This window comes from Callospermophilus lateralis, chromosome 1 (genome assembly GCF_048772815.1).
Source record: "Callospermophilus lateralis isolate mCalLat2 chromosome 1, mCalLat2.hap1, whole genome shotgun sequence".
Classification (NCBI taxonomy): Eukaryota; Metazoa; Chordata; class Mammalia; order Rodentia; family Sciuridae; genus Callospermophilus; species Callospermophilus lateralis.
The window spans coordinates 14882425-15026603 of record NC_135305.1 but is presented as its reverse complement, the minus strand read 5'-3'; the positions used below and the strand labels follow the sequence as shown (position 1 = coordinate 15026603).

General features: G+C 44.1%; 2 protein-coding genes and 2 non-coding genes across 8 annotated transcripts; 3 read left to right on the top strand and 1 right to left on the bottom strand.

The window, feature by feature from the left end:
* Window positions 1–52402: 52402 nt before the first annotated feature.
* On the top strand, window positions 52403–52507 carry LOC143383931 (U6 spliceosomal RNA). The gene has a single exon (XR_013089221.1). It is a non-coding gene; the product is annotated as a U6 spliceosomal RNA (small nuclear RNA).
* Window positions 52508–77526: 25019 nt separating this feature from the next.
* On the bottom strand, window positions 77527–124681 carry Slc37a3 (solute carrier family 37 member 3). Of its 5 annotated transcripts, XM_076860184.1 has the most exons (17): window positions 124574–124681; window positions 122048–122173; window positions 120300–120630; window positions 113704–113861; window positions 111618–111726; window positions 106961–107053; window positions 105291–105374; window positions 102927–103072; window positions 98804–98900; window positions 95504–95588; window positions 94438–94616; window positions 91691–91832; window positions 90001–90102; window positions 89380–89427; window positions 88569–88720; window positions 80611–80676; window positions 77527–79420 (listed from the first exon to the last, which is right to left on the bottom strand). In XM_076860184.1, exons 4-17 carry the CDS (start codon window positions 113790–113792, stop codon window positions 79328–79330), a joined length of 1485 nt encoding a protein of 494 aa, XP_076716299.1. In that variant the 5' UTR covers window positions 113793–113861; window positions 120300–120630; window positions 122048–122173; window positions 124574–124681; the 3' UTR covers window positions 77527–79327. The 5 variants fall into 5 exon arrangements, with proteins under 5 accessions (XP_076716299.1, XP_076716293.1, XP_076716307.1 ...); XM_076860178.1 differs by lacking the exon at window positions 111618–111726; XM_076860192.1 differs by lacking the exon at window positions 120300–120630.
* Window positions 117354–117426, top strand: Trnaa-cgc (transfer RNA alanine (anticodon CGC)). The gene has a single exon. It is a non-coding gene; the product is annotated as a tRNA-Ala (tRNA).
* A 5299-nt stretch (window positions 124682–129980) lies between the features above and the next one.
* Rab19 (RAB19, member RAS oncogene family) lies at window positions 129981–143024 on the top strand. Its single transcript, XM_076860165.1, has 3 exons — window positions 129981–130181; window positions 133653–133836; window positions 142756–143024. The coding sequence occupies exons 1-3, from the start codon at window positions 129981–129983 to the stop codon at window positions 143022–143024; spliced, it is 654 nt and encodes a 217-aa protein (XP_076716280.1).
* The last annotated feature ends 1155 nt before the right edge of the window (window positions 143025–144179 follow it).

Sequence of the window (144179 nt, the reverse complement as noted above, 5' to 3'; positions counted from 1 at the left end):
GACCACCACTCCAAAGGCAGCACTTTTCTCTCTCTCTCTCTCTCTCTCTCTCTCACACACACACACACACACACACACACACAGAGAGAGAGATTTAGCAAATAACATTTGTTTACTTTGTGAAAATTTAAGACAAAGTCAGGTTACATTATCCATGTCATGAAAACAAAAGTAAAAACAACAACCCACATTCCATTCCATTCTAGATTCCTGGACTTCAAAGCACCCAGCTGAGAGCTGAACAGCTTGCTTTTGATAACATTCTACAGGGAAAAGGAAGGAACCAAAAAAGTGAGGGAGCAAATCTCTACAAGAGAGGACACTGTAAAGTGTGTCTTGGCGCATCTTGTTGGGGACCTCCATTCCCAACACCATTTGGAGATGGTTCTATAACCAGAGAAAAGCAAACCCTAACATATTTCTAAAAGAATTCATCAAGGTCTGCTGCCTAAGGTTCTTGTAGAATTTACCAAGGAAACAGAAGTTTTCAGTTTCTTATTTGTAATAAGAGTGATAAGAACAGCTGTTTGTTGTGCACTTATCTTGTGCCAAGTACTGATGTGTTTCGTTTGGTTTGATTCATTTAATTAACCCAATTAAATTTCAGTGAAGGAGGCACAAGGAGGAAGGCTTGGAGTCTGACAGCTATGTGAGCTAGCCTCTGATTTCTCATCTATAAAGCAGGGATAATACCTACCTGGTAGTTATTGTGAGGATTAAATAATTTAGGTAGAGCGCTACAGTCCAAAGTTTTCCATTGTAATTTCATAGGCACAGAGAATTGCGTAATCCACTTCAAAAATATGTACTGTATTAATGAAAGAAACAAAACAAGGAAATGGAAAATTTTGAGATTCTGGTGTATGTCAATCTGCCCTTTAATACGTCCTTCCTGGTGAAGGTGAACTTGGAGCAGTGTTTCGACTATTGGTCCCAGTACCTAGTCTGCTAAGCCTCCCTCACGGCCACATCAAAGGAGCCACGGAGACAACGTGAAGTCAGAAGAACCAAAATCCTGCCCACACTTCAAAGGGCTAGTCTCCCGGAAGTTGTTACAGCATCCCTTTCAAGGAGAGTAAACAATACAGCTCACAGAAGCCCCAGGGAGCTACAGCCACAACAAACTGGCTTCCATGCTGGGACGTGGAACTTTCTGGGGCCCAAGTGAAAACAGCACTCTGTGCTGAAAATGTCAGCCCCACTGCCTTTCCATTCTCACCCTCATACTAATGAGCAGCGGGAAGAGCCTGGCCGGAGTGGGCGAGCATGAATGGCCCAGAGCAGGTGGCATCCCTCTTTTCCTTTCTGCACACCCTCAGGACATCATGGACAGCTCTTTTGATTCCTGGGCTCCCACCCTTCAGTCTACACCTTTGATGGTTCTGTTTGAAAACCACAACCAAAAATAAACGGCTCCTCCTGGGAGGCAGGGCGATGGCGAGGGCGACCTGCTCTCTCCTGAGCAGGTGCTCTGCGCCCGGCGTTGAATTCCCTTCTCCCGGCCCTCGGCTGGGCTGGGGGCTGACACGCGGATCACCAGACCGTCTCCACCCGTCCTCGGCCCAGTTTTCAGTGAGAGGCACTGGGACGTCCCCCACCCACCCCCGCGCTGACCACGTCGCCCGGTGGTCTTCCTAGCCTCGCCCTAACATTAATGAGCAGCCGGAAGCGCCCAGCACCGAGCTGTCAATGGTGGTCCCGAGCAGGTGGCGTCCCTCTTTCCCTTTCTGCCCTCCGTCCTGCGTTTCCCCGCTCTCCCTGATGGCTAAGGGGGCAGCCTAGTGGCGGCCTCGGAAAAGCAGCTCCCCTCTCGCATCCCCCGGCCCCGAGCCTCCACACCTTCCCGGATCCCTGCGCTCCCCGCCGCACGCTCACACGCGCACGCCCCCCACCTCCGGGCGACCCGGCGCGTTCACACCTCCCGCCGCGGCGTGCCTCCGCACCGCCTCCCGGGCCGGGACGTGCCGCACGTGCGCCGCGCCGTGATTGGCAGCGCCGGCCCCGCCCGCCCCGCGCCCCCGCCCCGCCCTCCCGCGGGCTGGGGAAGGGGCGTCCGGAGCCGGCGAGCGGCTGGGGCTACCCGGGCTAGCCGACCCGGGCGCGGGGTCGCCTCTCAGAACCGCCCGGGAACAATGACAGCTCGGTGGGGAGGAAGAAGCGGGCGGGGGGGGCGCGGCTGCTTGGAAGAGCCGGTGCCCTCCAGGTGCCCTCCGACTCGGGGTGACAGAAGCCTGCCCGGGGGGCTAGGGTGCTGTCCCCTCACTTTTCTAATGCTGGGAACGGGTTCTCCACTGTGTTCGGTTGTTGGGTCGGGTCCAGTGCACCTCCACCGCCCCCCCCCCCCCCAGCGTTCTTGAGAAGTCCCCGCATCCTTCGACCTGTGTTAGGGGAAAGGACAGAAGGGATTAGGAGGGGACCTGAGAAAGTGACAAAGGCAAAGCTCCGGTACGTGGCCCCGGGAGCGATGCTCCGCCTTGGAGTAGGGACCAGAAAGATGTCCATGAAAGGAATGGCGATGGCTTAGCTGGAAGTCTTCCCAAAGGAGGCGATTTGAGCGGAATCGGGGCCAAGACTAAGCGCAGCCGGGCAGGGACAGCTAGCTCGCAGCGGTGGGGCAGCAAGGGGCGTGGGGGGTTCTCAGATAGGCACCTCGAATGGTGCTGCCTGTCGTCACCCCAACAGCAGTCAGCCAATGAAAAATAAGTCCAATGGAAACCTGCCCGGCTGTGAGGAACTGCCACCAGAAACCTTTAAGGAGACTCAGCTAAGGGCCTTCTCTTGGGGGCTGTCGTCCCAGAAGTCAAGGGCAGGTGTGTATCAAGAACCGAACTGACATAGTGGCTTATTTTGGATTCTGTCACTTGGATCAGAGCGCCTGACTTTCCCGTGGCCCAGCCGTGTAATGGAGAAGAGGAAAAAGGAAAGGGGGTTGGGCCCCCCCAGGGAATCTCAGGAGCTCACAAGGCTGTCTGCTGGGGTATACCCTGCCTCACTTTCCCTATTGTAAAGGTTGAAGTCTTGCAATTGGGTGGTGCTTTAGTTTCTAAATTGCTTCCACTTGCGTTGTTATTTTATCCAGCAATCACTGTAACCCACAAGATAGGTATGATTAGGCATATTTTACCCTTAGGGGAAGTGAGGCTCATATACCTAAAGTGACACAGCTGGTTGGTGCAGATTTGGAATTGGAGCTCAGGTGTCCTGACTACAAATATAGGACTCTTTAAATACATCAAAGGAAGAGATGGGGCCTGGTTTATGATCCTGGTGCCAAGGGCACACCCATCCATTAAAATGAAATCCAGAAGGACTGGGTTAATATCCACCCCCACTGCTCTTTGGAATTATCTCCTTGAAACACAGGTTAGCTTTGCAGTTATTCACCTAGTGTGGGAAGAAGAGATTCCATCAACTCACTGCCAGGAAAGCCAGGACCAGAAAGGAAAACAGGATGAGGAAGAGATGGATTACCCGCTGTGCATTTCCTTCTTACCCACACCTTCAGGCCAACTTGAGAGCCAGGGTCTCCTCTCATCTCAACAAGCAGAAATGCTATTTCCTATCCACAGGTTGGGTGGGCTCTGCTGCCTAAAATAGACTATACTCAAGGGGACTTTTGAAGCCTCCCTTTTATCTACTGCCTTCATCCTAGCCCTGAGGAAACAAAAACTCACACTTCCCATAACTACAATGGCATTGTTAATAGAGGGCTTTCTCCTAGAAGATTTGTCAGGAACTTTCTGTGCCTCTACCCTGCTGCCAAGTGAGGTCTCTTGAGCCTTTTCAGGAAAGCAGATGGTGCTCAGTGGTTCCCAAGGCTGAACGCCCAGTACAGTCACCCATCAGACTTTAAAAATATACACATGACCATGCATCTCTGGGTTGGCATTAGGGATGTCTTACATGTGATGTATTTTGTTTTCTTTCAAATACAATCCACATCACTTAATAATGAGTATACATTCTGGGCTGGGGTTGTGGCTCAGTGGTAGAGCACTTGCCTAGCATGTGTGAGGCACTGGGTTGGATCCTCAGCACTGACTATAAATAAATGAATAAAATAAAGGTCCATCAACATCTAAAAATATATTTTAAAAAAATAATGAGTATACATTCTGAGAAATGCATCATTAGGTGATTTTGTTGTACGAAGATCATAGAGTGTAGTCACACAAACTAAGATGGCCACATCACTAGGCAATATAATCTTAAGGGTCCATGGTCATATGTGTGTTCCATCATTGACCAAAACATCATTGTGTAGTACATGACTGTTCTGAAGTGATTGGGGTGACCAGCCAGGTTTGGAACCCACAGATGTAGTATGACTTCCATCTGAAAAGTCTGAGGTGACTCAAGGTTGAAACTGGAGGCTTGTTGGGCAAATATGGAACCTGTCATTCAGATGTCTGTTCTGCCTAAGAATGTGCAGGTGACAGCTCCATTTGTATTGAAATATTGAAATAATATTTTGTATCTGTTGCATTAAATCAAATATTATTACAATTAATTTCACCTGTTTCTCTTTTGTTTTAAGGAGGCCAGCAGAACATTTTTAACTTACGCATATGGCTTGTGACTGAGAACATTCTTGATGTGGGTGCCAGCTGCTTGGGCTGTCTAGTTTCTTTTAACCAAAAGCATCCTCACTCATAATAGGTGGTCCAGGAAGAAGGAGGTGATGTTTGATGACCTGAATGATGACAAAAGCTAACCACATAAAGATGATATGGAAGAAAAACCTCCCACATTTCAGGTGCTCTATAGCCACATGTGGCCAGGGGCTGCCGCACTGGACAGGCAGTTCCACAAAGGGGTGATAAGTGGCAACAAGGGCTGGGGATGTGGCTCAAGCGGTAGCGCGCTCGCCTGGCATGCGTGCGGCCCGGGTTCGATCCTCAGCACCACATACAAACAAAGATGTTGTGTCCGCCGAAAACTAAAAAATAAATATTAAAATTCTTTCTCTCTCTCTCTCTCCCTCTCTCACTCTCTCTTTAAAAAAAATAAATAAATAAATAAATAAGTGGCAACAAAACCAAGAGTATCCAGGCTGGGAGGAAAAGGCCAGTGCAAATAGAAACACCCCTGTCAGGCTGGGGTGCCTCTGTGGGGGTCCTCTTTGAGGGAACAGGCCTCAAAGGAACAGTCTTCTGTCATCCAACAGTGATTAGTTATGTATGTCTGCATGGGTGTTGAAGTTGTGCCCTTGAGCTTGCTTTGTGCACTTTACTGCTGTATCTAAATAAATCCATTTTAAATTAAAAAATGAAGTAAGGAAAGTTTCCTGATGCATTTAAAGAAACTCATAAGCTCCTTTCCTTAGCCACCAAGACCCTGGCCACCCTCTATGTCATCCTGTACCATCTTCCCATATCACCTTCCCCAGGATTATTGGTCTTTCTGCTTTTCAAATGTTCCATGTTTGGGTCTACCTCAGGGCATTTGCACTTGCCTTTTCCCCTGGCTGACAGGTTTTTCTTCCAGGTCTTCTTTCTGTGCCTAGTTATTTGTCATCTTTCAGGTCTCAAATATCACTTCCATCCTTGGTCAAAAGAAACAAGAGACCCCCCTCCCCAACCAGCCAACTTAAACACTGAAGGGAATTTGTGACTTTGAGAAATAAAAAGTCCAAATCACACCAGGCTTCACCTGGAAGCCTGCTGGTGAGGGCCCCTGACTCTTTGGGTCCTTCCTTCTCCATGGATCAGCTCCATCCTCATGTTGACCTCCCGCACACTGGCAAAAGGCTGCAGCAACCCTTGCCCTCATAACATATCCCACCTTTTGCATAAAATTTCTTGTATTCTGACACTCAAAGAAAACTACTAGATTTCGCCCAACCAGTCATTTAACCCTGGAGAGTCTAATAAGGTGAATGTCATGTACCTGAACCAGTCACTGCCAAAAGAACCCTGATCAGGCTTTAGGTAGTTAAGGCCCCAGTCCCCCAAATTTCCAGGCCACCATGTATTGGGTAGATGTAGATGAGTTCTAGAAAGGCAAACAGCACTGTCCACCAGGCAACCCTACCTTGGCAAATCACTACCTGGACTGTTATCCTTAAAGAAAGGGAGGACAGTGAGTCATCATGTCACCTGAGTGCCCCTTCCCAGCCAAGCCAAGGGAAAGAGGGCAGGCTCGGGACAGACGGCCTGGACAAACGAGGACACGACTTTCTCTGGTCAGGGCACGTGGGTGTTATCTGTAGAAGGCCACCCTCCTGCCCGTATGCCAAGACTGCGTCTCCTGGGAACGCCGCTCACACAGATGCTGGTGATGTCACCGTTTCTGCCGCCCGACCTATAAACCCCTCTCTGAGGTGACTGGGGCGAGCTGAGGGCGCTGTGGAAAGGACACAGGTCACTCCTCCAGCTGGCCGCCACTAGACAAAACGCAGCAAGGGACAGAGGTGCTGTCTGTTCAGCTGTCAGCACTGGACCCTCCCAATGAAGCCCTCCGCCATCGGCCACCTCTGGGCAGCTCTTTGGTCTTTGAGCAGCCCACCCCACTCCCTGGCACATGGGGCTGTGGACAGACAGCTCAGCAGACTTTTTAGTTAGTCTTTGCACAGGTTGATTTGATTCATTCTATTTTACTACTCTTTAAAAAATAAAAATCATTCTTAACTCATGGATCTCTTAACAAAAATAGGCCGAAGGTCATGGTTTGCCAACATCTGATTTATACATTATGCTGCTAATGGCATCTCAATTTTCCCTGTTAATGTTTTCCTGACTGTGAAGTTCTATGAAAGCAGGCTCCAGGTCCACCTTTTTTTTTTTTTTTTTTTTTTTTTTTTTTTAGCAACTGACTTCTCAACATTTCAAATAGTGCTGGGCACATAGTAGATGCTCAATAAATATTCCCTAGGGGAGGGCTGGGGCTATAGCTCAGTGGTAGAGTGCTTGCCTAGCATGCGTGAGGCCCTGGGTTTAATCCTCAGCACCGTATAAATGTAAACCAATAAAGGAATAAAAATACAATAATATTTTTCAAAAATATATTCCCTGGATGAATGAGTATAAAAATACTATTTCAGAGCATGTCAGGACTCAGTACCTAGCTCTGACCTGGATTTTCTGCCCTACCTAGGGGACAGAGCTGTCCCCATACTAACCAGTGCAGGAATGGACAGGACTGCAGTTGGTCCCACAAATCAGGAAAAGGAAACTCCCTCTGGCTGCCGGAGCCCAGCACCCAGGACCATTGTGAATGGGTAGGGCTGGTTTCAGCCTGCACCTGCCCCTCTGGAGGGCTTCCCAGGGTGGGACTCATCCTGGTCAGGTGCATAGCTCCAGGGCAGAGTTCCAGGTAACAGTTCTAGGGCCTCACCTATGTTTACTGTGGCCACACCCCGAAGGGAAAATCCTCTGCGGCCCTTGCCTAGATAGCTCTCACTGCTTCTTCCACCAATTCCTAATGCCCTCTCTTTCTAGTTCTCTTCAAGCAAGGACTACAATTTGCATACATTGAACCAAAATTCTCACTTTGTGCTTAAAGGTACATCTAAGCATAGGAGAATGTGCATGATTTATAGTTGCCGAGGGGCTTCTGCCCTGGGTGCTTACTATACCTCAGGAAAGACAGTGAGAAACTAGGAAAGGGGCAAGACTAGGTTGTCAAGGAAGCAGGGAGGCTGCCATAAAGACTCAGTGCCAGGTATAGCTGCTTCCTCCACCTGGACTGATAAAGAATACAGAGAGGCAACATCTGTTCAGTCACGAACGCCGTGGCTCAGGGGGTCGTGAGCTCGACCACCCAATCCTGAACCAGAACTAGCAGTGCGTAAAGCTAGAGGGGGTCATGGTGAGGATTATAAAGAAAGTCCTCTTTTTGTGGTGGGTGGCCAACCTCTGGAACTCATGACCCCCAGCAGGGGTCAGACTGAAAACACCGAGTCATGCAGGTGTGGCTGTAGACAGAATCCGAATGACTCAACAAGCAACTAAGGATGCCTGGGGGTTGGGGATGAGCCCTCTGAGACCACTGATGAGGAGCTGCCTGGGGTCCTTGATGCTTTCCTTCCTGCCCACGCCAGGGACGGGGTTCTGAGCAGGGGAGGATAGGAGCTGGGGCCGTTCCCTTGCCCTCTGGACAGTCTGAGAGATGGCCTTTACTGGGGGTGGGGGTCCTCGTGGATGAAGACTGACTTTCCCGAGTCAGCTATAATCTATTGCTGGGAATTTGAGGGTCACGAAAACAGTAAACTGATGTTTATGGGACTTTGACACAAACGCCTTCTCTACTCACTGGGACCTCACGGTTGTCATGATGGTAGCTAACATTTATTAATCTGATTGTGTACTACGCCCTTACTTATTTAATTGTCAAAACAACCCTGCCAGTTGGTACTATTATCTCACCACCCATTTGACTGAGGCACAGAGAAATCACTTTCTCAGCGTCCCACAGCTAATAAATGATCCAAGATTCAGGGTCGACCAACAGACTCTGGGGTACATAATTTCCCATAGGGTGGGGTTAAAACCGTCCCTGCCTTCTGCTGAGGGACACACCACTCCCTTCCAGCCCAGTGTGGATATAAAGGAATGCAGACCCATCACGGCCTCAACCATTTTTTCCCAAAGAAGCCAGGAGAATCAAGACAGGGTAGAGGGAATAAATCTAGCTAAATCCAGCCTGAGGTCACCACAGTCCTGACATCTGCTCTACCCACAGCACCCACCTGTGACACATCTTATAGACACAAAGCTGTTGTCCACACCTGTGGAAGACGTGAGTTACTAGGCATGGGCTCTGGGCAAGGCCAGAGATTGGCTGGACCTACACACAGGGCAGAGGCCCCTTTGGGGCAAAGGGTGGGTGCCTCTGTGTCTGGGCTTTGTCCTTGAGGGAAACAGGCTTCATCCCCATCCAAGTGATCTCTCCAGGCCATTCCAGGATTCTATGAACGGCATCTCACAAAGCTTCAAAAACCCTAAGGTAGAGAGAGATGTTGGGTAGGTGGGGAGATGAGCTCAGAGTGTACCAGGAGCTGGCACACAAACCAGAACGTAAGGCAACCCCTTAGAGTTGTGTGCAGGAAACCGGACGGTGTGTAGAGCCTGTGGCGTGAAGTGCAGCCTCCATCCGGGTCACTTTGCAGGGTGGGCAGGGTGGGCAGGGTGCGCATTGACCTCAAGCCCTTGGGGAGAACTAAGGCTTTTGCTAGTTTGCACAAAGGTGCTGTTCACTGAGGTGAGCACCAATGGGGTTATTTCTGTCCAGAGGAGAGACCTTTTCCTATTCTTAAGTCCCTCGGTGTCCCAGGGGGTGGAGGCAGGGGCTCAGGCCACACTCCCACCCCATCCAATTGCTCTTTCCATCTTATACTATTGATCAAGGGCATGTGGAGTTTAGGGGACTCGGGAATTCCTGAACTCTTCCATGGCTCCTCCACCCCACACTCCTATGGGGTTCTTTGAGCACACACAGAGGACAAAGACAGGTGTCACAGACCCTGACATGCCATTTTGGGAAGTCCATGCTGCATGACACAACTGAGGCTTAGAATTCCAGAGTCCAGAGGTTCCCCTACCCCTCATCCTCCCTGCCAGGGTTCTTAGGAGAAAGGAAGGAAGGGAGGAAGGCCAGGCTTCAGCAGGACCTGGCTTCAGCTTCCTGGTGCTGTCCTCAGAGCTGGAGAACACCAGCCAGGTAAGCCAGATGTACCCGGCCCGAGAGCAGGCTGTGTGAGAGGAGGCCACAGTTGGGCACAGGAATCTTTATCATGCTGACCCAGACCCTGGATGCTGCCCAAGCTGATTAGCAGCAGTTCCCTGGAGGGAAGCCAGCAGAGGCAGGGGTGTGCTTTTCGTCCCCTCCAGAAACACAGTCTCATTTAATCCTCAGTTTCCCTGTTTACAGATGAGAAAACTGAAATACATTTCAAACAAGGATTAGAATTTGTCAAGGTCACACAGCTCCTAAGTAGTGAGCTGGGCTTTGGCGCTTGTGGTCTGTGCCCAGGTTCCCCTTGGGGACTGATGGCAGCTCAGAGACAGTCCGTCCTCATCAGCCCAACCTGCAAGGAGCTGCCCAGGACGAGGCTGACCCCTTCCTGCTGGACAACCCACACCCAACTCAGCTGTCTGGGGACAGAGAGGGGGTGGCAGGGGCTGCTGGGGGTGGGTAAAATCCAGCCCCTCGCCTCAATTCAGGCCAACCTGGCTTCAGAACTCCGGGGGGACAGAGGACTGGGCTTTTGTCACAAATGCATCCATTCAGCCTCTCCCCGCCCAGTCCTGCTGCCCTCCCTCTCTTACAACTGCTGGACCTCATAGATCTCCCTCTTCAAGTTGGTTCTTGGGCAATCTTCCGAAGACATCTGCAGGCCCCGCCTCTCCAGCAGCCCAGGACTGAGCTCAGGAGCACCCCAAGGCCAGAGAGACAGAAAGGGGAAGCCATATCACCTGCCTCACCTGCTCCAGGATCAGCCTGGACAGCCAGCCCCACTGTGGGTCTGTCTGGGGGAAACTCAAACCGCAGAGGGAAGAGCGGCCTCCTCTTCCTGCTTGGCTTCTATGACTGTAGACTACTTATAACCATGAGGAAGAGCGCCTAAGTCTACTGTGAATACATTAAGGAAGTATTAGAAATGTCAAATGCCAAGTCAAATCAGGATCCATAATAACTCTGGGTTTCTAAAGGGGAACCCTGCTGTAGATGATGTGCCAGGGGGGAGTCCCACCCCTCCTCTGCCCAGCACGGCCACCCACATCCTCCAGATCAGTTTCCATGGCTCTGATCTCTTATGGGCTGGAGGTGGGTACATAAAATTGTCCCCAAGTCCAGGCTGTAGACCCATTCCAAGGCATCACCTTGAGGCTTTCAAACCTCATCCTAAAAGAGAGCTAGTTGGGGGTGGGAGTGGGCATGGGTATGTGGCATCTGCGTGTACTCTGTGTGTGTGTGTGTCTGTGTGCGCGCGTGGAACCTTCTCCGTGGTGGTTCACAGGAGAATAGTAGCCTGTGCACATCTTATATTCTTTCACTTATTTGTGTTTATGGTGCTGGGGGCACACCCAGGGCCTTGTGGGTGCTAGACAAGCCCTCTATCCCCCTGGACCTGGGCACATCTTTTAAAATTTAGAGGGATCTCAGCATAGATGGTAGAAAGACTGGGACCATCTTTTCTTTGTATTCATGTGAAGGGAAAGAAGGAGGCGAAGGTCCTCTGGCCAGTCCCCGGGGAAGGTCGCTGTGGAGAGATGGGGGCTGAGAAGCCTAGCCCACCTCCTGGCTCCAAGGAGTCCAGGCCCAGCCCTGGAGACAGCCCTTTATCAGCTGCCATCCCAGTTTCCTGTTTTCCAGGGGCCTGTGGACCTGGGCTGAAGGGACATCTGCTTCTGTTTATTCTTCCCTGCTGCTACCCCACCCCCTGGAAGGCTGGTGCTGCTGCTCCCTGGCAGGTGAAGACCCAGGAGGAGGGAGAGGACTGGCCAGAGATGTGGGACCCCGGGAGTGAGGCTAGTCCCCAACAGTCCCAGGCTCCAGGGACTCTGAATTCAAAGTGGTGAAGGGGAAAAGGAGTCAAGGGCAGAAGACTCTTCTAAGAATGAAAGCAGGAAACTGGTGGGTTCCTGGGGCAACCTTCGCTGGTAGGAGAAACATAATTACTTTTAAATTTCAGGTTACACCTGGGCTAATAAAAACAACTGGAAATTCCTGTTGGGACGAGGAAGTTTTCTCTCAGTCACCCTTGAACCTGCAACAGTTGCATACTGGAGGAACTTTGCTCAGATAGAGCCTCTATGGGGATGTGGGGCATCTTTGTGCAGATGAGAAAAGGGGGCCCTTCCCCCAGGCAGACACAGTCCCTGACTCAGTGAGTGTCCCTTCTGCTTCTCCAGAAGACAACGGGACGAAGACAACCTGGGCACAGGTACATGATGAGAGCAGTTCTCTCTCCCCCCTCTAATGCCGTCACTAACCCGGACAGCTTAAGCTCTGAACAACCGCCCCAGAGGTGACCACCCAGACACAGAGAACAGTGCTGGTGGCCCTGAGAAGCTTGACAGCTTTTAACACTTGCCTGAGCCAAAGTCCCTGTTTCCACTGGGTCCCTGATAAGCCTTCCGGGTTGGAACTGGAAGAGAGCTTTGTCATCACAACCCAGACCTGACGGAGGTTGTCCCAAACTGTGGTTACTGGCCATGTAGAATGGACAAGAAAATTACCAGGTTGTATCCAAGGATTTCTTCCTTTAAATTTTGCTTAATACCTATCATCTGAAGGCATGGATTTTGTTTTTAAAGTCTGTAGTAGATATTATGGAGTTCATTCTCTTTTAAGCAGCTTTGTTTACAGCCAAAATGGCAGTATAGCAGAGTGGTTCCAAGCTGGGTGTTAGGAGTCAGACTGATCCGAGTACCAATTTTAACCCCTCCACTTTCTAGCTGAGTAACCCTGTGCCATCCATCCAACTTCACATCCTGGTTTCTTTATCTGTAAGATAAAGAGAGGTGATACCGAGAGGTAAAACACTTGGCACATTGCCTGACACAGCACTAATGTGCACGAGCTAATGCGGACTGAACTCAGGGGCATTCGACCACTGAGCCACATCCCCAGCCCTATTTTGTATTTTATTTAGAGACTGAGTCTCACTGAGTTGCTTAGCACCTCGCTTTTGCTGAGGCTGTCTTTGAACTCGTGATCCTCTTGCCTCAGCCTCCTGAGCCACTGGGATTACAGGGTGCCTCACTGCGCCCAGCTTCTGAACCTTAGCTATTGGTCATTAAGAAGGATGAGCATGTTTTCTAATTCCTTGGAGAAGTGGCTGGTCCCCATTTGAAACAAGGAAAGTGAGTTCAGGACACCAGGTTGTGCCAGGAGACAAGGAAGTCTTCAGGGGCAGGAGCCAGCTAGAAGGAATTTTTTTTTAAATGGCCAAATCTGGGGGGAAATTTGAGCATCAGAATGAATAGTCACTATGGTCAATAACACAACAAATGGAAAACATCCTCACATCCATAGGGATATTTAAAACAAGGGGGGGGAAGAAAGGGAAATACCAGCTAGGGGAAAAAGCATAGAAAAAAAAATAGGAAGGAATGATAGATTGGAAATCTCAGTTTGCAGTGATTTAGTGACACATGTGATTTAGGTGGAGATTATCTGTTGATAAGAACTCTGGATGAAGGGTTACCGAAAGCAAGATAGTCACACTGGGCTAAAGTACAACTGGCAGACAAGTTACAAATTACCAAGAAGAGCCTGGCATGGTAGTGCAGGCCTATAATCCTAGGGACTAGGGAGGCTGAGGTGGGAGGATCGCAAGTTCAAGACCAGACTGGACAATTTTGTAGACCCCAGAGCAAAATAAAGCATGTAAAAAGGGTTTGGGGTGTAGCTCAGTAGGAGAGCCTCTCTGGGCTCAAGCCTTACCACACACACACACACACACACACACACACACACACACACACAGGTGGCCCAGCCAGAGAAAGAGAGGTGTGTGTGTGTGTGTGTGTGTGGGAGATCCAGAGCTTCAGGAGAAGTTTGGTCAGATGGTCAATCAGCAGCCATGGTCTGTAGAAGCATATCTTAGCCAGCTGTTCTACCAATACAGGCTGTAAAAGTCAGGAATGGTCCTGGGATTTGCATATTTACTTTTTAAAAATGTTTTTACTTGTTCTTTTTAGTTATACATGACAGTAGAAAACATCCTGATATATTTATACCACCTTGGAATATATTTTATTCTAATTACAATCTCAGTCTTGTGGATGTACATGATGGTGACATTCATTGTGGTGTATTAATATGTATTAGAGTGGAAACCCTGCTAGAAGAAAATGTAGGCCCAACACACCAACATTTCATGTTAGGGTCTGTAAACAAGTCAAGATGGTGCCTGGCATTTTGCCAGAGGGAGTGGTTTGTGAAGTAACGCCAGCGAGCCATTAAGTGTGGAGATTCCTTATTGGTTGACTGCTGTATCTAGTTTATGTTAATTAAGATAAGCTATGTGGAATGTATATATACCCCTCCTGTCCTACAATAAACGGCTCCCACTGCTGCTGTATCAATGTACACAAGTTGCTCGTCACCCCCCGGCTATTTTGCCCAGCCAGCCGGACAGATGCAATGTCAGCTTAGGATCTGACTTCCTTAACAAGATTCCTAAAGTTCAAGAATTAAAACAAAAAATCAATAAATGGGATGGTATCAAACTAAAAAGCTTCTTCACAGCAAAGGAAACAATCAAGAACATGAAGAGAGAGTCTACAGAATGGGAGAAAATATTTGCCACCCACACCTCAGATAAGGCATTAATTTCCAGGATATACAAAGAACTCAAAAAGCTTAACACCAAAAAACAGGTATAACCTAATCAAAAAATGGGCAAAGGAACTAAACAGACACTTCTTAAAAGAAGAAATACAAACTGTCAACAAATATTTGTTAAACATTTCTAGCAACTAGAGAAATGCAAATTAAACCTAAACTGAGATTTCACCTCACTCCAACCAAAATGGCAATTATCAAGAATACAAGTAACAATAAATGTTGGCGAGGATGTGAAGGGAAAGGCACACTCATACATTGTTGGTAGGACTGCAAGTTAATGCAACCACTCTGGAAAGAAGTGTGGAGATTCCTCAAAAAGAAGGGAAAAAAACACTATTTGACCCAGTTATCCCTTGGCATATACCCAAATGACTTAAAATCAGCATAAAGTCGGGCACAGAGGCACACACCTGTAATTCCAGCCTCCAAGCTTGGAAGGTTGAGGCAGGAGGATCATGAGTTCAAAGCCAGCCTCAGCAAAAGCGAGGCACTAAGCAACTCAGTGAGACCCTGTCTCTAAATAAAATACAAAATAGGGGTGGGGATATGGCTCAGTGGTCAAGAGCCCCTGAGTTCAATCCAAAGTGTACACACACACACACACACACACACACACACACAATCAGCATACTATAGTGATGCAATATTTCTAGCAGCACAATTCACAACAGCTAAGCTATGGAACCAACCTAAATGTCCAGCAAGAGGTGAATTGATAAAGAAATTGTGGTATACATACACAAGAAGATTGAATTCATGACATTCACTGATAAATGGATGGATCTGGAGACTATCATGTTAAGTGAAATAAGCCAATCCCCCCAAAATAAGGGTGGAATATTTTCTCTGATATGTTGATGCTAACCCACAACAAGAGGGGAGGGGAGGGGAAGAACAGAAGCTCACTGGATTAGACAGATGGGGGTGGGAATGGGAAAGACAGTGGAATGAATTGAATATAATTTTCTACTTTTTAAGAATTACATTTGAGAAGACTTTAGGTTCTTCCAAAAACAATGTCATGCTCACTCACTTACTCAGATATGCTTTATTGAGTAGGAAAAAAAGATAAAATTGTGGAGTGAGGAATCATGTCCTCTGTTTGTATAGAGACTAATTATGTATGACCCTAGACTCCAGGGACAGTGACTGTCATGCCTGGTCATTGTCCCTCAGGGGCAAGTGCGGAAAAGGGTGAGAATCACGGCCCTGCAGTGCCTGATGGGCCATCTTTTCTTCTTCTTCTTCTTCTTGGTTTGTATAGAGACTGAATTAAATCCTACAAGTAGAATTCCCTCATAGTTTCTGGCAGAAAGCAAACCCTCCACAAATACTGGCCACGGTTAGTAGAACTTCTTCCACAATACTAAAAGGGTCTTTTGCAATTACTGTTTTTGTCAAACTGCATATATGAATTATTTTTAAAGTAAACTAATTTCTAAAGTCTTAACATGCGCCGTCCCTCCCCACTGACCCCACTCCTGATTCCTCGAGGCCACCACTTTTCCACTTTGACCAGCTTCTTCTGGTATCTCAGTTTGACATATCATCTGTTGTCTTCCTTCTTTGAAAAATAAGGATGTAGCTCTTGTTTACCTTCCTTCCCATATCCCCCTAATTTGCTTTTATTGCAGTTTTTGGTTTAATCAGTAGCCAGCACTTACAATGACACTGTGACCATTATTCACAGCTGAGCCATGGAGCACGGTGATGGTGGTTCCTCTCTGGCACAAGCTTCCTTGGGATGAATATTGCCCCGTGTTCTCTTTTTCAGTTGTCAATGTCCCTGTTGCTAATTCTTCCCCCAAACTAGAGATGCAGGGCATCCCTTGTCATGTGCAGACACAGCAGGCCACCTGCTGGTTGCATTTCTTTTTCATGGGGGTATCTAGGGTGCTCCATCCTCCCACTCCAAGCCCTGTCCTCTTCCCCTGATTCCTGGGGTTTCATTTATTGGTTCCTTTTCAAGGACACATCATCCAGTGGCTTCCAGAGAAAGGGCTGGTTGGGAGATAAAATCTTAAAACCTCACATTTCTGAAGACGTCTTCATTTCCCCTTCACACTTGGAGTGTGAGTTGGCTGAATATAGATTGCAAAGCGCACTATTTAAGAATTCTGAAGTCATCAGTTGTTCATCTCATCCCAGCCTCTAGTGTCACAGTTGAGAATCCGAAGGCATTGCACTTTCTGATTTTCAGTCTGTGACCTGCTTTTCTTTTTTTTTTTTTTTTTTTCCCTTCTGGAAGCTTTCAGAATCTTCTTACTCATTGTTGTTCTGAAATTTCACAATTTTATGCCTTGTTTTGGGATTTCTTCCTGTCATTGAGCAAGTCACTTAAATAGGCCTTTTCAATCTAAAAATACATCGCCTTCCATTTCAAAATATTTTCTCAGGTTATTGCTACTCTTTAGAACATTAGTTCCTGCCTTCCGTCCTCCCTGTTCTCCGTTGCCCTGGATCCTCTGATTTTCTCACTGTCTTTCTTCTCTGTTCTGATCTATTTCCCCCACGAGTTTCTGGGTTGTTGTTGGCTTTTTTTTTTAATCTCCCAACCCTTCTCTTAACCTTCTCTAATTTAGTTTCTACTATTACAGCTCAACCTTCCTGGAATTCTTTTTTATTCTTTGAATGCTCATTTAAAGAACATCAGCCAGAGACATGAAGACACACCAAACAGACCCACATTCAGAAGGGACATGCTGACCCCAGCCTCAGCTCACCTTGGCTGCTGATGGTGCTGCTCAAAGGCACACCTGACCCAGGATGACCCGACATCTGACTAAGGCCAGGCTATGGAGACCTGGCCACTTTGGCTCAACTGGGGACAGCTCTGATGTCCACCTAGACTCCTCTTCTCCCTCGGAATGATTCCGTTGCAACCCATGCATCCTTCACCCTCCAAATTCTGTTCCAGTATCTGCTTTGAGAACCCAAATGGAGACCATCCTATCCTTATTTTTCACAGACTCAAAAATCTACTTTTAACTTTCTGAGCATATTTATTGTGGGTTTTGTCTGTTTTTTGTTTTGTTTTTAAGTTTTCTTCTGCTTCCTTCTTTGGCCAACTCTCCTGGGTTCTCCTTTTCTTCTGTTCACTGGTTTTGATCTCTCTCACGTCAGAGAGTTTTCACAAAGTGTCTGATTCTGCTGTCACCCATATTTAGAATGCCATAGGAGAAACCTGATATGAGATTTGAGTTCAGTGTTGGGCTTCAGAGTTGGGCGGTCAGTTGGGGGCCAAGTGTCCTCAGGGCGACTTCCAGATGATACTATATCTGAGTCTCTGCTCTTGGTGGGTTTTCTCAGAAGAGTTCTCCAAAAACCCTGCCAGAGGGGTTACACATGTGCCTACTGCGTCCAGGAATCCAGCGTGAGAACAGGGAAGGGCCACTGCTCTATTGATGTTCACTTAATCCTCTTCTTTTGAACTAACCTTCCACTCTCTGTTGTACCCAGAGTTCCTCTGGCTCAAACTTCACACAGGACCAGTGGCAGGTCTTGGTAGCTGTTGCAGAGCTGGGAGAGGGTTCCAGAGACTGAACGTTCCCATGAAAACTTCATCAGGACTCTGATTTTTAGCCACAGCCCTAGCTAGTCTCCAGAAGTAACTAGGACCTCAGTTCCTAAGCCTTTGGGGGCATTTCAGAGACAGAGGTCAGTTTGTTTTCTTGTCTTCCCCCTTTTGAAAAGGGCTTCCTCTTTTTCTCTGGTGTCTAAAGTTAGTTCTCTCTAATTTTCTCCTTAAAAGTTTTTTTGACCCTGCTAGGTGCTTTGGAATATGCCTGTAATCCCAAGGACTCAGGATGCTGAGGCAGGAGGATCCCAAGTTCAAAGCCAGAATCAGCAATTTAGTGAGGCCCTAAGCAACTGAGACTCTGTCTCAGAATAAAAATAAAAGGGCTGGGGATGTGACTCAGTAATAAAGTGTCTCTGAGTTCAGTCCCCAGTACCAAAAATAATTTTCTTTTTATCTCTCTCTGTTCTTACCTCCCTTATGGATTTATGCTTTTTTTTTTTTTTTCCTATTTCTCTTAAGTGTCTTTACTCACATTTTAGTGGGGTTTGGGAGGAAGAGAAAGCTTACTCACCTGTTCAGTCTGCTCTGTTTAATGGAAGCCCTCCGGGCCCAGAGGGTTTTCAACCTTCATCTTATGGATATAGTCTTCCTCATGTAAACCTATTCTGGATTTCAAAATGGAAGTCAAGAAGAAATATGACTTGACTCACACGGTTTTCAGACCAATTTCCAAAAACACTTTGGACCTATGTGGTTTGTTCTGAATTCTCACCCTAATTATAATTGTCTGGTCAGCATGTGGGCACCAGGTACCCATGGCTCAACCTAAGCCAAGCCCCGGGGCCTTCCGTGGAGACACCAGTGCCACAGAGGGCTCCCTCCTCTTCCCCCTCACTCAGGGGACAAACAGGAAGGTGCCCTCAGGGCTGTGGTCTTGGGGCCGTAGCCCTGCCCCTGATTTCTTCAGAACTTTACTGAGAACTGAGTCATTGCAACATCACACTCAGCCAGCTGTCTCAGCACAAGAAAAAGCTTTTCTGTGGTGTGAGGTTTTGTGGGCTGCAGACGACATCTAGGTCAGCAAATTAAACTTCACAGTGGTTCCCAAGGCCAGCTCCACCGAGCTTAAGGGCTGTCTGATTTCACCCTCCGGCACTGGCTCTTGTGGTGCTTGGGAGACAAGGGCCCTCTGTGGGTGACCAGAGGGCCACACCTCAGCTTCCACCACTGGATGACACATGGCTCATCCCAGAGTGACACGCTCCCCCAGGGCTCCACAGTCCTCCAGGGTAACAGTCATCCAACCTTGCTATTGTGATTGTGTGTTAAAACAAAGGGTAGGAGACGGACATGTCATGTCTTTGTGCTTCAGTTTCATATACCACCTGTGTTTCTCTCCTTCCGAGCTTTGACCTCGACAAAAACACGTCTTTCTTGGTTCCCTTTCAGGAGAGTGTTTAAGAATGGCTGCTGGTCTACCTAGATATCATGGGGCAGAGTATCTCCATCGGGGAAGGGTCACTCTGGTCCAGATTTTACAATGGATAAAGCCCTTGGAGAGTGAATCATGTTAGAAATTTGAAAACAACTCAGCAAATATTTATTTGAGGGCCTGCTGCTCTCCAAGGCTCTGGAATGCAGACGTGACAACCAGGGTCATTCCTCTCAAGAGCTCGCTGACGATGAAGACCAACATTCTACTGGATGGCTACCTTTTTTTCCCTTCTCCTGGTAAGACCATCTGGGCATAACATCCTCATTCTATGCTTCCAGAGGAGCCGAACTTCCCCCGACCCTTGGGACAGGGGTAGACTCAGGCCTGCTCAGTGTTGGGTGTCAAGATAAACATATGGCCCAATAGAAGCTTAGGATGTGCCTGAGGAGTCTACTGATATTCAGGGAGAGGTACTAGATACTTTTTTCTAGAATTTCTACCAATAATTTGTTTAAAATAGTTAGATGGGGTTTTCTGTCATTTGCAACTGCACAGGCTCTGTGGAGCAGGTGGGGTCGTGTCCTCCCAAATCTACATTCACCCAGAACTTCAGAAGGTGGTCAATTTTGAAAACAAGTCTTTGCAGAGATATGCAGATAAGGATACTGAGACGAAATCATTGTGGTTATAGAGTGGGTCCCAAAGGTGACAACCAGTGTCCGTATAAGAGGAGAAGAAGGCACAGAGGGAGGAACACAAAGGCACAAGAAGAAGGCCATGTGAAGGGAGGCAGAGGTTGGAGGATATGTGCAGCCAGGGAATGCCCCAGACACCGCAGCTAGGAAGAGGCAAAGAAGGATCCCTTGGAGCCTCTAGCAGGAGCACAGCCCTGTGGACGCTTCCATTTCCAACTTCTGACCTCCAAAACCATGAGAGAAAATTCTATGTTGTTTTAAACCACAGTTTATGGGCCCTAGGAAATGAATTCACCTTGACATATGAAGTCATCCAACACAGATTTATTGGTATCTCATATGTGTCTGAAGAAGTCAGTAAAAATTCAGAGAAAGGGGATATCAAGACTGGAGAGAGATATTTGAGCTGGGATACTATGAAGCCTGAAGACTGTGCATCCCACCAGCCGCACCACCATGGGCCCCTGGGAAGTCCTGGAGAAATGGTAGCATTCATGGTCTCGGGGGGAGAGGAGGCCTTCCTAGACTTCTTGAAGGTCATTTTCCCAACAAGTGAAATTCTTTCTGTAGCAAGGACAGGTGCTCTGTTTGACATAAGTTGAAAATATTTCTCCAAGTTTGTTCTTTGACTTTGTTTACAGTGATTTTACTCTAGAGATTTTTTTTTTTACATAGTCAAATTTATCAACATTTGTAGGGCTTATGGGTTTTTTAAAAACTGCCTTTCCACCATGAGTAGTGGCACATGCCTGCAATCCCAGTGACTCCAGAGGCTGAAGCAGGAGGATCACCAAGTTCAAGTCCAGCCTCAGCAACTTAGCAAGACCCTTGCTCAAAATAAAAAAATTAAAAAGGCTGGGGAATATGGCTCAATGGTTAAGTGCCCATGGGTTCAGTCCTCAGTACCAAAAACAAAAACAAATTAATAAAAAAAACTCCCTTCCCTGAGTTTTTATCTAGTAGTTCATAGTGTGGAGTAAAGTATCTTTCATTCAAACGTATCTGCATTTCCCTTACATTGAATTTCCATCACCTTTATTAAGTATTTTCAAAAAATAGCAACAATAATAGTAGCTACCATTTATTTTGCCTAGGTTCTAAACTGAGAGCTTTACCTCTATAATCTTTAATCTTACTCTGAATGTAGGTGACATCCTCCATATTACAGATGAGGAAAATGTGGCCCAAAAAAGATATCTGAATTGCCACAGATAAGAATCCAATACCTCCACATACAAACAAAAAAAGTGCACAAGAAAATGGGGGAAAAAAAGAGAATCCATTAGCTCCAAGGATGCAAAGCTGGTTCAACATAGGGAAATCAATAAATATAATTCATCACATCAACAGACTTAAACACATGAATCACGTGATTATCTCAATAGATGCAGAAAAAGCCTTTGATAAAACACAGCATCCATTCATGTTCAAAAAACTAGGGATAGTAGGAACATACCTTAACATTGTAAAAGCTATATATATACTATATAAACCCTTCACTCTAAATGGAGGAAAATTGGAAGGCAGTCCCTCTAAAAACTGGAACAAGATAGAGATGCCTTCTTTCACCACTTCTATTCCACATAGTCCTGGAAACTCTAACCAGAGCAATTAGAAGAAAGAAATTAAAGGGTTACAAATAGGAAAAGAAGAACTCAAACTATCCCTATTTGCTGACAACATGATTCTATATTTAGAAGACTCAAAAACTCCACCAGAAAATTTCTAGAACTCATAAAAGAATTCAGCAAAGTAGCAGGATATAAAATTAATGCCCATAAATCAGTTGTATTCCTATACATCAGTATGACTCAGCTGAAAGACATTAGGAAAACTACCCATTCACAATAGCCTCAAAGAAAATAAAATATTTGGGAATCAATCTAACAAAAGATGTGAAAGATCTCTACAATGAAAACTAAAGAACATTGAAGAAGAAATTGAAGAAAGAAAGAAATTGAAGAAGACCTCAGAACATGGAAATATCTCCCATGTTCCTGGATAGGCAGAATTCATATTGTCAAAATGGCCATACTACCAAAAGTGCTACACAGATTTAATGTAACTCCTATTAAAATTCCAATGACATTCTTCATAGAAATAGAAAAAGCACTCATGAAATTCATTTGAAAAAATAAGTGGCCCAGAATAGTCAAAGCAATACTTAGTGAGCGAAGTGAAGCAAGAAGCATCATAATACCAGACCTTAAATTATATTACAGAGCTATCACAAGAAAAACAGCACGGTATGGCACCAAAATAGACAGAATAAACGACATAGAGACAAACACACATAGATAGAAGTTATCTCATACTAGACAAAGGTATCATAAACATACATTTGAGAAAAGATAGCCTCTTCAACAAATGGTGCTGGGAAAACTGGAAATCTGTGTGTAGCATAATGAAATTTAACCTCTATCTCATCCTGCACAAAACTTAACTCAAAGGGAATCAAGGACCTCGCCATTAAACCAGAGACCCTGCACCTATGAGGAGAAAAAGTAGATCCAAATCTCCATACTGTCAGCTGAGGAACCCACTTCCTCAACAAGACTTTTAAAGTGCAAGAAGTAAAATCAATCAGTAAATGGGATGAAATCAAACTAAAAAGCTTCTTCATAGCAAAGACAACAATCAAGAACATGAAGAGAGAGCCCATAGAATGGGAGAAAATCTTCATTACCTGCACCTCAGATAGGGCATTAATGTACAGGATATATAAAGAAGTCAAAAAACTTAACACCAAAAAACCAAATAACCCAATCAGTAAATGGGCTAAGGAACTGAACAGACACTTCTCAGAAGAGGATATATAATTAATCAACAAATATATGAAAAAATATTCAAAATCTCTAGCAATTAGAGAAATGCAACTCAAAACTACTCTAAGATTTTACCTGACTCCCGTCAGAATGGCAGCTATTAAGAATACAAATAATAATAAGTGTTGGTGAGGATGTGGGGAAAAAGGCACATTCATACATTACTGGTGGGACTGCAAATTGGTACAGCCAATCTGGAAAGCAGTATGGAGATTCCCTGGAAAACTTAGGAATGGAACCACTATTTGACCCAGCTGTCCCTCTCCTCAGTTTATTCCCAAAGGATTTAAAAAACAGCATAATATAGGGACACAGCCACATCAATGTTTTTAGCAGCACAATTCACAATAGCTAAATTGTGGAACTGTAGGTAGGGGTTCTGTGTTTGGGATTGGGGTCCCTGATGACTTCATGGCTGTGGCATGCTTGGTGCCTAGGAAAGTTTCTGTGCAAAGGCATAGGATGCCCGGTTGCTATGGCAATGCCCTCCATGTTAGAATCTTATCAGGTTCGACCTTAATCTTAGGCACATAACTCCTGGGAACAAAGGAGTTTGCTTGCTTGATAACTATAATGTTTCACCAAGCTCCAGTGGTCCTGGAGCTGCCTGCCTAACAGTAACTTCAGACAATGGACCTTCTTGAGAACTGCACAAAGCTCCTCACATTGCATATTGTAACTATGAAATGTAACTGCAGAATAAGCAACCTTGGGGCTGGGGATGTGGCTCAAGCGGTAGCACGCTCGCCTGGCATGCGTGTGGCCCGGGTTCGATCCTCAGCATCACATACAAACAAAGATGTTGTGTCTGCGGAGAACTAAAAAATAAATATTAAAAAATTCTCTCTCTCTCTCTCTATCTTAAAATAAATAAATAAATAAATTTATAAAAAAAAATAAAAAGAATAAGAAACCTTACTGATACTCTAAACAATAATGTGGTTATGGTACTAATGATCTAATGTAACCTATTGGTGTAAATAAAGGTGGCTGCTTGGACAAAGAGCCACTCTGCTACCTTCCCTGCCCCTGTCCCTTGTCTCTGTGTCTCCTTTCTTTGAGATTCTTTACATGGAACCAACCCAGATGCCCTTTAGTAGATGAATGGATAGGGAAACTTTGGTAAATATACACAATGGAACATTACTCAGCATTAAAAGAGAATAAAATCATGGCATTTGCAGGTAATGGATGCAGGTGGAGAATACAATGCTAAGTGAAATAAGTCAATCCCCCAAAACCAAAGGCTAAATGTTTTCTTGGATATGAGGATGCTGACTCATGATGGTGATGGTGGGGGAGGGCATGGGAGGAATGGCAGAACTTTAGATAGGGCAAATGGGAGGGAGGGGAAGGGAAGGGGTAAGAGGCTGGGAATGACAGTGGAATGAGTTAGACATTACCCTACGTACATGTATGAAGACACGAATGGTGTGAAAATACTTTGTGTACAACCATGATTTGAAAAAATGTGCTCTATATGTGTAATATGAAATGAACTGCATTCTGCCATCTTGTAAAACAAATAAGAATAAATAAATAATTTAATTAAAATTTATTTAAAAAATGACTTTGTGACATTAGCTGGTAAATGGATGGATCTGGAGTCTATCATGCTAAGTGAAATAAGCCAATCCCCCAAAACCAAAGGTCGAATGTTTTCTCTGATGTAGACACTAACACAATGCAGGAGAGGGGAGGAACAGAAGTTCACTGGATTAGACAAAGGGAATGAAAGGAAGGGAAGGGGATGGGAATAGGAAAGACAATAGAATGAATTGGACATAACTTTCCTACATTCTTGTATGAACACATGACCAGTGAAACTCTGCATCATGTACAACCACAAAATGGGCATATTTTCCATATATATATATGAATGATGTGGCAAAATATATTGTACTATTTTGTCTATCTTAAAAGAACAAATAGAATTTTTTTTTTTTTTAATCCCATAGCTCCTAATTAAAGGAGAGAAGATTTGTGCTCATGTCTGTCCTGGAGCAAGCTGGGAATATTTCCACAATTCCATCTTGGAAGCTTCAAGCTTATGCCCTGAGGGTAAACTACTTGGACAGACTGCTGATCTTGTCTCTCAGATGTTGATTATTCCAGTTTTACCCTCATGGGATAAACTTATTTTAAAATATGCAAATGCCCTTTTTATTTATGTTTTTTTTTTTTTTTTTTTTTTTTTTTTTTTTTGCTTTGCTGACTAATTATAAAATACAACTCCATTAATGTCATGGGAGAACAAAAGGAAACAATTATGAAAAAGCGAATTCTATTCCTGTGATCAAGCTTTGTGAGACCACTGTGGCCCCCACTGGCTCCCACGCCTTATTCTGTCTCTGCTTCCTGCTCTCTAAGGCCGTTGGCCTCTGGCTGCCACCTTACTTTGTCCTAACTCCAGGAAAGCACAGACGAGTTTAGACTGCACCACATTTGGACTCTCTTTCCTGTGTGAGAGCTGTGTCTCACTTAAGTGAAACACAGACGATGATGAATGACACTTGTGTACTAGAAGTACCACAGACCACATGGCCTTAAATATCAGGAATTTATCATCTCTCAGTTCTGGAGGCTGGGAGTCTGAGATCAAGGTTTGACAGGATCATTTTCTTCTGAAGCCTCTCTCTTTGGCTTGTAGGTGGCCATCTCATGTCTTCACATTGTATATGAACTAGTACACTTAGGCCGCCATAACAAATATCACAAACTGAGTGACTTAAGCAACAGAAATTTCTCTTCTCACAATTCTTGTGGCTGGAAGTCCAATTTCAGGGCGCCAGCATATTTGGTTTCTGGAGAAGGCTTACTTGTAGGAGGCCTTACTCATGGTGTCCTCAAACAAAGATCTGATTTCTTCTTCTTATAAAGACACTGATCCCCATCCTAAGAGCTCCTTACTGTGACCTCATCTAAACCTAGATTTCCCAAGGTCTCACCTCTGGATATGATCACAGAGGGTAGCTAAGGCTTCAGCAGATGAATCTGGTGGAGTGAGTCTACAAAATGTCTTTTCTCTCTACCAATATGCATTCAAATTTCCTCTTCTTATAAGTATACCAGTCATATTAGATTAGGGCCCACTCCCAGTGACCTCATATAACCTTGGTTACCTCTATAAAGGGCCGATGTCCAAGGACAGTCCTATTTTCGAGTACTGGGAGTTAAGATTTCAACATGCAAACTCCAGAGGGAAGAAAGCAGCCACCACAGTGCTGCAGGTGAAGAGATTTTTCCAGGCCTAGCATTACTGCACTCCAATGCCCACATACACTCAAGGACTCACCCAGACTGGCCAAATGTCTACCACCTCCACCCTCACCTCCACCTCCCAGCAACCTGTTATTATGAAAATGTTCAAACATACAGAAAAGTTGAAAGGGGGTGACAGTGACCACCTGTATGTTCACCACTCAGGTGTAATCATTATAGATGCTATGCTATCTCTATTTTATCTCTATATGTTCATTTTCTTCACCAAAATGTTTGAAAATAATTTTTTTTGTGTGCATTTCACCCCTAAATACTGCAATATTCAGCTTCTAAATATAACCACAGTGCCATTATCACACATAAGAAAATTTACAATAATTTCCTAATGTCATCTAACATCCAGTGCATATTTAGATTTCCCCAATTGTGTTCAAAGTATATTTTACGTGCTTCTTTTCTTTTTTTTACTTCAGAATTGTTCCCCTATACTTTTTTTTTTTTTTTTTTTTTTTAAATACAGGGTGTCTCTATATCACACAGACTGGCTTGAGCTCCTGGGCTTATATGATTCTCCTGTCTCAGCCTCCCATGTAGCTAGGATTACAGGCACATGCCACCATGCTGAGCTCCCATTATTTCTTTTACATTGAATTTAAAAAAAAAAAAAAACAGATTATCTTTTTTGTTTGTTTTGTTTAGAATATCCCATATTCTGGATTTTTCTGATGGTTCTCTTGTTGCACCATTTAATCTTCCCTCTCTTGATTTTCTCTAAACTGAGCTTTCTTATCTGGGGCCCCTTAGCTGAGTTACAGAATGTAGCAATGTTAAATCACTCTCTGATCTAGAACCTTTCTAGTCACACACAAGATAAGTATTTTGTTACAAACAAAGGATACACTGATGGTTAATTTTATGTGTTCACTTGACTGAACTACAGGGTGCCCAGATACTTGGTCACATCTTATTCTGGGCGTGCCTTTGAGGGTGCTTCTGAGTGAGATTGACACTTGAATCCATAGACCGGGTAAAGTAGGTGCCTTTCCTATGGTGGGTGAGCCTTGTCCCCTCAGTCAGTGGCTTCCTAAGAGGGAGAGAGGATTCTTCCTGCTGGCTGGCATTCAAGCTATAGGCTATCATCTCTCCTGGGTCCCTGGCCTTCAGACTTGGACTGGAACCTTACCATTGGCCCTCTTGGGTCACCACTTGCCCACTGCTGGACTTGGGTCTTCCAGCCTCCATAGCAGTGTGATCTAATTCCTTATAGTAAATCTCTGTCTCTATCATACTTCCTATTTGTTCTGCTTCTCTGCAGAACTCTAACTCAGTTGCCTTAGGGCATGAAAGCTTGTTTTGCTCCCAGGATCTGGTTGGGAAATTAAAGTGCTCAGATTAAGGTTAAGCATTTGGGGTGAGAACTTTTCATATCATATGACATCAGGAAGCAATACTGTCTTGGAGTTATTAATGATGCTAAATTGGTCACTTAATCCCAGATTTTTATTTTACTTTTTTTCCTCCTGTGAATTAGCAAGTCATCATGTGAGGCAGTATTTTGGCACTATGCAAATATCCTCTTTCTCAGCTACTTTTCCCCAGTGGCTTTTGGTACCCACTGACAATCCTTGCCTGAGTCAATTTTCCACCCAGAAATTAAAGCTTAAGAAAGTGTACCCCTCGTAAGGCTCATGAATTGCTTAAGGTATAGGAATTAATATCCACAGTAGGATAAAGTTAAATCCCTCACCATGAGAAGACTTTCTCCTCCCGGAAAAATCTTCTAACTTAACTTCTCAGTCTGTGGAGACCAGGCCTGGCTGGCTGGTGTCCTGCTGCCTGGAAGGTAAACACCGGAAGAGCATTTTGTTATCATGGGTTGCGGTACTGAAAGCAAGGATCAGAACCATTCAGAGGTAGGAAAGTGCCAAAGTGAAATCAAAGTCAGTAAACAGATCTAAAATAGTAGCAGGACACACTGAAGAAAATCTGTAATGCAGAGGGCCTAGCAGACATGAGAGAATCAGAGCAGGTGAGATGAATAAGCTCCACCGCACTCTAGCAGAAGGGGGGACTCCTAGGGGACTGTTTGAAGGGGAGCTCTGTTCTCCAGGCAAATGTTAGGGTGGAGTGGGGCCGGAGAGAATGGAACGCTCCTGGGCCAGGTTTAGGGGAAGGGGTAGGTGAGACCAAAGGATGCCTGAGGATGCAGCCTCCAGGTGCAAGTTAGGCTGAGGTCTTGCCAAATTCCACCCAAGCAGAGAGGAGGGGCAAGGGCTTCTAGGAGCCAAGGGAGGTCAACAACTCTCACAGTAGGTAGGAGGGACTTGGCATGAATGGGGTGGGGAGAAGCAATGGAGTATTGGGGAGCCAGAGGAGGGAGCGCCCACAGTTCCAGAAGGAATCATGTGAACATGGGGAATCCAGCAAAGCCTGGCTTCTGTGTGCAAACCCAGGAGCCCGGCTGTTCTGGGGCTCCCAGGTGGGCTGGGGCCCTCCAGCACCTTGCTTCTCTCCCCTCCCCCACAGCAACACTGGGGTCTGCGGCACATTGCTGGAGCTTGTGGGACCACAGGGCAGCAGCCTGGCTCTGTATTCTGCTATTCCACTTGACTTCTCTGCCCCTTCGAGGGCCATTTTCCTGCTGCCCCAGTAAGTGTGGAAGGAGCTTCCTGTGGCTTCCCCATTACCTTAGCATCTCAGCACCTGGAAGAGATTAGCATCACTGGCAACCCGCAGAGCTCATTGTGCATTTCCTCTTCAATGTGATTTGTTAGGAAAAAAAAAAAAAAGCGGAATGAGATCAGTTCCCGCACTTTCCCTGGAGATCTATGTAAAGTCTACCGAGCAGTGTCCATTTATCACTACCCTGGGGTTTCCTGTTTTGAACCTGACCTGTTCTTGGCCGGCTCTCCATCCTTGTTTCATCACATTAAAGACTGAGGCAGACTCAGCCCTCTTTCCCCTCCCTCCTCTCTGTTCCCTGCCCTGCTCCTGAGTGTCAGGCACAGACTAGACTCAGCCCTCTGCAGAAGGGTGGGGCGGGAGGGGCCCCTTGTCAGACCCCCACCTTTGGTCTCTGCATCATCCTCTCCCCTTTCTTTCCTAGATAACATTTGATGCAAGGTGGGAGACCACCCCTTCATGTTCAGGGGAAATGCAGAGGAAATGCAGTCATGTGACACAGGCCCCGCCTGGTGTTTTTATAGATAGAGACATCCCCAGCACAGGCTCTGGGTTGCAAAGGGCTAGCAGATCAAGTTCAAGCAAACACCTGGCCAGGCCTCACTGTTGGGGAAAACAATAGGGGGAACTGGCCATTAAGTGGAAATACAACGCTGACTGCTCCTAGAACACTAGCAGGCCCGGGTAGGTGGGGGGAGGTTTATGAATTCATTTTTTTCTTCATGGCTAAGTCATGATTATCTTCTGACCACTGTATGCTTTAGACTGAATTGTGTTCTCTGTTCCTCCAATTTCATATATCAATGTCCTAATCCCCAATGTGACTTTATTTGGAGACACAACCCATAAGGAGAAAATCAATATTGAATGAGTCCTAAGGTGGGAGCCCTGATCCCATAGGATTTGTGGCCTTAAAAGAAGAGAGCCTCCCTCTCATTCGCTTTCCTTCTGCTGTGTGAGGACAAAGAAGAAGGCAGTTGTTTGTAAGCCAGGAAGAGAGCCCTCATGGGGACCCCAATCAGCAGGTACCTTGATCTGGGACCTTCCGGCCTCCAGAACCTTGAGGAGTAAATCTCTGCTGTTTAAGCCGCTGGGACCGTGGTATTGTGTTATGGCAGCCCAAGCCGACTAGGACACCCCATGAAGGTTCTCGTTGACCCTAAAGCCCCCTTGTCACCAAGCAGCTCCAGGTAATGGGAGTAATTCCATGCCCCCTCCAGTTCCTGATACAGGTATGCCTCACTTTAGGGAAGGTTCACAGCTAAACCTCCATGACAAATGTCAGGATGATTATTGGATGTCTTCCAGCAACCCTCCCGCACTTCTGACAGTGCAGACTGAAGGTGAGCACCTGATATAGTCAGCCCAATCACAATGCCCCATTTCCCTGCACGTGGTGACAAGAACCCCGAGACCTAGCACAACTAAATGGTTGCAATTTAAAAGCAGCTATGGCAAGTCTGCTGGGCGCCCACTCCAACAGTCATTTGTATCTTATTCCTTCTATTGTAGTAAAATTCACATAACAAAATGTACCATTTTAACACTTGAAAGTGTTCCTCGGCATTTAGTCCTTTCACAAGGTTGGGCCACCGTCACACTCTCTCGTTTCAGAGCATTTTCCTCACCTACAGAACTCTGTCTTTATTCAGGGTTGCAACACTGCCTGCCTGCTGGAAGACCCATTTCTCAACTTCCCTTGCAGCTAGCTGTGGCTTTGTGACTAGATTCTAGCCAGTGACATGTAACAGAAGTACGAGGGACTCTTAGAGAAGTTCTTTAAAAGAAGTGGGAGCCCTTTTCCCTTCTTCTGCAGGGGGCTGTGGCAGCCGTTACAGGCCCGGGAGTTTTTGCAAGGCTGAGGATAGCACAGCAGACAGACAGGAACCCAGGTCCCTGAGAACATGAGAGCCGGCCCTGGGGTGCTTACACGTGACAAATAAAGAAACCACTTGTTTAAGCCATTAGTATTTTGGAGGTTTTCTGTTCTAGCAGCTGAACCCTATTATAACTTCATCAGGAAGTAGATCCATTTTTTAAAATGATTCCTTCAGGATTCCCTTAAATATCAAACTCCACTGGGTCAAGTGGGGATTTGTTCCCCCCAAATCCATGTGTTGGGCTCAATCTCTTGCTTTGAACAGTACAGGGAGAGGGGTCTTTAGGGAGGTGTTTGGGTGTTAGGCAGCGTCCTCACAAATGAATTCATGGCATCAAAGGACTTGAGGGCATGTGGTCCTTTTTGCTCTTGGCTTCCTGCCATGTAAGGACTCAGCAAGGTGACAGAAGCCACCACATTGATCTTGGACTTTTCAGCCTCCAGAACTGTGATTAAAGTTTTGTCCTTTATAAATTACTTGGTCTCAAGTATTTTGTTATAGCAGCACAAATAGACTAAGATGTGGTCAGTTGAGGCATGGAATCAGATGATGTGTGGGCGATCCTCCTGGATTGGAGCCCAGGACAACCAGTGGCCTAGTAGTACAAGGAAACACCTCCCCTAGGATATGTGCCACCTAGGTTTAGGATAGGAACCAGGCAAATAATGGGTGCTGGGAGTCACTCTGATCTGCAACAGGGCATTGCTAGGCCCCACAGGGCCTGCTCCACCATCCTTAGAACCTCCCTCCCCACGGCTCTCTGGAGATAAAATTAAAACATGGCTACCGTGTTTTGAAGACCTCCTGAGCCTCAGCTTTACATGTACTGTCTCTTCATCCTCACAACAATTCCACAAGGAGATCCATTTTTCAGACGAGGAATGAAGCTTCTAGAAATTAAACGACTTGGCCTAGTCTCACAGCTGGTATGTAGCAGAGATGACACTGAACACAGGTTGGTTCCTCTAAATCCTGGGCCCTTCCCCTCCATGGTGCTGCCTCCTATCCCCGCCCAGAAACCAAGGTCGGCTGGGAGTGATGACAGTGATTCCAAGAGACAGCGCCCGGCTGATTTCCCCCAGCAAGCCCTGCTGTGGGACTGCGTCCGACTCTTCCTGCTGCACCTAGGCTAAAAGAACTGCACGAGTCCATTAAGCAATCAGAGCAGAAAAACAGCACTTGGTCCTTGTCCTAGTTCTCTACTGCTGTGTAACAAACCACCCCAAAATGAGGAGCCTTAAACAGCCACCATTTCACGGGGCTCCCGACTCGGGGCTCTGCAGGGTAGTTTTGCTGGCCTCGCTGCTGGTCACCATGTGGCCAGATTCACCCAGGGGCTGATTCTGCCAGAAAGAAGCCAGAATGCAAGACCTTTCCAGAATCTTCTCTCACAGGCCAGCCAGACTTCCTACAAACAGCTCAGGGTTCCCAAGACTGTAAAACAGACTGGACCCCATTCCTGCTTAAAAGGGGGCTATCTACTCCCTCCGGTTTTCTTCAGCTCCTCATCTAGGAGTTTGGTGGAGAAGCCGGCCTGGGACACCTGCACCCTCACCCCCAGTGTGGCCACCACAGGCTTCTTCAGGTGGACTACCTGCTGCCACGTTCTGCTGAGTACAGCCAGTCACAGGTGCAGCCCAGATTCACACAGGGCATGACTCCCAGTCCCATCGTGGTCTTGCCTTGTCTCTGCTGGAGATGGAGCTCTGAGCTCAGTGGCTGGGTGTTTTGTCATTCCATCTCTCTAACCTCGCCTATTGCCTGTCTCCAGGTGACCCAAACCTTGACCACTAGAGCTTCCCCCGCCCCGCACCCACCGACTCAGTGTACTGTGCAAGTGTGCCCTTGATCTCAGATGGCACCCTGGGTTGGCTTCTGTGACCCTCAGAGCGGCCCTGGGAGCCTACAGCCACCTTCTCCTTTCTGAAGACGTGCAAGCTGAGGCACAGAGCTGTTGAGATATTGGCCAGGGAGTCTGACTTCCAAATTTTCACCCTTGACCACTAGGCTTCCAGCCTCTTGCCGTAGCAAGACGGAAACCCCGCAGAAGAAGGGAGGAAGAAAGGACAAGGCCTGGGTTTATGCTGGGGACATGAACAACATGAAGGACACCAGAATCACGGGTGAGGAACAGGGGAGCTGCAGCAGCTGTCCTGCAAACCCGGAAGGCAGCAGAACAAACCCAGGACTGCCTCGCTGAAATCTAGGGGGCACCTTAACGCAGACCAGAAGGCCCCACAGCTGAACAAATGCAGATCCTCCTCCCACTCCTGACCACGGGTCCACAGCCAGGGGTGGGACTGCAGCAGCGTCCTGCGCATCCCCTGCACCACGGGGACATGCACACCCAGGTGTGTTCACTGTGACATTTTGGGGGGCTGACCTCAGTGTGGCTCAGTCCCAGCACAGCTTTCCCTTCCACCCACAGGCGTCATCCGCCTGATTCCCCTTCCCTGCCTCCCAGTGCCATGTCAGGGGGATTGCACCAAGGTCACACTGACTTTCAGTTATTCGAAATGTCCCACATACTTATTTAAAAGTAGGTTAAAACTTGGAACTAATCCAATTCCAAGGGTCTCCCCTCCTCCCGGCTCCAGGGGGGATGGCCCTGCGGCCCCCGGCAGCGGGTGGGGGCATGGCCTGCTCTCTTGACTCCTTTTCCCTCCTCCGCCCGGCCCTGAGGAGCACCACCGGGAGCTCTTCTGGGAGGGGGAGGAAGGGGGAGCTGTGTGGAAAGACCTCTTCTTGGCTTCCGCTGTCACTGGCTCTCAGAGCTGGCCCACGGGGCTGCCTGCCCGGCAGCCACAACAGAATGCCGCAGACTGACTCACGCAACAGAAAGGGCTTTTCTCACAGCTCTGGAATCTCTCAGTCTGAGGGCAAGGTGTCAGCAGGATTGATGTCATCTGAGGCCTCTCGCCTTGGCTTACAGGTGGCCACCTTCCTCCTGTCTCTTCATCTCCTCCTCCTCCTTTTTCCCCCTAGTGCTGGGGACGGAACCCAGGGCCTCACACAGGCTAGGCCAGCGCTCGGCCACTGAGCCACACCCCCAGCCCTCCCTGTGTCCTCTGACCATCTCTCCTCCCTGGCGGTCTGTGTCCCCATCTCCTCTTCCTACAGGAACACCAGTCTCATTGGATTAGGACCCTCCCTTTAACTCAGTCAATGATCCTGTCTCCGGTCCAACCCCATTCTGAGGCTTAGGACTTGGACATATTAAACTGGGGGAAGTCACAATTCAGATCATATCCCTGACTCTCACGGAAACCATGTGGGATTTCTGGAGGCACCCCCCCACCCCCCTACCCCCCAGACCCCTGCCTGGCACTGTCTCTGAGGCAGTGCAGTGCACCCAGCGTGGGTTAGCCTAAGTGGCTCCTCAGCTCCAGCCTGGGTAGCCCATCCCTGGGATTCCTGACGCTGCAAGGCCCTAGAGCAGCCTCACCCCATAGCCTACCCTCCGCTCCCACCCCCAGCACACTCTGGAAGAGCAGCTGCCTCCCTGCTGACCTCCTCCTGTTTCTGACAGGGGCCTCCCTAGCCCACCTCCGCCCTCAGAATCCACTTAGCTGCAGGTCTCTGCCGTCCTGCTCACCCAGCCCACCACCAGGACACACTCATCCAGACCCAAGAACCCACTTTGGTCCTATGGCAGCATCAAGGCTGGGGATTCCGACACTCGGTGATGACCTAGCCAGGGTGGAACATTCTGGGCTCGCTATGGTGCACACACCCACTTTCTGAGACTGGCTCTCACATGCCCCTCCATCTTCAGGGAGGCCCAAGCTTCTCTGCCTTTTTAGAGGTGGGAGGTAGATGATGGGTTAAAGGTGCGGGAGAGACTAGCTAGCTGTTAGGGAACCTGGCAGGAAGGATCTAGACTCTCAGGGAGTATGCAAATTTATCTCCCTTCTTCTTCATTTGGGAGACACTACTGAAAGCTGGAGGCCACGTTTTTTAACATGTGTGCATACTTCCTAACATCATCCAGAGTAGCACACCATATACCTTGGTCTCAATTTTTTTCTTTAACTATATGTTGGAGATTATTTCAGCTTACTACATAGAGCTGCCTCAGTCTTCTACTTTTTTTTTTTTAAAGAGAGAGAGAGAGAATTTTAATATTTTTATTTTTTATTTTTTTTTTAGTTTTCAGCGGACACAACATCTTTGTTTGTATGTAGTGCTGAAGATCAGACCCAGGTAGCACACATGCCAGGCGAGCACGCTACCGCTTGAGTCAGATCCCCAGCCCTGCTTCAGTCTTCTTAATGTCCTCCCTGGAGTTCATTCAACCCAATCCCCTATTGGTTGGCTGGTTGCTTCCAAACTTTTGCCATTATAGACAATACTGCAACAAATATCCCTATATTTACATGTTTTTTTCTATGTGTTTATCAGTTGGGTGAATTCCTAGAAGCGGAATTTCTTTGACCAAGTGTATGTGCATTTGCTATTTGTTAGGTGCTGACCAATTATTCCTCCCAGAGGTTGACCCAATTTGCATTCCCATCAATAATGCCTGAGCCCATCTATTTTCCCAACACAACAACAAAGCGTTATCAAATTTTGCCAAACTAATGGGCAAAAGAAACTCTTATTGTTTTTCCAATTTGTATTGAGTTAGAGTGAATAGCTTTCCTCTTGATTGAGGGCAGTGTGTATTCTTTCTACTAAACGTTACAGCCAGGTAAATTAGCATGGTGATTAGGACAGCGACTCTGGAGCTGCTGGAACACTAGGTTTGAGTCTCAGCCTCGCTGCTCATTGGCTGTGTGGCCTTAGGCAGGTTGTTTACCCCTTCTGTGCCTGGCTTCCCAAGGGCAGTAGCAGTATATACCCACAGAGTCCGAGTTGTGGTGAGAATTAAAGATGTTGGGGCATCTAGAAGGTTCCATAAGGCATGAAAAAGTGCTGTGTGGTGCAGACATTGGTGTTGTCCAGTGTGTTCCCATTTCCAGGACAGCGCGGCAGTTCTTATGTATGCATCAGAAGTATTAGTCTTCTAATCATGACGGCAGCTATGTATATATTCCATAGAGGGGTCTATTCACTCACAGGCTAGTCCCAGGTACATATTTCTTAAACTATCAGTGACTTTGTTTTTAGCAATGTAGACATTTTTAATGCGGTTAAAAAGTATAAAACATAAAATTTACTGTTTAAGCCATTTTTCGGTCCCATGAGATTCGGCACCATTACTTTTGTGTTGTCAAATTTCTCAAAGTTTTCTTTTATGATTTCCCAGTTTAACTTCATTTTAAAAGATCTTCTCACATTTTACTAGTGTTTTTATGGCTTCAGTTTTTACTTTTTTTTTTTTTTTTTTTTGAGACAGGACCTCGCTAAGTTGCTTAGGGCCTCCTCGTGAAGTTGCTGAGGCTGGTTTTGAACTTGCCATCCTTCTGTCTCAGTCTCCCATGCCACTGGGATTACAGGCATGCGCCACCGCAACCGGTAGTTTTTCCATTTTAATATCCATTAGTTTGCATTTTACTTTAGGTTATGATGTGATGAAGAGATCTGGTTTTCTCTCCAGGGGCTAGCCAGAAGCCTCAACACCATTTGTTGAATGGTGAGGTTCCCAGAGTCTACCACAGATTATAAACTAAATTCCTGCTTATAAACTCAATTCCTGCATATATTTGAGTCTTTAAATCTGTTCCATAGTGGTGTCTATTCACTCACAGGCCAGTCCCACATTTTAATAATCAGGTAGCTTTAAACTTATTTAAATACCTGGCAAAGTTAGTCCCTTACTACTCTTTCCAGAAGTCTCTGGTTGCTTTTCCAGGGAAACTGGAGCCCCCCACCCTGGTCCTCAGGGTTGGAGCACACCTCTGGGTCAGGTGTCAGGCCCAAGAACCCCAACCATATCTCCTGAATCCATGAGCCCATCCAAGGCACCAGGTCAGATGTGGTTTCTGTCCAAATGTCCACACTAGACAGGCACACTGTCTTTGTTTTTATATTTTTCCCCCTTAGTGTTAAAATAACCCAATTCTCTCTCTCTCTCTCACACACACACACACACACAAAAAAAAAATAGAATTATATGACCGTAATTGCCTGACCCAGAAATAAATAACATTTTTGTACATTTTCTTCCAGTTTATTTTTCTAAAAGTATTTCTGTTTGTCCTTTCAAAAACCATATTCATGGGCTAGGGTTACAGTTTAGTGGTAGAGTATTCACCTAGCATGTGTGAGGCACTGGGTTCAATTCTCAGCACAAGATAAAAATAAATGAATAAAATAAAATTATTGTGTTCATCTACAACTAAAAGTATTTCTAAAACATATTTATCTTAAACTTCACTGAATATTTGAACATACATTGTCTTAAAAAGAGATAATACAGGGCTGGGGTTGTGGCTCAGTGGTAGAGTGCTTGCCTCACATGTGTAGGTCCTGGGTTCGATTCTCAATACCACATATGAAAATAAGTGAATAAAATAAAGGTCCATCAACAACTAAAAAAAACTATTAAAAAAAAAAAAAAAGGAGACAATACAGGGCTAGGAGTATGGCTCAGTGGTAGAATTCTTGCCTTACAAATGGGAGGCACTGGGTTCGATCCTCAGCACCACATAAAAATAAAATAAAGGTATTGTGTCCATATACAACTAAAATCTATATTTTAAAAAAGAGATAATATAATTCAACCTTCAAAAAGGAAGGAAATTCTGACACACTAAATGTGGATGAGACTTAATATTATGCTAAGTGACTAAGTCATTCACAAAGACAAATACTGTACTGTTTGATTGATATGAAGAGGGCATGGAGAGTTATTTAATGGTCCTGCTATGACTTGGATCTGGAAGGTGCCTAAAGGCTCATATGTTGAAGATTTGGTCCACAGTGTCAGGAGGTGGGCTTTGGGGAAGTGGTTGGATTGGATCATGAGGACTCTGACCTCATCAGTGGATGAATTCATTTGATGGGTTAATAATCTGAGTGGACTTCTGGGGGGAGGTAGTAACTGTAGGCAGTCTCCCCACCCCACCCCCCTTTTTTCTTTTTGTCTCTTTCTGTATATATTTATCTATCTCTATCTCTCACTCTGCTCCATGGCTGCCATGAGCTGATAACTTTGCTTTGCCATGATGTTCTGCCTCACAAAAGAATGCTTAAGATGGTAAATTCATGTTGTATATTTTTCCACCATTAAATTTATTTTCTTCATGTTGGAGATCAAACAGAGGGCCTTCTGCATCCAGGCTGTATCACTGAGCTACACCCCAGCCCCACAATAACAATCTTGAAAAATATTTTTTAGATTAAATTTGCTTTTCAGAAAAAAAGAGATACTCAGGTATAGCTCAGTAGTAGGATGCTTGCCTAGCATGCAGGAGGCCCTGGGTTCAATCCCCAGCACCACAAAGCAAACAAAAAATAATACATTTTGTTCACAGTTATTAGTTGAACTATATATGCTTTCAGAACTTTTCCTATATATAAACATACATTTATGTGTATGAACAGATAAAAATTCACTGTTCTATTTTGTGTAGGTGTGATAACAATTATAATCTTCTGGGGGGTTGGGGGATTACCCACCTGGGTAATCCCAGGGCCTCCTGCATGCTAGGCAAGTGCCTTACCTTGAGCTGCACCCCAGCCCAATCTTGATTTTGATTGTGGTTTTCACGAGCAGTTTGGCTGGGAGATAGTGCCTTATCAGCACACAGTACACAGGCCCAAATCAGCATGAAACCAGACTTCTGTTTTGCCATTGTTTTACTGCCCTTTCTCTTTCATCAGACATTTATAGCATTATCGCTTGATCTTATAAACAATGCTCCAGGAACATCCTTAGGCATGTTTCCTTGAGGACATCAGCAAGTGACTGAGAAAAGAAGCCAAGAGCAAGAGTACTAGGTCAAAAGCTATGTACGTGTACAATCTCAGTGGGTTTGCCAAATGACCTTCCGCAATGGCTGCGCCAATTTACTCTTCAGTAGGAAGTGTTGGAAACTGCCCTTTTCCTAGGTGTAAAGGTACGGTATGGGCAGTTTCCTAAGTGTTGTGATTTTGTTCAAATATATTTTCATATGTAGGTATCATTACGCATCTATGCATATGAGTTTTTAATGAAAAATGGACTTTCCCTGCCCTAAGCTTTCTTCCCATCAAGATCTACCTCCCAGAGGCAGCGGTTGTCAGCTCTTCTAGTTATTTTCTCTGGTACCCATCTCCATGTTAATGGCTACTATGCTCTACTGTTATTAAATTATCATTTTAGACATTATTCACTGACCTTGATAGCTGACTACCTCAACATGGGTAGTCGAATAAAATTTATCGGAGGCCGTTACTTCAGACGGAGCTCCTGTACTTGGTCCAACTGGTTAAGCCAAAATGAAGTCACTCAGGGTGAAGTTCCACATCGCCAGACTGAGTTGTTTCTATGACCTTCTGAGAATCGGGAGAGTGAACAGTCAAATCCCCCAACAAGCTAGTTTCAGTTGGCATAAAGGTGTTCTATCTGCTTTCACCTTTACAAGGAAACTAACTTTAAAACAGCCAACCTGCTTCTTGTTCTCTAGTTTTGCTTCCGCAGCTTCTTTGTCTATAAACCAGGCTCCTCTGTTCCGCTCATTAGAACCCTTCTCCCTCTCCTTCTTCTCCTCCTCCTCTGCTCCTGCTCTTCTTCCCACCTTCCCCTTCCCACTCCACCTCCTCTTTCCCCCTTCCTTCTCCTCTTTCTTCTCCTCCTCTTTTTCCTCTTTATTTGTTCCTTCCTTCCAAGAAAGCATATTCTCTAGTAGGGTCCTAATAAAAACTACTTGGGAGCATACTTGGACATTTTGTAATTCAATGAAAACCTTACAGGACTTAGAACACGCCCTTCTGAGTTACCCGAGTTGTTCTGCAGGGCTCTGTGCCTCTCACTGTCTTTGAGCTATATTACAACTTGAAATTAGGGATAACTGATAGCAATGCAAATAATTCTTATCTACAGACATGCAAATAAACAATCCACATCTCTCACTAAGGCTGAGGCAGGAGGATCATGAGTTCAAAGTCAGCCTCAGCAACTTAGTGAGGCCCTAAGCAACTCAGCGAGACTCTCTATCTCTAAATAAAATCCAAAAAAGGGCTGGGGATGTGATTCAGTGGTTAAGTGGCCCTGGGTTCAATCTCCAGTAACAAAAAATTAAAAAATAAATAAATAAAAAGAAGAAAGAAAGAAAGAAAGAAATTGAATGTAAATAAGTAAATAAGTATATTATTATCAGTATATCATGACATGTAAAAAAGTTCCAACTTTTTGTATATATGTCTGATCAACCTCATTAGTCACAGAAATCTCAATAATTTGTGCAAGGTTTGGCACATAATAGTTACAAAGATATCTCTGTTGAATAAATTTTCAACTCATTGATCACTACTAAATCTTCTTTTTTGTTGGGAGGGCACTGGGGATTGAACTCAAGGGCACTCAGCCACTGAACCACATCTCTGGGCCTATTTTGTATTGTACTTAGAGACAGGGTCTCACTGTCTTAGCACCTCGCTTTTGCTGAGGCTGGCTTTCAACTCTCTATCCTCCTGTCTCAGCCCTTCAAGCCACTGGGATTATAGGCATGCGCCACCATCACTGGCTTTAAGTCTTAATCTAGTACATCCTGCAGGTTTAAATGGTAAGTGATCTTCTTTAATTCTCTATTCTAAAAAAAATAAAATAAAAACTGAAATATTTGTTGAATATTTTCTATTTGTCCTATTCTGAGCTCTGTGGGTGTATTGATTTATTTGATCCTCACGACAGTCGTGTGAATTAGGAACTGCTATTCTCTGCATTCCACAGAGATCTCATTCCAGAGACTGCACTGTTCAGTGCCTCTAGTTGGCCCAGCTCACGGGCCACTTCTGACCCATCTGTGGTAGGTGTCCAGTACACAATGTTGAGAGGGATTCTGGAGCAGCATCTAGGTTGGGGGGCGTCTTTCTTGATTGATTAACAATGTCTCTCATGGGTCCAGGAATGGAGAAGTGGGGCTACATTTTTTTTTTTTTTTAAACACTGCTTAGTCATTCCTTGAAGAAAAAAAAAAATGATCTTTGGGGTTATACCCAGCTCCAGGGCTTTTAAAATTAGGGCATGTTGATATCCAAAGTGTTTAGAAGCTCCTTTGTTTCTTGGTTGTAGCAAAAGAATTCTTTAACTGCCTGTTTATAATTTATCTGAGAGCAGCACTGGTAATTAAGCATCTGAGCACTCTTCCGATTCCCTCCTTTCCTGTGGTAAGAACAGAAAGTCAGAAAAATAATCCCACTGCATCATGATATCCGTGGGCCACATAGAAAGCCCCATGATGCTGTTTTCCCAATCGTTGGTTTCCTTCACAGCCAACACTTAGACCATTCCAATTCCCCTCCCAACAGATCATTAGAAATGACCAGGACTCTTTACTAACCTTTCTAGGTCCCAGTTTTACGGCTTGGCTTCAGGCACAGGGCAGCCCAGCTTTTTTGTTTGTTTGTTTAATATTTGTTTTTAGTTGTAGTTGGACACAGTACCTTTATTTTATTTATTTATTTTTATGTGGTGCTGAGGATCAAACCCAGTGCCTAGCGAGCGCTCTATGGCTGAGCCCCAGGCGCAGCCCTGCAGCCCAGCTTTTCAAGGAATCTTCTCCTTTCCCCAGGACCCTCCTTAACACTGAACACTGCTCTGAGAGACGTAAGGGGATTTGCTCCCATCTCTACCCACTTCCCACAGCGCACTTTTATCCCACATTCAGAACCAACGTCTATTTGCTTAGGTTAGTTATATAAGGTGTTCAGCACTCACCTTTCTATCCTTTAAAAAAATTTTTTTTTCTCAGTAAAAGACCCATGGATTGAGAAATCCTTGCATGGTTGTTACCACCTGTCAGGTCGAGGCAGTGACCAAGTGAAGAAATCACAGTTCCCTGATACGGCTGGTTGAGAAAGGAGGAGAAGCGGGTGGCTCTAGGGGGTCAGCTTGCAGAAGCGGTGGGGCTGTGAAGGAGGCAGTGGAGATGAAGTCCTTGACACCAGGCTGGGCGGGGCTGTCACCCCAAGGCTGGCTCCACTCTCGGCTTCTTAAGGGAGCCTCTGGGCCATGGTGAGGCAGTTCCACACGGGCATCGACAGAGTCAGATGTGGTCTAGGTTTGAAAGGAGCATCTTGCAGGTGGTGGGCTGCTCGGACCTTTTAAGGTTTCCTGGGCTCTTCCTCAGCTAGTCCCTAAATATCTCCCAGTAGACCAAAGAAGGCAACCCTCTGGTTACCTTCCACACAGGATGGCCCCCACAGAACTTCTGAAGGGAGCCTGGAAACCCCACCCTACGGACATGGAGTTAGGCCCTCTAGTTCAGGACCTTCCCCGTGAAGGTGCACAGTGTGCTATCCCCAGAAAGGAAGGGTGCCTCATTTTCTATGAGCATTGCACTGCCACGTTGTTAGCTGGCCTGTGGGCACATGAAGTGTTTTTCTGGCAGAGAGGGAGCTCCATGGTCTTTATTATATCCCCAGAAATTCCCCTCTGGCACATGCCCCACACACCTGAAGACGATGACATCCCTCTGCCGTGATCTTGGTACACAAAGAAAACTATGACTATATGTGCCCAACCTGAATTTAACCTCAAAGCCTGTCACTAGATGTTTTGTTTCTGTTTTTGTTTGCTGCTGTTTATTTTTATTTTTGTTACTGTGAAATCATATGTATCAGTCAGCTTTCTGTCACTGTGACAAAATACCTGAGAAACTCAACTTAAAAGGAGAAAAGAATTATTGACTCATGGTTTCACAGGGACGTATGGTGAGGCAGAACATCTTGGTGATGGAAGTGTGTGGCAGAGAAGGCTCTCACCTTGTGATAGCCAGAAAACAAGAGTTGGGGAGAAGGTCCTGAGGACAAAATATAGCCTTCAAAGTCATATGCTCCCAGGGACCTATTTCTTCCAACTCTTAAAGCCTGTACCATCACCTCACGGTGTCATAGACTGGCAACCGAGCTCTTAACACATGGCCTTTGGGGAACATTTCAGATCCAAACCATATCTTTTATAATGTATATAAAACAAATATGAATAGCTTAAAATGCCATACTAGAGCCAACTTCCGTGTATTTATAACCCAGATTTTGAAATATAACATTAATGAAAGTTTAGGTGCTTGCATCAGATTGCTAGGGCTGCCGTAACAGAACATCCAAACTGGGGAGCTTAAAACAACAGCAATGTATTCTTTCATGGTTTTAGAGTCCAAGTTCAAGGTATCAGCATGTATTGACCCTGTGGGCTGTGAGGGAGGATCTGCTCCAGACCTCTCTCCCAGCACGGGATGATCTGCCGGCCATCTTGGGGTCCTTGGTCGTAGAAGCGACCCAGTGTCCACCTCCATCTCAGTGCTGTCCCCATGTGTGTTTCTGGGTCTAAATTTCTGCTTTTGTAAGTATACGAGTCACGTTGGATTGGGGCCCATCCTCATGACTTCAACTTCTTCGTCTGCAAAGTTCCTATTTTCAAATAAGATCACCTTCAGAAGCAGCAGGAGTTAGGACTCCAACAACTTTTGCGGGGACGCAGTTCAATCTTGACACAGGAAAGATCCCACTGAAAGCACCTGTGAAGCAAGGACTCAGGGTGCTGATGAGCCGGCAAACCACTCCCGGACAGGAGGAGGTGGGTGTCCCTGGAGAGGGACAGCGAATGCGGAAACTCCAAAGTGGGCAAGTCTCGAGTTCTCCAGGGACAAGGCCAGGGTAGCTGGGTGGAAGGTGAAAGGGGAGAGGACGAGGAGATGAAATTAGAAAGGGACCAGGGGGCCAGGTGGGGAAGGGCCTTGGAGGACTCAAAGGCTTTGGAATAAGGACTCCTGAAAACCCACAAGATCCTCTGTTCCTGGAAGAGTCTCTTGTTCCCCTTCTGCCCTTCTGTGCTTGGTTCCAACCCTGGGCCTGGCAGGCACCCAGGGAACATGAGATGAGTGAAGGGGTACCCCGGGTCCAAGGGCAGGTCAGGGTAGTCCTCCTCTACCCTTTCTGAGCTGCCTCCTCGGTTGGTGCTTCTACTGGCCCTTCCACTATGTCTGCAGTGGCCTGGTGGGTCTCCCCCTCCATGTGCCCCCGAGTCTGCAGGCCCCTCACTAGACCAGCCCTCCTTCTCCCTCTGGCAGTCTCTGGAATCTGGGGTCCTATGCTGCTGTGGCTTGAGAGGAGGTCTCACCTTCATGGCCTCCCCTACCCCAGGAACCACCAACTTTCACAATAACAGAAACTGTTTAAGACAGACTGATATAGTAAGAGAAGCAGGATGCAAAAGTGTCAATTCAATCTGTTCCCCATTTCCTAAAAAGTTCCATATGCCTCAGAACAACAGGGAAGAAATACACAAAAACGTTAACAGCTTTGTCTCTGATGGTAGTTGTTGGTGGTGACATTTTTGTAAATATATTTTGAGCTTTCTGTATTTTTCCCACTGTTGCAATAAAAAAACTCATTTTCAGAATGCCTTTGTGAACTGCTATGCTTAGCCTGAACACAATAAAATCACAGAAATCCCATTAGGTGAGAATCCAGGTGAGTTCAATGCTTGACATTTGAAAATTCCAGTTTTATTCACATTGCAAAAGGCCAAATCCGCACCGCCTTGTAAAATTTCATTCAGGGGCACCAATTTAGGATCCCAGTTATTGCATAAACCAAGACCCCCCACCTCCATAACAAAATTGCTTTTTTAGAAGTTTCTCACTCTGCCCCTGCTCCCGCCCATCAGAATTTCAGTTATAGCTTTTCACGATGAGGCACTATTATGGTTTGGATATGAGGCGTCCCCCAAAAGCTTCTGGATTAGTGCAGGAATGTTCAGAGGTTAAGTGATTAGATCATGTGAGCTGGAACCTAATTGGTCCATCCTAGTTCGAACGGACTGACTGGGAGGTAACTGTAGGCAGGTGAGCAAGGCTGAAGGCTGTGGGACACTGGGGTGTGCCCTGGGGATCATGTCTTGTCCCTCTTAGGCCCTCTTTCTAGTCTCCAGCCACCATGAGGTGAGCAGTTTTCCCCGACTCTGCCCTTTGTCCAAGATGTTCTACCTCACCTTGGGCCCAGAGCAATGGACCCAGCTGACCATGGACTCAACCTCTGAAACTATGAGCTCAAAATAAACTTTTCCTCCTCTAAGTCGTTCTGGTCAAGTATTTTGGTCACACTGACAAAAAGCTGACTAATGCAGGGAACCAGGCTTATCATCCATTCTGAAGAGGTGATGTGTGCGCGCACGCGCGTGTGTGTACATTTTGCCCCTTCCCAGCTGTGTGATCTTGGGCAAATTATTTAGGTAGCATAATGGCCCCCAGAGAGGTCCATGTTGAATCCCTGGAACCTGTCCATATGTGGTCCTACCTGGTCAAGTGATTAAGCCTACAAAGGAACTCTCCTAGATTATATAAACTTCACTCTCAGGAACCTAACAGGGAAATGAGAGTAACACGAACAGCTTTAAAGAGTGAAAAACATCAATGAGTGCTGGCTAAGGAGGGGAAAAGAGATCACAGGGGGTAGGGCAGGTGGAAAGAGTAGCGTAATTCTTGATCCCATCTGTACTTTTTGGTGCTCTCCTGGGACTAGCAGTGAAACACAAAATCCTAAACAGCCTCATAGATGGCTCCTAACCCTGAGAGCAGGGATGGGGATGAACATGCATCTTGGCCAGAGGTCAAGGGGCATCCTCCAGGGTAGAACCCCCTAGACAGCCCCACACCTGCCTTCTTCCAGAACCCTGTGTTAGATAGAGGAAGACACTAGACCCACAATGAGGGATACTGTCCTGGTTAAGAACAGCTGACCCAGTTATCCACAATACATAGGGTCTCCAAAGGGAGCACAGAACCCCAAGGTTAGAATGTCTTCCTTGGCATGAATGCCCAGTGCCCAAAATAGTGCTTGGTGAAGAATCGTCAATGGATGTCAGTGGTAGAGGCCAAAGCATGAGCAGAAACAGGATATTACATGGGTATAAAGACTCTCCCCACAGGAGGCTTACTGACTCCAAAAGGGGTGTCCAGAATGTCACAGACTGGATAATTCTGGAGGCTGGGAAGTCCAAGGCTGAGGTTCTAGCATCTGGTAATGGTCTTGTTGTGTTGTGACATGGGGTAGGACGGCACAGGTGAGAGGGAAAGAGCATGCAAACTCAGGTCTCTTTCCCTCCTTTTACAAAGCCACTAATATCACCATGGGGGCCCACCACCAGGACCCCATCTAACCCTAACTAGCTCCCAAAGTCCTCATCTCCAAATACCATTAACACATGAATCTGGGGGTTAAATTTCTAACACGTGATCTTTGAGGGAACTATTCAGACAACAGCAGGGGTGAATAGCAACTTTACAGTGGATAAATCCAGAAGATACCACCTTATGCAAGGGACCAAGGTGAGCAAAGTACAGAAAAGGGACACGTCAAGGTCACGCACCTCCTGATAGGACGCACTGAGGGGGCAACTGCATGGCTTCTGTAGTGTTCTTGCCAAATTTAATCATTAAAAAACACCAAAAATCCCAGGTCAGGGAACATTCCACAAACTAACCAGTGACTTCTCAAATGTGCAGGATCACGAAAGAGGAAGTCTGACCTATTCCAGTTTGGAGAAAACTAAACAGAACTAAATGTGGTGTGGACTCCAGATTGACCTGAGAACCTAACAACCAACAGGCAAAATTCTAATAAACTCTGAGGATCAGTGAATAGTACTGTACCAATATTAACTTCCTGGTTTTGACAACTGCACTACGCTTAACAGATCATGTAGATAATATTGGAAGAGGCTGGGTAAAGAATAGATGGAAACTATGTACTATTAATGTAACTTTTTTGTATGTCTGAAATTATTTTAAAATGAAAATTAAACATTAAAAATAAGTAATCAGGGGCTGGGGATGTGGCTCAAGCGGTAGCGCGCTTGCCTGGCATGCGTGCGGCCCGGGTTTGATCCTTAGCACCACATACAAAGAAAGTTGTTGTGTCCGCTGAAAACTGAAAAATAAATATTGAAATTCTTTCCCTCTCTCTCTCTCTCTCTCTCTCTCTCTCTCTCTCTCTCTCTCCCCCCCCTCTTAAAAAAATAAATAAATAAAAATAAATAAGTAATCAAGTACTGCCTGGCACTCATTGTAGGCTCTCAATAAATATTTGTCTAACTAATAAAAGAATCCCAGTTTTCCACCACTGATTGCACTTGAGCCCGGCCAAGCCCCGCCTCTTTTCCACCTTCTTGCACCCAGCACTCTACCTGATCCCACCTAGGTGAGGTGGAAATGCTATCAAGGAAAACTGATGTATAGTCTACATAGAACATCTGGATGGAGCCGTTCAATCAAAATAATTGTGAGAAACAGAAAAAGAAATGGGAGTTGGGGTGTAGCTCAAAAGCAGAGTGCATGTTTAATATGCACTGGGCTCAATCTCCAGCACCAAAGAAAATAAACAAACAAACAAATCTATGTGGCAACCCTTTAAATACACTACGCAAAAGTAAGTGAATGACTGAACAAAGCAGAGCTTCCTAATAGACATTTCAAAAAATACCCTCTCCAAATGGAACACAACCCAATTAAGGGAGTCAGAGTCTCTGCAAGTGTCCTGCATTTTAGAACAATGTAGTATGGATTTAATTTAATGAAATAAAAACTCAAAACAAGATGAAATAACAGAATGAGATGAAAAGGGAGGTTGTAGAACTAAGGAAACAAATTAAAAACCACAATGCTATGATTACAGATCTAATAAGTAAATTGGAAAGAAAAATAAACTAATCATGGCTAAAAAACCAAATTAACTCATAGAGGAAATGTAGAGGATAGAGATAAAGAGATTCAAATAATTAGAAAGGATGTGATGGACACATAAAAGTCAGAGTCTAAGTTAATTTGTGTTCTTCATATACACATATCAATAGAAACAACATAAAATTATGGATATAATATAGGGAAAAAACTCTCTAATTTGAATAAAAGTTCAATGTGAATTTTAATGGGTAGAGTATATTCTAGGAAAAACTGTTTTAGTATCATTGATAGTGATGTAACTTGTTTAAGATTCTGAGCTTCAAAGATTTAAAGAAAAACAAAAAAGAATTGTTCAGACATATTAGTAGAAGGGAAAACTAAAAGCAGGTCACTTTTAAGGGAGGAGAAAAGTAAAATCAAGATAATCTCAGACTCGCCACAGACTAGTATTCAATGCCAGAGGACAAAGGGTTCATCTAAAAATGTGGGAGGGGAAAAGTGAGATCTGAGAATATTATACCCAGCCAAACTGACACAAAATTCAATGGGTAGACACTTGCAAACATGAAATAGTTACTTTGTGGCCTTTAGTTACCATGGGCCCTTCCTTTAAAAAAAAAATAATAATAATAAGTGTTGGTGATGAAATCTAGTCAAGAGACAAATGGAAATACAGACCCCTAGAAGGGAGAAAACACATAGAGAAATAGATGGTGGGTATCAAATCTACCTAAACAGACAACTAGGACTAAAGGGAAAGTAATACAAGAAGAAAAAATTGGGGGCTGAGGGAGAAGAGAAGTCTCACGTACGCTGGACACCCCCTCCTGGAGTAAGCGATGATCACTCTGCCTTGCCTTTGTACTTTACTGTCTCCATCTCTAGCCAGGACTAAGGCATTCGTTAGTTTGACCTGTTTTTCAAAAAGTATTTTTAGTTATAGGTAGACACAATACCTTTATTTTATTTATTTATTTGTCTATTTTTATGTGGTGCTGAGGATTGAACCCAGTGCCTCACACGTGGTAGGCAAGTGCTCCACCACTGAGCCACAGCCCCAACCCAGTTTGGCCTATTTTTACCATTTCTGTGAAAGGAATCCTATTGTGTCTGGTTTGCTTTTTTTTTTTTTTTCCACTCAAAATTATGGTTTTCTTGATACCAGTGGTGTTTGGGGATTGTCTCAGTCTGCCCAGACTGCTAGAACAAAAAAACCGCATACTGTGCGTCACACAACATTCACTTCTCCAGTTTTGGAGGTGGGAGGTGAGGACCTGCATCCTGTTCATGGATGGCTGTCTCTTCACTCAGTCCTCACAGCAGGGAGGGAACTCTCTGGGTCCCTTTGGTCAGGGCAGTAATCCCATTCAGGAAGGCTCCCCTCTATGACCTCATCAACCCCAGAGTCCCTACTTCCTAACATCTTCACATTGACGGTTAAAATTTCAACACACACAAAAAAATTGTCAACTATGAATTTGGGGGAACACAGCATTCAGACCACAGCACGAGCCCACATCTTTCAGAGTTCGACGAAGAGGCGTTGGCAAGCCCGCTTCCGTGATGCGGCAGTCATTGCTGAAAATCCCACTTCCCCCAGGCCTGAGGCTGGAGAGGAAGCGGGGCTCCCAACGTCCTCATGCCTGCAGGTCTGCAGGGGCCTCCACAGGACAGGTGGGTCAGGGGCCCAGCTGTTCACCACCCTGCAGAAGATCGTCTCGTAGCTGCTGTGGGCAGGGGAATTTCACAGACCTACGTGCAAACATGGTTTGGCCTTGGGAACTCACTTGGGAACGTAATGGATTGACACCTGCACAGTCCTCACAGCGACCACTGTCAGTGGCAGAGCATTGCCTAGCACAAAGGAGACTCTGGGTCCCATCCCCAGCACCACACCAACACACACATCCCACAACACACCAGGATCTCTCCAAAACAAGATTCTGGAAGATACCAGTCTCTACGTCTCTAAGCCTTTGCTAGAAATGCAGAATCTCCTGCCCCACCCAAGACCAAACTGAAAAAAAAAAAATTATACACACACACACACACACATATAGTACTAGAGATTGAACCCCAGAGTGCTCTACCCAGGAGATACATCTCCAGGCTTCTTATATATTTTATTTTGAGTCAGGGTCTTGCTAAGTGACCTAGACTATCCTTAGACTTGCGATACTCCTGCTTTAGCCTCAGGAGTAGCCAGGCCTGCAACACTTCATTGGCAGAACTTGCATTTTAATAAGATTCCTAGATGGCTCGAGTGCACACTCAAGGTTGGGGAACACAGGCCTTCATGCTTCACTGTGTGTGTTAGTTTTACTGAAGTCCAACACAGACACAGAAAAATTTTGTCAGAAGGGTATCATCTGGTGAATTATATCAAGGGAATCCACAGGGATATCTAGCCCCCAGATTGAGAACAGAATAGAGACCCAACACCTTAAAAACCCCCTTTCTTGTATAAGCATTCTGGCACCAAAGGTAACCAATATCCCAGCCTCTAACAGCATAAGTTAATTGGGTCCTTGTTTCCTCATATAGTTGGAATCATGCTGCAAGGATTCTTTTGTGTTTGTGACATTCTAAATCCCTCATTTGGAACCCCAACTTCCCCCTGTGTACTTAAACACAGTGTGTCTGATCTCTCTCCACTTTCCTGTGTCTTCTTTCTCCAGAAAGCTAATGCGAAAGAAAGCCCACTTATTCAGATACATATTTAATGAGCACCTAGACTGTGCCAGGATTGTTAGGGGCTGAACCCTATGACAGTGTTGCCAACCTGGGAGTTGTGTTTCAGGGAGGCATCCTGCCCAGTAGTTTTCAGGGCTGTGGAAGATTCACATTGGCATGTGAGTTCAACCTTTGAGAGGAATTTATTACCTGCCCTAAAAATACCCCAAACTGTAGTTTACGCAGCCAGCAAGGAGCAGCAAGACCTCCACTTAGGTCTTTTGAACACATCATAAAGTCTGATTCCAGGAAATTTCTGGCTCAATTATTTCTGCTTTTCTTTATTTTTTTTCTTTTTTTTTTTTAATATTTTATTTTTTAGTTTTCGGCAGACACAACATCTTTGTTTGTATGTGGTGCTGAGTATCGAACCCAGGCCACGCGCATGCCAAGCCAGCGCGCTACCACTTGAGCCACATCCCCAGCCCTCTGCTTTTCTTTAAACGTTATTTGGTTTAATGTTTAAAATTGAGGTTCTCCCAGCCAATGGTTCTAACTGTCGCCAAAGGCCCTTGCCACTTGTTTCTCTCAAGGCTTCCAGAAATAAATTATGCATGTTTACCTGGCACTGGGTTTCACGTGGATGCCGGGCACTGCGATCATCACTGCTGTGAGATCAGTGGTCAGTCCCCTTCTTTCTGGGCCTCATTTTTCTGATTTCTAACTAGAAGGAAATAAACTGCATCAGAGGTTTTTAACCTGGAATCCAAGATTCACCAGGGACCCCGTACATCCCCGGAAATTATATGGAAGATTGTATGTTTGTTTTTGAGGGAAAAGGAGTCCAGAGTATCACGATGCCCTCAAATTAAACACCATCATGTTCGATGATCCCAAGAACATTTTCAGCACTAATATTCTGCATCATATGGTTACTGGAGACCTTCATTTTTGGCTGAATGTGGCTCCAGCTGAACTTTAAAAAGAAAAGATGATTTGCCTCATGCGTTCCTCTGTCCTATCAGAAAGAATACAGTGAAACTGTAGTGCCTCGTACTAGCCTCTCACTCTGACTCTGTGGATAAGGGTCATTTCATCTAAATAGCGTGGCCCTGGATCAAGTCCCTCAGTTTCAGTGACCTCAACGTGAGTCCTGTTGTATTTGTCTGGCCTGTTTCCTAAATGCTGTAGCTATTGTAACCCTCCAAACTTGTTTGCAAGTCTGGTTCTCATAACCAAGTGGATGGAGACATGCCAATATGTTCTGATCCTTCAACAGTCCAATATCCTCTATCTAGAGAAATGACCCTGGATAGTGAAATGCATCATGTTTGTCGAATGGGATGTGGGTGCTCACCTGTCACCTGAGAAAAAAATAGTGAGCAGGGTCCTTCCTACCTCTCTGAAGCCAGTGCTCATTCATTCCCACACAATAATATTAGGTTACACATTCCCTCTGTGTGGCTGGTTCCCCTGGCAGTGCCCTAGCAACAACTTGAGCCAAAAGTTTTCATTACAAACTGCTTGGATAGTATAAAGGAACCAGGTTATATTCCTCCAGAGAGCGAGGCGTGTGGGACTCGAGAACATTCTTCATCACACTGGGTTCACCACAGATGAAAGAGGTGGTTTCAGAACTCATCCTCTTTCTAAATGGAAACTTCTTTGTTTTTAGTTATTAAGAAATAGAGCTCTGGGGCTGGGGATACAGCTCAGCTGGTAGAGTACTTGCCTTGCATGCACAAGGCCCTGGGTTCCATCCCCAGCACCAACACACACATAGAAAAAAAATAGAGCTCTGGGATCAAACCTTACTACTCTAAGTGTGGTCTCCAGACCAGCAGCAATTGGGGCTTGTTAGAAATCCAAACTTCTCAGCGTCACTGCAGACCCACTGGACCACAGTCTGCATTTTAATATTTGAAATCTCCCGGCAATTCCTAATTGGGGGCACTGAGAAGTTTGAGAAGTACTCCCGCAACAGCACCCCATCTTCACCAGCAGCCAGTGCCTGAACGTCTGTGACCGTCCAGCAATATTGATTAATAAACATGAGCCTTTTGCCTATAAACCTGTACGACAAGCCTGAGGCACCTGCAACCCCCCTTCAGGTCTTCTCCACGGTCACAGGCTGCCTCCTATATTTACCTGTTTGATCACCTTAACGCAAGACTCACTTAACTTTGATTACAGTCATAAGGACGTTCTGGTCCATAGTGACCAAATAGAGGAATGGTGGTCCTAGGAGCTCCTCCTGCCTAGAGATGTCCCAGGCATCTTAGTTTGTGTAAAATGCTCTGTTTGTACAATGACAAAATCACCTAAGGACACGCTTTTCAGACCTTGTCCTGCCATCAAGCAACATGTGACTCCCCTTTCACAAAGGAAGTTTGTGTCTCACGAGTGCGCTTTGGCAGCACATTTACTAAAACTGGAACGACACAGAGAAGATTAGCATGGTCCCCATGCGGGCACGACATGCAGATTCGTGAAGTGTTCCACATTTGGGGAAGTACTGGGGACTGAATTAGAACAAATTATATTCTATGCTTTTATAATTTTGTCAAAATGAATCCTAATGTTAGGTATAACTAAAAGAAATTATATATATATATATATATATATATATATATATATATATTCACATAAAATAAATACCAAAAAAAGCTTGTGTTTTGGGTTTTATGTGCTTGTTCTATTTTTTCTAATCACATTAAAATAGAGTCATGGCTGTTAACATCTTGCTACATGTCATTTGTGATCCCTTCAGACCCTCCTTGTGGTGGATACCCACAGAGGACAAGCAAATGTTCATTTGAGCCTCCAAGATAGGTGGGTTTCCAAACCCCTCTCTGGAGTGGCATCTATGACCATCTGAGCGGCTGGGCTCAGAGCATGACCTCAAATAAACAAGGAGCCCTCACCCAGGTGTGGCCTAACAGAAGGAGCCGGTGAATGTCTGATCCCTGGAAGTTTCCATCACTACTTCCCTTTGCTTAGGTCTACCCTGAATACTTAGTTAATTTGTAAAAAGTTTTCTCCTCTCTATCCTTCAAGAAAAGGAAGCTGCAAAACAAGCCCCACATTTCACACAGTGAGCATATAATGAGTTACTCTGTAGAAGAAACACGGAGAGACCAAAAATTCCAAGAGAAAACAGAAAATAGTCCAGGGCTTAGAAACAAACACTGGATGAGATGGTAACAGTTATTGAAATGTATGCATTCCCAGCATTTTCCAGGACTTGTCCCAGGTCTGAAGGCGGCAGTATCTTTCCATCTCCACCAGGAACACGGCACACAAGGACACACTCAAATCGATCACTGCAGGAGCTAAAAGAACAACTTTGATTGTCGAGAGATCAGACTCTGATGAGATGGGAAAACCTTTTTTTAACAAATAGATTTTTTAAAAAAATCCACCTGTCTCTATTGTGGGTTCGGGGCAGATCTGGCTGGATGTCCCTTTTAACCCATTTATAAATGCTCCAAGGACCATCTTTTCTAGTAGTACAATTAATTCTGTTGCATTCAAGATCACTTGTGGATCATCACTGGTCTTCTGCTTTCCTTTTTCTGTGCTTTCAAGAAAAAGGGTCCTCTCCCTACAACTCTGGGTAAACGGTCGGTCCTTCTGCAAACTGTACATGGCAGGTTCAATACGACCTGGGGAGGAGGGAGAGCGCACACTGTGAGGCTGCTGCATAGGGTGCTTCCTGTAACACCGCAGAACCCACGCCAGCTAAAAGAATCAACCTGTAATCCACCTGGGGTGGAAAGCAGGGCAGGGGACACGGGCATACTAAGGGGCTAGAACAGCACCCAGCTACTGGAATCCAGGCAATACACGGAACCTCTCCAAATACTATCCTCAGCCTTGTTTAGACTCTGCAGTTCTTTTTGTTTTCTTTTCTTTTCTTTCTTTTTTTTTTTTTTTTTTTTTTTTTTGGTACTAGGGATTGAACTCAGGGGCACTCGATCACCGAGCCACATCCCAGCCTTATTTTCTATTTTATTTGAGACAGGATCTCACTGAGTTGCTTAGCACCTCGCTTTTGCTGATGCTGGCTTTGAACCTGCAATTCTCCTGTGTCCGCCTCCCCAGCCTCTGAGATTAGAGGCACGAGCCACTGTGCCTGGCTTGCTGTTCTCTTAACCTCCACTTCTACATAAGGACCAGTGGTGACCAAGGATCACTATTTCATCTAGTGCCCATAAATCTTTCCACGCTCTGGTCAGGAACCCACAGTGGTTCAAATCTAGACCAGCATCCAAGGTCTGTGTGGCCAGTCCCAATCCCCATCCTCCACTCCCTCCACCTGGGTCTCACCAGCCTCCTCCCTGTCCTCTGCAAAGCCTGCTCACATCTTTTCCACCTTCCTGAGAGCAATGAAGTGAAAGCGAATGGACTGAAAATTACTCCATTGGATTGGAGCTAAAACACAGGTTGGAGGTAAGTATGGAGCAGGTACAGGTGAGTGAGCTCACAGTCTAGCGCTTTGCCTCTAACTTCTGCTTCCTCCTGTATCCACTGAAGATCAGTCAAGGGTAAATGCCCCATGCAGTTAGTAGAATATTCATGAAATTCTTCAAGTGATCATCTGAAAATACATTGCAATTATCAGACATCTGGTTTACTAGGATAATTGTGTGTGTGTGTGTGGGGGTGAGTACCATTTAATAAAGAAGTCAGATTTTATTGCTTTTGGTCAAAGTCCAGAGTAAGATTGAAGAGCAAAGAATTGCACAATGTAATCTTAAATTGGAGTCAGAGTAAATAACATTTCAGGGAACATTTCAAAGAAGAAATTATTTCTGGGTCAATTTAACTGTAGAGTCTAAAATAACTTCAGCAGCCCACTCCAAAGATAAATTCTAAGAGTATGGTGAAGTCTGCATCAAAGAGTAAGAAACTCACCTTTTCTGAAACAAGTCTTCAGTGAATCCGCATTAGAACTATGCCTCCAAACTCCCTGGTGCCAAGAGTTGTTGGGCTGGAAGAGTCTGGAAGTGTCACTCATCAGTCAAGGCTGCAATCTGGGAATGGACTCAGAAAAGCCTGTCTCTGTTTGGGAAAGATAAAGGTGGCCAGTGAATGATGTGTTCCAGTGGCTACAAGTGCTGTGTCCCCACAGCCTGCCTGCCGGACAGGGGAAGGTTCTGCTATTCCGATGAACAGTGCTAAGAAACTGTCTCTGGGTCTGTTTATTCTGCTGAGATCTTTTGTGGGTTGAATTATGTCCCCTCAAAAAGACATACTGACATCTAACCAGCACTACCTAAAAATGCAAACTTATTAGGAAATATAGGGTCTTTGCAGATATAATCAAGTTAAGACAAGGTCATACTCAGGGAACTTCTAATCCAATGACCGGGGACCTTATAAGAAGAGAAAACAGACACAGACACACAGAGGGAAAACAAGAGGAAGGAGAGGGCTCCAGTGGTGGCAGATGAGAGAGGAGGGGCGCCTACAAACCAAGCACTGCCCAGGGCCTCGGCAAAGCCAGGAGCTGGGAGGAGTGGGAAGGATCCTCCCTAGAGCTTCCAGGGAGAGGCCAGCCCCATCTCAGGCATCTATATTCCAGAACCACGTGAGAATCTATTTCTGTTGTTTGAAGGCCCCCAGTTTCTAGTACCTTATCATGTAGCCCTAGCAAAGTAATACCTGCACAAAGAGCTTTGGCTTCTCCTTCAGGCAAGTCACTGATCCTCAAGATCCACGTGCCAAGGGACAGTGTAGAACCCCAGTACCCCTGAGCTCCCCAAGCAAATGCAGACGGGTGCTGTGACGAGTGAACTACAGATGCAGTAGCTTGCTTGCATGCTCTCTCAAAACTCTTTTTATGGAAAAATTTTAATGCACACAAATGGGGGTGGCGATGAATGGCACGTGCCCACCTGCCGTCTTTAACTATGTTCAACATTTTCCTCTTCTGGCTTTTTCTCTCTCCAACCTGTGTTTATTTTGCATGGGGGATGTGTGCAGGATTTTGAAACAAACTCAGCCCAACTTGCCAGGTCATCCACAAAGCTTTAGTTTAAACTACTTAAGACGCATTTTTCTATTCATCTTTGAGAGTTGTGTATTTTATTAGTCATGTAAAAGAATAGTATTTCTCTTTTATTGTTCAGTGTTGGGATTTTTCTGGTTTCAATTTTTAGATTTTGTGGTTTTAAACATATTCATGGTTATATAATCACCATGATCTAATTCTAAAATGTTTTCATCATTCCAAAAAGAAACCCTCTACTCATCAGCAGCCCTTTCCAAATTCTCTTCCCTCCAGCCCCAATCATTAATCTACTTTCTATCTCTATGCATTTTCCTATCTTCACATTTCATATTAATGGGCATATAATATGCAGTCTTTAGTGACTAGCTCTTTTTGCTGGGCATAATATTAACAAGATATGCCTATGCTATAGTGTATATCGTACTCATTCTTTTTCATGGGTAATAATATTCCCTTACATGAATATACCACATTTTGTTTATCCAGTTATCAATTGATGGAATTTGGTTGTTTCCACCTTTTAATTATTAAATTAATATTGCAATGAACACTCATATACAAGTTTTGTATAGACATGTATTTTCATTTTTCTTTTGTATATTACTAAGAATAGATTTTCTGGAACACAGACTAACTATATTTAACATTTTAAGGAATCATTAAACTATTTTACAAAGTGGCTACACCACTTTATAATCCCACCAGCAATGTATGAGTAGTTTTAGCCAGCTCTTTGATACTATGACGATTTTTTTTTTTTTTTTAGTTACCAAGGATTAAACATCAAGCAACATCCCCAGCCCTTTTTGTTTTTATTTTATTGGAGTTGACTGTGTGAGACTCACTAACCCAGGCTGGCCATGAACTTGTAATTCTTCTGCCTCAGCCTCCCAAGTCATTGGGAGGTACCTACCACTGTACCCAGTTCACTGTGAAAAAGTGCTGGAAAAAATAATAATAATAACCAACTTGGAGGAAAAAAGATATTTTGCTCATGGTTTCAGAGGTTTCAGGCTGCGGTTGGCTGGCTCCAAGGCACAAACATCAGGATGGAAGAGAAAAGTTGCTCACCTCCTGGCAGCCAGCAAGCAGAGAACGGGAGGGGGCCAGGGACAAGATATAGTCCCCAAGGTCATGACCCTAAGTTTTAGACCTGCTCCCTTCAACTAGGTACCACCTTCTACCATTTCCAGGGCCTCCCAATAGTCCATTCAGCTATGACTCCGTCAGTGGATTAATTTATTGATGAGATTATAGTCCTCAAGATCCAATCTCTTCCCAAAAGGTCCATGTCTGAACATTGCTTAAAAGGGCACCAAGACTTTAACACATGAGCCTTTGGAGGATATTCCAGATCCAAATGATAACATAGTCCAAATTCTCCATAAGTCCACCACTTGTTATTCTCCATCTTTTTTATTATGGCCATCCTAGTGGAAGTGAAATGATATCTCATTGCAATTTTGGTTTTCATTTCCCTAATGACTAACTATATTCACCTTAGGAAAAATGTTCCCATCCCTGGTTTTTAATTGTTGAGTTGTAAGAACTCTTTATATATTCTGGATACAAGTTCCTTATCTGGTATGATTTGCAAAGATATCCTCCTATCTGTGAGCTGTCTTTACTTTCTGGATAGTGTCCTTTGAAACACAGAAGTTTTCAACTTGATAAAATCTGATTTAGCTATTCTTTCTTCTGTTGCTGTGCATCTAAGAAGTCATTGCTTAACTCAACGTTACAAAGGCTTAGCCCCATGTTTTTCCTAGGAGTTTTTAGTGTTAGTTCTTATAGTTAGGTGTATGATCCATTTTCAGACACACACACACACACACACACACACACAGTAATAAGTTAGGGGTCCAAAACCATTCTTTTGTATGTACATATAGACATTACATTTAAGTCACTTTCTTATTAACTTGTTCTATGATATTATACCTGTTTCCCATAAATCATCTTTTAGATAACTACAAACATGAGTGGTAAGAAAGAAAACCCCAATGAAGAAAGATTTCAAATGAGGAAATGGTTAGCCACTCCCTCATTGCCTGTAATCTCTGACTCATTTACCCAATTTTAGTTTTCCTTCCTTTTCTTGTAATAGTCTACAATGTGGTCTAGCTCTTAGTTGGCTTAATCAGTCAGAACTTTATCAATTAATTCTGTCCTTAACCTCAACTATCCATCAAACAGGTTAGGCACAATGTGTCTGTCAGTCCTGTGTAAAGTAGAGATGAAAAGACACCTGCTTCAGAGGATACAGCCTAGGAGGAGAAAGGGGTGGCACATAAAAGATCCCAACACAGGGGCTGGGGCTGGGGCTCAGAGGTAGAGCGCTTGCCTGGCAGGCATGAGGCACTGGGTTCAATCCTCAGCACCACATAAAAATAAAAGGCATTGTGTCCACCTATAACTAAAATAAATAAATATTTTTTAAAAAAGAAAGATTACAACACAGAGTGAGGCAGGAGGGAATAACTGTAGGAGGAGACCCAAGGATCTCATGAAGAGAGGGGACCTAGGCAAAGGCTGAGACCTGGGCCAGGCAGGAAGCACCGAGGTCTGATGCCTACCAGGCCCGTTCTTGAGGTAGAGACCAGACACCCCATCTAGAAAGAACAGTCCCACTCACCCCCAGCAGATGACACCCCTATAGAGAGATGGGTCCCAAAGTACCAGACTTCTAATTTTTCTCAAAAGTTGAAAAAAATTCTAAGCTTTGGTACAATCCCTCATTTTGGAAAGTTAACTAATTTGAATTTTAAATAGTCTACAGTGGGTTTCTGAAACGGCTAAAGATAGAATTACCATATGACACAGCAAATCCAATCCTAGGTGTGTTCCCCCAAAGAACTGAAAGCAGGAACTCAGACAGATAGTTGTATGCCACTGGAGCATGATTCACAAGGTGAACAGGTGAAATAACTAACATTGTCCATTAACAGACAGAGGTGGGTATATTCATATAATGGAATGTCCATCACCCATTCAGCTACAACGTGGATGAACTTTGAACACATCATATTAAGAGAAATACGGTATAAATGTTGTATGATTACACTTACATGAAATATGTTGAATGGTGAAGTTAATGGAGATAGAAAGTAGATCAGAAGTCATGGGGGGGTGGTGACAGGGAGCTGGAGCCCTGAGGAGTTATTCTTTATGGTACAGAGTTTCTGTCTGGGGGATGAAGAAGCTTGGAAATAGTGGTGATGGTTGCACAACTTGTTAATGTAAGTAATACCACTGAATTGTATGTTTCATAACGATTAAAATGGCAAATTTTATGTTCTATATATTTAACTACCAAAAAAAGGAAAAAAAAAAAAAACCAAAACTCTAGAGTAGCTTAGCAAATATATTAGGGGTTGCGGTGGGCTAGCAGCTCAGAACCTTGAGCTCAGAGAGATTAACACCCAAGACCTAGTCTACACTGAGCTCCTTAATATGCAAGGGCACGGACTCGGCAGAACACAGAGCCCATCACTGCACCACGGAGAAGGGCTGGGGAGGTGGAGAACATTTAAAAGATATATTCCTGATGCTCAAATAGATTAAAGGCTAGAAATAGACCTGGCAGGAGTTAAGAGAACGAAGTGATTTCTGGAGTTTCCAAAAATGTGCTTTGAGAGATGCAGGGAGAAGGTCGCTCATAGTTGTGCAGATCACTAGAAGGTTCCTGAAGGAGAAGGAAATTGCACTGCGCATTGAAGGACAGGTGAGCAGGCAAGGACGCTCCAGAGAAGAAATGGCAAGAGCCCGGCCCGTGGGAAGAAGGACAGAGGGTATACCTGGGCATGGAGTCAGACTCAGGTGGCCTGGGACAGAATCCAGGCAGGGAGGTAGCTAACCAGGTAGGAGGGGACCAGGACAAGGTGACCATAACTGCCAAATTAAATTTGAGCAGAACAATGAGTTCTCAAAACTGTCCCCGAGAATGATCAGCCAGGCATGGGGACATAAAACGGCTTGAGGAGAGGCGGGAGACCTGCCAGGAGATTGCTGCGGAGCCGGGGGCAGCCAGGAAGGTTGGCCCTGCGCAGTGGCCGCGATGGGGACAAGGAGGTCAGTGCAGGCCAAGGGCCGTCGTGGTTAAGATGAAGAGAGGGGGCTGCAGGTTGAGTTCTGGGGTGGGGGGCGTTTGTTTGGGACTTTATTTGATTTGTAGTTTTTGTGTGTTCTTGAAGTTAGGGGAGGTTGGAGGGGCTGAGGGCGTGAGTGGGGAGTAGCAGAGACGGAGGTGGGCGAGAAAGAGCGAGGGGATGGAGCGCAGGTTCCAGGTGGCCGGCCAGCGCACAGCAGCGCCCCCGGAGGGTGGGAGAGCAGAGCTTCAGAGCAGAGGAAGGAAGGGGGCCTCCTCCTCGCGGCTAAGAAAATGAACCAAGTCATCCCTGGGAGTGGAGGGGCCCGGAGTGACTCTGATGGTGCCACAATGGCAGGTCCACTGCAGAACGTGACTCTGGGAACTGATGGAACGCAAGGGCTGCAGCGCGCATGCGCAGGAAAAGCCAGCCGGGAAGCCTAGTGCTCAGGGGCGGCTTAGGGTGCTGGTGGCCTTCCAGGCAGGCTCGCCCTCTGCGACATAGAGCCCAGGGTGAGGGCCTCGGAGTCCCAGGAGGCACAGCTTTGTAGTCTTTATTTTCTTGTCTGTCTGGGTTCAAAGTCTTTTTCCCAAAAAAATATGCTTTTTTTCATTGATAAATAATAACATATCTATTTATATACAGCATGAAGTGAAGCTTTAATATATGTATAATTACGGAATGATTACACCAAGCTAATTAACAAACCCATCGCCTCAAGTACTTATTTTTTGTGGTGACAGTATGAAAATGTACTCTTACCGGTTTGGAATTGTTGGTCATTGTTGAAGGAAGGCTCATCTGCCATGGTCAGCCTAGGGTTTTCTGGACTCTGTAGAGAAACGAGAGAAGACAGTCCGGGAGTGACCAGGAGAATGGGAGCTCTGGGTTCTGCAGGTCACGATGAGTGGAGGGGTGGGGTAGCAAGGCAAAAGGGAGGTGGTCCCCAGTGGGAACAGTGACAACCCCTTAGGCCCCACACAGTCAGAGGTGGTAGCCCCAGTGTTTGTGTTGGGATAGACTCTCTATGCCTGGGGTCAGTCAGACCAAGTGCCCCGGCCATCAGTTAGTGATGTCTGCCAGCAGCAAAGAGAGGAGAGGGGAGACATGGCCACAGCCTGTCAGCCCGCGTGAAGAGTGGTCAGAGAGATTCTGGGCTGAAAAGTTTGGAGGAGGAACAGCCCCATGTGCCTATTAAGTCCAGTGAGCCCAGTTGCCTCTGTGGGTGACAGAAGTGTCCTGCAACTGGAGGCCTAGACAACGAGGGTGGGATGTTCGGACGGTCAGTAACGGGGATGTTCAAACCTTTGCAGGGCAGCGAAGAGGACTGAGACCAACGGTGCTGGACTCATGACCTGAGGAGAGCTGCCTAGAAGTCCACCCAGGGACAAGACCATTCCGGAACTGCCAGAGAAGAGGCTGATGAACAATCCAGCTGTTTCCAACCCTGACTCTTCAGTCCTCGGGGCGGGACCTAGGCCTTCTCTCTGTGTCTTCAGACCCAGTGAAGAGCCAATGAGGGAGGCCCTTCTAGGGAGCAGGGACGGACTGTAAGGAAAGGAAACAAGGGTGGGGATGTGCCCCATGGCCAGGCTCCACCCCAGCACTACAGAGGAGAGAGAGAGAGAGAGAAAGAGAGAGAGAGAGAGAGAGAAAGGGGGTGGGGGACCGACAGGTCAGCAGCAAGTCAGGTGGCTGCCAGCAGGAGGGGGCTGGAGAGGTGAGAGCAGCGCTACAGGAGCTGAGTCCTTGCTGTCACAGAGAGGGGTCTGCTCCTAGGATTTTTAGGATGTTTCCAGATGATAGATCCACAGTTCCAGGGAACAGCGTGTGGATAATCTGATGAAACCCATGTCTACTTTAACAAAGCAACTCAGAGCACAGGTCCTGTTGGTGGTGGATTGGTTTCATCTCTCAAATGAAAGAGGTTTACTAAAGAAAGAGAGCGTGATAGAAATCAGACACAGATCAGGGGTCCAGTCCCAACTGTGCTAGCCAAGTCTGTGCCCTTTTGAAAAAAATGCTGAATGGTAGCCTCGCTGTGCCTCAGTGTCCTCATTGGACAATGGGCCTAACTCTTTGTCCCACCCATTTCATGGGATTGCTCTGATGAGAAAAACAGGTGCTATTTCAAAACATTTCACATTTCGGTGCCCCAAGTCATCCCTCTGCAGTGAATTGTCTGTAGCCCTCCCCTGTGCTTTAAGTTGTTGTATAACATGTTTGAAGTAACTGGGTCGACCATCTATGGGGGTTTGGAATTAGCTATTATCTGGAGACGAGGATGTATATATCACAAATTTTGATTCTGGTACAAAAGTGCAGGGTTATTCGCATCCAGCCTCCTGTTTCTCTCCCCTGGCAGGGTAGTATCTACATGGTACCAGGTCTTCCTCTTTGTGTTGCTCTTTTTAGAAACAAATGCATTCAGATGTCTTGTTACTAAAGCTGCCTTCTCCTTGGAACACACACGTCTGGCAGCAAGGAGGACCAGGAAAAGGAGACCCTCAGAAGCTGTATGAGGTCATCCTCCCCTAATGATGGACAGAGCTCCCCCATGGACAGACAGAGCTGTGTCATTGGAGACAAGTCCCCAAATCTGCATACAAGTGTCCAGGAACAATGCTGGCACCGAAAGACACAGAGGTGGAAGGCAGAGAGGTCCCTCTGTGAGGGAGGAACAGGGACACTTCACAATTTTAACTTGAGTGGATCCAAGGAAGTCAGCTTTGTGACAGTGGCAAAAGAGGAGAAATGCCTTGCTACAAAAGTAAAGTAGGACAGGCAGCGGGAGCTGTGCACTGATCAGAGAGTGAGGGGGCCCAGCTGAAGGAGACGTCAGGTCTGTGACCTGTCTCAGGTCGACCAGATGACGAATGATCCATTTTTAAGCACAACATGTGTGAACTCAAGTTCCTCCAGAGGCCTCATTTGTATTTAAGAGCTTCTGGATTGTTTAAACTCCACTGATTGGAGCACTGTGACCTGGTAGAGAGATGGAGTGTTGTAGATTAAGAAGCCTAACTTGTATTAAGCTGTTCTGGGCCCAATTGACAGCCATTTATCCTTGGCCTCTGTGTCTGACTTAGCATTTTCTTTTCTTGGATAAAATCTTAAAATGTATATGAGGCTGATGGACCTCTGGCCTCTATTAAATCTAAAGCCTGGGAATGAGACAGCACTTGAATCCTATAGGAAATTTCCCTGCTTTATTGAAAGCAACATTTGAATCTTGCGGAAGATTTCCCCATCTCTTTGTAGCCGCCTACCTGACCACCGCTCCAGGACTCTTACAGGAGAGCCATGTCCTTGGGAAAGCACGTCCTTCAGGAGTTCCCGTTAACTGGAGTTTGTGTTCTTGAGGGTGGTCATTCATGTTGCTCAGAAGAAACCATTTTCTTATTTCCTCAAAGCAGAGCTGTTATTTTCTTTTGGCACTTGGCACTGAGATGATTTTTTTTTTTTTTTTTATGGTCCTGGGGATTGAACCCAGAGGTGCTCTACCACTGGGCTACATCTCCAGTCTGTTTATTTGTTTCTTTGTTTGTAGACAGGAACTCACTAAATTGCCCCTATAGGCCTTAAACTTGACAGTCCTCCTGCCTCCATCTTCTAAGTGGCTAGGATGACAGGCACGTGCCACCAGGTCAGACTGGGATGATTTTTAAACTAGTGATTGCAGGTGAAAGGGAGACAAACATAGTGAACGCAGAGCCTAGATCCACATAGAGACTCAGCTTGAAAGCAATGGCCTACCCTCTCTAATCATGGCTAGTGACAGACCAGGTCCACCCATGAGATAGGGAGACACCTGGCTGAGAAGTTATCCAAGGAGAAAAATCCAACAGCTGTGATAGCATTCATAAATATAATTCTGACAGAGCAAGATAAGAGAAAAAAGAAAAGAAGGGGAAAAAGAAGAACTGACTGCAGATTAGGGAGGTCAGCAGAGGGGCACTGCTTAGCCCAAAAGGGCTGGGCAGGCCCCACCTGTAAATGGTGAGGCTTCCCTCTCTCCAAGTGGACCTAGGGCATCATGCAGAGTAGAGAGAACGTCCTTCCAGAAAGAAGACACGGGGGCTGGGGCTGGGGCTCAGTGGTAGAGCACTTGCCTGGCCCGTGTGGGGCAATGGGTACAATTCTCAGAACCACATAGAAATGAATAAAAATAAAGGTCCATCAACAACTAGAAAAAATATTGAAAAAGAAAGAAAGAAAGAAGGTACGAAGAGCCAAGTGTGGTGGCACAGGTCTGTCATCCCAGTGACTCGGGAGGCAGGAGGATCGCAAGTTCCAGGCCAGCCTCCACATCTGAGTGAGGCCCTAAACAACTTAGAGAGACCCTGTCTTAAAAATAAAAAAGTACTGGAGATGGAGCTCAGTGGTAAACCGCCCCTGGGTCCAATCCCCAGTACCAAAAAACAAACAAAACCATGAAGGCTGAGCTCTGGCACCGAACAGGCCCCTCCTCCCTGACAGGCCTCTAGCATCATGGGCCTCCCCTCTGCTGTGCAGGGAGAGCCGGGAGAGCCCAGGGAAGGCAGGGAACTCAAGTCCTGGGAGGAAGCTGCAGGAGCCCTGACTCAGCGGTCCTCAGCCGTGGGATCACTGTGGGCAGGCCTGCGGGAGATGAGTCACTGAGCGCCGTGAATGCTATTCTGAGCTCTGCCAAGGACACGGATGCTCTTGTTGGCACCCTGGCACCCTTCACAGTTCCTCTCCTTCCCGATCTGGCTGCCAAGAGACAAGTGTTGTAGGGACAGAGGATTTGGGTGTTTTTAGCCTAAGACTATCTCACTTTCTGTTCTTCCTGCTTCCTTCTCAGTTCCTGGAAGTCACTGATGAGGAACTGGGACTGAGAGCCACCTCCTTCTTAGCCTCCCAAGGCAGCCTGGGGGACAAGCCATTCCAGGGCAGGGCAGGGCAAGGCAGGGCAGGGCAGACCTGGTGAGACTTACCAAATGAATCACCTGGCCAACTTATTGGACTAAAAGGACCCAAGAAGTACATAAGCTTAAGTGCCAGATGCTGTAAGGAAGAATCGGGCTGCGACTCAGCTCTGCTGGAGCATTGGGTCAACAAGTCCATCTGTCTGGCTCCTGTACAGTCCACGATGACAAGCCACAGGAGCCATAGAAAGTACTGCAGAATAAGAATGAGCCTGAGCAACGTCCTCACACTCGGCATACGCTGTGGTGTGCTGGGCCACATGTCTTGCCATCTCCGCACACGTTCACTCTCTTCCAAGACTCATTGCTGCTTAAGAGCAACTCAGACATCACATCCCAAGTTGCTCTGATCTTCCCAGGAGCCTGGTTTCTGTACCTGTCACTGTCCTAGTCACACCCCCAACAAGCATTGATCACACACAATGTTTAACCTGGAGGACAGTCTCCCCCCTTCTATTAGGAGCAGTTTGGGAGACGGGACTTTCTTTAATATACACTAACAATTCCTGGTAGAATTAATGAACCCATCAAGTCTAATTCTGAGGTTCACCTTCTTTCTACTCTATATAGTCAAAAAATAGTGCAGATGACTAGATGGCAAGAAGTCATCCTCGAAAAACTCCCAGCTAACATCCTCCCTAACGGCAGGAGACTGGATGGATGCTTTCTTCCTAGGATCAGAAACAGGACAAGGGGTCGGCTCTCAGCACTTCCAAACAACAACTGGAGGCTCTAACCAGGGACATTGGGTAAGAAGTAGAAATAAAAGGCTCCCAGATTGGCACCTCTGTCTTCCCAGATGATGTGATCTTTATACAGAAAACCTTAAGTAAACCACCCAGAAATGATTATGTCAAACAAGTTCGATGGGTCACAGGCTATAAAATCAACACCCAAAACTCAGTTGCATGCTTCTATATTCTAGCATTGAGCAATTAAAAATAAAATAACTCCATTTACAGGAAAGCAAAAGGAAAAAAATAGGAATGAATTCAATGAAAGAATTAACAAGACTTGTTCACTTAAAACAATGAAACATTGTAGGGAAAAAGTAAAGACCTAAATAAATGAAAACACACCCTAGTTCATGATTAGAAGGTTTAATATTGTTAAGATGGTAATATTCCCCAAATTGATCTACAAACTTGACACAATCCCTATCAAAATCAACTGCAGAACTTGAAGCCAATTATAAAGTTCACATGAAAATTCAAGGGACTCAAGCCAGTTGTGGTGGGGCATGCCTATAATCCCGGTGAATTAGGAGGCTGAGGCAGGAGGATCACAAGTTTAAAGCCAGTCTCAGCAACTTAACAAGGCTCTAAGCAACTCAGTGAAACCCTGTCTCTAAATAAAATACAAAATAGGGCTGGGGATGTGGCTCAGTGGTAACGTGCCCTTGAGTTCAATTCCAAGTACCAAAAAAAAAAAGAAAAGAAAATTCAAGGGATTCAAAATCACCAAAGCAATTTTGAACAAAGCTGGGGGCCTCACACTTCCTGATTTCAAAACTAACTACAAAGCTTTGTCTCAATTGTAGCAGGATGTTTGTTTATGGAGAGGGCTGAATGACAACACAGAAAAGTCTGCCATTAGATGAAGATTCTTATGATCAACAGGAGGAGGGGGGAAGGGCCACAAGGGAAGCACTAACTTTGGCCAGGAAACAGAGGGGGAGGGGAAAGCCCAGGCCAGAGCCTTTGTCTTCTGCTGGAAAAGCAAGATAGGACATACAGCACAGGATGGCTACTTGGAATAATTCTGGCTGCTTTGGGGCATAGGAGGCAACCCTAGTTCTCTGGTACCTATTCCTGTGTTGATTCAGAGCTAGGGAAATACAGTCTTCTCTCAGTGTCCACAAGAGAAACTCCTGTATATCAAAACCTGCTGATGCTTGCTCAATTCACAATAGCTAAGCTATGGAACTAACCTAAGTGCCCTTCAACAGATGAATGGATAAAGAAAATGTGGTATATATACACAATGGAGTATTACTCAGCCTTAAAGAAGAATGAAATCATGGCATTTGGATGTAATGGATGGAGCTGGAGAATACCATGCTAAGTGAAGTAAGCCACTCCCAAAAACCAAAGGCCAAACATTCTCTCTGATATGCAGATGCCAACACACAATAAGGGCAATAGGTGGGGAAGAATAGAAGTTCATTGGATTAGATAAAGGGAAAGGAAGGGAAAGGAGGGGGATGGGAATGGGAAAGACAGTAGAATGAATCAGACATAACTTTCCTATGCTCATATATGAATACACGACCAGTGTGACTCCACATCATGTGCAACCACAGGGATTAGAAGCTATGTTCCGCGTACCTACGTCAAAATACACTCTACTGTCATGTAAATCTAAAAAGAATAAAAGAAAAAAAACCTGGAGATGCTCAAGTTCCTTATATAAAATGGTGGTTTTGCATATAACCTATATGTATATGTATCCCCCCTGCCCAGATACTTTGAATCATCTCCAGATTACTTATCATACCTAATACAGTGTGAATAGTTGTTATATTGCTTAGGGAATAATGACACTAAAAAGGACTCTGTACACATTTGGTACAATTTTTTTTCAAATATGTTCCATTTATAATTGGTTGAATTCATGAGTGTGGAACCCTTGGTACAGAGGGCCGACTCTGGGGGCACATATACACAACACACATACACTGTATATACACACATACCTGATGTACATATGCATAGGTCCATGCAGACAGAGTCACAAATTGCATACAGTAGTCTCTGAGAATAAGAATGTGCTGCCTTATCACAAGCTAATGACCCAACTGAGTTAAGCTCTGAGGGACACTGTCCTGGTTAGACAAGGTGTGTGTGTCAGTCAGGAGACCACTCAGGGTGTGGACTCTTGGGTTGCTTAGTTTGCCTGTGAAGGGTTCTCCTGGACCACCCTTCCTCATCTTTAAGAAATGACTAGCTCTGGGAGGGGCACTCTCTCTAGTCAGTGAGGCCATGAATGACAGAACATCAAGATGACAGACTAACCAGTGGCGGGGCTGGGTGGTGGCTCAGGCATAGAGCACTTGATTGGCATGTGTGAGGCCCTGGGTTTGATCCTTGGCACCACATAAAAATAAACAAAATAAAGGTATTGTGTCCATCTACAACTAAAAAAAAAATTTAGTAATAAAATAAAAATAAATCAGTGGAGTAGAGCAAGTAGACTAGGGAGAGGAGGGATGGAAAGCAGTATGGAGATTCCTGGGAAAGCTGGGAATGGAACCACCATTTGACCCAGCTATCGCCCTCCTCACCCAGCTATCGTCCTCCCTGAGGACCTTAAAAGAGCATACTATAGGGATACTGCCACATCAATGATCATAGCAGCACAATTCACAATAGCTAGACTGTGGAACCAACCTAGATGCCCTTCAATAGATGAATGGATAAAAAAAATGTGGCATCTATACACAATGGAGTATTATGCAGCACTAAAAAATGACAAAATCATGGAATTTGCAGGGAAATGGATGGCATTAGAGCAGATTATGCTAAGTGAAGCTAGCCAATCCTTAAAAAAACAAATGCCAAATGTCTTCTCTGATTTAAGGAGAGCAACTAAGAACTGAGCAGGGGGGAAGAGCATGAGGAAAAGATTAACATTAAACTGAGATGAGTGGTGGGAGGGAAAGGGAGAGAGAAGGGAAATTGCATGGAAACGGAAGGAAACCCTCATCGTTATACGAAATCACATATAAGAGATTGTGAGGGGAAATGGGGGGGAAGGGAGAGAACTGAACAACAACAGATGAGGTAGAGAGGGAAGATGGGAGGGGAGGGGAGGGGGGATAGTAGGGGACAGGAAAGGCAGCAGAATACAACAGTCACTAATATGGCATTATGTAAACATTGTGATTGTGTAACTGATGTGATTCTGCAATTTGTATTTGGGGTAAAAATGGAAGTTCATAACTCACTTGAATCAAATGTATGAAAGATGAAAAAAATAAAATAAAATAAATTAAAAAAAAGAAAGAAAGAGAAGGAACTGAAGAAGAAGACTGAGCAAATTCTGTTACGTGCATGTACGAATGCAGTAGAAAGAATCCCACTAGTATGTGTTGCAATGCACCAATAGAAATGGTAAAAAAAAAAGAATGTAAAAAATATATATATAATCAGTTGGCCCCCTCTGATAAACAGATACCAAAGAAATAGAGAATCTAAGAAAACACAGAACAGCCTTAAAATTATGTAAGTAAAAGGAAACAGTCACCAAAGACCACATACTGTGTTTCCTTTATATGACATGTGCAGCCCAGGCAAATCCATAGATCCAGAATGGAAATCAGGGGTAGGGGACAGGGGACAATAGAGTGACTGCTAATGGGGATGGGGTTCCTTTATAGGGTGATGAAAATGTTCTAAAATTAGGTAATGGTGATGGTTGCACAACTCTGCAAATGAACTGAAAAGCCTATGAATTGCATACTGTAAAGAAGGCAGAATTTATTGTATGTGAATTTTATAAAATAAAGACAAGTCAATTTTTCATCCATGGATGAATGGATAAAGGTGATATATTCATATAATGGAGGATTTTTTATGCAATAAAAAGAAATGAAGTATTGATACATGCTTCAATGAGGATGAGCTTTGAAAACTTGCTAAGAAGGAAGCCAGTCACAAAAAGCCACATTCTGTATAATTCTATTTTTATGAAATGCTCAAAATTGGAAAATCTGCAGGGACTAAAGGTAGATTGGTAATTGCCAGGGGCTAGGGCTTAGAGGAAATGGGAAGCAACTGCTCACGTGTATGAAGTTTCTTGGGGGTCATGAAATGATGGCACAGCTCTACATGTCCCGCAAACTACTGCACAGTTTAAACAGTGGCTTGAATGATGTGTAGGGGCTACATCTCAATAGTGTTGTGTTTGTTGTTTAAAAAGACCCCCAAGGAAGAGAGGTGCTCAACATTACAAAGGAAAAGGTGGTGGAAAGGAACCGTGGCCCCTGCTTACTTTTAAGTCTCTCAGATTTTCTCACCACCGAGGCGGATTCAGGTAAAACCTCAGTTGATCCTGCAACAGGCCTGAGGAGCAGAACACCACCACTCAAGTACCGTTTCAAGACTCTTCTAGTTAAGAGCATGGCACAGACTACAGCTCTTCAGGTAGAGGAAGCTGGCTTCCAAATAAAAAAATGAAAAATGAATTGGAAAAGCCAGGAAGAGGAAAAATCGGCATCACGGGGTCGGCGGGGTGCAGGAGGGGTTCGCTGTCTGGAGAGAGGAAGACATGTCAAAAATGATGGCTGAGGCTGTGAGCCTGGAGGAACAGGAGGACTGTGTTGCCAGCAACAATCACCGAGAACCTGGGAAGCAGGAGGATGAAGGCACAGATGTGACGTGATGGAGAGAATTACTTAGTGAATAAGAATCTAGACATCCAACGAGACTCAACAACGGTTCAGACAACTTATGAAATAGAGACCCTGGGAGAGTATGAGAAGCAGGTGTGTAGGCTGCCAGGAAAACACTGGCCACATCACATTAAAGCATCTTCATACCCACAGGCGACTTTTTCTTTCTTGGTGCTGGGGAAGGAACCCAGGGTCTCCTGCATACTAGGAAAGCACTCTATCACCACTCTACACCCCAGCCCTAAAGGCAATTTATATATATATATATACACCAGGGATTGAACTCAGGGGCACTCAACCACTGAGCCACATCCCCAGCCCTGTTTTATATTTTATTTAGAGACAGGGTCTCACTGAGTTGCTTAGTGCCTCACCATTGCTGAGTCTGGCTTTGAACTCATGATTCTCTGGTCTCAGCCTCCACAGCTGCTGGGATTACAAGCATGTGCCACCATGCCCAACCCTAAAGGCAATTTAAGACTGCAAAATGAATATCAAATTGGGGCTTCAGATAAAATTTTGCTAGCTGTTTGTAGGTTTTAGAAAATATGAAAAGTAGAACTTTCTAAAGGAAGGCCTAGAACAGAGAAAAGTATACGTTTATTGAATATTAATATTTATTGAGATAGACATTTATTAAAGTTCTACCGCCCACTTACCAGAGCCTGAGGGAATTTTTTTAAAGTGACTAGAAGGGCTGGGGTGTAGCTCAGTGGTAGTATGTGCTTACCATGTGCAAGACATTTGGTTTGGTCCCCAGGACCAGAAAGAAAGGACGGACTAGGGCTGCCAGATTTGTCAGAAAGCAATAGCTGGAGGAACAGATTCAATAAAATTTCAAGGTTAGAGGCCTAAAAGGCTTTTCAAAGGGAAAAATGGAAGTTTTCTTCAAATGCACCAAGAGAAAATACAAATCTGTGTTGCTTCAGATAGAAGAATCGGGAATAATGGAAGAAAACACGAAGATCTTCACTCAAAGGACGATGACCTTTCAAACCCCAAGATGGCTCCCAAGGGATGGCATGGGCCGCTCCAAGTACAGGTCAGTGGCCACCTGGGGACGAGGAACAGCAAGCTCCCTATCAGCTCTGAACTCCCTGATTCAAAGCTGGATTCCAGGTTATGGAAGGAATCATTAATGGGGAGAAACGAGGTGAGCCTGAGCAGCCCCTCTGTTTGAAGGGCATCTCAGCCCCCGGGGGTGTCCCAGCCGGGTGGAGGCTGCAGAGGCGGAGGGGATGTCCCTGAGGGTCTCCCTTTCCCACAGCCTCAATTCAGAGGCAACCTCAGAGAAAGGTGGGGGGAGCCAAGGCCAGGGAGCCGGGCCACAGTGAAGCTGAGCAGGGACTCGGGGACCGCAGTCTGGGAGGTGGCTTATCAGGGGAACAGGGACTGGGAGGGGAAGGAACGAGAAGGGGAAAGGAGGTGCCGAAGGAGCAGGGAGGTTTCAAAACAAGCTCCAAGATGGCTCCCATTATGAGAGCGGTAATGAAATGCAGAACAGGAGCCTGTGACCAGGACTGGGGGACGGTGCTGAAAAGCGCAGCGTGTGGCGGGGTCTAGGGACTGTCCCACCCTCCAGCTTGGTCAAGGGGCATGAGTGGCTTGCCACAGGGAAAAGGGCTTCACAGGGCAACAACTATTTCCTTTTAGGGGGAAAAAGGAAGGAAAATGTGTAAGTAGAAACCTCCTCACAAATCAGGGCCACCAAATCCGCAACATCCTGGAGGGCAGGCCTGGGAGGGGTGGGGGCGGCTAAGGGAGCTGGTGAGGCTGCACCGGCTGAGCCGGGGGACAGCACTGGCCATTCCTGTGGCCACGCCTGCCAGCTTGTTCTCCACCGGGTCCCTGAGGTTCTTTCAGCGGCCTCGGATGGACTGCAGTGCTGGGCTTTGGTCCTGCTCGGAGTCAGGGATCTTCCCTTCAGTCGGGGCACAGGCTTGTTTCTTAAGAGTTCTGGTAGGGGCTGGGGTTGTGGCTCAGCGGTAGAGCGCTCAACTAGCATATGCGAGGCCCTGGGTTCGATCCTCAGCACCACATAAAAAAATTAAATAAAGATTATGTCCAACTACAACTAAAAAATAAATTAAAAAAAAAAAAAAGACTGAGTTCTGTTAAGTGACAAATCTGGGGACTCCATAGCACCGACATCCTCTCCAAGGGTTTGCTCACAGTCACCTCTGAGATGAACCCAACTAGTACACCAAGGACAGGAAGACCTCTTCTCCTTTGGAGGGACACCTGGGGAAGGGACCTGCCTGTGCTGGCAGTACACACTCCTTCCCTGGGCTCCAGAGCAGCTGCTCTTTGTTTTATATGGCCATGAATGTCTCCACTCTCTGGAACACAGGCAAACCACATATGCTATTCTGAGGGAAATCAATCATGATAAGCTGGAGGGGGTGGCGCACACCTGTAATTCCAGCAGCTCAGGAGGCTGAGGCAGGAGGTTTGCAAACTCAAAGCAAGTCTCATTAACTTAGTGAGGTTCTAAGCAACTTAGGAAGACCCTGTCTCAAAATAAAAACTAAAAAGGGTTGGGGGTGTGGCTTAGTGGTAAAGGTCCCCTGGGTTAAATCTCCAACACCAAAAAATTAAATAATTAAAATGTTAACAAAAACAAAACCCATGAGGCTACGGGTCTTGAGGACTACAGCATCATGATGTCACTCTCTAGGCCTCAGGGATAATAACTAGTAAACAAGGTAAAGGCCTTTGAAGTCCTGGATGAAAGGTTTTACCTAAATACAACTATCCCATTAAATCCACAATATTTGTGCCAAACAGGGTGGCCTTTTATCTGCATTTTTCTAATGTTGACATTCTGAGATGACAACTTCCTTGTTCCACGGGGATAAGGGGACTGAAAGAGTTTCAAATGATATTTCTGGTTTTTGTCTATTTCTGAAAGGGAAAAAAGAAAAAGTGCTTTGCCACTGGGCAGTGGTAAGCAGTAAAGGCTAATGGTTCAACATGAATGCAGCCTTCATTAGAAGAAGGGTAACTGAGCAGGGAGCTTGACAGAGGGGAAGGTCAGATCCCAGTAAGACACACACCGGTAAACACTGCAGCGACTGCCGGACAGGAAGAGGGGAGAGATGACAGGGTTAGAGTTTCCTGGGTGGCAGAACCCTCCTCAGACTCAAACAGAAGGACCGGGAAGGAGGGAAGAGATACTCTGTAAAGAGGTGAACTTAGGGAGAAAGCCACTACAGACTGCTGGGTGCGATGGTGCAGGCCTGTAATCTCAGCAACTCACGAGGCAGAGGTAGGAGGTTTGTGAGTTTGAGGCCAGCTTTAGCAATTTAGCAAGGCCCTAAGCAACTTGGAGAACCTGTCTCAAAACAAAAATTTGTTTAAAAAGGACTGGAGATGTAGTTCTGTGATAAAGCACACCTGGGTTCAACCTCGAGTCCAAAAAGAAAGAAAAGAAAGCCACTGCAGAGACAGGCTAAGACTCCCGGAGTGAGGCCACCAGCCAGGGTGGCCTGGCCAGAGGGTAGGAGCTGGGGCTGCAGAAAGCTTGCACACAAAGCTCTGCAAGGCCTGGTGGCTCTGTTGGTCCTTCAGGACTGTGGCCCTGGAGGAGGTGAGAGCAGCTGCATCCCACCTTGGACGCAGGCCCAAGGTCCAGGCCCAGGTCAATTTAGTTCTGTTCCTATCCTGTAGTAGATCAAGTGATCCTAGGCAAGGCACTCACCTTCTCTGAATCTCAGCACTTACCTGCAAACTACAGAATTACCTGACGACCCTGAGGACCGTGGTGGGTGAAACAGTGAACAAGACGGCACTGCAGAAAGATCCATACACACACAAGGCTTCGCTTCACCACTCAGGTGGTCAGGGAGAGACCACCCCACCAGGTCCAGGCAGAAGAGTCCTTTTTAAGCATACACATTTTTCAAATAATACACATTTTATAACTGCTAGCACAGTGAAAAAAATCTTTTAATTATATATAAATATGTAACTATAGGTAATTATTATATTTCATACCCACATTAATGCATATATATGCTCACATATACACATGTACTTGCTTCTAAAAGGCCACTTAAAGCCAGGCATAGTGGTGCCCAACTAATCCTAGCAGTTTGAGAGGCTGAGGCAGGAGGATTGCAAGTTCAAAGCCAGCCTCCGCAATTTAGTGAGACCCTGTCTCTAAATAAAATATAAAAAGGGCTGGGGATGTAGCTCAGTGGTTAAATGCCCTGAGTTCAATCCCCAGTACCAAATACATTTTTAAATGCTACTTATTAATAACATATAATTATAGATATTGTGTAACATATACATATATACCCATATATTAAGGAATCTGCTATCCATGGTCATGCATATATAAACCTCAGTGTTTCACACTTCATCTGACTTACCCTAGATACATGCTGAAACAAACTTTGTCACCAGAAATGCTTGGGGCAATTAAGGAAAAGAAAAAGGAGGATAACTAAGATCCAATCTAAAGGAACAAAAGAATCAAGGTGGGAAAAGTGAATGGCTGTCCTGATTAAATGTGTTCCAGGGCCTGGTGCTGACTCTAGTGAGGAAGTGACAACCAGGAACAACCAGAGAACACAATCAGGCAGTAAAACCAGTCGGCCTAGGGCAGACTGTGTGGTCTTAAGATAGGGATCACTGAGTTTCCTGCTCCCCACTGTGAGCTCTCTAGGAGAGCAGCAGAGCTGCTAAGGAGACTGTCACAGCAGTAGAGACGTCTCTAAAGAAGGGTCCAAGGAGTTCCCAGAGGAGAGGCAGAACTCAACCCAGGACCAGTGAGGTTCTTGGCATGTGTAATGGAAAATAATTTCAGCACAAGCTAGGCAAAGACATAGACAGAGGTTTATTTAAGGCGGCAGATACATATTTAAGGGAGAAGGTAGGCTGTCTCAAGAGTGAGGAGCAGCCCCGACTTGGTCTGGGATCCAATATATACAGAGGGGCTGGACTAGAGGTGGATCCAGGCTGGAACTGCACAATTTTGCACCAGCTTTCCTGCCAGATCTTTCGCACTTTACAAGGGCATGGGCCAAAGTTTACAATGGTGTTTTCTGCATCTCAATGGCTTGATTCTGCATTTCAATGGTTGGAGGGTGTTTCCCTTAAAAATTCCTGCATACTCACTCTCTTCATCCTAGATCCCAATGTCACTAGGACTGGGAACCACAGCAGAGCGACTGTCTGATGGCCTGGACAGCTATTGCAGAAGGGCCTTCTCTTGTAGGAAACAAGTAAAAAAGCAATCCGCAGGGTCCCGGCCCCCACAGCCTGCTTTGCCCAGTCTCCACTCCCAGGTTCCTTCCACTTTTTCCAACAAGAGCAAGGATATCCAGGATCAACCACCAAGGCCCTCAAGCTTAGAGAAAAGAGGGTGGGGCATTAGCCACCAGCAGCACCAAGTAAGCACAGAGGAGCGAAGGGCAGTAGGAGCCTGGAGGGCTGGTTAGGAAAGGCTTCTTAGACTAGGCTGTCTGGCCAGCCTTCAAGGAAAATGAAGATTCAGGATGCTGAGAGTGAAAAGGGGTATTACAGGGAAGAGCAAGTCAGGACAAGGAGGTAAGAAAAGGGCCACTACAATGAGTCATGAGCTAAGCAGTCTGACTCTAGTTCACGGAGAGGCAACAGGAGACTCAGTAAAGACACCGGTGATGGAGGCTGGGTTGGGGCTCAGCGGCAGAGTGCTCACCTGACACGTGCGAGATGCTGGGTTCGCTGGGTTGATACTCAGCACCACATTTAAAAAAAAAAAAAAAAAAGGTATTGTGTCCAACTGCAACTAAAAAAATATTTTAAAAAAGAAACAGGTGACGGCTGCACTGTGGAGAACCTTCCCCCAGGCTCCCATTCTCTGACCAAAGTTTCTGTCTCTGTTGTCTAAGGACTTTTGAGTTTGGCCCATGAACACTCAATAATAAAATTTTCTCTGTCTTACTTTGTGAGTTTTGATCTGGGGAGAAGGTAAGTGGCTTTCAGATTCTTAAAAGGATTTATGATGAAAACTACTAATGCAGGCAACTGGCAGAGTAGCCTATGTAGACAGGAGACGAGAAGTAAGACCATTTCTCTCCCTTCTGACCTTTTTTTAAAATAGTATTTTACTGTATATGTGTGTGTGTGTATGTTGGTGTGGTGTTGGATGTTGAATCCAAGGCCTCGCACATGCTAGGCACTCAACCATAGAGCCATATCCCCATTCCTTTTTATTGGGGGGGTGGGTATCAGGGATTGAACCCTTGGGGGCTTAACCACTGAGCCACATCCCTACCCCTTTTTTTTTTTTTTTGAAACAGGGTCTCACTAAGTTGCTGAAGATGGCTTTAAATGTGGGATCCTCCTGCTGTAGCCTCCTGAACCACTGGGATTATGGGAGTGCGCCACAGTGCCCACTTTATTTTTGAGACAGGGTGTTACTAAATTGCTAAGGTTGGCCTTGAATATACAATCCTCCTGTCTTAGCTCCCACGTTGCTGACTGCTGGGATTACAGGCATGGGACACTGTGCCCAACTTAAAACTTAATTAAATAATTTTTCCCAGGTACAGTGGGCCACTGGTAATCCCAGATATTCAGGAAGCTAGGGCAGAAAGATCACAAATTTGAGGCTAGCCTTAGCAACTTGGCAAGACCCTATCTCAAAATAAAAAGTTAAAAAGGGCTAGGAGGTTAGCTCAGTGATAGAGTATCCCAGACTCAATCCCCAGCACTGTTAAAAAAAATCTGAATTATCATTTTTACTTCCAGAACATGAGAAACTTGGAAGACAATTTTTTTTCCACATCCAACAATCCTTTATCTTAGTATGTAAAAGTTTCCTACTGTGCCTTACATTTTTTCAAATCATTGACAGAGAAGGCATTATCAGATGCGCTTTCACTATGGCCTTTTCTTCCAGGGAAAAACGATAATAAGAGAGTGAAGTTAACTCTTAGGCATTTCTTAAAGTGAATTCTCACCCAGACTGGCAGAACTAGAACACAAGGAAATACACCCATAGGGCAATACATGATTTCTTCCAAAGCTGAGCATTTATTTTATTTATAATTTCATTTCAGGTACAGCTCAGGGGGCCACAGACGGGTCAAAGAACACTCACCCACCTAAAGTTAAACTGGGTAAGAAAACACTGGCCGGCATCAGGACACAAAGATAAAAGCCTGCTGCTGAGGAGCTGGGGAGAAAAAGAAACTCTCAGACCTAAATGTGAGTAAAAGGGTCTATGAAAATAACAGGTTCATCTGGATAATCCCTAAATTACAACTAGGCAACTTATCCAAACTGAGCAGTCTTCCAGAGAGTGAGAGGGCAAGTGTTCAGAGCCTCAGGGGAATTCGGCCCACCAGCACAGGGGGCATCCAAGACCGGGCAAGGCTGGAGGATCAGCACCTGCACACCAGTGCCACTAGGTACCAGGACACTTAAGGCACAGAGCTGAGCTGGGGAGGTAGCTCAGGGTACAGTGGCTGATGACTATGCACAAGGCCCTGGGTTCAATTAAAGAAAGGGGGAGAGGGAGAGATGGGAGAGGAGAGGGAAAGGGGAGAGGGGAGAGGGGGAGAGGGAGAGAGGGGAGGGGTGGGAGAGAAAGAGAAAGAGAAAATAAAATACACAGAGCTCATGGAAGAGACTTAAATAACTAAATGGATAGACATTTACTACAAAAGTTGGTTTATTTCTCCTTCCTGTGTTTTGTATTTTCCTTTTATGTCAGTAAACAAGCAATAAAGTGATCAAAAATCCACATGATTAAATATCATCAACAAGTTCATCACACACATTTTGAAGTATAAAGCAAGAGATTGAAAAATATTTGCTAATTCAAAGCAAATTAGGTATCCCTCAAAATTGCACATTTTCCTCCTAGTTTGTTTACATAATTTAAAATACATATAGTGACCTTAAAATACCAATTAATATAGAATTCACAGACTTGAATACATACACTACCTTCTTCTAAAGACAACACCCCTCAGACCTAGAAACCCATCAACATGAGTCAACATCACGCTCTTCACACTTCTGGAACACTTCCAGGATTTTCCTCTAATTCTGTCTTCTGCTGAGGGAACTCCAGGAACCTAGTAGTGACAGAGATCAATCCTCCAAAAATAGGGCTGAGCAGATTCGCTTCCCAGAGGGCCCTGAAGTTCCCAGACAGCAAATCTGGGGTTGAGAGCTACACAATGGAATGTTCAAGATAACTAATGTGCCTGATTGTCCTCAAAATCACAAAAGGCCTCCAGTTGTCAAAGCTAATTGTGAGTGAAGAGGCAGAACAAGTTGATAATAATTGGGAGATAGTCTGTTCTTTAGCAAACGACTCTGAGACAGTGCCGGAGTCAACAAGCACGTGGCGGGCGCCATCTTTCTCAGCTCAGCTGGTAGAGGTGTTCTTAGTCCATGAGGGGTTTGCAGCTCAACCCTGCAGGAGCTCTTTTTCAAGCTTTGATGCTTCAGAGGTGAGCCACTCTCTGCAAACTCGTTACCAAAGCAAAATGCAATGATCCTTTTTATTCATTATCCATGCAAACCATGTGCAGCTCTCTCCTGTTCATCAGTTCTTGAGGCTGCAGTACAGGGTCCAAGGCCAATATGATACCAGGGTTAAAGGCATAAACCCAACGGGCCAAGAGGGATGCATGTAGATTCATACACCATCCAGTACATACATGAAACAACAATAAAAATCATCAATAGTAATTCCTATAGTGTGGAAAAATAATGCAGTCTTCACTCCTGGCCAGTGTCCAGGGTGGCTGGCAGTGTTGAAAGAGGGCTGGTAAGCCGAGGTTATGCTGGCGCTCTTAGACAACCCCAAATGTAGTGAATTAAAAGATCTTATAGTCTCATGTATCTCCCACTGTTCTTTTTTTCTTGTGGGCACAGTCAGTCACTCAATATGTGAGCTTGTCTCCTTTGCACAAGAGAGATTATTTCCCTCACTATTAATGGTGAGATAAACAGAATTGTACAACTAGTCTGTGAAGAGAAGAAAGTATTAAATATGCAGTGACAACTTACTTCAGTTAGAGCATCATGTTTTGGACATAAACAATGGGTCTGAACATTTACATTTGTTTTGATTATTTAGAAAGATAATTTTAATCTTCAGTGAATTAGAAAATGACTTTTGAAAATTACAATTAATAGCACAACATACTAAATGACATATTAGCTATCAAAAAATAACTTAAGTGAAGGATTTCCATTAGGTAGAGCAAAACACTCTTGCTGCAGCCCCAGGAAAAAACAGGGTTTCACTGATGGAAATGGTTTTTCTACAACAGCATGACCACACCAGCAGGTTCTTCAGAAGCTACTTCCCTTGACTTAGCAGGGATGCCAAGGATGGAACCAGTCATATGGCACCATCTCCAGAAGCCAGGAGGTCACTAAAAGAGAGCTCCAGAGGCTTCCTGAGGTTGCCGATCCCAGGGCTCCTCGGGCCAGACAAGAAGACAACCCCAGGTCCTAGGGTGGCTAAGGATGCCTCCAATCAGGATGGCCCAGCTCTAGGGACAGGACACTACAGGCATCCTTGGAGGACAAGGCCACCACCAGACTCTCAAGTAGATCTGTCTTGTGCACTGCTCCACCAATAGTGTGGCAGAGTGTGTAACACGCCTATTCATTACTTTGAAAGCACAAGGCCTTATTTCATATTGGCTGTTTCCCAGAGAGTACAAAATCCCAGCCAAGAGTGTCTAAGGTATAACTACTATTTCCTCCAGAGACGTTCATCATTCAGAACCTGCACACAGGACAGTGTTAATCAGATCAATGCTTCTTTTTTAACTCTATGTTGCTTGGCACACACTGTAATTTCCTTCAGAAATCTCAAATTATATTTTAGCAGATAGAGAACAACCCAGAAGAGTGCACTGATTAATGGTTGGCAGATCTTAAGTAAATCCCTTGTTGTTCTTCTGGAATTATAAATGGCAATACTCATTAGACTCAGATCAAGGGTAAACTGAGGACCCTTTTCCTCCTTGAGAAAAGAATGTATATTTTTGACTAATAAAACATTACCTTTTCACAAAAGGGTCTTTAAAAGCAATCAGCAATTTTGCTGTTTTTCAAAAAGTGACTTAAATAAATACTCTAAACAAAACTACTAAGAAAAATGACAAGTTTATGAAAAAAAAAAAAAAAAGGCATACACTTACCATGAGAATGAAAAAGTAGAAAACCCACATCCATCCTAAATTGTCCTGGATTAAAGACACCAAATACTAAAAGGAAGAGAAATAAATTACAGTATAATTCTTAATAAATTAATAAAATGAAGTAGCTAAAAAGTAGACTAACAGCTATCTTAGAAAATAAGAAGGAAGTTAGGATTTGTATGCCCATTTACAAAGCCCTTCCACGGACATGTTCCCATTTAAGCTTTATTAATAGTTCATTCTGTAAGCTTTCAGGGTGCAAATACAAAAACTGTATAAAAGATGTTACATTCAGGTTTATTTTTATTCACTCTGCTATTCAGAGAGGAAGATGAACATCCTTCACTCTCACTCAAGCATTCTGTCTTCCAATGAAAGGAACAATCCATGCTTTCAAAATGCTTTGTCTTCTACATGAGCTGCTCACTTTTCAGCTCCGCCATTCACACAGGACTGCTGCTCTTCCTCTCGACACTCTACTGCATATTCTTTTATTTCACATTCAATTACTAAAGATTCTCATAGCATTTAATCCATTCTTTTTTGATTACAACAAAATGGATCTCACATAAAAGTTGCTGTTTTAGGCCAGCCATGGTGGTGCACGCCTGTAATCCCAGTGGCTGAGGAGGCTGAGGCAGGATGATTACAAATTCAAAGCCAGCCTCAGCAAAAGCAAGGTGCTAAGCTACTCAGTGAGACCCTGTCTTTAAATAAAATGGGCTGGATGGAGCTCAGTGGTCGAGTGCCCCTGAGTTCAATCCCAGGTGCCAAAAAAAAAAAAAGAGTTGTCGTTTTAACCACTTCTAAGTGTACGCGACAGTGGCATCAGTTACATTCACAATGTTGTGCAACCATGACCACTTTTACCAAAAGTTTCATCACCCAGTAGAAATTTTGTACCTGTTAAGAAGTAATTCCTCATGGCCCCCTTCTGACTCCAGGAATTTCCCTAACTGTTGATGTTTGTCCTTTTGTGTATGGCTCACTTCATCTAGCACAGCATTTTCAAGGTCCAACCATGTTGTAAGCATGTATCAAAACTTTATTCCTTTTATGGTGAAGAGCATTCCACTGTATAGATACACCACATTTTATTTATCCACTCATCTGTTAGATACCTTGACTGTTCCCACCCTTTAGCTATTAGGAATGATGATACAAGGAACATGAGCTGGCATACAAATACCAGAGTGCCTGTGTTTAATTTTTTTTTTTGGGGGGGGGGATACTGAGGAGTAGAATTGCTTGATCTTATGATAATTCCATGTTTATTTATTATTCCCACCAGCAATGCAGGGCTCTGATTTCTCCACACGCTCACCAACATTTGATATTTCATAGTTTTCTGATTACAGCTTCCCACAAGGCATGAAGTTGCATCCCTGGGTTTTGTTATTTTTGCTGTTGCTTTCGTACTGGGGATTGAATCCAAGGGTGCTTTTCCACTAAGCTTTTTTTATTTTTTATTTTGAGACAGGGTCTAAGTTGCTGAGGCCTCACTAAGTTACTGAGGCTGGCCTGGAACTTGTAATCCTTCCGCCTCAGCCTCCCAAGTTGCTAGGATTACAGGTGTGTGAACCACATCTGGCTCTCTCCCTGTTTTTTCTTTTCTTTGCGGGTTTTTTTTTTTTTTTTTTTTTTTTTAGATATCATGACAGTGGAATGTATTTTGACATATTAGACATAAATGGAGTATAACTTCCCATTCTTGTGGTTGTACATGATGTGGAGTTTCACAGTCATGTATACATTTAAGAACATAGGAAAGTCACGTCCAATTCCTTCTACTGTCTTTCCTATTCCCATCCCCCTTCCCTTCCTGTCTAATCCTCCTTTGCCTAATCCAATGAACTTGTATTCCCTGCCCCCTTGTTGTATATTAGCATCTGCATATCAGGCATTTGGCCTTTGGATTTGGGGGACTGGCTTATTTCACTTAGCATGGTAGTCTCCAGTTCCATCCACTTACCAGCAAATGCCATAAAGTCACTTTTTATGGCTGAGTAATATTTCTTTTTCTTTCTTTCTTTCGGTACCAGGGATTGAACTCAGGGGCATTCAATCACTGAGCCACATCTCTAGCTCTATTTTGTATTTTATTTAAAGACAGGGCCTCACTGAGTTGCTTAGTACCTCACTTTTGCTGAGGCTGCCTTTGAACTAGCGATCCTCCTGACTCAACCTCCCAAGCCACTGGAATTACAGGCATGCACCACCATATCCAGCCTGAGTAATATTTCATTGTATATATAGAACACATTTTCTTTCTTTTTTTTTTTTTTTTTAAAGAAAAGAGGGAGGGAGAGAGAGAGACAGAGAGAGAGAGAGAGAGAATTTTAATATTTATTTTTTAGTTTTCGGCAGACACATCTTTGTTTGTAGGTGGTGCTGAGGATCAAACCCGGCCCGCACGCATGCCAGGCGAGCGCGCTACCGCTTGAGCCACATCCCCAGCCCCTAGAACACATTTTCTTTATCCATCTGTTGAAGGGCACCAAGGTTAGTTCCATAGCTTAGTTATGGTGAATTGAGCTGCTAGAAATGTTGTTGGGGCTGTGTCACTAAAGCATGCTGATTTCAAGTCCTCTGGGTATATCCGAGGAGTGGGCTGACTGGGTTAAATGGTGGTTCTATTCTAAGTTTTCTGAGGAATCTCTGTACTACTTTCCAGAGTAGTTGCACCAATTTGCAGTCCCACTACAAATGTACAAGTGAACCTTTTCCCCCACATCCTTGCCAACATTGTTACTTGCATTTTTTGATAACTGCCATCTGACTGTAGTGAGATGCAAACTCAGTGTGGTTTAATTTGCATTTCTCTAATTGCTAAAGATGTTGAACATTTTTTCATATATTTTTTGCCTATTCATATTTCTTCTTCTGTGAAGTTCCTGTTTGGTTCCTTTGCCCATTTATTGATTGGGATTTGGTTTTGGGTGTTAAGTTTTATGGGTTCCTTATATATTCTGGAGATTAATGCTCTATCTAAAGTGCAGGTTGCAAAGATTTTCTCCAATTCTTTAGGCTCTCTGTTCACATTTTTGTTTCCTTTGCTGTGAAGAAGCTTTTCAGTTTGATATCCCATTTATTGATTCTTGATTTTACTTCTTGTGCTTCAGACATCTTGTTGAGGAAGTCAGTTCCTAAACCAAAATGCTGGAAAGTTGGATGGGCCTACATTTTCTTCTAGTAGGCACCGGGTCTCTGGTCTAATGCCTAGGTCCTTGATCTATTTTAACTTTTGTTTAGGACAAGATAGTGGTTAAATTTTATTATGCTACACATGGATTTCCAGTTTTCCCAACACCATTTGTTGAAGAGGCTATCTTTTCTCCAATGTAGGTTTATAGTGCCTCTTGTCTAGTATGAGATAACTATATTTATGTGGGTTTGTCTTTGTATCTTCTATTTTGTTCCATTGGTCTTCATGTCTGTTTTGGTGCCAATACCATGCTGTTTTTCTTACGCTAGCTCTGTAGTATAATTTAAGGTCTGGTATTATGATGCTTCCTACTTTGCTTTTCTTACTAAGTACTGCTTTGATTAATGAATTTCATGACTGCTTTTTCTATTTCTATGAAGAATGTCATTGGAATTTTAATAGGAATTGCATTAAGTCTGTATAGTGCTTTTTTTTTTTTTTTGGTAGTATGACCATGGCCATTTTGACAATATTAGTTCTGTCTATCCATGATTCTGGGAATCTTTCCATCTTCTAAGGTCTTCTTTAATTTCTTTCTTTAGTGTTCTGTAGTTTTCATTGTAGAAGTTTTTTACCTTTTTGTTAGATTGATTTCCAGGTTTTGTTGTGGTTTGGTTTTGGGGGTTTTTTGGTTTTGTTTTGTTTTGGAGGCTGCTGTAATGGGATTTTGTTCCTAATTTCTCTTTCAGCTGATTCATTGTTGGTGAATAGAAATGCAACTGATTTACAGGTGTTAATTTTATTTCCTGCTACTTTGCTGAATTCATTTATGAGTTCTAGGAGTTTTCTGGTGGAGATTTTTGGGTGTTCTAATGTAGAATCATGTCCTAGGTAAATATCTCCCTGTTTTTTTTATTTGCATTTTCCTAATGAATAAGAATGTTGAGAAGGGCTGGGGATGAGGCTCAAGCGGTAGCGCGCTCGCCTGGCATGTGTGCGGCCCGGGTTCAATCCTCAGCACCATGTACAAACAAAGATGTTGTGTCCACCGAGAACTAAAAAATACATATTAAAAAATTCTCTCTCTCTCTCTCTCTCTCTCCGCCCCCCACTCTCTCTCTTAAAAAAAAAAAAAAGAATGTTGAGAATATTCTGTATATATTTGTCATGAAAATTTGTCGCTGTGTTTTCTTCTAAGAGTTTTACAATCTTAGCTCTTAAGGTTGGTCTTTAATCCATTTTGAGTTAACATTTGTACAGGACAAAGTAAGTATCCAACTTCACTCTTTTGCAAGAGGATATCCAGTTTTCCCAATACCATTTGTTGAAGAGATCATCCTTTCCCCCATTGAATTGTCTTGGAACCCTTGTCAAAAATTGATTGACCACAGACTTGAGAGGGTCACCTGTGTGCTTTTATCACATACTGCTTAAATTTTATAAGTGGGAAAATTAAAGCAGAACAATTAGCCTAGATTACAACATGTAAAGCAAAAAAGTAGAGGTTTAATCACCTGTGAAAGGAAGCACAGTGGCTATCTGAACACTCTGACTGCAACTTTTGTGTGGGGTGGGTAGGTACTTGGGATGGGCCCCAGGGGTACCCTTACACTGAGCTACATTCCCTGCCCTTTTCATTTTTCATTTTGAGACAGGATCTCACTAAGTTGCCAAGGTGGCTTCAAACTTGCCTCATCCTCCCAGAGTTACTGGGATTACAGGCATGAGCCACCATACCCAGCAAATTTATCTTTTTTTAAAACAGCATAGTCAATAAGTAATTTACATAACATAAAATTCACCTTTAAAAAGTGTAAAACTAAATGGTTTCTAGTGTATCTACAGAGTTGTACAATCTTGCCTAAATGTAAGTTTACAACATTATCATCAGCCCTAAAAAAACTTTTACCCATCAGTAGTCACTCCCCCATCCCACCCAGACCTACACAACCCTCAACCCAATTTTTTCCCAATAGAGTTGTCTATTATGGACATCTCATATGAATAAAACAAATATAGATAGATAGACAAGACAGACAGACACACTTTTCTTTTTCAGTACTGGATATTGAACCCAAAATCTCATGCATGCTAGGCAAGTGCTCTACTACTGAGCTACATCCCTGGCCCTGTCAGGATAATATATATATGTTTTTTTGGTACTGGGGATTGAACCCAGGAGCACTTAACCACTGAGCCACATCCCAGTCCTTTTCATTTTGTATTTTAAGACACATTCTCACTAAGTCACTTAGGGCCTTTCTAAGTTGCTGAGCCTGGCCTCAAACTTGCAATCCTCCTGCCTCAGCCTTCTGAGACTCTAGGACTACAGGCATGTACCACTATGCCTGACTCAGCATAATATTTTTGAGGTTCACCTATCATTCTTTTCATTTTTTAGTTTTCGGTGGACACAACATCTTTTGTTTGTATGTGGTGCTGAGGATCGAACCCAGGCCGCACGCATGCCAGGCGAGCGCGCTACCACTTGAGCCACATCCCCTGCCCCCCTATCATTCTTTTTCTAACTGCTGTTTATCCATTCATCAGCTGATAGACATTTGGGTTGTTTCTCCTTTTTAGCTTCTATGAATAATGAAGCTATGAACATTTATGTATACGTTTTAATGTGGAGATCTGTTCTCATTTCCCTTGGGCATGTACTACAACTTTATCTTACTGAGCCCCAGTTATGTGTCCAAACGGCGCTAAGCACTGGAAACACAAAGACAGATGAAACACAGTCCTTGTTCCCAGGAATACAGAGCCTGATACAGAGGACAGATGGACAAACCAGTAAAGGTTGATGCACGATGCTGAGTGCTCTGCTGGAGGTATGCATCCACTGCTATGGCAACCAGAAAGAGTATAAACAATGAATTATTTTCTTGAGAAGATGGAAGAAGGGGCAACAACCATATTACTCAGGGCAGTCAGGGGAGTGGCTGAGGGATAGGCTAAGAGAGTTTGAATCTGAAGTCCTAGAGTTTATGATTTCAGGCAGTGGGACATCCTTTGGAAATCAACATGAAGGAGGGGGGCTAGGATAGAGTGCTTGCCTCTCACGCATAAGGCCCTGGGTTCAATTCCCAGCAACACACACACACACAAAGCCACACACACACAACACAGAGGAGGAATGAGCACAGCTAACTATGATTCACTCCTGATATGCTTCCATGACCATGGAGGTCAGTCTAATGCTGACCCAGTCCAGTTAGGGATCTCAACATTGGCAGGTAAGATATTCTAAATAAAAGTATACTCCCTGAAATGCAATTATAAATCACCTATTTAATTAATGAAGAACACATCAGTGAGGAAGTATACTTAAAATACAATGTATGGGAAAAGGAAGCCCAATACAGTCATTTTTTAGGATAAAATTTAGGATAAAATCTGACCTGATGATTTTAAAATTTCTACTCCAAAGTATGATCACATAATTCTCCAAACCTTGCTAAGGTTTTTCCCCTTCTAGTCTTATAACCAAATATGCTGAGCATGCAATTTGCCAACTGCATCATGCATTCCTTCTTTGATAACTTAGCAAATACCATAAGTCTATTGTGTTCCAAGCACCAGCTAGATATGGGGGCTACAGAAGAATACAAGCCAAAATGCCACCTTTGTGGGCAAGAGGGAGGTCAACAATAAGCTACACTTCATGGCTGGAAGGTGACAAGCAGTAAGATGATTTACCTCCATACCCACTTTCTCATTTACCACCAGCAATCAGAAACTCACTGCCCCCACAGTAGGCAAGCTAGCAAACTTCCAAGCTATTAGTGACCTTCTAAATGTCCACACTAAGAAGCTCGGTCCTTCAGTGCTTCTCTTGACCTTTCCACATCTATGGCCTATTGACCAATGCCTACTCAAATGCTATTCCCTATTTCCTTGACTGCATGTGACACTGGGCATTCTCTGAGGATCCACCTGCATTCTCTTTCCCCAGTAAATGTCTCATCCACTTCCATGGGTTCAACTATTTCACCCATGGAGACAAGTCCCAAATCCATATTTTTATAGAATTACCATGTCATGAGAGGTATGTTTCATGACATATCTCTTCTTGAAAGAAAGCCCGAATTTAAGCAAAAAGGGGCAATTTGAATAGTTCTGACTACATATGGTAAGCCAATCTTAGCTTAAGGCTCTCTAATGTCAGACTATATAAGAATCACCACAAAGGCCTAGGGAAACACAGGCCCTAGGCCCACCACAGGAAGTCTGCAGTAAGCCCTGTGTCTGAATCCCAGATGATTCTGATACAAGACACTTATGGACCACGCTCTGAAATATTCAGGTTTCTGGGCATGCAGGAAACAATGTGCCTCAGAGGCAGTTGCAGCGTCCAGGGTCCCAGGTGACCCATGTAAAGAACGGATGTACAGGGACACGTATGCTTTTGGAAGAGAAACACTAAAAAGAGGAGAAAAATGGGGTCTGTATGCAGATGGAGATAATAGATGCATGTGTCTCACATCATCCCCACTTGGAGCGCCAAGTTTGGCCTGGGAAGAAGGGGGCAGTGTACTGGGGCAGAAGGATCAATCTTAAGAAGTCTTAGTTTATTTGCAGACAGGAAGAATCTGCAGGTAAAAATGGAAAGAAGAAACTAAGAAAGGCAGAGGACCTTCCGCATCAGTTCACAACAGCTGGGCCACAGAGGACATGAAAACCTAAGGCTTTCGGCATAGCAAGTATTCCACAGCACGAGAGTGCCACCTACTGTGGCCCAGACAGTGGCACTTTTCCACTTGCCATGAAAGATTTAGCATTTAATCCCAACCCCTCTCTGTTCTCTCACCTGGCCCACGGCAGCTCCAATGCTCCCGGTTCCATCAATAATTCCTGTGACCGTTGCTAAAGCCTCACTGCTCCCTTGGATCAGCTCTTGGCGACCCAGGTCTGCTGAAATAGCTGAGCTAATCATATTAGAAGGTCCACCAATAAAAAACCCTGAAGTCAAAAACAGAACAGGTTCTTATTAAAACATGATTCATATCAACACTAGCAAGCCATTGGATAGGGCAAAATATCATTCTGACGCTGTAATTAGTAGGTTAAAGAGGAATGGAAAGAAAAAGGAAAGTCCCAGATAGTATCATATTCAAACTAGTTAACATCCACTCCTCTGGGATCTTCTTGAGTTGTGTGACACTCTGATGTATTGACAGAAAATACACAGAAAGGAAACATGTAGCAAATCATGTGACATTTGCTTTAATAACTAATGGCACCAGCTTGTCAAATTTTATTATGGCAGAGCTATGTCATTCAATCAGTTGACCACCTAAATTTAACCAAACACAGAAAAACACAGCAGGCAAAAAAGAAGTTATGTCAATAGTACAGGTGACTAAACTGGTTTCCGATGTGGTGTCTTCCCAGCCACTTTCTGAAGTCATACTCAAAGGTGGGCAACATCAAAATTTTTAGAAAATGCCTCAGCAGGGACTGCTGCTGTCATAAAAGGACTGAGAAAGCCAGTTAGAGCAGAGACGAGAATCTAGAAAAGGAGCCACCTTTCTATCACTTGAGTTCCCTGTAACTAGCTTTTAGTAGCAATCAGATTAAGAGAAAGAAGAACAGCGCAGTGAACCGAGCCATTGCCGTACCTGTAATCGTCATCAGAAGCGCATTGATGGACTTATTATTTGGAGAACCTGTGAGGAGACACAGACACGCCACAGTGACTACAAAAGCAGTGACATGGGCGTCCACAAAGAGGACACAAAGGCCTGAATCTTATGACCTCACAAATCCTTCCCAGAGCCACAAAGAGAGACTGTTCTTTCAAGGCCTTTTCCAACTTTTATTTGTAATGTCTGCCTCTTGCTGGTGCCCAAGTTAATGAGACTTTTAAAAGCTAGAGAAAAGCTCTCCCCACCACAACAGCACTGAGGACATACCCACGTCTACTAATCAGCATCTTCCTGCTTTTGAAACCTCACCCCTTTTATTGTTTTATTGGCTCTAATGCTGTCCCTCTGGAGCCACCCCTCAAACAAGCACACACACTCCCAGGCAAGCTTTTAAACAAATCGGCCAGGCAAGAGACGCCAGCTTCCTCCGACACAAATGAAACCATTGATGTCAGTGTTTCCCGGCACTCACGGGACTATACAAAGGTGACATATTATGCCTCAGCTGGTCACAGACTCTTTCCAGGGCTGGTCCCTTACTCTAGGAAAATGCTTATTACCCAGAGATTAGGAAACAATGTAAGGAATACTCACGACTGTACCCAACAAGGGAGCCAATTGCAAGGATCAGGCTAAGGGCCAACACTGGTGCTCTCTTCTGTAGGATGTCAGAGATGAAGCCTTGCAAAGTCCCACCTTCAAACAAAAAGAGACACTAGTCACAACCATTTCAGCTGTGAGCTCAGCTGCCTGTACTCTCTAGAACTATCAGGTCCAGCCACAATGGCACCAGCTCTCCCCAAAAGTCCACGCCACCATTTCCTTTTAGGAAGATAAACTGACTTAAATCAGCATGATGGTCGAAGAGGACAGGACACCACAAATCCAACATCAAGATAAGAAAAATCATCAAAATGAGCCATGATTACTTACTATTTTCCCTACAAAAACAAATTCTGAGTGCTTTTCTTGATTTTTTTCCCCAGCTTTTTAATTTAAAAGATGATCAAAGAAGGACCACACTTCACAAGCTACTAGCAGAGCCAATCAAAAATTCACTAAAATGAAATGCAGCAATTATGATTTCGTAGTAACAGGTGAGGAGGCTCAGGAGGTGATGTGATTCCTTTGGGTAACACTGTCATATTCAAATAAAATGCCAGGTTGAGTTTTAGGGGATATGGAACACCTGGTACACCCCCATCATATGGCTGGCATCTAGGCAATTTTAATTTCAGAAGGCACAAAAGTATGGTCAGGTCTAACTGGCTGTGGTGGTGCAGGCCTGTAATCCCAATGATTGGGGAAGCTGAGGCAGGAGGATCACAAGTTCAAGGCCACCCTGGGCAACTTAGTGAGATCCTGTCTCAAAATAAAATTTAAAAAGGGCTGGTGTTGTAGCTCCGTGGTAGAGAGCTTCTGGATTATGGAAGAAGATGCATTTTCATATACCTAAGGTTTCTGTTCTGTTTTTGTTTTGGGTACCAGAAATTGAATCCAGGAGCGCTTAAAACTGAGCCACATCCCCAGCCCTTTTTAAAATTTTTTGTTTAGAGAAAGAGTCTTGCTAAGTTGCTTAGGGCCTCGCTACATTGCTGAGGCTGACTTTGAACCTGTAATCCTCCCTGCCTCAGCCTCCCAGGCTGCTGGGATTACAGGTGTGTGTGCCCACCTCATCTGGTGATATTAAGGTTTTGCCATAGACATGTATGTGTCACACCCACTGAACTTTCTTATTTAAGAGTTTACTTCCTTGTATAAGTTGGCTATAGCACAAAGTCACTGTTAAAATCTGTTGTACACAATGAAGCAATTGCAAAACACAAAAATTAATTTCTGCTGTTGTCCCTACCTCTAGGATCTGACAATGTACACACCATGGTATTATTTCTGCTTCCTAGGCTGGGGGGGTGGGTGGAGAAGGTGAGAGGCAGTGAAAATGAACACATTCACATCTAACTTGAATCTCTCGCACAGTTAGCTTCAGAGCCAAGATAGCACTGAAAGTATACAAAAGAATTGTGTTTAAAGAGATCTCAAGCACTTCCCAAGACAAAAGAAGTGACTCCTAAACAAAAAACTGAGAAAAGAGAGCCCTCTAAATCACAGCCTTGCCTTGGGTTGGATCTTCCTTCCTATGGATAATTTTTAAGAGTTTGTTTACTGTTAGGACAGTTTAGGAAAAATGGTTACAGAATGAGTAATTAAACTTTAAATGGAGTCAGACTCCACAATCCAGTAAAAGGCTACTAACTATTATGGAAGAAGATGCACTTTCATATACCTATGATTCCTCCAACATCGTACCAGATGGACAACTGGTCAGCTTCAGCCTCCTTCCATCTGAAGTTGTTACTCAGATAAAAGGGCAACCAGAAGAAGAAGGAGTAATTCACCAGTTTCAGGCAGGCGTAGGCCAGTGAATACTACAAGAAAAACATACAACTATCAGCAAGGGACAAACAGCATGGCACAACATGACCACAGCTTTTCATGTAATTAAAAAACACAGCAAAATATAAGAGCTTGGGATGAATGGTACCTGACTTCAAAAATTAAACAACTTTACAAATTCCCATCTGCCCACTTATACCCAGTCTCCCTCTCTCCATACTCCGGGTAGCTTCCAGAAAGGCCTTTGGAATAAAAAACAAAACCAAAAACATAGTATGCGGCTCTTTCTTAACTATCCCTGGCTTCTCCAAGTTCTCTGGTAGAAGCAAACCGGAGTTTGGAATCCAGAAGGCAGGGCACAGACCTCTATTTCCTTATTCAGATAAAGGTGAATGATATTCTTGCCACTGATCAGCATTAGCCACAGGCAAATAAAAATAGCAACCATCACAACTCTTACTTTCTTGGTTATTCTACTTTCAGCAAAGTTAATATTGTGAACCACAGAGAGCATGTGACTGAGCCAAAGATCTAAGAAAAGCATCCTCATTAGAACCACTTTCACATCAGAGCTTCCAAAAGCCCTGCATTTGCACACCAGTGGCAGAGAAGAGCATCTCCGGTGGGTCGAAAAGGAAGAACATGCTCGTCCTAGGCCCTGTCACTCTGTCTTGAGGGAAAGCAGTTGCGACTGCCTTAATATGGTGGTGGGGCTGAGACTCCTACATTCAACACATTATTACCAGGAAATCCTGTCAGTTAGCATCAAAGGAAAGGGGGGAGGAGCAGAGGGACTGACTTCAAAGGATGTCTGGCCAGTACACTCCTGGCCATGGGGCAGCCAGTTATTCCCTGGGTATCACTTGTTTTAAAAAAGCTCCCCTGGCAGGACAGCAGCCACCCCTAGAGAGCCATGTCCCAGTCTCCAGAGCATGCTGTCCAGACAGCCTGCTAAAGACAAAGGCAGCAAGTTAACTCGACCTCCCTCACACCCAACCCACGACAGAGAACAATGGCTTGTGAGTGCAAAGAAACAGCATCAGAGTTCAATGTGCAGTCACAACAAATTTAAAGTCTGTCTCAAAAATTAAACTATTACTAGTGGAATATTTTAGGATCTAGTTGAAAGATTATAGCTTGCCCTAAGAACAGGACTAAAGGAACTTGCATTTCCCTTATATTAAAAATCATCTTTGGCCAGGCGCGGTGGGCATGCCTATTATCCCAGCAGTTCGGGAGGCTAAGGCAGGAGGATCGCAAGTTCAAAGCCAGTCTCAGCAAATGAGGTGCTAAGAAACTCACTGAGACCCTGTCTCTAAATAAAATACACAATAGAGCTAAAGATGTGGCTCAAGGGTCGAGTGCCCCTGAGTTCAATCCCTGGTACAAAAAAAAAAAAAAAAAAAAATCTTTGAGTTTAAAAATTGCAAGAAATCACACTTATATTTTAACTCCTAATTACCTATTTATTTAAGTGTTTTCCTACTTTGGGGTCACAGGCAGAAGAGGACTGTGAAGTCTAAAATCAGATGTCCTGTAGAACTAAATCTACCTGGGGGGGTTACACTCATGAAGCACCATTAAAAAACAAAATGACAAAAAAACAGGTGCTTGTTCACAACACAATAACCCAATGTCCTGGACACCAGGGAAGAATGGGGTGATCTCCATCCCACTGGAGAGGGAACTAGACATGAGGATGGGTTGAGTGACTTATCCCAGGTCTCACAGAAAGGGAGTGGGTAAGCTGGAAACATCACCTATGCCTCAGTTTCCACTCCAGCCTCAGCATCTGCACCGCAAGACAGCACCACTGCAGCAAGAGGGAGCCCATCAGCCGTTAGGGAGCTCTCCTGACTGCTGGGCTGTGGCATGCTGGACGCTGCCTAAGAGACACTGTGGCATATTCTGCTCTAGACCTTCTAAAAAAGGGCAATTCTTCCCCTGGAAAGATTAGAATGTAGGCAAACAAGGCAGTCAATGAGCCGTTCAAATCATTCTTGGTCTGTGTGTAAGTCTATATACCTCAATAAACCACAAAATACAAATTTAAAAATCTCAATTTTGAGCAGGGCGTGGTGGCACATGTCTGTAATCCCAGCAGCTCAGGAGGCTGAGACAGGAAGACAGCGAGTTCAAAGCCAGCCTCAGTAATGGTGAGGAACTGCATGCAACTCAGTGAGACCTGTCTCTAAAAACAATAAAAACAGGGATGGGGATGTGTCTCAGTGGTCAAGTACCCCTGAGTTCAATCCCTGGTACCAAAAAAATGTCTCAATTTTGCTTTCTTAATCCCATGCTAGATGACTGTCTGCAAGCAGGGCTAGTGCCTGTCTGCAAGTCTGGCGACGCCCATCCTGTCTATGGCCTTTTAACTCTGAAGGTCAGTGAAGATTTTATGGTTGCCTCAAAGCTGAAAATATTTACTCTCTGACTCTTCATGGAAAAGGTTTGCCAATCCTGCTTCAGATATAAGATAAGCTGAGGGACACTATGCAACATATCTCTGAACATGCATTCCTAAAACCAAGTTATCAAAGAGAAGCTAAACACTCAAAAAGCTTTATCCCAGGCAGAGTAAATCTCAAGGCCACAACCCCTTACTGGCTGTGGTAAGGGAATTTGAACAATTCTTACCGGAATGACACCAGGAAGACAGCAAGCCTGGTAAAAGCTTATTGCCTTCACTTGGGCAACAGTTCTGGACTCTTGGATAGAGTAATTAGGCTCATATTCATCTTCGTTTTCAGTACCATTAATTAATGGTCTGTGGGACTCTTCTTCAAAGTTTTCTTCTGCTTCAATACCTGGGAGACCTAAAACAACAATAAAACCCCCATTTACAGAGCACCTACTGTGTGCCTGGCATGGTGCAAAGGGTTTACATATATCATCACTTACGGGATTGATATTTTTCTTATTTATTGGTGCTCAGGGGAGCACTATCACTGAGCTACATCCTCAGCCTATTTTCTATTTTGAGACAGGGCCTCACTAAGTTGCTAAACTTGTGATCCTCCTGCTTCAACCTCCTGAATTACTGGGGTTATGAGTGTACACCATTGCACCTAGCTGATGTTATTTCTATTGCCATTGTGCAGAAGACACAACTGCAGCCAGGGGTGGTGGCACATGCCTGTAATCCCAGCTACTCTGAAGACTGAGGTAGGCAGATCAAAAGATTAAGGCCAGCCTGGGTGACTTCATAAGACATTTCTCAAAATAAAATAAAAAGGGCTGAGGATGTAGCTCAGTAGTTGAGTACTTGCCTAGCTTGTGAAAAGCCCTGGGTTTAATCCCCAAAACCACACACACACAAAAAGTAAAGAAATACAATCATGCTAATTCCTAGTCAATATCTCAATGATAAAAATCATCTGGAGGCTGGGTATATAGCTCAGTGGCAGAGTGCTTGCCAAGGCATGAGTAAAACTCTGGGTTCCATCCCCAGAGCTACAAAAAAATAAGTTTTTCAAATGCTAAGACTCATCTATAAAAGGTGTGTATCACTTCATTTGAACACACAGTTATGCCATGAATGGAACAATGCCAACAAGACACAAATGCCAACAGAACTCCTTTATTTTGCTGGAAGGAATTCACAGTTCTCCTAGGGAAAAAAAGAAATTCCATTTCTGGACTCATATTTCCCTTTGCCTCTTACAATAAGACATTTTGAATTAAAGACACAGCTTCTCCTCACCAATTTCTTCTGGTGACACCAGGAGTCCAAAGAAGATGACGATCCCACCAGCAAACTGCACAGACGCTGTCACTAGAAAGGCATACTGAACGAGAGGGAAGAGGTGGTTCTTACAGGGCAGTCATCACCAAGTCCTTAAAGATGAGTGCAGGGTAAAGAGGAGTGGGGCAGGAAGGAGGGGGAGACTAGGGAGGACTTCAGCACCAGGAGATCTGCCAAGTGTTCCACTTGTTACTTCTCCTGTCATCTTCCCAAGGACTCTACAAAGCTCACATAGGATCAACAGGGCCCCTTAAACACTCAGTCGCCCTATTGGATTATAAAAGCAAGACTAGCTCTCAAAATTTTTGCATCACCCAGTCTCCCATAAAAGGCACAGTATCTGCTCTCAAAGACATTACATCCAGGTGTAGGGATTAAACAACACTTACGATAAGACAATACAATACTATAAGGTAGCATGCAGCTAAATAAATGAGAAGTTCAGCCCCAGCAAGAAACACAGGGATGGGGGCAGTGGCACATGCTTATGGTCCCAGCAACGGAGACTGTCACTGGAAGATCTTAAGTTTGAGGCCAGCCTGGGCAACTTAGCAAAACCCTGCCTCAAAATAAAATAAAGTAGAAGAAAGGACTGAATTACATCCAGTGGTAGAGCACCCTGGCATTCAATTCCTAGTACTTCAAAAGGAAGAAAGGAAGACAGACAGACAGGAATTCAAAAGGAGAAAGCAGCTAAAAAGAGGTTGAAGCAGCTGGGCAACAATTTAGGAAAGAGTGGAAAGTCAAAACAATGAATGTCCTATCTTTCCAGGCAAAGGAAAGCAAAGGTACAGGGTGGGGACAAGGTGGAAAGTCATTGCATGACCAAAGGCAAGGGAATAAAACTGACTTGGAAAGGTGACACCAAATTAAAGTCAACTGCCAAGCTGGGGGTGTAACTCAGTAGTAAGCATGTGTCTAGCACGGGGGAGAGGCCCTGGGTTCCATCCCCAGGACCACAAAAAAATTAAGAAAGAATAAGTAAAGAAGGTTGGGGATATAGCTCAGTTGGTAGAATGCTTGCCTTGCACGCACGAGGCCCGGGTTCAATCCCCAGCACCATATATATATATATATATATATATATATATATATATATATATATATATATATATATATGTAAAATCAATAGCCAGGCTGCATTTATTTAAGAGATTAAAGCCTGATATAGACAGATAATCTGAATTTTTCAACGAGTTACAAAATAATGCAATGTTTCCAGAAGTCAAGCCTGGGAACACCACAGGGGTAAAGTGAAATTTCCATCTGAACCAATCAGTACAATCCAGGAGCAAAGCTAAGCAAATAAAGGTACCTGTTTAGAGGATGGGCTTCTAACTAGACCAGAATTCCTGGTGAGTTGCCTTTAAAAATTTATCCACTCACTGAGTATTGTGGTGCACAATTGTAATCCCAGCAACCTGGGAGGCTGAGGCAGGAGGATCACAAATAAGACCAGCCTTAGCAATTTAGTGAGATCCTTTCTCAAAATAAAAATTTAAAAAATGCTGGGGATGTAGCTCAATAGGAGAGTGCCCCCAAGTTTAATCTCTAGTACTGCCCAAAAAAAGTCCACTTTTTAAAAAGGCAACTTAATTTTAATTATTTTGGGTTTTGAGTAGGAAATATAGTCATATGATTCAAGCAAGAAAAAATAATAGTAAAAATTCCTCTTTCCTATACCTTGCAATCCATTCATTCTTTCAATTGCCCTAACACTGTTGTCATTTAAATTTTTTTAAATTTTTACTGTTCAGAGACTGTTTCAGAAACCCACAAGCTGATACATATATACTCATTAATTCTTCCTTGGTTTTTTTATTTGGAGGGGGTTATTTTTTCATTTTCTTATTTATTTATTTATTTATTTGTTTGGGTTTTTTGGGGGGGGTTGTTTTTTCATTTTCTTTCTTTCTTATTTATTTATTTATTTATTTTTGCAGTGCTGGGATTGAACCCAGGGCCTTGTGCATGCAAGGCAAGCTCTCTACCAACTGAGCTATATCCCAAATCCCTTCCTTGTTTTTAACAAATGGCATCCTGTATGCTGCTTTGTGCCTTGCTACCTGAGACCTTTCCAGTGCCTGATCTCTAACAGCAGTTTCCTGACCTACTACTTCATAGCTGCCAAGTCTTCCTTTGAACAGGTTTATCAGAATTTAACTATTTCTCTATTGGCTGACTTTGTTTTCAATCTTTGGCTTCTACAAAAAAACGCCAAAATAGCTTTGTATATACATCTTTTTTTACATGTCTAACAACATTCACCTGAGCAATTAATTCCTGGTGGTGAGCTGCAAGTTGCCACTTTGACAGACACTGCCATCCTGACCCCTCAAGGGGTTCTGTGCTCTCCAGTCACAATGCCCATCTATTCATGGCCTCAGGAACACAACTCATCAGTTTTGGGGGCTACACTAATAAGCATACAGTGTAGCTTTTCTTTCTCTCCCTCCGTGTTTATTGGTGTAGTTGTAATTTACATTTCTCCACTAACAACTAAGCTCCACAAGGATGGAGATTTTTGTCCCTTTTGGTCAATACTATATTCTTCAGTGTCTTAGAGCAAAGCAAGGAACTTAAATATTTACTAAATGAATGTATAAGCTATGAGAGAAGTTGAATATTTTTTCATACATTTTTAAGCTATTTCTACTTCCTTTCCATAATCTATCTATTCAAATCCTTTATCTTTCTTTCTGTATCATTTTGGTGTTTTCCTTAAAATTTGTGAGTGTTCTTTATATGAGATATTAGTAACATAAGTTACAAAGATCGATTTTTATGTATCAAAGAGATTAGCCCTTTATCATATCATAGATTTCAAATACTTTTTCTCAATCAGTGCTAGTCTTTAGACTCTTTTTACGGTTCATCTGCCATGAATAATTTGTTTTCAGGGGGGAGGGCAGGTTACTGGGGATTTAACCCAGGGGTATTTTATCACTGAGCTGCATCCCCAGCCCTTTTTATTTTGAGACAGGGACTTGCTAAGTTGCTTAGGGCCTTACTAAGTTACTGACCCTGGCCTTGAACTGGAGATCCTCCTGCCTCAGCCTCCTGAGCCACTGGGATTATAGGCGTAAGCCATCATGCCTAGCAAATTTTGTGTTTTAATTCATTGGAAGCTTTTCCAATTTTAACAGAAGCTGTGCCCTACCCAGACATAGCTCTACATAGTCTTGAATATGCACAAGGGGAAAAAAGCTTATGTTTACACACATACACACACAGACACAAATCTGAAAAAATACCCACCTCATAACCATACTGTAGAACAGATGAAGCTAGACATGCTCCCAAAATATTGCCCACAGAAGCACAGGCACTCCAGAGACCAAAGACAACTCCTCGCCTGGGAAGGAGAACACAAAAAAAGAGTAGACAATAAGGTCATAAGGGACTCAATATGCAGTTCAGAATAAAAATTACCATAACATGAAAAATTCACTTTATAAACTAAGCATGAATTTTAAAATGTTTTAAATACACCAAATGACAAAACATCAGGTCTCTTCTAAGATTTTATGATATTAAAGTTCAATCCAAAGACACTTAAAAGAATTAAAAAAGAAAAACTGCAAATTGGAAGTATATCTATGTATCTAAGTGATAAAAGACTTTTACATAGAACATAAAAAAACTCTCAAAACTCAATGAAAACAAACAATGCACTAGAATTTTAAAGAACATGAACCTATAATCATCTCAAAATAAAGTTTAAAAAATAGGGCAAAAGACCTTTATAAGAAAAGAAATAGATGATGCAAATAAGTATGACAAGATGTTCAACATCATTAGACATAAGGGAAATGCAAGTTAAGATCATCAGATATCACTGTCATACCTCTAAGAATGGCTAAAATCAAGAAACAAGCAATCAAATGCTGGCAAGAAGGTCAAATAGGAACTCTTTCACTCTGCTGGTGGGAATGCAAAATGGTACCACTATGGAAGAGATTTCAAGTTTCTTAAAAGGATAAAACCCATCTACTTCATAAATTGGCCATTCTACTTCTTGGTATTTACTCAAGAAAAATGAAGGCATATGTCCACACAAAGATTTGTACACAAATGTAGCTGCATCTGTAGTACCAAAGCCTGAAAACAACTCAAATGTCCATCAACAGCTAAAGAGAGAAACATATGTGGTATGATGAACTACTACCCAGCTATGAAAAAGAATGAACTACTGACACTTACAACAGGAATTTCTAACTGTGCTGAATTAAAGCAGATCAAAAAAGAGCACATACTGAATGATTCCATTTATATAAAATTTTAGAAATTAAAATTAAAAAGATTGAAAGCAGATCAATGGTTGCCTAGAGACGGCAGCAAAAGGATGAGCAAACAAGCGGTAGGAAGGAGGAATTCTCAAGGGGCATTTCTTCATGATGATGATGGCCAAAGCTCTTCAAAATGTACATTCTACACATGTGCAGCTTGTTGTGACCTCAATAGAGTCAAGAGAAAAAATAAGAGATGGACCAGGTGGTGGAGTAGAAATTAGCAATTATGACAGTTCCGGAGAGAAATGACCAGCTCTGAACACAGACAACAGCAGTAGGGCAGGTGAAAGAAAAAGAATTTAAGACGTTAATTTTTTTAACATTCAAAATTGTACTTTATGCTATTTCATATTTTTCTAACCTCCCCAAGGCAGAGGGAATTTCACAAACAAATGAGATGACGGACACTGTATAGTGAGAAACAAAGTGTGAAAACTTGAGCTCCACCACTTCCAGCTGTGTAATCACCCAGGCCGCCACTCGCGCTCTGTTTGTAAGAAGCTGCGCTCCTCATAGGACTGGGTGCAGTAAGACACAATCCTGGTGAAAGAGCTGGACAGGAGCATTATTATTGTCTAAAATTGTTTGAAAAAACCACATTCCCTAATGATCCAGAGCAACAACAGGATTCAGCCAAAGTAACAGCTACTATTAGGACCAATGTCCTCCCTCAGCAGATCACTCAATTTCTCTGGGCCACCAACTTTTTTCATCTGGAAAACAAATGATTTGACCTGAACAATCTCTCAATTCATCTCCAATTCTAAAATACCCCAGTTCTATAAAAATATTAAAGGCCATCAAGAGAGTCGTGGAGGGAAAGTCAGAAAGTCAGGATCCAAATAACACTGGCTGACCAAAAACACGGTGTAGAAGAGTCTGGCTGACAATAACTCTGTTTTAAGTTGCCCAGACTTTGAGGGCTTTGTGGGTTACTGTGACAGTTCACAGGAAGTCAGAGTCTAAGTAAGGCACTACTGATTCCACTCCCAGCACAACCCATTAAAAAAAAATGGGCTCCTCTCAAAGTTGAACTGCAACAGCTCTCTTCACCTTTTCTGTGACTGATTCACAGAATAATGAAGCGGTCAGTTTGTTCAGTCACTGGTATCAAACACTCTGTCAGCCGATTTATAAAAGCTTAGAATTCTCTCAAAATGACACTAGTTAAAACTAGTATCTTTCAAGTGACAGTATGTCAGTTGGTCTATCTTTGTTCTTTCTATCTTCTGATTAATAATAAAAAGTAAAATTTTATAATTTCTAAAAATCACAAATTAAAAACAAATTACCTTAAAATCTTAATAGAAAAAAAAAAAAAAATCAGCCCACTAACTGGAGAGGCTGAGGCAAGAGGATCACAAATTCAAGGCCAGACTGGACAGCTCAGCAAGACTCTGTCTCAAAATGAACAACATAAAGGCTGGGGATGTAGCTCAGTGACAGAGCGCCCTGGGGTCCACTCCCCAGCACTCCCCCACCCCGCCCTGCCCCACCAAAAGACTAAGCAGGCCCTCTCATCTACTCCAAGAAAAAACTGGAATACCCTGGGCCACGCCTTTTACAATGGGACTGTGTTAAACCAGTGACACCAGAGTTAGAACAGAAATCACTAGCACCCGGAAATACCATCAGAACGTTCTTAAATGGTATTTATTCTAACCACAAGACGTTTTATAGATCATAAGTGACCAAGTTAACTCCCATTATAAAATAGGGAAAGCTGGGAAACTGAGAGGAGCCACTCAGAGCATGTACTCAACACCAGAGGGCTATAATGTCTGTCACACACACTGTTCCTCATGTAAACTAGCAACACACAAGACAGAGCCATACACGAGTAAATAAGCATCTGACAACACATGATAAACAGCAATGTTCCAGAAGGGCAACGATCCATAATAAATCAAGTCTCTGCTTATCCCAGCTTATTTCCCACCTATGACTCTGGCATGCTCTTCTTCCTGGGTGGCCCAGAGGATGCATTAGGAGGTACCTTTCTTCATCCTGTGGTCCATATCACACACACAGAGTCAAATGTAATCTCACAACTATGTGAAGCGTTAAGCGAAAAATGTCCAATCTAAACCCCAAAGTTTGGCATTCTCCGTTTGAATCTTGTTACTGTCCCTGCTATGTGACTTTAGGCAAGTCACATGGATAAATTGTAGCCTCAGTTTCCTTCTCTTTATGTAAGAAAGTTAAACTCGATCACTGCATCTCAAAAAAAGACAGAGAAGGCAAAACTCAAAAGAAGATGAGATGGGACGTCACGTGAAACAAGGTTTTCTAAAGGAAGATGAGTTTAAAAAAAAAAAAAGGCAGACACAGTGGTACACATCTGTATTCCCAGTGACTCAGGAGGCTGAGGAAAGAAGATCTTAAGTTCAAGGCCAATTTCAATAAGTTAGGGAGACCCTCTCTCAAAATAAAAGAAAGCTAGGGATGTGGCTCATTGGTGCCCTGGAGTTCAATCCCCTGTACCAGGGGAAAAGACAAAAAGGAGATATACTGCTTTAGCTCACACTCAAAACTGAAGATGGCCAGCAGTGTTAGCAACGTGTCCTGCTGGCGAAGACCATCTCTGAGGTCCACACCATCTTCCATACACTTCAACATGAACTGAAATAGAAGGAAGATGTGAACAGCGGGCTCTAGTTTGGATCTGGAATGCCCCTCAAGGGCTCGTGTGTGGGAAGCTTGGTCCCCAGCTGGTGGTACTACAGAGGGTGGTGGAAACCTCAGGAGGCGTAGGTCACTGGAGGCGTGTTCTTGAAGGGTGTATCTTGTCCCAGCACCCACCACCACCTTCCCAGCCATCATGAGGTGAACAGCTTCGCTCTACACAGAATGTTCTGCCCACACCCCCCAATCCCAGCAACAATGGAAGCAAGTGACCATGGACTGAAACACCTGAAACCAGGAGCCATAATACACTTCCCTTCTCTGAGTTATTTTCCGGGTTTTGGGTCATGGTGACAGAAAGCTGACTAACAGTGTCTAAGGCATCAAGTTAATAGACTCTGATCAGACTGAATAATCCAACATTAAAACCATTTGAGTAATGGGAGAGAAAGGAAGAGTCATACCCATTTTTCCCAAACCAGTTGCCCATCACAGCAACCACACAGGGCCAGCCAGTGGACTGCAGCAGGCCATTCACAATCCACAGGCAACAATAGAGCCATCTGTTGTAGAAGTGCAGCCATTCTGTGAGAGTGCCAAAGACAAACACCTTTGAAAGAAAGAAAAAGGAACATGTGACGTCCACGTGGACACTGTGAGTATGCCCAACTGCCACCAGACGACACCAAGAATACATTTAAACAACTCGCACCTGAAAGCAGTGTGGCAAACAGGGTGGCTCAGAGCTGGCACCAAGAAAGTAACCATGGGATCACCAGAAAGGCAAAGGCGTCAAATGACATGAATCAGTATCATCTTTCTAACTGGCATCTTCCACTCTTAAAAGTGAAGGCCTCATTTTTCACCTCATTTTACATCTCCCTCCACTGCTGCCTTAGGCCTGTGTGGTGGAGGGAGGGCCATCGCCCAAGGGTTGCAGACCTGAGCAAGCCCTGCGTGTATGTGTGTAGTTAAAGTTTGGGTAAAGTCCCGGGTAAAGTCCTGGGCAAGTCTAGCTGTCGGGACTGCAGCTACCCAGCTCACCTGCGTATGAGAAACCTGTCTGACTTGTCATCTGCTGAGTCATTTAATAGGTTCCACTGAGTGGCTGCTTTTTTCCAGGCATCTGGCTCAAGGGGATATTTTATTTGCAGTCAAAATCTATTTTGAGAATACTTGGCATGGGTTACAAAATAGTATGCAGAATACTGTCAAGTTCCAGTTATGAGACATTCTGGAATGAGCAGAACTATAAGGACTGAAAAACAGTCTGCAGTTGCCAGAGCTGGGGAGAGCATGGGGTAGTTTATGCTACCCTACTTGTGGGCACTCAGAATTATATGCTAAAATGGTGAGTTTATGTATGAAACTAAATTTCAAAAAGTACTTTTAGAAGCATATGTACAGGTTTAAAAACATGTACACGTTTAAAAGTATGTACAGGTTTAAGCTGGGCACAGTGACTCATACCTATAATCCCAGCAGCTCAGGAGGCTGAGGCAGGAGGATCATGAGTTCAAAACCAGCCTCAGCAATGACAAGGTGCTAAGCAACTCAGTGAGACCCTGTCTCTAAATAAAATACAAAATAGGGGGCTCATGGTAGAGCGCTTGTTGTGGCTCAGTGGTAGAGCGCTTGCCTAGCATGTGTGAGGCACTGGGTTTGATGTTCAGCACCATATAAAAATAAATAAATAAAATAAAGGTATTGTGTCCACCTACAACTAAAAAAAAAAAAAAAAAAAAAATAGGGCTGAGGATGTGACTCAGTGGTCGAGTGCCTCTGAGTTCAATCCCCAATACCAAAAAAAATATATATACAGGTTTAAGTATGTGTGGGAGAGCAGCTTTTGAATAGATAAATAAGTTCCTAAAATTTCAAGGAAACAAGTTTTTTCCTGGACTCAAATGGTAGACATTGAAACATTAATAAATTAGGGTCTACTAAACTCCATGGTTTCAATCAACCCATGAACTCCCAAACAGATGCTAGTAAGCAATAAAGATGGATCTGATCTGGACGCTGCCTTTCACAGCACCTAACGTGCCAGGCACCGTTCCAAAGGCTGTGCACTCACACCCACCTCAGTGTAACCCAGGAGCGGGGGCACGCACATCCCTTTCCAAATGAAGAAACTGAAGCCTCTTTTCAAATGAAGAGAGCATGAGCTAGGAAACTGCAGAAAGGGTGGAAACCGAGGCCATCCTGACCTATGAAATCTGTGGTCTTAACCCTTGTGCCACCCACTCTCAGGGTAAGCAAGACCCAAACAGAAATAAGCAGGCTAAGCAGCAGAAGATTACAAGTGTCTGCAAAGAAACACAGGCACAGAAGCTTAGAGGAGAGATGAATGTTACTTTCAGGAGTGGAGCCCATCAAGTCAGGCGTTCTGACAGAAGTGTCATGTGGCCAAGGACTTGAAGGAGAGGCTGGGGCAGACCACAGAGAGCTGAAGAGTGCCACTCAAGGAGGGAAGAAGAGCAGGGACAAAAGCACCAAGGTAGAAAAAAGCAGGACAGGTCCAGGGCTTGGAGCTTCGTGTGGTTACAGCAAAAGGTGAAGCAGAGTGACAATAGGATTGGACCGGAGCTGGGACCAATCAACTAACACATGCTGTTACGAAACTTCTAATGAGGGTCAAGGAAGGACCTCATCAGAATCCCACGTTAAAAAGATCTACCTAAGAGACAGGCATGCAAGGGATCAGGACACTGAAGAATAAACTCACTGTTCTACTCTACTCGAGAAGTAGGGCGTCACTTGGAGTCTAAAATGTCTGACCAAAATAAAATGATTATTACTATAATTATAAAATCTTTCCAGCTTACCACTAATGCAGAAGAGCACATGCCAAAAGAGAGAACCCATCGTAAATTCAGCCGATCCCCAACGATGCCACTGATGAAAAGACCCTAAAAACAAAGCATTTCATTTTACAGTCCTAAATAGTAACACAGTCTAAAAGAGGTAACATGCATTGCAAGGCAAAAGAGGCAAACGAAACTCTGGGGGATTTAAATCAAACCCAATTCACATGCCTAGACGTGCTGGCTTTGGGCATCACAATGTTTCAGGAAACTACACTACACTGCAGATCTTAGACACCACGACCCCGTTATTCAGGGAGACCGTGCTTTCCTTGATTCCCTAACAGACACAAACGAGTGAGAATTCTGACAAAACAAGCACTCCAGTAATTTCACCTTTAGAGATATTAATCCTTCAACACCACTCAGAAGCTTTCCCACGGTTTCCCTTAGCATTTACTCTCCGACATGTCCCCACACACCCTGCAGTTTTGGCCACATCCTCCTAAGAAAGGGGACAGAAGCCTGCAGGGCTCACTGGCTTCCTGTTTAATCAGCCCCTGGGCTTCACAGCATCACAAGGCAGGGAGGGGAGGGAGGCAGATGTGACAATTTGGTGAAGAGAGGTATGATCTCCTCCCACTGTGTGGCAGAATTAAAATGCTGAGATAAGGCCAAGAAAAGAGACTGAAAGACCAGGGCTACACACATTAGGTTTCCTCCATAAATACATACAAATAAATTTCTTGACCTCATTATCATCCAAATTACACATTTCTAATAAGGTGACTATCTAAATAAAAGAAAATTTAGATGACAAACATCATAATAAATGCTTCTCCCCTTAATATAGCCAGGTCTTCGCTTCCTCAAAAGAGGGCACATGACCACTAAAGCAGATGTGATGATCTGCAGTGCCCTCTTAAGCAATCTGTACTATATGTGACAGAGGGGATGAGGAAAATCTCTCAATTCTCTTTCAGATAAAAGAATCAATTTTCTCTGTGTTGTTCCAGAAAGCAAAATGCCTGGAAGTTACAGAAGGAAATGCAGCTCAAAAGAAAACCAGTCAGTCAGGTGTGATGGCACGTGCCCATAATCCCAGCAACTCCAGAGGCTGAGACAGGAGGATCAAAAAGTTTAAGGCCAGCCTCGGCAACTTAGTGAGACTGTCTCAAACTAAAATATTAAAAAGGCTGAGGATGTAGCTCAGTGTTGGGCACCCCTACATTTAATCCTTAGTACCAAAAAAGAAAACTGATCATTAAGACTTGGAGTATGGCCAGACACAGTGGCGCACACCTGAAATCCCAGCAACTCAGGAAGCTGAAGCAGGATTATTATAAATTCAAGACCAGACTCAGCAGCTTAGCAAGGCCCTAAGCAACTTAGTGAGACCCTGTAAAATAAAAAGGGCTAAGCTTGGGCTGGGAATATCGCTCAACTGGTAGAGTGCTCATCTCACATGTACAAGGCCATGGGTTCAATCCCCAGCAACACAAAAAAATAAATAAATAAAAGTCTGAGCTTGTGGCTCAGTGGTTAAGTGCACCTAGGTTCAACCCCTGGCCCAGAAAAAAAGAGTTGGAGTGTGGCTCAGTGGAGACAGTAGTAGAGGTCTGCCTTGCATGCATAAGGCACTGGATTGGATCCCCAGCATCACAAAAAACCTACAGAATTCTAAAACTTACCACAGCATAGGAGAACAGAAAAATAGTATCCAGCGTTCCAAGGAAAAGAGTAGCCTCCTCTGTACTGGGAAACAAATGGTTGCTGCTCCAAATCTACAGGAACACAAGAACAAATCACATCCCACCAGGATCTGCTGATGCTCATAGCTCTCAACACCCTATAACCACCTACACCTATCCCAACCCCATCCCCATCCCCACTGAAACCAGCAGTTACCTATGGATAAGAAAATATATGCAAAAAGGGTAAGTTTACGTGCGAAAAACTGCACACTTGCAAAGGACCAGGACTGCTAAAGACCAGCTCTTACTTCAAAATGCATTTAGAAAGGTCTTTTTATCTATTTATTTTATACACTCAAATGCTAACAACTAAACCTATTAAGAAAGCTGGACACTAAGTATAAAAACAGACATTTAGCTGGGTGCCACAGCACTCTGCTGCAACCCCATCTACTCAGGATATTAAGGACCTCAAGTCTGAGGTCAGCCTGGGCAACTCAGTGAGACCCTGTCTCAAAATACAAAACAAAAAGCCCAGGGATGTAGTTCAGTAGGAGAGCATCCCTGGATTCAATCCCCAGTATTGGGGAAAAAAATATTTTTAAAAAGCAAAATTCTGATTATCTTTTTATTTTGTCAAAATTAATTATACAGCCAGGCTTTCACCTGTAATCCCAGAGGCTCGAGAGGCTGAAACAAGAGGATACTCAAAGCCAACCTCATCAATTTAGCAAGACCTTAGACAATTCAGTGAAACCCTGTCTCTAAACAAAATACAAAAGAGGGTTAGGGTTGTGGCTCAGGGGGTAAGTACCCCCTGGATTCAATCCCCAGTACCAAAGCAAATAAGTAAATAAATAAATATCTAATATATTAGAAATTATACATCCAATATATTATATATCTAAAATAATAGAAATTAGGAAAACCCCATGATATGCAAAAGTTCTAGTTGGACACAATATCTTTATTTATTTATTTTTTTTAAAGAGAAAGGAGAGAGAGAGAGAATTTTTTAATATTTATTTCTTTTAGTTACTGGTGGACACAACATCTTTGTTTGTATGTGGTGCTGAGGATCAAACCCGGGCCACACACATGCCAGGTGAGCGCGCTACCACTTGAGCCACATCCCCAGCCCCCGTACCTTTATTTTTTTATTGATTTATTTTTATGTGGTGCTGAGGATTGAACCCAGTGCCACACACATGCTAGGCGAATGCTGTATCACTGAGCCCCAGCCCCTATACTTTTTTACCTATTACATGTAAAGTGTAAAGAAAGGAATGGGAAGTGCACATAGCTCCTCATGAGGGAAGGTGAACAGGCTTGGTCAGAACTTCACATTTCTACATCCAACCAAGCCATACTGCATTCCCTGCAATTCTGAAAATCAGGATGGTAATATTTATTTTAACAGTAATCAAAAGTAAATAAATTCCCAGTTGAGGCAGGAGGATCGTGAGTTCAAAGCCAGCCTTAGCAAAATCAAGGCGCTAAGCAATTCGGTGAGACAGTGTCTCTAAATAAAATACAAAAAAATAGGGCTGGGGATGTGGCTCAGTGGTCAAGTGCCCCAAAATTCAATCCCCAGTACCAAAACCAAAAAGAGTAAATAATTGGGCTGGGGTTGTGGCTCAGTGGTAGAGCACTTGCCTAGCATGTGCAAGGCACTGGGTTCTATCCTCAGCACCACATAAAAATAAATAAATAAAAATAAAGGTATCATATCCATCTACAACTGAAAAAAAAAGAATAAATAATTAAGTCACCAAGAAAGGATTACAATTTTTTAAACAGACTGAATTGGTATAATGTATTCTTGTTTTTTTGTATTTGTTATAGTATATTCTTATTTTTTTCATATAGCTTTGGGATTTTGAATTGGTGAATATTCATGATGTGTGGAAAAGCATGATACATATTATGATCTCAGACACACAAAATGGGTTGTTGTGTATATATGTACACACACGACCTGGAGGAACACATCCTACTAAGCTGCTTGGGAACTGTATGACTTTGTTTTTTTGCTGTGCTTTTATTTTTCCTAAATTGCACATATTAATTTTTTAAAAATAAAAACTATTTTTTTTTAAAAAGTAAATAAGTAAGTACCCACAGAAAAGTCAATGCATGTTTCAGAAGAGTTAATAATGTGAACTGGTTACTGAGGAAAAGAGTAAGACAGCAGGCCTGAGATCACTCTCCTTACACAGGCAGGCTCACAAGGCTGGCTCCAGGCTGGCATCTGGGAACTTAGATCTATGAAGGGTTCCCACCATCCCGATACAAGTGGCTCACTGTTTATACCCAACAACATGATTTATGAGAACCGTACTCTCCTTTTGGGAGCCTGGAATTTTGATATGTGTCAGACAGTGTGCCTACATGACCAGCCCCAATAAAAACCCTGGGCACAAGCCTGTAATGAGCTTCCCAAGTAGACGACACTTCACATGTGTTGTCACAGCTGGGTGCTAGAAAAATTAAGCACATCCTGGGAAAGGAACCCTGGAAGCTTGTGCCTGGCTCCCTGCAGACTTCACACCACGGCCTTTTCCATTTGCCGATTTTGTGTCCTTTCAGTATAATAAATCACAGCCGTGAGCACTTCATGCTGAGTCCTGTGAGTCTTCCCTCAGAGCCATTAAACCTGGGAGTGGTCTTAGGAGCCCCAACCCAATTAAGAAGAAACCCAAGACAACCTTAGGCGGTAAAATCAAGAGTTTAACATCTAAATCAAATCCCATTTTTCTGTATATCGGTCAGATTGCACCTGCAGTGCCACACTGAGTGCTCAGTGTCACTAAACTGTGGTTGAAGGAGACAGAGATGTTTTGCTTAAACAAGAGAAACTTCGGGATTTAGTGAGAGTTGTCTTCAAACAGCTGAATAAAAATTAACTGTCCATCTCAGAAAGCAGAAAATTTCTTCTCCCCAGCAGTATTAAAGCAGAAACTGGGTGGCTATCCTTCAACAATGACAAAATAACAACGGGGAGCAGAGGATCCATGACCTCTCCTAAGGCCACTTTCACCTTTGAAATTTGTGATTCTAGGGGCTGGGGATGTGGCTCAAGTGGTAGCGCGCTCGCCTGGCATGTGTGCGGCTCGGGTTCGATCCTCAGCACCACGTACAAACAAAGATGTTGTGTCTGCCAAGTACTAAAAAAAATAAATGTTATAAAAAATTCTCTCTCTCTCCCTCTCTCTCTCACTCTTTCTTTAAAAAAAAAAAAAAAAAGAAAGAAATTTGTGATTCTAAACAAATACATCTGACAAGTCAGTTTAGTCGTTTAGACTCAGGTTGCAATCTAACCCTCTGGTCTCAACTCATTTCCTTAAAAAGTGACTGATAACTTAAATCCAGAAGAACAGCATGGAAGCACCTCCACTAGCATAAAGACTCCATGAGATCAGGGTCTCCTTTCCAATCTTCTAGGCTTTTTTTTTTTTTTAAATAGTTTTAGTTGCAGATGGACACATACCTTTGTTTATTCCTATGTGGTGCTGAGGATCAAACACACGCTAGGCAAGTGCTCTACAACTGAGCTACAACCGCAGCTCAACCTTCTAGGATTTTTTGTTTTTTTATACCTCACTGCCTAGGACAGTGTTTACATAAGAGTGTCGCTCAGTAAGCAATTGACTGAGTAGCATATTTACACTTTGGAAGATATTCCTGTCACCCTCAAACCTCTGTCAACTTTGAATGTGTCCCAATAGGGGAAATAATTTCTAAATATAAAACATGCTAACAACATTAATAGGACATCTACAATTCCACAGAAGTAAAGTCAAGAAATGTGATAAACATTGGGTGGATCTGTGTATTGAGAAAGGGCACTGTAAAGGACAGCATATGAGTCTCCAACAGGCATCAGAGGATTTTCCCAGTCCAGAACAAATATAAAGAACTGGGATACACACTCCTAACTTCAAGATACAAACACATCAAAGAACTGGGAAATACTTAAATATTAAACTATATAATAGCATACAGGACTTCAGAGAAGGGAAAAATAAGAAGCTAGAAAAAAAAAGTGGGGGGAAAAATGGCATTTTTATCTTACTACAAAAAGAAAGAGCCAGGCAATGGCACACGCCTGTAATCCCAGCAGCTTGGGAGGCTGAGGCAGGAGGTCTGCGAGTTCAAAGCCAGCCTCAGCATTTTACCAAAGCGCTAAGCAACTCGGTGAGACCCAGTCTCTAAATAGAATACCAAATAGGGCTAGGGGTGTGGCTCAGTGGTTGAGTGCCTCTCAGTTCAATCGAAGGAAGGAAGGAAGGAAGGAAGGAAGGAAGGGAGGGAGGGAGGGAGGGAGGGAGGGAGGAAAGAAAGAAAGAAAGAAAAAATCTAAATAGGTGGAAAAGGTGAAAGTGTATATATAAAAGATAATATGCAAAATCTCAAAAGTAGAAACATACACAGTACTTGTAAAACTCAATGAAAAAAATAGCCTTCCCAGAATCATATGATAAGGGTTGGCTTGGTAAAACAGACCAATCAGAGCAGGCTTTGAAATCAGCAGACAGTTTGGATTGGACTCCCTGGGACAGGATAAGCTGTTTCAGGTAAACAATGCAAGAGAGAACTTAAGACTTAAGTTCTGTCCCATCTCTAAGTCCCTCCCAGCACTGGCTCCACTTACCTCTACAGGCAGCTCAAGTGTTGTGTTAAAAGCATTAGGGGTCCACTGCTTGGAGATACTAACTTTGACATTGCTAAATGTTTTTCTTGAAGCATGGAGCAATGAATAACTACAAAATAGAGAAAAACTACAGATGAATCAGTAGCAAAGAAAACAGAAGTCAATAAAATCACAGATATATGCCCATTTATCTCTACTCAATTTTAGAATTCTTCTCTCAAAAGAAAAAAAAATAAGTACTGTTTTATAGGAACTATGAATTGATGCAATAAAAATAACTAGTCATCTTCATTATGAGTCCCTGCTCATGCATATCAGATATTGCAAACTAGAAAATGGATATGTATCTGATTCCAACCCACTTTAAGTCATGAATGGAATTCTGTAAAGAATTTTACACCTTCAGGGCAGGGGATGTGGCTCAATGGTAGAGTGCTTGCCTGGCAGCAGCTCCAAGCCCTGGGTTTGATCCCCAGCATCACAAAAAAAAAAAAAAAAAATTAATCTTTAGCACACAAAGGGCACTCACTGCATCAGCAATTCAGTTTTTTCCTTGGATCCATGTCTTTTCCTCAGATTGATGCCTCATACAACTCACAAATAGCCCCCAAACTAAGCATCCAAATGACCTATTTACTTTCACATAATTGGAAGACCACTTTCTTAGTTTCTGCCTTTAAAGAAAGGGCTGAAGATATAGTTTAGGGTGGAGTGCTTGCATGGCATGTGTGAGGACCTGAATTTAAACTGAAAAAAGGAAAGGAGAAGAGAGAAGAAGGGAAGGGAAAGGAAGGGAGGGAAGAAAGGAAGAAAGAGCCAGGTGCAGTGGCATATGCCTGTAAACCCAGGGGTCAGTGGCCAGGAGGCTGAGGCAGGAGAATTGCAGAGTTCAAAGCCAGCCTCAGCAAAAGCAAGGCCTTAAGAAACTCAGTGAGACCCTGTCTCTAAATAAAATACAAAATAGGGCCAGGATGTGGCTCAGTGGACGAGTGCCCCTCAGCTTAATCCCTAGTACCCCCCCCCAAAAAAGAAAGAAAGGCAGGCAGGAGGAAAATAAATGATCATTTGTGGTACCTTCAATAAAGATTAATAACAAATCCGTGCAGAAGAAATATCACAACAGTTCAGTAATAGAGTTATATAACATGTGCCTAACACAAAAATAAATAATCTTATATACGTTTTTGTGGATTTTTAAATTTTTTTTTGGTGTATAGTTTATATTATGTTACTAAAGAGAACCACTTAGGGCTACAGAATCATGAACATGGATTTGGGTTGTGCTGACTACATGGGGGCTGCTAATGGCGAGACTCACAGGAGTTAACCAGAGCTCCTCCAATGTCTCACACCATCTTCGGTGCTCAAGGAGGCACAGCACTACCCATGAATATGCATAGACTTTGTTCTCAACCCCCTGATTTCAACCAACAGAACACTTCATGTTAGACCAGGGTTTCTCAGCTTCCACACTATTAACATTTTGTGGCAAAAAATTCTTGGCTGTGGGAGCTATCCTGTGCATGGATATTTTGGCAGCATTCCTAGCCTCCACCACTAGATGCAAACAGCACCCCTTACTCCATGGAGACAACTGAAAATGTTTCCCAACATTGTCAAATGTCTCCTGGAAGGCAAAATGATTCCTGAGAACCACTATACTAGAGCTCTCCAAAAGCGTTAACAGGGCTAGGCATGTGGTGCAGTAGCAGAATGCATGCTCGGCATGCACAAGGCCTTGGGTTCAGTCCTCAACACTGTCAAAAACTAATAATCAGGGCTGGGGTTGTGGCTCAGTGGTAGACCACTTGCCTAGCACGGGCGGGACCCAGGTTCGATCCTCAGCACCACATAAAAAAATAAATGCATTGTGTTGTGTCCATCTACACCTAAAAAATAAATGTTTTAAAAAAACTAATTAATTAAAATTTAAAAGTTGAAACATGAAGGTTAAATTACACACTTTTTAAGTACAAAAAGAAAAACTAGTCTATTTCATTAGAGGCCTATAATAATCAGTGAATTAGATCCCTCCCTCAAAAGACAAAACAAATAAACCAAGAGAAGAGCTTCGGCAAGTCTCTACCTGAAGAAGGTGAGCAGGAATACAACCACATGGTGATGGCTGAACCGCGAGACCGCAGTCCCTCTTTGGAAAACACTCGGCCAGGCCATGGTGCTCCGGGTGCCTTCTCACTCTGACCCTAAAGTTTGCTGGTGAATGATTTACATCATGGCTTCTCTCTAGAGAAAGATAAAACACTTTCTTAACCTTATCCAGAAGAGAAGGAAAAATGTAATCCAAATCATCCAAAAGATTACACAAAACCAGAACTAATTAGGCTATGACTAACTAACATATAATTAAGCCTGGGGGGCGGGGGAAAGCTCCTGGGCTTGTTGATACCAGAAAATCTGATTCATAACTATGTTTTATAGTCATCAGCTAGTTCTAACAAAACCCTTGACCAAAGATTATATCTATCCTAATAGATATAATCTATCATACAATCTAAGAAGAAAATCACTTTTTAGTGGGAGTGGGATACTGGAAATTAAACCTGGGGGTACTCTACCACTGAGCTACATCCCCAGCCCTTTTCATTTATTTTGAGACAGAGTCTTGCTACATTGCTGAGAGTCTCACTAAGTGGCTTAGGCCAGCCTTGAACTTGTGCTCCTCCTGCCTCAGCCTCCCAAACTGCTGGGATTACAGGCATACGCGACCAAACCCAGCTGAAAATCACTTACAGAAAATGAACAAAGTAAATAAGCCACTTATAAGAAACAAACTATGGAATTTAAGAAATAAAAGTTCCAATCTCTCTAATAATATTAGGTAAAAAAAAATGTTGCATATTTAAAGATTGTGCTTAGGGTATGGCTCAGTGGCAGAGGATGTGCATAGAATACAAAAGCCCTTGGGTTGAATCCCCTCAACACACACACACAAAAGTGCTCAGTGCAGCTCAGGGTATGTTGTATGTTCCTGAACTCTCACATGCTGCTGATGAACGTGATCGTGAGTACAACATTACAGGAAGAAAACAACCCAGCCATGTTCATCATGAGCTTTGACACAAAATTCCAATGCCTAGGAACTGATTCCTAAAGAAATATGAAATGCCTTTAGATCTATAAACAAAGGTAGTTTTCACAAAACATTACAGGAGCTTTTTTATATTTAAGAAATGAGGGGCTGCATGTGGCTCAAGGGGTAGCGCGCTGGCCTGGCATGCATGAGGCACTGGGTTCGATCCTCAGCACCATATAAAAATAAAGATACTGTGTACACCTAAAACAAAACAAAAAAATTTTTAATAAAAAAAATAAAAGAAATGACTGTGTGTCATTCATAAAGGAACAGAAAAAAAGGAAAGGCATCTCTTTCTACATTTCCACTAGCTTTCCATTTAATTGTACTCATTTTCCTGCACTAAAAGCTGCAGCCACCTCTGATATCCAAGAAGAATTATACATAAAATAAGCAGTTAAACTTAATATCTCTAGTACTCGATCTGCAGAAAAACTTAAATATGCAAAAAACAGGAAATGATAATCAATCCAACTCCATGTTTACATAACACAACAGGGAATACACTAGTCTGTCTAGGTGATCAAATTAGGAGCAATTTTAATTTTCTTCAATATACTTCCCTAAAAATTCTATAATAAACATGTGTATTATCTTTATAATGGAGGGCATATCCACAGCTTTAGAAAAGTTCTATAATTTGTCTGCATATTAGAGAAACACATTAACAAAATGAAGTGTATGATATACTACCACAATCAAGGTTGGAGACAAGCCCAAGAGCAACCACAGGGAGAATCGCAGGGCTTTGCTTTATATTTAAGGGCTTTGCAAGTGTAGGTTCACTATAATTGTCAGATTACTTATTGTCACAGGCCACAATTTAGTGGATATACTCAAGCCTTACAGACTGAGAGACTCAACAGAAAGGCCATTCTTGCAACTTTTTTTTTTTTTTTTTTTTTTTTTTTTTGGTACCGGGATTGAATTCAGGGGCACTCAACCACTGAGCCCCTACACCGGCCACATTTTGTATTTTATTTAGAGACAGTGAGTTGCTTAGTACCTCACCGTTGCTGAGGCTGACTTGAACAAGCAATCCTCCTGCCTCAGCCTCCCAAACTGCTGGGATTTCAGGTGTGTGCCATTGCTCCTGGCCATTCTTACATCTTTTAGAAAAAAAAGCAGGACAATCTCTTTTCCTCTTATCATAAAGGATCATGGCCAATATAACAAAAGATAGATTAACAAGAGAAAAAGCGTAACAAATTTATTTAATCCCAGTTTTACATGACATGGAAGTCTTCAGATAAAAGACCCAAAGGCCATGTGAACTATTCATTTTCATGCTTAAGTTCCACTAAGCAGGGACAGCCATGCAGAAATATGATTGGACAAAAAGGGTATGACCTAAAAGTAAAAGACATGGCAGGATACCCAGACAGGCTTGTGTGTTCAGATTTCTGTAGGCCCTTCAGTTGTAGCATTCCTGCTAGGTATGGGGCAGGACCCTTTTTGGAATGAGGGGGCTTATGACCTACACTCAGGCAGGTCAGAGAATTTCCTTATGGCCAATTCTTACACAAAAAGGCAGAGGAAGTGAGAGCAACATGTTCAGGTTTTGTAGCTTGCTTAAGGAGAAGGGGTTCAGGTCTCTAGGACCTGCCTTGAGGAAGAAAAACTAGTTTCTATGGCTTGCCTTGGGAAACAGGAGCCAGGAGGACAAGAAAAGGTCACAGACTGACTGCTTTCCTTAGGCTTATTTCCGAGGCCTTCACTTTGGGGCATCATTTTCAGAGCCCCAACAAGAACAAAATCAAGGTGTCACTAAATTATATACATATAATAAGAGCTGTTTCACCTACTCTCTGTGAACCACTGGAGAGGTCACCTCTGTGAGTCACAAGACTGTCATCTGTAAAGTGGTCCATCTCCTTTGATTGATGTTTAGCTAAAACAGACAGTGCATGAGGAGTGGGAAGGCTTGGGACATAGCTCAGTGGAGGGTTTTCCTAGCACACTCTGGGCCCTGAGCTCAATCCTCAGAAGCACAGGTGGAGAAAATGCTGCCCAAGATTAATCCTAAATCAGTAGAATGTAGCTAATTTCATTCTTAAATTATGAGTAGAATAGATTGTAAAATTCCATTTACAAAATGTAAATAAACTTTGTAATTCTAGAAAGCTAGAGCTTTTAGCATTAAGAAATAAAAGTTCCAAACAAGAGCTTTTAGCATTGCTACTAAACTTACTTCCATCTAGGAAAATAAACATGAAATACAAACAGAACAACCTGAAGTTTCCACCACTCTCTAGAAATTATAGCTCTCTGGACTGAATACATTTCACCTCAAAATACCATACTGGGGGCTGGAGTTGTGGCTCAGTGGCAGAGCACCCACCTAGCTCGTGTGGGGGCCCTGGGTTTGATCCTCAGGATCACATAAAAATAAATGAAATTAAGGTGTTGTGTCCAACTATAAGGAAAAAACAAAAACAAAAACACCAAAAAAAAAAAAAAAAAACCACTGTACTGAATATTTTAGGAAAGGATACAGGATATAATACAATTCCATTATTTATCAAGTATAATAATAATTTCAAAAATGTGTACTCCAATGCATTGAGATTGTACTGCTTTGGCAACAGTTGTATGATTCGGAGGAGAGAGGCTTGTACAGTTACATTATTAGATTTAGGGCTGGGGATATAGCTCAGTCAGTAGAGTGCTTGCCTCGCATGCACAAGGCTCTGGGTTCAATCCCCAGTACCACCACCACCAAAAAAAAAAAAAAAAAAAAAAATTAATAGCTTTAAATAACTACTGAGATATGAGGCCATGTGGATGTTTTTCCAGGAGCAGGGCGGGGTGTGCCAGGGATTGAACCCAGGGGCACTTTACTACTGAGCTATATCCCATCCCTTTTCAATTTTTTATTTTGAGACAAAGTCTCACTAAGTTGCTGAGGCTTGTGCTCCTTCTGCCTTAGCCTCCCCAGTCGCTGGGATTACAGGTATGTACCACCACATCCAGCTTGTAAATGTAGTTTCTAAATAAACTATCTTTTCCTAGACCATAGAGATGAAAGAGAAAAGTCCTAATAAGCACATTGGAAAAATAGTTTTAAATAATCACTTGCTGTTGACAGAATGCCATTTAAAATGAATATTATAACATATAGGCCTATGTAATTATAACTAAAAATAATAACTTGCACATATATCCCCATACATCAGAGATAACTTTCAACTGGCTGTGAAGAACACAGGAGTTTTTGCCAAGTCTGAATCAGCCAGCTCATCCTGCTTTCTAAAGACCACTTTCTGTAATGTTCTAAATACAGACTGAAGAGAGGTCAAATATCTTTGAAGTATAGTAAATGCTACTGTAATTGAGAAGACCACTCCGGGTATGGTGGCACATGCCTGTAATCTCAGCAACTTGGGAGGCTGAGGCAGGATGAGCACAAGTTCAAACCTGGACTCAACAACTCAGTGAGACCCTGTCTCTAATAAAATATTAAAAAGGGCTGGGGATGTGGCTCAGTGGTTAAGTGCCCCTGGGTACAATCCCTGGTACCAAACAAAAAAAGAAAAAGAAAACCAAATTTCAGTGTTTCTGAAATCACAGTAGTTTGTCATTGAGTGGCTTCTCAATGAATACTGAATGCATACCTATCACATAATAGTTGATGGTAATTATTGTTTCTTAGATTACAGCATTTTTAATTCACAAGAATAGTATATATTTATCATATATAGTATGCTTTGAAATATTTGTATATTGTAGAATGGCTCAATTACCTGATAAAAATGTTTATTTTTCTTTTCTTTTTTTTTATGTGTGTGTATGTGTGATGAGAAACTTAAAATCTACTCAGCAATTTTCAAAATACAATACAAGGGCTAAGGGCATAGTTCAGTGGCAGAGCACTTGCCTAGCATGCACCAAGCCAAGAGGGTAAAGGTAAGGCACAAAAAAATACAATGTTATTAACTATAGTTACCCTGTTGCACAACTAAACTCTAGAATTTATTCCTGACATCTAAATTAAACTTTGTATCCTTTGACAATATCTCCCTATTTCCCCCCACAAGAATCAATTAAAAAGAAAAAACAATTCTTGTTAAAAATAAAGTCCTTGCCCATCACAGTGGCACATGTTCTATAATCCCAGCTACTCAGGAGGCTAAGGCAGAGGAATAAAAAGTTCGGGTCCAACCTCCACAGCTGAAGTTTTTCTGTCTCAAAATAAAAACTAATTAGGGATATAGTTCAGTGGAAGAACACTCGCTTATGATGTGAGAAGCCCTGGGTTCAACCCCCAGTACCACAAAAATTTAAACAAGATCCTTGCTGGGTACAGTGGCTCATAGCTGTAATCCCAGTGACTTGGGGAGGCTAAGGCAAGAGAATCCCAAGTTGAAAACCAGGCTCAGCAATTCAGCAAGGGCCTAAGCAACTTAGCAAGACTCTGTCTCAAAATTTAATTTTTTAATAAAGGCTGGAAATGTTGCGTAGTGGTAAACAGTCCCCAGATTCAAAAGATCCTTGCTATTGGTAAGATCCAGAATCACTGAGCCATATTCTACATTTTTAAAGCAATTTTACAATCACTAACATGATTTTGTAATAAAGTGGAGGGTTTTTTTGTTGTTGTTTGGTTGATTGGTTGGTTGGGGGGGGGTCGCATTGTTTCGGTTTTTGTCCTAGAAGACCAACTATTAAAAAATGGTATTTTTGGTTGGAAACACGGCTCAGTAGCAGAGCACTTGCCTGGCGTGTGTGAGGCACTGGGTTCAATCCCAGCACCACCAAAAAAAAAAAAAAAAAAAAAGAATAAAAATGGCACTTTCCAGAATGGGAACACAATATTAATATTGTATAATCAATACTACTGATGACTTCAGGGTTGGGAATTAGCTCAGTGGTACAGCATCTGCCTAGCATGTGTGAGGTCCTAGATTCAATTCTCAGCAACAGCACTGCTTTTGGGTACAGCCAATCACTAAATTATTATTCCTAAAATTCCACTTCTAAGCCCAGTGTGGTAAGCACACACCTATAATCCCAGCTCCCAGAAGGCTGAAGCAGGAGGATCAGCCCGGGCAACTTAGTGAGACCCTATTTCAAAATAAAATAAAAAGGGCCAGGAGCAGTGGAGCATGCCTGTAATCTCAGCAGCTTGGGAGGCTGAGGCAGGAGGATCGCGAGTTCAAAGCCAGCCTTAGCAAAAGTGAGGCCAATGCACTAAGCAACTCAGTGAGACCTTGTCTCTAAATAAAATACAAAAAATAGGGCTGGGGATGTGGCTCAGTTGTCCAGTGCCCCTGAGTTCAATCCCCACTACCCCCAAAAAATAAAATAAAATAAAAACGGTTGGGGATGTAGCTCAGTGACAGCGTGCTTGTGTATCATGTGAGGCCCAGGGTTCCATCCCCAAGGTGGGGGAAGGGTGGTGGGGGGAGGGGGGACCCTACCTCCTTGGAAATTCATGTCCCAGTCTTTACTAGGCAGTAAAGATACTCAGAGGTCTATCCTGGGGCTATATCTATCTCACAGATATCTCACAGAATATCCTGTGAGATACCATCAACTGATGGCCCAAGCACTGCCTTTCTAATGAGGACAGCTCCAGTTTCACATACCTTCCTCCCACTGCTTCCAGAGCATTCCAGCAGGCAGTGGATACCTCCTGATTAAACCCACTCTGTGGGCAAAACTAATCCTGGTCATCAGCTCCCGAACTGCATTTCAGACATCTTGTCTCCAGATTGCCTGCCCAACACCCCATGCTCCAGCAGTTATTTTACTCCAAGCAGGCTCCCAATTCACGACCTCAGTGTCCTCCCCATGTCTGCCACATCTGCCTTGGCCTCGACTCCTCAGCAGCTCAGAAGGTTGCCATCTCCTGCTGGCCAAGTCTTCTCCTGGCCTGGTCTTCTCCCAGCCTGGTCCGCCTGCCTTGCACCCATGAAGCTGAGTTTTGTCAGAGAAAAATCACAAACAGGTTTCCTTCTCAGATTCAAACCCGCAAACCTCAAAGGGCTGCAACACTGCCCGGCAAGCCTGCTGCATTTCCCTAGCAAGCGTTTCCTCAACCTCGGAGGTGGCAATTTCACACTTCTCTTTTTAAACTTCCAACATCAACATCCTTAGTCCTTGGTCAGGCCACATTCCTTCAGCCAGTACCACAGGTTTATGCCAATGATCCCCAGGTTTATGGTGCCACCTCAGACCCTCCAGGGTTCCTACTGACCACCTGATATACCTCCACAGAGCTAAAACAGGATTCCTCCTTTCTCCCTCCAAATGCACCCCTTCCCTGGAGCCTCCACCTCAGTAAATGGTTCCGCCATTCCTCCCCATCTACCAAGGGAATTGGGACTTACCCTTTATTTCTCCTTTTGTCACAGCTTCCTCATCCAGCCCATTACCAAACCCAGTCCTTTCACCTCCAAAACTTATCCCCATCAACTCTACCCCATCACTGCCACTCCCCTAAGATAAACCGCCAGCATCGCCCACCTACCCCAACGCCCTCCAATGAGGTTTCAGCAGCTCCATCTACCCCAGCCCCAAGTCACCCTCCACAGGAGCCTGAAGCACATGTGAAAACAGAAGCCAGTTTCTGCTTACACCCTTTGATGTCTCCCCAAGATGCACATCAAAACAGATTCTTTTCTTACAGAAAAGTAGGATGGCTAAGGGATAGGTTGGTGGGAGAAGGCTCCAAATGACAGAGGGGACTGCCTGAGTAGATGGCTGGAGAGCTCGGAATTTGTTTTATTAATTTTCAATTTGGAATATATGAATAAGGTAGAAAATTCAAAAGGCACAACACAGCAGAGAGCGAAGCCTCCCTCCTGTTTCCCAATTCCTTTTGTACCTTGCAGAATCCATACCCTGCCCACATCCCAGCAGAGCCCCTCTCCTCACACACATACCTGCAAGCACACAGCACACACAATTCTACCCCTTTTCCCCTCACTTCTTAGAAGCTGGAGTTCTGTCCCTATTGGCATCTACAGAGATGAGCAGCCTCCCATGACATGAATAGACCCTCCCTGGGCAGCCGGGTGTTCCCTAGTCCTTGGTCAGGCCACATTCCTTGCCACCTGCCCTCCCGACCTAAGGACCCACCCCGAGGTGCCCCACACGAGGGCCTTAACTTGCTAAGCCCTCTCATGCCTTGAGCCCTGTTTGCTCTTGTGCTGCCATACATGCTTTTCCTTATGATGGCTGGCTCCTTTCCTTTTCTTGGTTCATCCTCAAATGTCACCTCAAGTGGCATGCCCTGACCACCCTATCAAAAAGCAGTACTCCTCAGCTTCTGCTTCTGTTTCTTTCCTTTACAGCATTTCTCCCAACATAATCATCTGATGTGATTGGTTACCTTTCATCAAAGCTCCAAGAGATGGGGCTGGGGATGTGGCTCAGGCGGTGGCGCACTCGTCTGGCGTGCATGCAGCCCGGGTTCGATCCTCAGCACCACATACAAAGATGTTGTATCCGCCGAGAACTAAAAAATAAATATTAAAATTCTCTCTCTCTCTCTCTCTTTAAAAAAAAGCTCCAAGAGAGCAGTGGCTTTCTTTCATAAGACCACAGCTCTAATCCAGAACTATGCAGAATAATTAGAATGAGCAATAAAGATTTCCTGCTGCTTGTTTCTGCAATGCTGAGGAGTAAACCAGGGTTTTGGGCATAGTAGGTAAGTGCTCCACCACTGACTTACACCCCCAGCCCAATGACAATATTTTGATTGAATGATTTTGCACAACACTATATTTTGTACAAGGTTCCAGGCACCATGGTAGGTACTTTGCACAAATATCACTCAATTCTCCCAATAGTTTACAGATAAGAAAGATAATAGAGATCTCTCTCTCTCTCTTTCTAAAACCAGTCTTTTCATTTTATTTTATTTTAGGTACCAGGAATTGACCCCAAGTGCTCTTAATCGCTGAGCCACATCCCCAGCCCCCCCCCCTCTCTTTTTTTTTGTACTTTTATTTAGAGACAAGGTCTCACTGAATTACTTAGGGCCTCACTAAGTTGCTGAGGCTGGCTTTGAACTCACAATACTCCTGCCTCAGCCTCCTGAGCCTCTGAGACTACTGGGATTACAAACATGCACCACCACACACAGCTTTGATTTTTTATTTTGACACAGGATCTCACTAAATTGCCAAAGCTGGCCTTGAACTTGTGATCCTCTTGTCTCAGCCTCTTCTGTTTTCACATGTGCTTCAGGCTCCTGTGGAGAGTGACTTGGGGCTGGGGTTCATGGAGCTGGGATTACAGGCATATGCCACCATAAACAACTTAGAAAGTAATCTCTCAAGAAAAGTAGTGCATATTCAAACCAGAACTGACTCTACATTTTTTTAAAATATTTTTTTAGTTGTAGATGGACACAATACCTTTATTTTACTTGTTTTTATTTTTATGTGGTGCTGGGAATCAAACCCAGTGCCTCACGCATGCTAGGCAAGAGCTCTACCACTGAGCCACAACCTAGCCCTAGGACTCTACATTCTACGTGATACTGTTTAAATGCAAAGGCTTAGAAACTATCCCAAGCTGAGTAAAACACAACAATTACAATTATCACACCTAAGATACACAAGTACACATGCAGGATGGGAAAAAGCTCACCTTGATGGTAAGAGTGATTCTCTTACACATTAAATGAGAAGGGCACTGGATAGGCAACTTCGTCACTCCCTAGACTTCAGATTTTATGTTTGCAAAGGGAAAAAATATGCATACTCAAAGTTTAAGAGGTAGACAGGAAAGTGTTAAAAGTTGAATTGACCATTTTTACAATACTGTATGTTTTAATTTAATACCTTAATATCCAACACTTATACAAGTAGCTTTTTATTTCACATCTGATTTGAAGCCATTTTACCTGTACCACACAAATCTTTTTTTATTCAAAACTCAAATCTCTTTGTAATTTTTCTCTCTTCTTAAACTGTCTCAATAACACAGATGTTAAATACCTAGAATTTATCTGTAAAATTATCTTATTTCAGGATTCCCAAAAACCACATTCTTCCTGTTTTTGAACATGTTCCAAGGACAACAACGTTGTCTTTGCCAGGCTGGCAAGGTCGAAACCAACCTGGGAAACTTAGTAAACCCCTGTCTCAAAGAAAAAAAAGAAGAAATGGGGGAGCCTGAGGGTGTAACTCAAAGGTAGAGCACTTGCTTTGACTGCAATTACCTAGCATGCACCAGGCCCTCGGCTCAATCCCCAACACAGGAGGAAAAACAAGTCTGATTCTGCCCACCCGATTCTTCCTATAAACAGTTCCCTAACAATGTACCGCCAGGTCGCCTACCTCTCAAGAACCCCAGGATGTAGGGGCACACGTCCCATGATCTCCTGTCAAAACTAAGAATAAACCGACCACACTCTGCAAATCAGTGTGGAGGGAGGAATGAGGAGTCACAGGGCCGTCAGTTCCGGGGCTGAGACCACGATCATTCCCAAATCACAACCCAGGACTCTGCCTCTCTGCCCTCTGCGCATCCTTTCCGACCGCGTCCCAGCCACAGGGCAGTCCCTCGCCCGGCCTCAGGACCAGCCCTTTGCTGGTGAAGTCCGAGCCTCGCGGGCTCCAAGGCCGCGGCGGGTCCACGAGGGGCACAAAAGCCCCCGCCCCCCGCGGGCTCAGGCGGGGACGGGGGTCGCCACGAGGCCCTTCCCGCGGCTCCCCGGAGGTCCCCGCCCGCCGCGGGACCCGCAGCCCGCGAGGGGGCCACCGGGGGGCGAGCGGACGGCCCGGCCCGGGCGCCACACCCACCAGCTGCCAGTACCCCAGCCCCGTACCGCCCTCGCGTCCCGGGAGCCCCGCGGGCCCGTCCCCCCCCTGCCGGGCTCGGGCTGCACGCGCTGGAGCTCACGCACCCGAGACCCGCAGGATTCCCCAGCTGCGGCCGGCCGCTCCGCGCGCTGGCTCCGCTCGGCTCCGCTCGGCTCCGCGCCGCTGCCCGCCGCCCCCGCCGCCACCTCACCCTCCGAGCCGCGGCCAGGGCTTCCGGGCGCGAGCGCGGTGCAAGCCGGGAGTTGTAGTCCCGCCGCGCGGCTTTACCTACGGGCGGGGCGCTTCCGCGGGGCCGAGCGGGCTTGGGACACCGCCCGGGCTGCTGGCCAAGAAAGTCAAGAGGAAAAACAGAGCTGAAACGCGGGGGAAAACGGACGGACAGATGTTTTTTTCAGCAAATCATTATTCCATTTTTTTATTTTTATGGAATATTTTTATTTTTATTCCATTCTTTTATTTTTTTTAATTTTTATTTTATTCTTCATTGCTGTGCTACTGACCTGGCTAAGCATTAAATTTTTGCTTAAACTAAGTAATGCAGTTGCTAGGGCTGGGGATAAGGCTCAGTTGGAGAGTGCTTGCCTCCCATACACAATGCCCTGAGTTCAATTCCCAGCTCCACCAAAAAATAAATAAATGTAGTTGCCCATTTTGGCAGGGCCTTTAGTCTGTATCATACAGTTTTGTTTGCACCACGCCCCATCCGCCCGAATAACATTAATGTAGCCTTCAGCAAAATTAAAGCCTTACAACACAGCTCTGAGCAAGGGTCCCTTTAGGCAAATAAAGGCAAAGGTGTGCTGCCTCCTGGGGGCTTTCAACTGTTGGGGAAATGAAGTTGATGAAGTTGATTTTTTTAGGTGTAGATGGACACATCACAATACCTTTATTTTATTTTATTTTTTTTAATGTGGTGCTGAGGATCGAACCCGGCCCCGCCGGTGCTAGGGGAGCGCTCTACCGCTGAGCCATAATCACAGCCCCAGAAATACAGTTATATATATATATATATATATATATATATATATATATATATATATATATATATATATATATATAATAATCTGAATAGTAGAGCACTTACCTAACGTTTGAGTCCCAGGATTCAACCTCCAGTATCACATACACACACAAAAAAAAAGTGAAAATAGTAAAAAAAAAAAAAAAAAAAAAAGTGAAATATGTGGTATATCTGTACATATTTGTGCATTTCTTTGTATATACACATGCACATGTGATTATGTTTATGCATGGATAACAAGTGCACAACCTCTGTTACTTCCACCCACGGCAAGAATACTTAATTTCCCCATAGCCCACACAATGCCCTTTCAACTTGGGGGAGAGGGTTGGATAGGGAGAGACAGTATCTCTGGACGTAATTTTTTTAATCACCTGGACATTTTTAACATTTGATTCCTACCTCTGGGTGCTCTCTGAGTGCTGGGTCTGTCAGCTGACTTACTTTGTACCATAACCTTTACCAGAGGAAACACAATATTTTGCACCTACCTCCTTAACACAGACACCAAGTCTACTTCCTGCCCCAGCCTGTGCTTCTGTGGTAGATCCTGACCTACATTTGATTTATGTCATGGTGGCTCTCAAAGCAGCAGCCCAGGGCTGAGGATATAACCCAGTTGGTAGAGTGCTTGCCTTGCATATACTGGGCCCTGGGTTCTGTCCCCAGCAGCACAAAAAAAAAAAAAAAAAGAAAAAGAAACACAGCAGCAGCCCACAGAGCAGAGCAGCAGTGTCTTTTTTTGTTTGTTTTCTTGCTCTACCTGCCAGCAGCATAGTGGTATCTGTAATCCTATCGATTCAGGAGGCTTAGGCAGGAGGATTGCCAAGTTTGAGGCCAGCCTCAGAAACTTTAGTGAGACCCTATCTCAAAATACTTTTTTTCTTTTGTGGCGCTGGGGATTGAACCCAGGGCCTTATGCATGTGAGGCATGCGTTCTCTCAACTGATCTATATCCCCAGCCCTCAAAATAAAAATTTTAAAAAGGGCTGGAACAAGGGGTGGAAGATGTAATGAGAGGAGGAAATGCTGAGGAGTAATAATGGCCAAATGATGCTGTTTTATCATTGTGTGCATGTAGGAATATATAACAAATCCCATCAGTATGTATGTATGTATGAAGGCACTAATTTTTTAAAAATGTGAGAAGGAAAACAAGGGGCTGGAGTTGTGGCTCAGTAGTAGAGCACTCCTGGGTTAAATCCCCAGTGATACCTGCCGCCCCCCCACCACCACCACCACGGGCAAGAAAAAAAAGAAAGAATTTTTTTGGGGGGGATGGGGTGCTGGGCCTTGTGCATGCAAGGCAAGCACTCTATCGAGCTATATCCCCAGCCCAAGAAAGAACATTTTACCTCATTCCCAGTATATACAACTGCATGCATACAACTGACCCAAACATTTTCTAAAGCAATATTTACCATTATTATATTATGTACATTCTGAATTTCCCCTCAACCTCTTCTTGTAAAACTGCTGGTTGCAACCTTCTCAAGTTGACTTGGGACTCTTTCCTAGAAAACACTATGCCAATTTCAGTATTTTATCAATCGGGATGTTTCTGATTCTCTTTTGCTCCTGGTGCTATTTAACAGCAATACACATTACCCTACATATATGTAGGTATACAGCCCTATACCTACCTCATGTAGAAAATCTGGGGGGTTTTGGTTTGCTTTTTTGTTTTGTTGTTTTATTTGGACTGGGGAGTGAACCCGAGGTGTTTTACCACAGAGCTACATTTTCAGCCCTTTTTTATTTTTATTTTGAGACAGGGTCTTACTAAATTTCTTAGAGTCTCATTAAGTTCCTGAGGCAGGTCTCCAACTTGAGATCCTCCTACCTCAGCCTCCCAGATCACCTAGTCCTTATGCTAGAACCAGTTAGTATACTAGACTCTGTGGGGAATAGAAGGAGAAATCCATCTCAGCTCTACGCATCTACCACCAGCCTTCAGAACTGCAGGTTTGCAGTTTTCCAATACCTAGAAATTAACCTTCACTGTGTGGTGGAATTTTGGAGTGAGATGAGACTTTTGTTCAGTTCTTTCTTCACACATACCTCCTCTTTGCTCGCTTCCTCTCTCTCAGGGACTTCTCAAAAAGAGCTTTTCAAATCGACAAAGCAATTAAGTCACTTAAGACTCAGTATCCTTCTAACAACCCCCAGCCCAGCCAAACAGGGGACAGCAGGGGAAATGACAGATGCCAGGTGCAGGAAAGACAGTGAGCAACAGGAGCAGGGGCAGCATGATTGCTAGCGCCTGGGGCTCTGTGACTGAGGTGGCTTGGGGCAGGTAGGAGGGACTGTGTTTGCTTTCCTTTCACTTTCTCAGGCCACAAAACCTGATACCTGGGGCCAGAACTACAGTTCCCACCACGCAGCGAGGCAGGAGGAAGAAGGGGCACCGAGGGCTGCAAAGGAAACCTGGAGAAGAAGACAGCATTACCTCTGGCTAGCACAGGTGAGAGAGGGAGACAGGTAAGCCACAGGTGAGCCAGGAAGGTAAAGGTGCAGAATGTGAGCTAAGGGGTGGCTCGGTTTCTCCTTGTGGAGCACATGGCTAAGTCGCAGAGGGCTTTGGTGGAAACCCTGGGGGCTTACAGGGGAAAGGGAAGGAGGGACATGAAAATAAGATTTCAGCTCAAGTTCAAGTGATGAGCCCGGAAGTGGAATGGCTTTCTTAGTTGAAAAGTCAGAGGGAAATAAAAAAAATTAAAAAAAAAAAAAAAAAAAGTGGTTTGAGTATGCCTTTTGTCTACTGGATCATTTAGCCTTATGTGATATCCGAGGCATCCAAGAGAGATATGGCTCTTTTTGATTCCTTGGGTTTTATATATTTACATACAGACTGGATATTTTTGTGATGATATAGACTTGGATTTTTTTTTTTTTTTTTTTTTTTTTTTTGTACTTTGGATCGAACCCAGGGCGCTCAACCACTGAGCCACATCCCCAGCCCATTTTATTTTTTTCTGTTGAGGCAGGGTCTCACTAAGTTTCTGAGGCTGGCCTTGAACTTGTGATCCTCCTGCCTTAGCCTCCTAACCCTCTGGGATTACAGGCATGCGCCATGTGCCCAACTAGACTTGGTTTTTCCATAATGTTAGAGAAAAGAATAAATCAGGGGAAAATGAAGAAGAGTGTCAATGCAGGAACTTTTTTAGCACATCAAATTTTATTATCAAATAGGATAAGGTTTCATTTACTTTCATGAGATATCTGATGAGGAGACCTAACACAATATCACATAAAGGACAGTTAAAGGCTGTTTACCTTGAGGGAATAGCTTTCTGCATCAAGTGTTTGATGAGCTATCATGTGGAACAGGAATGTGACATGTTTTGGCACAGCAAAGGTATCTCTGGGGTTGACAGACTGAAATCCCAAGGAAATGAGTTTGAACTCCGCAGAAGTCAGAGCTGACCAATGGGTCATTTTCAGGAGGTAGTGACAGCGATATTAAAGGTGAGAATAAAGTTTCAGGTGATTGCTTCTGTTAACGAGTGTTCCCCAAACCTGGCTTGTCATCAGACTCATCTGGGGAGTGTGTATGTGTATGGTTCTGTTTTTGTTTTTTTAGTTTTAAAGTGTATATAATGGATCTGGGATGGGTTCTGGGAATACCTATGCTTTAATTATCTTCCCAGGTAAATCTGATAATCAGTTAGTTTGGGGAAACACTACCATTAAACACTTTGAAGTTAGCTGGGCATGGTGGCACACACCTGTAATCCCAGTGACTCAGGAGACTGAGACAGGAGGATTCCAAATTCAAGGCCATCCTCAGCAATTTAGCAAGTCCTTAAGCAATTTAGCTATACCCTGTCTCAAAAAAACAAATAAAAAGGGCTGGGAATGTAATTCAGAGGTAAAGCACCCCTGGATTCAATCCCCAATACCAAAGTAAATGAATAAATAAATAAATAGGCCACATCATTCTTCCCTGAACTGACCCTGAAGTAACTCCCAGTCAAATCTCCTCAGTCCTTCTCAGGCTTCCTGGGCAGGAAGTCCTCTGGTGGTTGGGAGGTTTCTCCCCAAAGTGAAACTGACATACACATGTCCTCCACCTGATCAATGGCAGGGAAGTCACTCCTGGTGGCACTTCCTCTGCCATCTTGCTCTCTGATGGCACATGGGCACCTTGTCTCCTGGACTAGGCTTTCCTCAATGCTGTGATCTGGAGAACAGGCATTCTCCATCCACCAGAGAATGACGGCAGTACCTTGTCATTCTGAGGGCACCCCTAAAGCACTGTCAACACATGGTGAAGGTATGGACTTGTGGGGAAGTCTGGTATTGCCATCATTAGCATCCCGCGCCCACGAGAATGTTTGGGCTGTGAAGACCACCATGGCCCTCTGTCTTGTCTTCTGCTGAGTGTCCAGTGCCTGGTGCTTGATGGGTGCTCTCTAGAGAGAAACTGAATCCCTCTTTTCTTAGGTCTATTCCAGGTGATCAGAGTCATGCAGTTCTACAGCTCAGCCAGGGCAGCAGATGAGAACTTTGACTATTTGTTCAAGGTTATCCTCATTGGGGATTCCAATGTGGGGAAGACGTGTGTGGTTCAGCATTTCAAATCTGGGGTCTACACTGAGACACAGCAGAACACCATCGGGGTGGACTTCACCGTGCGCTCCCTGGAGATCGACGGCAAGAAAGTAAAGGTGAGAGGAGCACGGGTTGCTTTGCCTCCTGTAGTCAGAGTTCCCACATGAAGCTCACCCATATCCCCCTGGGATGGGGGACATGAGACTTTTTTTTTTTTCAGAGAGAGAGAGAGAGAGAGAATTTTTTAATATTTATTTTTTAGTTTTCGGCGTACACAACATCTTTATTTGTATGTGGTGCTGAGGATGGAACCCTGGCTGCACGCATGCCAAGCAAGCGCACTACCACTTGAGCCACATCCCCAGCCCGACATGAGCCTTTTAATTAAGGCATGAATGCAGAAGCCATACAGGAAACAAAGGAAAGGGCAAAAAAATTCCACATACTCAAAAAATACCATAAGCAAAGTCAAACGATGCAGGACAAACTGTAAGGAAATATTTGCAGTAGGAGACTGACAAATTGCTAATTTTATTAATATGAAAAGATGCCGCAGTCTCTGGCTGGGCACAAATCACGAGCCACCACACAGCTTGTAGATTCAAACAGCAATTCTTTATTCCCGAACTCACACCGGCCGTCTACAAACACGTTCTGGGGGAATCCACGTTCTCTGCCCAAATCCACTTCTGCCCCAATCCACACTCTGCCCAAATCCACTTCTGCCCCAATCCACACTCTGCCCAAATCCACTCCGCATGGGCTTCTGTCTCCCAAAATATACTGTCTGACCCTAAGCACTCAAGAGGAACTCAGCAGCAGGATACGCCCTATTCTAAAGGGGGAGCACCCTAATCTCCTATTATGCTAAACTGCCCTATTCTTTGAGCAAGGTCACCTTTCAGAAGTCCTTCCACTAGACAGCATGGGAGTAAGCTGGCAAGGAGATTGTCATACCTACTTGGCTGATGGCTCCCAGCAAAAAGAGCTCTGATAAATACCTAGGAAAAAAGACCAACAACCAAATACAAAAAGTGGCCAATTCACAGACTGGACAAACCTACTATTTTCCAAGCTTTATAACTATTAGTTCATAGATTAAAATATAGATGCCCATCCTCACTCTCAAAGTATAAATTTAAATCACATCAAGATGGGTGTAGTGGCACATACCTGTAATCCAGCGGCTTGGGAGGCTGAGGCAAGAGGATCAGGAGTTCAAAGCCATCCTCAGCAAAAGCAAGGCACTAAGCAATTCAGTGAGACCCTGTCTCTAAATAAAATACAAAATAGGACTGGGGATGTGGCTCAGTGGTCCAGTGCCCCTGAGTTCAATCCCTGGTACCTATTCCCCTGCAAAAAAAAAAAAAAAAAAAAAAAAAATCAGAGCAAGATAATATGCTTTGCCAGATGTGCCTATAATCCTAGTGATTCAGGAGGCTGAGGCAAGAGGATCACTTAGTTAAGGGCCAGCCTGGGCCTCTCAAAAACTAAAAAGGGCTGGTGATGTATGTAGCTCAGGGGTAGAACCTCAAACAAACAAACAAACAACAACAACAAAAAACTGTTAATGAAATGTAATCAATGGATCTTATTTGTGATTTTTTTTCCATCCTGGAGATTGAACCCAGGGGCGCTTTACCATTGAATTTCATTCCCAGTCCTTTTTATTCTTTATTTTTGGGTATCAAGGATTGAACTTAGAGGCACTCAACCACTGAGCCATCTCCCCAGCCCTATTTTGTATTTTATTTAGAGACAGGTCTCACTGAGTTGCTTAGTACCTCACTTTCGCTGAGGCTGGCTTTGAACTCAAGATCCTCCTGCCTCAGCCTCTGGAGCCACTGGAATTATAGGCATGTGCCACCATACCCAGCTCTTTTTATTTTTTATTTGGAGACAGAGTCTAAATTGCTGAGGGTTATTTGTTTTTTGTTTGTTTGTTTGTTTTTGGTATTTTTGAAACCATGGATTGATCCCAAGCATACTGAGCCACTTCCCCAGCCCTTTTTTATATTTTATTTAGAGACAGGGACTCACTGTGTTGCTTAGGGCCTCAATAAATTACTGAGGCTAGCTTTGAACTCATAATTCTCCTGCCTCAGCCTCCCAAGCTACTGGTATTATAGGTTTTTATTGGGTATCTTTTTTATTTTTTTTTTAATATTTTTTAATCGTTGACAGACCTTTATTTTATTCATTTATTTTTATGTGGTGCGGAGAATGGAACCCAGTGCTTCACACATGCAAGCCAACTGCTCCACCACTGAGCCACAACCCAGCCCCTTTTCTATTTTTAATATTTTTTTTAGTTGTAGGTGGACAAAATATCTTTATTTATTTATTTATTTTATGTGTTGCCGAGGATCAAACCCAGTTCCTCACACATGTGAGGCAAGCTCTCTACCACTGAACCACAACCCCAGTCCTATTTGAGATCTTGATGAAATAAAAACAATTGTAAAAAGGTATTTGGGCTGCTGGGGATATAGCTCAGTTGGTAGAGTGCTTGCCTTGCATGCACAGGCCCTGGGTTCAATCCCTAGCACCACAAAAAAAAAAAAAAAAAAAAAATTGGGTTGAATGTGGTGGTGCAAACCTGTAATCCTAGCAATTCCAGAGGCTAAGACAGAATGATCACAAGTTCAAGGTCATCTTGCAAAATTTAGCAAGACCTTGTCTAAAAGTAAAAAATAACACAGTGAGCTAAGGTTGTATGTCAGTGGTAGAGCATCCCTGAATTCAATCCCAGTATAGGAAAAAAATAAAATAAAAAATTGAACTTCTAATTCCAGCTACTTGAGAGGCTGAAGGAATAAGATTACAACTTTGAGGCCAGCTTGGGCAATTTGTGGAGCCTCATCTCAAAAATAAAAGGGCTGGAGATTTACCTCTGTGCTAAGCACTTGCCTAGCATGTGGGGGATGCTGGGTTCAACCCCTGGTGGCCAGGGGATGGATATTTTGGAAATCATCAGGAAATTGTTAATATGGTCTGGCTACTAGATGATACCAAAGAGATAGCTGGGCAGATTGGTGCATGACTGTAATCCCAGCAACTGGGGAGGCTGAGGCAGGAGGATCAGGTTCAAGGCAAGTCTTAGCAACTTAGTGAGACCCCGTCTCCAAATTAAGAAAGAGAGAGAGAGAGAGAGAGAGAGAGAGAGGGGCTGGGAATGTGGTTCAGTGGTTAAAAAAGAAAAAGAAAAAAAGAAAAACACCCTAGATTCAATCCCCAGTACCAAATAATAATAATAATTTAAATTAATTCATTAAAAAAAGTTCAACCAATGCCACCCCCCATCAATGGGCAGGCTCAAAAGATAACCCCAAAATCTGGACTTCAGGACATTGAGGTGAGAAGTCAAAAGAACAAATGCTCTGCTTCTCAGGGAAGCATCCTGTAGGTGGTGACAGGCAGTCCTGAAAGCACCTCGGTCCAAGTCACCCGGGGAACAACTAAAACTGATTCCCCGTCCAGCCCTGCAGGGAAAGTGAGTGAGACCCAGGACACTGCGTTCGAGTTCCTCGGGGAAAGAGGTCGCGTGTGGCCGGACGCCTGAAGACCCTTCTTCTGTCCTTCTGCAGATGCAGGTGTGGGACACCGCGGGCCAGGAGCGCTTCCGCACCATCACCCAGAGCTACTACCGCAGCGCCCACGCAGCCATCATCGCCTACGACCTCACGCGGCTGTCCACGTTCGAGTCGGTCCCTCACTGGATTCACGAGATCGAGAAGTACGGAGCGGCGAACTTGGTCATCATGCTGATCGGTACGGCGTTCCCCGTGAGGCTCACTGTTTTCTTGACCAGCCCCCTCTGCGGCCGCCCAGCGTGTCGCGAGTTTCCCAGGGCAGGCGGTAGGTCGTGACAGCGGTGGACGGGACCTAAAAACTACCTGGCCCAGAACTTCCCAATAGATTCATTTGAGCATGAGAGTGACATGGTGCGAACTTGTTAAAGGTACAGATTTCTAGGCTGGGGACGCAGCTCAGCGCCAGAGCGCACGCCTGCGGTGCGCAAGGTCTGGGGCTCCGGCTCCAGCGGGGGCTGGCACGCGACAGATTTCGCCACCCCGCCCCCGAGCTCTCATTGGGTGGATCTGGGGTGGGCGGGGAGACCCCAGCGTATCGCGCGCACAGGTGCTGTGTGGACTGCACAGGTAGTACTACTGGAGTCTGAAGTTAACAGACAGGTGGTGCCAAATCCCCAGGACGTCACTCAGATGAATGTGCCTCGCTATTGAATGACTTCATTGAATGATTATCTATATTCTTTAAGACCCTGAAACAGCCGCGCGCGGTGGTGCAAGCCCGTAATTCCAGCGGCTCCAGAGGCTGAGACTGGAAGATTGGGATTTCAAAGCCAGCCTCAGCAACAGCGAGGCACTAAGCAACTGAGTGAGACTCTGTCTCTAAACAAAATATAAAATAGGGCTAGAGAAGTGGCTCAATGGTCAAGGGCCCCTAAGTTCAGTCCCCGATACCCCCCTCCAAAAAAAAAAAGACCCTAAACTATCCATACGTGCCCAAGCCCGTAATCCCAGCAATTTAGGAGGCCCAGGCAGGGGATCACAAGTTCAAAGCCAAACTCAGCAATTTAGCCAGGCCCTAAGCATATCTCAAAATAAAAAAAAAAATAAAAAGGGCTGGGGATGTGGCTCAGTGGTAAGGAGCCTCTGAGTTCAATCCCGACCCTCCCCCCCCCAAAAAAAAAAAAAAAATCCTAGACCAATCTTAACCACAAACCATCATGAAAATTAAGTGAAATTTCAGTTACACAATGAAAGCTTCCTGCTTTGAAATATGGGCAGTCCTATTGTACTTTTAGAAAAGCATTTCTCTGCTACTTGAGTATTGCAAGCCGAGTTGACTTTTCCTCCCTCCTAGAAATACTACTGTTTACCAAGTGGTTGCTAAGTTTTAGTTTTAGGTTTAGTTTTAGATTGCTAAGTTTTAAGTTTAGGCTAGAAGTCTGGTCTGTATACCAGCAGCATCACTTGGGAGTTTGCTCTCAGGGTAAGAAGATCTCAGGCTCTACCGGAGACCTGCTGAGTCAATCTTCATCTTAACAAGATCCTGGGGTGACTCAAATGCCTGTTACAGTGTGTAAAGCACAGCTAAAACTTGCAAAGATAGCTAGCTATGGGACTGAGAAAGAGCTAACCATCCCAGGTGTAATGGCTAGTGCAGGACCTGTCTAGTGTATCCTAACCCTGTGGCGAGTTATCTCTGAGATATGGTATGCTCATCTATATGATAGGACGAATAGTATTGATAGGATAAGACTTGGTAGTGGGGTTGGGGATATAGCTCAGTTGGTAGAGTGCTTCCTTGCATGCACAAGGCCTTGGTTCAATCCCTAGCACCACACACACACAAAAAAAAAGACTTAGTAGTATTGTAAAGATTTAATGAACCAATGGGAAGCTGAGGCAGGAAGATCTCAGCAACTTAGTGATACCATATCTCAAAAATTGGGGCTGGGGTTGTTGCTCAGTGGTAGAACACTTGCCTAGCATGTGTGAGGCACTGGGTTCGATTCTCAGCACCACATATAAATAAATAAAGGTCCATTGACAACTAAAAAAAATTTTTTTAATTAATAATAATATGAGCTGGAGAAAGTCAATTAGTGGTAAAGCACCCTGGATTCAATTCCTAGAACAAAAATAAAATAAAATAAAAATTTAATGAGTTGGGCATGATGATGCACACCTGTAATGCCAGCTTTTCAGGAGGCTGAAGCAGGAGCATTCCAAGTTGGAGACCAGCCTGGGTGACTTAGTGAGATTCTATCTCAAAATAAAATTCAAGAAAGGGCTGGGGGTGTCGCTCAGTGGTAAAGTACTTGACTAGCATACTCAAGGCCCTGAGTTTAATTCCCAGTAAGAAAAAAAAAGAGAGAAAGAGTACAATGCTATGGCACATAGTAAGCGCTTAATAAAGAGTAGGATTTGTTTCTAGAATGTTCATTTGTTTGAAGGAACTAACTTATCTATGGTCCCCAAATAACAGGGGCCTTGCCGAGTGCACACCCTGTAATTCCAGTGGCTCTGAAGGCTAAGGCAGAAGGATTCCAAGTTTGAGCCCAACCTCAGCAAGGCCCTTGGCAACTTAGCAAGACCCTATCTCAAAATAAAAATATAAAAAAGGTCTGGAAATTTAGCTCAGTGGTACAGTGCCTTTGGATTCAATCCCCAGTACCAAAAAATTTTTAATTAATAACAGCAGGGATCCCCAGCACCATAAATAACAATAACAATAACAATGGCCTATGTAAAAGGTCAAAATGCATGGGAAAAGCCAAGCAGTTAAGCCCTGCTAGGGCTAAAACCATAGTAGAATTAGGCCACCAAAAAGCAAGAGGCTGCCAGGCTCAGTAGTGCACACCTGTAATCCCAGCAACTCAGGAGGCTGAGACAGGAGAACACGAGTTCAAAGCCAGCCTCAGTAATTTAGCAAGGCCCTAAGCAACTCTATGAGACCCTGTTTCTAAATAGGGCTAGGGATGTGGCTTAGTGGTTGAGTGCCCCTGAGTTCAATCCCTGGTACCACCCCCCCCCCAAAAAAAAAAAAAAAAAAAAAAAAGTAAGAGGCTGAGGATCTGATTCTCAGGACTGGACCAAGGTCTAGGCTCTGGGCCCACCCTCCCCTTGCCCTGTAAACCAGCCCCTTGCCCTCTACATGCAGCTGTGTTCTCTGACTCAGAGCTGGTTCTTACACATGGGATAACCTGGGCCAAACACATTCTTTCACAGCTCAACAGTCCCTCATGGATTCCCTCAAAGCATCCTCCCAGGCCTGCTCTACTAAAAATGCCCATCCTCTCAATATCTTCAGTCTCACTTCCTTAGGAGAGAATCCTGTTGCTCTACTCCTCCTTTCATGGCAAAGCATGGTCCAGGCCAGCCTAAGATAAGCTGGCCTGGAATAGAGAGCCCAGCCAGACCTAGTGACTGGACCCCAGGGGAAGAGAAGGTCAAAGGACACAAAACCCATTTGTGGATGGGCTGTTGCCTTGAAGAGGTCATTGGCATATTGTGGGTACAGATTTATTACTTTCATGAGTCCAGAAAGGATTTGCATTTCACAACCTTTATTCCTTAGGTCTTTGCTGGAGTTTTTCTTTTTGTTTGTTTTGTTTTGGGGTGCTAGGGATAGAACCCAGGGCCTCCAGCAGGCTAGACAAATGCTCTACCACTGAGTACACTCCCAGCTATGTCCTGACTCCCACTCTGGCCTGTCTCATGTCCAGATTTGAGGATAGTGTTGCTGCTTAACTCATTCTGCTTCTCCTCACTGAATAACTAAAGCCTGGACTGCTTGCCCTTGCTTGCTGCCTCAAACCCAGAACCTGATTCCACAGTCTGCTGCCAAAGGGAATGCCCCCCACATTCAGTTCCCTCTTTTTGGAATGTGTCCTTTCCCACATCCATGGACCAGGGAGGGGACTTCTGCATAGAGTGTCCTCATCTGTTCTGGAAAGGAGTGAGAGGCCACCTCTCTTCTCAAAGTTCCCCTTCAGGACCAGAACTTATGACTTCTGATAGGGCACTTAGAGTGACAAAGTTCAGAGTCATGAAGATAAAAATGCACCTGGAAAGAGCCCATATGTCTTCTTCAACAAACATTTCTGCAAACCACCAAGTGGGCAGCTCACCAGGGTTTCCAGATTAAATTAGGCAACAGATAAAAATCACTTAGCAAGCTGCACAACAACTGCTTCCTATGAGCAATGGCCCCCAGGGGTGAGGACAGGACAGTGCTAGGAAGACAGGTGACACTCATAAAACACTTAGAAGGCTCTGGTCTAAGTTCTCTCCTGGGTTATTCCATGAATCCTCACCACAACCCTAACAGTGGAGACTACAGTCCACATTTCCCAGAGAAGGGAATGGAGGATAAGTGTCCAGGCAGGTAACTTAGCTCTATTACTTACAAGTGCAGCAAGATTGGAGCCAGAGCATTGCTTCTCAGAGCCACTGGTGAGCTCAGCCCCTTTATGACTATTCTTCAACAGCTGAGGAGACCCAGTCAGTCAGGGTTCTTGAAAGCTCTGATTGAGGCCACATTTATGCCTTTGTGCCTGGACTTTGGGACCAGATGTGAGTTTCAGTTTCCCTCTCTGTCCTATCTGTTGGAACTTGGGCTTCTTACTCTGAATTCTACTTCCTCAGCTATAAAACTCACATTCAAGAACCTGCTATAAAGGTTTTGTTACATTAAAAAGACTAAATTAGGCTGGGGCTGTAGCTCAGTGGTAGAGCACTTGCCTAGCATGTGTGAGGCACTGGATTCGATCCTTAGCACCACATAAAAATGAACAAATAAAAGCATTCTGTCCATCTATAATTAAATTTAAAAAGAATGATTAAATTAGTCAACAGTTACAAATCACTTAGTTCAGTGCTAAGCACTCAATAAAAGGTGGGTGTTATTTCCTAGTAGAAAGAGAACATTGCCAGACAGACTCCCCCAGCTGGACTTCATGCCCCCCACTTATTCCCCTTTTCTTCTCCCCAGAAGGTGAGCAAACGTAACTTTCATGACAACCATTGCTTCTCTTTATCATTTTAATTCCTGAATCCATATCCCTAAATACTGCAGTTTTGTTTTGCTATTGCCTTTAAATTTTATATCAATATAAAATTTATATCAGAATCATACAGAATGTCTTCCCCTCAATATTGTTCACGAGATTCATCCTCTTTGTGGCATGCAGGTGTGATTTATTCTTTTGCATGATTTATATAATAATCCTTTGCATCAACATACTAGGCAACAGTTAGATCTTAAGTGCCCCTCAAAAGTCTATGGAGGCCTAATGCAGTGGCACATGCCTGTTAATCCCTTCGGTTGGGAGGCTGAGCTCAGCAAGAGGATCTCAAGTTCAAAGCCAGCCTCAGCAAAAGTGAGGCACTAAGCAACTCAGTGAGACTCTGTCTCTAAATAAAATACAAAAAAAGAGCTGTGAGGGTTGGGGATATAGTTGGTAGCATGTTTGCCTCGCATGCACAAGGTCCTGGGTTCAAACTCCAGCAACACACACACACACACACACACACACACACACACACACACAAGGCTGTGGATATGGCTCAGTGGTTAAGTGAGCGTGAGCCCTGAGTTTAATCCCTGGTACAAAAACAAATAAACAATAAAACAAACTTCCAAAATACAAAACAAAAAACAAAAGCAACTAAAATAAATAGATGATGAAACAGTTTGTGTTTGGAATACTACTAAGCAATAAAAACCATTACTATTACATTGAAAATGGGCAAATGAACTACCAATGCATGCAACAACCTAGATGGATCTCAAAGGAATTATGTTGCTGGGCATGGTGGTGCACACCTGTAATTCCAGCAGCTTGGGAGGCTGAGGCAGGATCAAGTTCAAAGCCAGCCTCAGCAAAAGCAAGGTAGTAAGCAACTTAGTGAGACCTTGTCTCTAAATAAAATATAAAACAGGGCTGGGGATGTGGCTCAGTGGCCCAGTGCTCCTGAATTCAATCCCTGGTACAAAAAAATAATAATAATAATAATAATAAAAAAAGAGAATTATGCTGAGTGAAAAAAGCCAATCTATCTATCTCTGTAATTTTTTTGTTTGTTTTAATTAGTTACACATGACAGTACATTGACCTTGACATATCATACATTTGAATAAGATGGGATATAATTTCTCATTTTTATGAGTGTACAGGTTGCAGAATCATATTGGTCATGCAGTCATATATATACACACAGTAACAATAACGTCTGTTTCATTCTACTATCCCAATAATGTCTGTTTCATTCTACTATCCTTCCTATCCCCCCATCCCCTCCCCTCCCCTCCCATCACTTCTCTCTGCCTAATCTAAGGTAACGCTTTTTTCTTTTTTTTTCCCCTCACATCTTCATACATGTGTTTTGCAATTCCCCTTCTCCTTCCTTTTCTTTTCCACCCCTCTTCCCTATGTAGAGGTAGTCTTCTTCCCTACCCTATTTTGAGTCACTCCCCTTATATCAGAGAAGACATTCAGCATTTGTTTTTTTGGGGACTGCTTAACTTCACTTAACATAATCTGCTCTAATGCCATCCATTTCCCTGCAAATGCCATGATCTTATTATTTTTTAGTGCTGAGTAATATTCCATTGTGTATACATGCCACATTTTTAAAATTCATTCATCCATTGAAGGGCATCTAGGTTGGCTCTACAGTTTAGCTATTGTGAATTGTGCTGCTATAAACATTGATGTGGCTGTGTCCCTGTAGTATGCTGTTTTTAGGTCCTTTGGGTATAGAGAAATAGCTGGGTCAAATGGTGGTTCCATTCCCAGCTTTCCAAGGAATCTCCATACTACTTTCCAAATTGACTGCACCAATTTGCAGTCCCACCAGCAATGTATAAGTGTACCTTTTTTCCCCGCATCCTCACCAGCACTTGTTGTTGTTTGTCTTCATCATGGCTGCCATTCTTACTGGAGTGAGATGGTATCTTAGAATAGTTTTAATTTGCAATTATCTGATTGCTAGAGATGATGAGCATTTTTTTTGTATATTTGTTGATTGATTGTATATTCTCTTCTGAGAAGTGTCTGTTCAGGTCCTTGGCCCATTTGTTGATTGGGTTATTTGTTTTTTTTGGTGTTTAGCTTTTTGAGTTCTTTGTATATCTTTATTGAGATTAGGGCTGGTATCTGATGTATGAGGGGTAAAAATTTGTAGGCTCCCTATTCACCTCACATATTATTTCTCTGAGAAAAAACTTTTTAGTTTGAATCCATCCCATTTGTTAATTCTTGTGCTATAGGCGTCTTATTAAGGAATTTGGAGCCTAGCCCCACGTGATGGAGATTAGGGCCTACTTTTTCTTCTATTAGATGCAGAGTCTCTGGTTTAATCCCTAGATCCTTGATCCATTTTGAGTTAACTTTTGTGCATGGTGAGAGATAGGGATTCAATTTCATTTTGTTGCATATGGATTTCCAGTTTTCCCAGCATCATTTGTTGAAGATGCTATCCTTTCTCCAATGCATGGTTTTGGCACCTTTGTCTAATATAAGGTAGTTGTAATTTTGTGGGTTAGTCTCTGTGTCCTCTATTCAGTACCACTGGTCTACCCGCCTGTTTTGGTGCCAGTACCATATTGTTTTTGTTACTATTGCTCTGTAGTATAGTGTAAGGTCTGGTATAGCGATACCACCTGTTTCATTCTTCCTGCTTAGAATTGCTTTAGCTATTCTGGGTCTCTTATTTTTCCAGATGAATTTCATGATTGCTTTTTCTATTTCTATGAGGAAGTCCATTGAGATTTTGATCGGAATTGCATTCAGCTTGTATCTCTTATGGCGTGCTGGCAATTGAATTCAAAGCTTCTCACATTTTAGGCAAGTGCTCTGTCACTGAGCCACACCCCCAGCCCTGTTTTATATTTTATTTAGATAAAAAAAATAATATTGTAATAAATCTTTTTTCTTTCTTTGTGGTACTGGAAGTTGAACCCATGGGCACTCTACCACTGAGCTACATCCCCAGCCCTTTTTATTTTGATATAGGGTTTCACTAAGTCACCCAGGTTGGCCTGGAACTTGTGATCTTGGACACAATACCTTTATTTTATTTATTTTTATGTGATGCTGAGGCTCAAACCCAGTGCCTCACACATGCTAGGCAAGTGCTCTGCCACTGAGCCACAACCCCAGCACAGCTGTGATAAATCTTGATGTCTGGTGGAATAAGTCCTGTGGGAAAACAATTTTACTTCCACATTCCTCACAGAAATAAGTCAGATAATTTGATAAGCATATGCATTGAAGAGAAGAGCCAGGGTATTTTTCCTTTTATGGGCCATCCTAGCTCTCACTTCCAAAGCCTGTCATGGAACTCCCTTGGGTAAGGTAAATGCTCCACATCCTGCAGGCGCTGGTGCTTACAGAGGTGGATACAGTCTGACAAAACTCTGAACTGTATGCTGAAAGGTTGTTCATGCTATTGTATGTAAAATTATAGCTTAAAAAAAGTCCTTCAGTGTGCACCTCCAACCCAACAAATCCTGATCACCATCTCCCCAACCAGATGGGGCCCACCTCACAGCATCCAACACTTTGTAGTTTGGGGGAAAATTAGTGAAAAGAGGATCAAGATTTGAAGGAACAGGTTAGTCTGAGAGGCACTCTGGTTTATTTTGTTCCCTGTCAGGGAGGAAGGACAGCTCCACCTATTCCAGCCAGTAATACACACTCCTCCTGCCTGTGCCCACCCACCTTTTTTTTTTTTTTTTTTTTTTTGGTACAGGGGATTGAATCTTGGGGGGCTTAACCACTGAGCAACATCCCCAGCCCTTCTTATCTTTTTTTGAGTCTCACTAAGTTGCTTAGTGCCTCACTAAGTTGCTGAGGCAGGTTTTGAATTTGCAATCCAGAGTCACTGGGATTACAGGGTGTGCCACCCCTACCACACTATCTGGAGAGAGTGGTTCCACTTGCACCCACCTGTGGTTTCCCCCCCCGCAGTACATTCACCCTCAGTTAGCAATTTGTGAATGGGTGTGCAATTGCTGAAGTCAAATGTTCTTTTTAAAGCTCACTTTGAGGACTGTGGACATAGCTTCATGGTAGAGCACTTGGCTACCTCTTGTGAGGCTGTGGGGAGACAGGTGAGATTCTCAATGGAATGTCTGCTTCTCTTTCACTTTCAGGAAACAAATGTGACTTGTGGGAAAAGCGGCACGTCCTGTTCGAGGACGCCTGCACACTGGCTGAGAAGTACGGCCTCCTGGCAGTTTTGGAGACATCCGCCAAGGAGTCCAAGAACATAGATGAAGTCTTCGTGCTGATGGCCAAGGAGCTGATTGCCCGAAACAGCCTGCACCTGTATGGGGAGGGCGGCCTGCACAGTCTGCCCACAGACTCCAGTCCAGTTCTTATAGCCCAGGGTCCGAGTGAGAAGAGCCACTGCACCTGCTGAATACATGGGTGAGGCCAATTTGGAAAGCAGAGGCAGTCAGATACCCAGTGTCCCCTTTGTAGCACTGCAGGACAAATGCAGCCTTGCCACTGACCCCTGATCCCTCCAGCCTGAAGGAACAGCACTTCTGCCTTGACTCACACCGCAGACTCCAAGGAAAGGGAACAGCATCATCTTTCTTAACTCCTAGTAAAACTTATACAGGGGAAGGTCAAGGTTTGCATTTCCCTTCTTTTCTGCCCCACCCCCATCCCACCAGGTCAACTGTTTTCCCCTGGATTTCGCTTCTCAACTTGAAAATAGGGAAGGAAAAACGGGAGAGGATGTTTGGAACATTCTACGGCTCGGGCAGGGAAATGGGAGAAAGCCTGCCATGAAAAAACCAAAATGCTGTTGACCTGTTTCCCCCAACATTCACCCCTCAGGTCTGCACTGGGGAGCAAGTCCTGTTACCTAAATACAATCAACAGTGTCTTGCAGAACTGCCAGGAACCACCCACCTGAGGGAGATGGAATCGAGTCCCACTTGGTCTGGGTTGGGCTGATGGGGCACTTTTTCAACCATAAGGATATGAGGGATGCCTAGAATTTCTAAAACATCTACTGGATCAGAAATCAATTCTGGGGCTGGGCTGTGGCTCAGTGGCAGAGCGCTTGCCCTAGCATGTGTGAGGGACTAGATTCTCAGCACCGCATAAAGAAAATAAAGGTCCATTGACAACTAAAAAATATATATATTAAAAGAAAAACCAATTCTGAATTGAAATTAAATTGGCTCATAGAGGATTATAAAACTAGTGTTGTATTACTTCTTCTCTAAGATGTGGTCTGAGAGCAGCTGGATCCTTGGAGCTGGTGGGGGAATAGATCCTTGCTTTCAGAACTAAACACATAAGGTTGGCCAGGCAGGATCCAGGCAGCAGGGGATTCCAGAGCAGGCAGTAGGCCAGGGCCCCTCAACCTCAAGTGTCTGATACCCCAGGGAGCAATGGCTGTTCACCTGGCAGAGGCACCCGTCTCTGCTGATGACTGCAGCTGTCAGTTGCAGAGTCGCCTGTGAGGGTCAGAAACGATGAGAAGGCACCGGAAAGGAACACGCTCTTGGTTTTGACTCAGTGCTACAGAGAAGATGTACCCACCTGGGACGTCCCATAT

Excerpts from the sequence above, each read along its gene's own strand:
- Slc37a3 (XM_076860178.1), bottom strand. The coding sequence starts at position 120,387 with ATGACCAGGATTAGTTTTGCCCACAGAGTGGGTTTAATCAGGAGGTAT. Across the intron at positions 98,901-102,926 it reads AACTGGTTTGGGAAAAATGG|GCGAGGAGTTGTCTTTGGTC; the intron begins GTATGACTCTTC and ends TCTCCTTCCCAG. Across the intron at positions 91,833-94,437 it reads GTCTTCCTGGTGTCATTCCG|TATTCACTGGCCTACGCCTG; the intron begins GTAAGAATTGTT and ends TTTTTCTTGTAG.
- Rab19 (XM_076860165.1), top strand. The coding sequence starts at position 129,981 with ATGCAGTTCTACAGCTCAGCCAGGGCAGCAGATGAGAACTTTGACTAT. Across the intron at positions 130,182-133,652 it reads TCGACGGCAAGAAAGTAAAG|ATGCAGGTGTGGGACACCGC; the intron begins GTGAGAGGAGCA and ends GTCCTTCTGCAG. Across the intron at positions 133,837-142,755 it reads CTTGGTCATCATGCTGATCG|GAAACAAATGTGACTTGTGG; the intron begins GTACGGCGTTCC and ends TTTCACTTTCAG.